The 134,759-nt window shown below is 27.0% G+C and overlaps 5 protein-coding genes and 1 long non-coding RNA gene across 8 annotated transcripts in view; 3 read left to right on the top strand and 3 right to left on the bottom strand.

The window, feature by feature from the left end:
• LOC100197667 (protein-L-isoaspartate O-methyltransferase domain-containing protein 2) overlaps positions 1–6,545 on the top strand; it is a 27,513-nt gene extending 20,968 nt beyond the window's left edge. Inside the window, exon 4 of the mRNA XM_065813818.1 lies at positions 6,201–6,545. Within this exon, the coding sequence (XP_065669890.1) occupies positions 6,201–6,334 (134 nt within the window). The 3' untranslated portion in view covers positions 6,335–6,545. The remainder of the gene's footprint in view (positions 1–6,200) is intronic.
• Positions 6,546–15,325: 8,780 nt separating this feature from the next.
• LOC105846867 (potassium voltage-gated channel subfamily A member 6) lies at positions 15,326–16,789 on the top strand. The gene has a single exon (XM_065813814.1). It carries the CDS (start codon positions 15,490–15,492, stop codon positions 16,600–16,602), a length of 1,113 nt encoding a protein of 370 aa, XP_065669886.1. The 5' UTR covers positions 15,326–15,489; the 3' UTR covers positions 16,603–16,789.
• Positions 16,790–16,857: 68 nt separating this feature from the next.
• LOC136088224 (uncharacterized) lies at positions 16,858–17,325 on the bottom strand. Its single transcript, XM_065811907.1, has one exon. It carries the CDS (start codon positions 17,323–17,325, stop codon positions 16,858–16,860), a length of 468 nt encoding a protein of 155 aa, XP_065667979.1.
• A 2,728-nt stretch (positions 17,326–20,053) lies between these two features.
• Positions 20,054–62,441, bottom strand: LOC100212650 (proton-coupled amino acid transporter 1). 2 transcript variants are annotated; one of them, XM_065813816.1, is made up of 9 exons: positions 62,311–62,441; positions 58,413–58,491; positions 58,236–58,320; positions 52,698–52,877; positions 52,433–52,516; positions 37,764–38,118; positions 34,419–34,585; positions 32,439–32,608; positions 20,054–20,706 (listed from the first exon to the last, which is right to left on the bottom strand). In XM_065813816.1, exons 2-9 carry the CDS (start codon positions 58,489–58,491, stop codon positions 20,444–20,446), a joined length of 1,383 nt encoding a protein of 460 aa, XP_065669888.1. In that variant the 5' UTR covers positions 62,311–62,441; the 3' UTR covers positions 20,054–20,443. The 2 variants fall into 2 exon arrangements, with proteins under 2 accessions (XP_065669888.1, XP_065669889.1); XM_065813817.1 differs by lacking the exon at positions 62,311–62,441 and adding an exon at positions 61,695–61,834.
• A 327-nt stretch (positions 62,442–62,768) lies between these two features.
• On the top strand, positions 62,769–68,704 carry LOC124807674 (uncharacterized). 2 transcript variants are annotated; one of them, XR_010642563.1, is made up of 4 exons: positions 62,769–63,361; positions 64,791–64,947; positions 66,329–66,516; positions 67,335–68,704. It is a non-coding gene; the product is annotated as an uncharacterized LOC124807674 (long non-coding RNA). The 2 variants fall into 2 exon arrangements; XR_010642562.1 differs by lacking the exon at positions 67,335–68,704 and having other exon boundaries at positions 66,329–67,328.
• An 11,277-nt stretch (positions 68,705–79,981) lies between these two features.
• LOC100204541 (proton-coupled amino acid transporter 1) overlaps positions 79,982–134,759 on the bottom strand; it is a 62,914-nt gene continuing 8,136 nt past the window's right edge. The window contains exons 2-8 of the mRNA XM_065813815.1: positions 126,491–126,575; positions 111,595–111,774; positions 107,955–108,038; positions 93,310–93,664; positions 86,334–86,500; positions 86,051–86,220; positions 79,982–80,776 (exon numbers count right to left, since the gene is read on the bottom strand). Coding sequence (XP_065669887.1) covers positions 80,529–80,776; positions 86,051–86,220; positions 86,334–86,500; positions 93,310–93,664; positions 107,955–108,038; positions 111,595–111,774; positions 126,491–126,575 — 1,289 coding nt within the window. The 3' untranslated portion in view covers positions 79,982–80,528. The remainder of the gene's footprint in view (positions 80,777–86,050; positions 86,221–86,333; positions 86,501–93,309; positions 93,665–107,954; positions 108,039–111,594; positions 111,775–126,490; positions 126,576–134,759) is intronic.

The raw sequence follows: 134,759 nt of genomic DNA, 5'->3' as shown, positions 1-134,759 counted from the left end.
GAATACGAGTATTAACACCGGAATTTTAATTCAATAACTTTTGATGACTTTGTTTATTCACTTTTAGTTATATGTTTATAAACTTTTTATGTATTTTCCAAAATAAACTAATTTTTAAGTTTTATTTTTGTTTAATAAATCAATTTTTCTCTAAACGTGGGCTTGTTTGAACTAAAAATGTGTCAAGCATCTTTAATTATATAAAGTGTCACACTAAATACTTACTCATATTATTATTGCAAGAAGAAAATATAAATAATATATCGATTATGATACAAATTTAAAAAAAAAAAAAAGAAGTAATGATTGCTACACAATTAATTCCTTTTGAACATTATTAACAATTGGAAGAAATTTCAGAGTTAATGTTTTAATATTAATTGTATTTAACAAAGAATTAGCACATAAAGATTATAGAAAAAGCACTTGTGGTAGTAATATTCAAAAAATAGCTTGGCAGTATTTCAAACTGACAAAGAATACGATGTTTGTAACTTTATTGAATGTGTAAAATAAATTAAAGCAGTTCATGGCTGCACAAGTGGACTTTATACACATTTACGAAGTGCTCACCAATTAAGTATATTAAAAAGAAGTGCTCACCAATTAAATATATTAAAAAGAAGTGCTCATGAAAATACTGAATCTAGAATACCTAAAAATACCTTGATAATTTCAAAAACAATTGTTATAGAATACAGGAAAAATTAAAAAAAAAGAAATAACTCATGAGTTGTAATCAGTACAAGGTGTGAAGTTCAGTTTAACATGTTGGCATCACTGAATTCAAAATTGAATGTCAGCGTTCATGATAAGTTTTATAATCATGGTCTTGTTCGAGTACATAGAAAAATGTCGCCAGATAGATGTTTGGAAATTTTTAAGTCTTAAGTTGCTTTGTTCAACCTTGATTTAAAGGACTGTGTTTCCAGTACTACTGATGGAGTTCAGTTATGAAATGATTTAGACAACTTTCACAAACTCAACATCAATTATGTACAGCACACGACACACGTCATACTTAAAGTTTTATACAAAACAAAGATGGTTCAAAACAAACAAAACAAAGGAAACAGAATTTGATATAGGAAGAAATCTTACAATTGATGTATTATCTGAAATTCATATTAAAAACGCTGATGTTAGTTCTTTGATAGAAAAAATCAGAAAAGTTGTGAAAATGTTCAAAAAATTTTGCACTAAAAATGATTCTGTTAAACAAAAACATCTAAAAAACATTCTTGGAAAAGGAATGTCGTTAGTTTTAGATTCTAAAACCAGATGGAACAGTCTCCTAGATATGCTTGAGCAATTTTACAAGTTGCATGATTGTGTCAAAAAAAATTGATTTTTATTTTCAATTTGAAAGAAGACTTTGACCTTTGTTCTGCAGAAATAAATTTAATATCTGGTATTATTGGTACATTGCAACCAATCAAAGCTGAAACATTGTGTTGTCCCAATGCTAGTTTAATAACAACCGGTATCATATTAAAATTTATGTTGGACAAGTTATTAAAGCAGAATTTAGTGATTTGAAATCTAAAAATTTAACCGTAATCAAGAGGCAATGAAAAACAACAATATAGAAAATGATTTTTGTGTTGTTAGGATATCATTACAAGAAACAATCATATCATTGAAAGACAAACTGCATGATGTTAATAAAAAATTAGCAAAAATTCTTCAAACTTTAAACATTAAGAAAATTACATTGGATAATCTTACCCCAAGAACAAAAAAAAGAATTACAATCTTTTAATGAACAACATTTTAGAGGAAAGCATCATAAACAAATTTATCAAGCTTTGCTAATGATAAAACCAACAAGTTTTGAATCACAAAAAGTTTTCTCCGCTGCTGGCGGGAATTTTGTACCCAAATAAATCTCATTTGAATATCACAAGATAGTTTATTAAGATAGTATTTTGTTAACTTGATCAAATAATTGACAATGGCTGAAAAGTTGTGTTTTTTTTTTAATAATGGTATTACTGGTATTGGAAAAAGTAGTTTGGGTATTACCAGTATTATTAAAATGTGGTATTTTGCACTAAATAAAGCAGTCTATATGTACTATTTTACTTCTAATGTATAATATATATATATAAACTTTTATATACATAATATTATTCTAACTGTATATATATATATATATATATATATATATATATATATATATATATATATATATATATATATATATATATATATATATATATATATATATATATATATATATATATATATATATATATATAAATATATATATATATATATTAACTTCCATTATAATATTAATATAGCTTGCTAGATGTACACAACTGTAGTTGTTTATGGCTGACTGTGTTATACTCAATTGTATAAATAAGTATAAGAATTTATTCACTTCAGAGTATTATTTAATTAAGCAAATTATTCAACGCAGATAAATAAAGAATTCAATTTTCAATATTTCTTCATGGCAAATATTTTCCATTTACCTTGATATGCAATTTAAGGTTGAGCACTTTAGTTTGTTAACAAAAAGTTTTTAATTGCACCATATTCCTTGAGTGACCATGATAAACTTATTTTAACGGCTTTGTTTGCTAAAATTGTATTTTTCATACTGTTAATGAGATTTGTAATAAGTAAATTAGAATAGTAGCTTTTTCAACTGTAGCAACCCCCTTGGCCTCTACTAATTAAAAATTAGTAGCCTTCTCAGTTGCAGTGACCCCTTCGGCCTTGATAAAGTAAATAAGTTTATTGAAATTTGATAGAATTTGTAAAATTTTAAACTTCAATTTTTTACTGATTTAAATTGGTTGTGGAAAGCAAAAAGTTAAAAAACTGGATGCAAGTGTGACAGACCTAGTAGCATTAGCATTAGATATAGACAAAAAAGATATAGTATTGAAAAAAAAGCAATAGTGCATAAACTATAATGATTTAGACAAACCTTTAGATGTAAAAAAATAATAAAAAATAAATTTAAAGGAAGATGAAAGTTCAGTTACTCTCATTAACTTCTAATAGTCAATTGAAAAACTTGAAAAACATTTTCAAGAACATTTTGTTAAGAAAGTCTGAAAGTTGAAAAATGAAAAAGGGATGCTTGCTAAGCCAAAAGCTAAAAAGGACAATGATTGAACGATATTGTTAAACAGTCATTGAAACTTATGAATTTGAAGAGTTCACAAAACAATGTCCAGGAAAAAAAGATGTTGTTTCTGTGCATATAAAGAATGTAAAAGTTCATAAACAAAAATGTTTAATTAGTTCGTTTAAAGGAACTTCATCGGGAGTTTAAGAAGTTATACCCTAAACATAAGGTTGGATTCAGTATTGCATCACAGTTGACAATAGTGGAAATCTGTCAGTTTTTGTATGTTATTATCATCAAATATGAAGTTGACTTTATTTAAGGGCTATATAATATATTGCAAAAATTTGATAAAAGTATGTGTTTGTAATATAGTTAATCAAAGCTGCATCTTTCATCTATATTAAAACTGCCCTGGTAAATTAAATTTGAAGACTTACTTTGAAAATGCGTTTGAAAAGAATGATTTTGACAATCAGATCACATACAAATAATGGGTATCAACTGACCAAACTGTACTTGTCACAGTTCGAGCAAGCATTATTGAGTTTATTGTAACTCTAAATGAAACTTTGTATGATCTTTGTCACACCACTTTATCAAAAAAGCACAATCTTCCTACTTATCAGAGGCAAAAATAACATTAGATTGTCACACCTGTCTTATTTTCATGGATTTTTTTTCAGAGAACTATAGTTTTCCTGTGTAAGATGCTGCACAAGGGTTTTACTGGCAAGCTGGTCAAGCTACCTTACATCCATTTGCTGTTTATTACAAAGATCAAAAAGGTATCAAATGTAATGCTGTTTTATAATTTTTGACCATCTTCACTAAGAAGAAACAGGAGTTCATTGTTTTCACCCAAAGTTACTCCTTATGGTCATAATCAAACTACCCACAATAAAGTATAATGATTCAATGGTTGTGCTGCGTCACAGTACAAAAATTACAAATGTCTATTGAACTTAATGTACCACCTTAAAGATCACACTATAAATAATAAGCATCATCTCTTTACTACTCCTCATAGCAAAAGCCTTTGTAGTGAAATTATAAAAAAAGCAGCAAAAGCAAGTCTATGAGCAGCAATTAAAAATCAGATTTTTGTATCACATGAACTGTTTAAATGGGTGTTAAAAGGCGTTAACGTAATTTATCAAGTGATGATATTAATAACCATGAAACTTATTTTAACCTCCAGAAACAGTATATGAAGATAAGAGCACAGTCCCTAGAGCACAGTCCCCATCATCACAGTTTTGTACTAGGTAGAGAGAAACTTTTTTTATGAAGAATCTCTAGCGATCCTGTCTATGATACCCATTTCCTGAATAATGTGCAACTTGGTGCAAAAAGATCCTTCAAATTTTAAACCTAATAAGTACATTGTATGCTTTTACAATGGTGACAAAAAGGTTTAAGATTTGTAATGAAAACCATGTTAATGTTCACGCATAAAAACAAATTAAATTTGAAATGGAATAATGATGCTCAATCAAGTAAGTTTCTGTCCATTTAACAAAGTAGTATGTCAAATAAATGCTCCATCCATTAAGGGTAGAAGTGCTTGTGTCTACAATATTGCTAATAATGATTATAACGGTATTATGAGTTATGTAAATCAGAGATAAAGAAGTTAGACTACTTACGTTTCATGTTACATTTCTTTCAGCATTGTTTTATTTTTTATTTTAACTTCTTTGCAATATAATATAACTTGCGTTATTTTTAAGGTTTTCTTTTAAACCTAAAGGTTAAAAATATGTCATGAAATAGAGTATTGGTCTTTAAATTTTATTCGGTGATTGTCTATATATAGAACCTCCGCATTAAAAAGTTTCATAATTTATTTCAACTGTTTTCGCTATTTTTTTTATTTTTGGTCTACTAAATCTTGTATCAGTTCACACGGTGCAACACAGACTTCAGGTGGACATAAACTTATCTAGGCGCAATTCAGTGCGGACACTGCAATTGCGCCTGGACAATGCAAAAATCATTACTCGCTTATATATAATCAAGCAATAGATATTAGGCATCAGATAGGATATTAGACCTATTGGACAAAGGATTCATAACACACATTAATGTTTAGAGATCTTTAGCAAAGCAGTTAATGTTTTTAAGAAGTGTGGCAATTCACTCGACTTAAATCACATTGAAAAAGCTTGGAAACAAATAAAAAGCATAGTTCAGCAAGTTTGTAATTTTCTTTCCAGAATTAAAGGAGATCATTTGAGTATGGCTTAATGACATAGACTCAGAATACTTTTGGCAACTCACTGACTGCCAAAACGCATGGAATTAGTAATTAGAAATAAAAGACGTAGTTTAAAAGACGTAGTTTAGTACTAAAATAAACATTAAAATTTATACATTTGTAGTTTTTATTTTACCTTTTTATGAATATTTTTGGTGTAAAACAAAAAAAGAAAAGTTTTGTAATGTACTATTAAACACAACATACAACTTATTATTTGAAATCAATGTGCTATGTGTGTATGTCGATTGATAATCAGCATATCAATCAATCAATGAGCTGATGATCAATATTCTGTTAAGTAATTCAAAATTTTTAAATAAAATATTTTATTTCTTAATTGCAACTTTTATTTTGAACTCAATGTTCTGTTAGATTCATTCAAGTTTTAAAAATAAAATATTGAGTTTCTTAGTTGTAACTTTTATTTTGAAGTCGATGTACTATGCGTTTCTCAATTGGAACGAAAAGGAATTGAATATAAATATATAATATTGCCATCTCAATGAAAGTTTTTGAACATAAGAAAAAACAAATCGTAACTAAAGCAACGTTCATTTGTTAAGTTCCAAAAATAGTAGATGTCTTATAAAATTTTAATTAGATTAAAATTGATATAAATCTCTACTATTTTTGACCTAAGAATAGTAGAGGCCTAGGTTTCTCCCAGCATCAGATAAAAAAATGCTAAAAACAACTTTTCAATTCTTATTATGTTCCAGATTTACACTCACAAATCACATATAAGCAGCGATTTTCAGAAAAATTGTTTGGCTATATCAAAAGTGAAGGTGGCGTCACTTGGGATACCTTATTATTGGTATAGAAATGAATTTAATATATATTTTTTAGATACACAACCCTCCACTTTACAAGCCTTATGTCGAATTGTAATTTTGCAAAGCATAAAAGAAGTTAAACTTGTCGAATCGCTTCCGCTGCCCCGAGTATTGATAAGATACCTCAAATTTGACCGTGAGTTTTAGATATTTCTAATGAATTTCAATTAATAGTTTATCAAAATAAAAAATGTTTGATTTGAAAAAAATAGTAGAGGTCTAATTAAATTTTATGCTCTTTTTTTAATATCTTATGCTTATTTATTTTTGTAAATAATATTTAATTGTGTCCTAATTATGATTGTAAAAATGAACATTTTTGTTAAGATATTTTTATCAGTAAAAAACTTCAATCAAAAATTTAAATCTTCTTTAATGATAAAATTTAAACAAAAAAGAATAAAACTTTGAACTCTTTATAAATATTTGTTTTCATACTCTTTTTTAAAATTGTAGAAAAGTTTTGTGTAAATTATATTATGATGTGTAAATTCATCAAATAATATTTATTAGCATATTTTGTATCATATTATATTTTGATTAAAAAAAATTTAAATGTTTTAATTTATTTTTATTGGTGAATATTTATTTAAGTATATATCTACATTTAAATAAAAATATATTTACTTTTTTTTCCTTTTGAATTTTGTAATTATTCAGCTATTAGTGTTTGTAAAATTCTAGTTGTAATTAATTAAAATTATAGTTAATTAAAAAATTAAATAATTAAAGTTAGAATTTTTTAAATGGTAATTAGTTATAATTAAAGTACTAGTCAAAGTTTAGTTTTAAAATTTAAATTAGTTATAATTAAAATAATTAGTTATAATTATTTTTTATTCATTAGCCCTTTTTTTTATTGAGATTACGTAGTTACGAAGATCTCTCTGAATTGATGGCTAGTCCCTTATTTTACGTAATTAATATCTAAACAAAAAAAAAAGATTTTAGATTTAAAAAAAATTTTTTTTTACCTCAAAAAAAATTCTTTAAATTTAAAATCTTTTTTTTTTGACTCTGTAATATTACCTCCAATTTTTTTTTCAAAGTTGCTCAACTTTGGTATTGCAAGAAGCGTAATTTGGTAAAGATCTTTTTAAAAAATTGTCCTTTAAAACAAGATAATATTAAAAATTACAGGTAATGATAATTTTCATAAATTGATTCAAAAAAAATATATTTTTATGAGAATATGATAATTTGAACTCTGCTTGCGGTGGTTTTATGCGGTGGTTTTCGCCTACAATTTTTTATTTGGAAGCATTTTTAAAAAGCTATCGCCAATAGAAAGACGAAAATCACTGGCAGCCACTTTCAGAAAATACTTTATAAAACTACCGATTAGAACTTTACCGAATTGGAACTTTCATATTCGAAAACAAAAATTAATAATTTCACTTGCGAAATTTGAAGTCGACGTACACGCTGGCAAAAAAATCATTTCGAAAAAAAAAAATTTAAACAAGAATTAAACTCTTAATTGCTACGGAAGAAAAGAAACTCTGATTTGAGAAGCTCTATTACTAGAAAAACTTCAGGTGTTGATAATACACACCGTTACAACTACTTTATCTCGGAACAACCTCAAAACAATTCAGGTTGTCGCAAAGTGCACAAAAACAACAACAACAAAAAGTCCAGATAAGCCTATAACTCAAGTAAATTTTTCTTTAAATTTTTTTTGTTGAATCAAAATCAAATTTCTTAGCGTAATTTGACAATATTTTGCGTGAGAATTATAGGGTTCTATTTGCATTTATTTATGTTGTGAGAACTTAACTTTCGATATTTAATTTTAAAATGTTTTAATGTTATTATTCTTTATAGCTAAAAATTACAAGTCGTTTATGTTTTTATGGTTTCATTATTAAAAATATATTATTATTCATAATACTTTTAAAGTTGCTTGTTTTTATCATTAATTAAAACTTTAATTGTTAGATTCTTTTAAACATAAAAAAATGCAGATAGAACCCGACAATTCTCATGCGACGAACTGTTAAATTCAACGAATTAAAGTACAAATTGCTTGTACTCTTAACATAATTACTAGATTTTCTTCGATTTTTAAAAAAAGTGAAACTTAAAGACCTATATATATGAAGATCAAAAATTTTCCCTTGCAGAGCCTGAAGTTGTTTAAAACAAATAGTGGATTAAGGTTAATGAAAAATAAAATGCGTAAAAGCGCTTAAGATCTCCTACTTCTGTTTTTTAAATAAATTTAGCGTTTGGAATTAGCAGTGAAAATTAATAAACAATAAATTTACAGTAGACAAAAATTTTGTAAAAATTTGTTTATATATATATGTATATATATATATATATATATATATATATATATATATATATATATATATATATATATATATATATATATAAGATTTTAAATAAATAAATTTTTTAGGTAAAATGAACGTCATATTTTAATTGACGTTCATCTGTTCTGATTTGGGATGTACCGGAACTTCGTTCCGGCTGGAAATTTATTTTTTACCTTTTTTGTTAAGACATGTGGCATAGACTACGTAAATTAAATTAAAAAATCATTGTCCTACATGGCAATGAAGAACTATAGGTAAACCTAGATAAAAAAATACAAATTTCTTGACGAATACAATGTAATTTATTTGTAGTAATCATTTTAGAAATATTGTGATACAAAAAGAGTTGCTCTCCAGTTTTGGGCAACAAAACTAGCTCTTTTTTCATCAAAAATATTACCTGCCTCTGAGAATAGTCTCATTTTAAATGTTACTTAAACTTTAAATATAGGATGCCTAATACAGTAAATATTTTAATATTAACCTAAATTGAAAAATAGAAAACAACGAAATAATTTTAAATATAAATATTATGCATGTTAAAACTTTCAATAAATAAAATTATGAAAAACAAATAAAAACAACAAATAAGATTTAAATGAAACAAAAATCAAATTAATGAAATAAGTTATATATATATTATAGTTTATAAATATATATCATATTGCCACGATGCTGAGGTTCAGGCTTTCACTTAACTTAAATTTGTTAATAAAATTCCGGAAAATCAGGTTCCGGCCGGAATTCAAAAGTTCCATACCGGTACACCCCTAGTTCTGATCGTTTAATGGCAATTTTTCTTAACTATAGGCTCTTTCTTGGTCGGGATTCTAGTATTTTTTGCGAAAATTGATAGAAATACTGTATTTTCACAACTATATATAGTTAATATACGTCAGAACCAATTAGAACTGGGATCTATAGTAAATTAAGGAACTTTTTACAAAATTTTTTAACTAAATTCACGTTAACGCCGATGAGCGATAAATACTCCAAAATGTGGTTCTTTAGACTCACTATTAGGGGTAGTAAAAAGGTTTTGAAAATTATATATAAAAAAGAAAAGTTTTTTTAAATATTTAAAAATTAACATCTAAAGCTCTTGTTTGAATATATATGTATATATAAATATATATGTATATATAAATATATATGTATATATAAATATATATATATATATATATATATATATATATATATATATATATATATATATATATATATATATATATATATATATATATATATATTTAAACAACTTTAAAAAGTATTCTACACAATAGAGTGCTCAATGTTCTTAAAAGAACAGAACAATTATATATTAGTAGAAAATCACTTAACAAAATTTTTTTCCATTTAACACTGTGTTTCAAAAATATATATATATATATATATATATGTATATATATATATATATATATATAATATATATATATAATATATATTGTATTATACTTTTACAAGCTTCTGCTCCTCTCAAACATTTTTAGTTAAAAAAAAAAAAATTAAAATTGTAATCACTGTATGATAAGTCACCAAATAAAAAATTGAATTTCACATCTAATTAGTTCCTTACACAACCAGAGGAATAGAAGGGGGTAGTACACAACCGTTATATAGCCCAAAATGAATATTTTTTAAATTAAAGTATGTGTTTTTTTAATGGTTTCATCTTGAGTATTTTTAAATGCATGATGAAAACCTATAGTACATGTATGTATAAATGTATATTTTTAAATGACCTAGAGTGTTTTTTAACGGTAAAACCTACCTTACCTACCTGACCTTTTGAATTAAATGAAAAAATACACTTTGTACCTTCACAGACAACAGTGTGTTTTTCATTCGATATCATTTAAAATACTTTCAAACTTTAAATCTATTTTCATATCACCATGCACTTGCATTAGTATATACCATGCGCACACGGAAATTTAGCCCAAAGTTTTAAAAAGCTAACAGTCACAATACGGTATTTCTCTACAATGCGGTCATATATGCCTGGAAAACGATGTTATTTGAAGTAGAAACGTTGGTATTACAAGCATAAAGTAAATTAATTAAGCACAAAAAATGTCTAAGAACTACAATATTGCTTTAATTTTTTAGAATAGATCGCTTATGAGACTTTAAAGCATGGATCTACAAGATTAGCTTTAAACGGTTATCGATAGACTTTAAGTAAATCAAGTAAATTTGTGCGCGAGGAGAAAGATGGAATAAAAAAAACAAAAACACAGCCAGATATCATAGGAATTTCCGTTTAAATTCGTTCCGTTAAAATTTGTTAACGGTAGTTTTCCATTAACGGTCATTAACTTATTTTAATGGACGGTAAACTCCGTTAACGGCCGTTTATTAAAAGATACAACAAAACAAATATGTATATTTTTAAATGCAAACAAAGTAATATTGAAAATTAAAACTGTTGCAAATAAGAAAATAAGTATATTCTTAAAAGAAAACAAAATAATATTAAAACACATAGTTGACATAGCTGTCCATAGTAAAAAAATAAAAACTATCACTCTTCTTTTTCATTCACAGAATCGCTCTATTTCCATTTTTTCACTTTGATATTCTCAAAGTTGTCATGCCAAAGCACCAACTGTCTTATTGTGAGAGTGTAAAGGTTTTCCCTGCTACAAGTTACGATATTTCCTGACGAACTGAAAACCCTTTTAGACGGGGAACTTGATGCAGGAATGCAATAAATGGATCTGGAAATTTTAGCCAAGATGAAAAGAACTTTTGAATTGCCTTTTCGCCAGGTTAAAACGTTTGTGTTGCTTCTGGTGACAGGCTTTGGAATTGAAAAAAAAGAGGATATTTCTTCTTCAATTAAAGACATATCACCCATTGACATAAGACATACATGCAACACAAAAATCAATTCACTCCATGAACTGAAAACCTTCTGTGCTTGCTACAGAAATAACTTTTTCAGGGTTGGAGTTGTAGATGACCACAATTTGCTCTTTGGTTGATTCAAAACACTAACAAAATAGTACATTATTGTAATACATTTTAGGTTTTTATTATGAAATTTATAATTAAACTTACTTCAAATCTTTCTAAAACAGCTCCTCGATAATATGGGTGTAGAAAATGTGCATTTCTGTTATTAAAATCCTCTGAACCACATTTTGGCACTTTATTTTCAATTTCAGTAAGCAAGGATTCAATAAAAGCTTTTATGCTCGGTAATAAAGTGGTATCTATACTTTTTTTATCTGTAAGGTGCACGGTAATGTTATAAAATGTTGCTACAACATTTTGAATTGTAGGAATGCTATCAGCTGAAAACATATCACTTATTTTTTAAATTCTGTCAAGATCGGTAAAAGTTGATTCAATATAACAAAGTGTCTAGCATCAGGTATTAGTTTTTGTAACTCTGAAATAACTTCTGAGTCTCTAATAGATTCTAGAGCTGGTCTCAATTTTAATATCGATTCCACCATCATGCTGTGGCTGTTCCATTGCGCTTAGGCGGGAGCAACTACTTTAACATAAGGCACTATAAAAGAAGAAAATATCATGTTATATTACAATTATGAATAGAAATTTAGGCATTAAGTAAGTTAAAAAACCAACTGTCTAGTTTATTGCATTCTTTTTTAATTTCTTGTCAGGTTAAGAATGATTGATGAGTTTTAGAAGATAGTTTTATTAGAGTTTTAGAAGTTTTATACAGATGTCAAGAGCATCTTGAATTTCGTTAAGCCTTTCAAATAAATTTTAAACATTCAAATAAATTTTATTAACCTCTCCTCAAATAAATTTTGTTTTGTTGTTTTTAATACTCTATCTTAACAAGTATTAATCCTATGATCGTAACTCAAATTAGCATAAGTTACATGCTTTAAAAGCGTCATTGTTTTTATCATGTTGCTAGCAGCATCAGTTATCTCCACTTTTTGTTTTGCTTTTGACTGAGAAGCGATATTAAAATAAGAAAAAAAACTTTTATGGAGTTATAGCAAATCATTGATTAATGCAACCGTTCGATGCTGATAAAATGCAATTTAAAAATCAACTAAACACTGTGTATGCGAGAGCGTTGACGTATTTAAATGAGTGGTATGATTTCTAGAATAATTTTTAAAGGAAAGCTATAAAATTTGTACAGCATAATACAGTTTGTTCCCAATATCAATGACTATGTTGCATTAGCGCAGATCTAAAGGTGGAGATGGAATCATTAAGTGACAATTTTCTTCACGAGCTTTGCTCATTAAATATTATAGCTAATTAAAGATTTTATCAAAGGCAATAAACAACTATGGGCATAAATACTAAGTAATGGAAAATAGTTTACTAATGAAGTTAGTAGAACTTTTATTGACCATTCCCGTTATCAATTTCTTCGTTGAAAAAGTTTTTTTAAGCAATTGGTTTCTTGCAGTGGAATAAAAGGACCGTCTTAGGCCAAATCATATTAAAGCCGAATTATTTATCTGTAACAATTCAAAAATTAAATAATCTTTGAGTTGTTGCAGCATCAAACATAGTTTTAAAAGCAGCTAAAAGCGATACAAGAGCACTACGGAAGAGAATTTCACTAGGAAGTTCACGCCTCCGTCCTTACCAAAGGCGCGAAATATGCCTAGAGCTCGCTTCGAGCCTTGGATCTCTTGCTTGGATCTCTTGCTTGGATCTCTTGAAGCAAAAGCAAATTTCAAAATTCAAGCGCCAACTACTGCGCCACGGCTGCTCAAACTTTTAAAAAAATGGTATCTAAAAAAAAAAACAATTAGTCGAGCATTAAAAATACGCATTTTGAATAATATGTATTAAATAATATGTAATAAATAATATTCAAAATGTGTAAATAATGCGTATATAATATTATTTAATACAATGCACAGTAAAAGACTACAGAAAAAGTGAGTGTGTGTGTGTGGTTTATATTAAAGAAAAACATTTTAAATTTAATTTTAAAAAATTTAAATTATTTAAATGGTTTATCAAGGCTCAACAATATTATTTTCTATATTTATTTTTTAGGAAAATCTGATACTAGGTATGCTTATAAGCAATATGTTTATTAAAAAAAAAAACATGTATTCATTTTATTTTACTTTTAAACACGTTTAGCACCGAATTAATTAAATGTTGAATTGAGTGACTGACAATTTTTTATATATATATATTATAATATTTAGAGATAAAAGAGACAAATTTGTAAGGTAAGTTTAAGAACAATTTTTCAGAAAAGAAAAGTGATCTGTGGGTTGCATTTGCTGACCTAGAAAAAGCTTTTGACAGGGTGCCAAGTGGGGGTTGAAGAATGACTGATGACAATTATCATGGCTATGTACGAAAATATCACAACAGCAGTCAAGACAAAAGATGAAGAGTAATAGTTTTGAAGTGAAGATTGGCGTATGCCAGGGTTTAGTACTTCGTTCTTTGCATTTCTTTATTGTCTTGGAAGCTCTCTCCAAGATTTCCATTGGATTTATTCTATGCAGATAATTTGTGGCTGATTGCAGAGACAGTAGAAGAATTAATACAAGTAGTTTACTGTTAAGGTGGAATAGAATTATAAGAGCTCCAAATAAACATGAATAAAAAAAAATATATGCATTGTAAAGTCGAAAAAGAGAAAGCAGAAAAAAGGTACAATATTAATGATTAGAGGAGTAATACACGACACATGTACTCAGATATTATGATGTATAGCAGTAAAACGAATGCAATAAAAATTAACAAATTCAAAAATTCAATAGAGATTTAACGACGTCGAGCATTGGGAATGTACAGAAAAGATAGTCAGATAAATGTGTGGTGAGACTCTAAAAGGTAAGAAAAAAATTATGTTCTTAGACAGAGATTAGGGTTAGAGAGTGTATCTGATTGGATGCATCAGAGAAGATTAAGGTAATTTGGCATGTAGAGCGTAAATATGCAAATGATTAGGTATCAGCATGTAGAGAGATAGAGGTTTATCAGAGATAAAATAAAAAAGCTGCAGTTAACGAAGGAAGACCTTTAAGATCAGATAAAGATTAGTAATCAAAATCAGACAGAACTTAAGAATAGTGAGTCTAATTTTTTAAATGTCTGCTATTATAAACTAACGAATTAAAGTTAAATTAAGAGTAAAAACATATAAACTTATCTTCACAATAAATTGTCTCCACCTCTTTTATAAATTTTTACTATCCAACTTTTTTTTAATCATTAGTCAAATAAACAGGTTGTTACTTAAATAAATACTGCTAGTTACTAAAAGAAATTTACTAATTAGTTAAAGTTACTTATCAGTAACTTTAAAAGAAAGCACTACGATTCTACAGAAAAAAAAACCGTAAGTTTTACTGAAATAAATTCTGCTTGTTTTCTTACTCACTTTTTCCGTTAAATTGTACAGAAAAAATAAAATACTGAAACCGCGAATTTTACGGAGAAAGTGCTGCCTTTTCGATACTTGACTTTCTTCGTTAATTTAAAACGAAAAATAAAAATTACATAAACCGTAATTTAAGCTTAAACTACAAAACAGAGACACTCTAAATATGTCACTGAAAGCAAACTATGTTTAATATTACTAAAAGTGGTTTACTTTATGAAAAGGTTTATACAGGCGCCTCTGTAAACTAAAGCACTTTATAAACAAAGGCGCAACATTCAATACATAAATAAGGAATACTATTTAAAAGCCTAAAAAAAATTTCTATACTTTTTTTTTTTATTGTAGTTAATATTTTATAATATTTGAATTAAATATTTGCAAGAGTTTTAAATAATTAATTAAATAAAACTTGCTTTTCTACATTTTATTGACAGTATAAAACGACAGTTTAAATAAATGAATAGAAAAAGAACTATAATGATCAAATATTTGGTGAAATAAAGAGATGCACAGAAACTTTATGTCTTTTAAATAAAATATGCATTCATTAAATATGCCATGTGTAATTATTTTCCAACAGTTTTTCCTAAAGCCACGAATAGATTATTGCCTTAGCAATGGTTTACCAAAGTCGAGTTCGATTTAACGTTGCTGGAAGTTTCTACGAGACTTTTCTAGAAACGTTAAATCGATATCCAAACACTTTATTAGGCGATTCGTCAAGAAGAATGAACTACTTCGATTCTAATAACAAAGCTTATTTTTTCAATCGCTCCTCTGCCGCCTTTGAAGCTATATTGTTTTTTTATCAGTCTAATGGCTGCCTAATTAGACCGTCAAATTTGCCAATGGAGTTATTTGAATGTGAATGCAAGTTTTACGGTTTGGAAGAAAAGTTTGTAAAATCCATGAAATTACGAGAGGGTTTTGATTGCCACGACGAAGAAAACGAGCACAATGATGAGAAAAAGAAGTGTTATACGTTTTTACAGAAACTATGGGAGTTTTTGGACGAACCCAGGTCATCTTTGCAAGCAAAAATATTTGCATCAGTATCAGTCTTGGCAATTATTTTCATTGTGACAGTAGATTGTTTTTCTACGTTAGAAAAATTTCGAAGTGGACCAGTTTCAGTCGTAATAAATGCAGTCACCTCCACTTTTAACATCTTTTTTGCTTTCGAAATAATTGCTCGGTTTGTAAGTGCTCCGTCAAAGTTAAAATTTTTTAAATCAATCGCAAACGCATTAGACTTTTTTTCTATTTTTATATCACTTCCCTTTCTAGCAGTTGAAGACAGGAACGGAGCCATTTTCAGTCGATGCTTGCGAATGGTAAGAGTTTTTAGACTAATACGAGTTTCAACGTCATGTCCAACATTGCTAACAGTCTTTAATATATTGAAGATGTGTATTAAGGAGTTTACAGCGCTTTTTTTTTACATGGTAGTTTCATTTACTATATTTGGTAGTATAATCTACTTAGCAGAACTTGATGATAAAAAAAGTCCTGTTACTAGTGTTCCAGAAGGCATGTGGCTTGCTATGCAAACAATGATCACATTGGGTTATGGTGATGTCATTCCGGTAACTCTGTTGGGAAAGTTAACTACAGGGTTTAGCGCGGCTATTGGTGTGGTGATCGCTATCCCATTAATTTCCCTCGGGGAAAAGTATCTGTCACTTTATTCAAAGACATTTAAGATTTCTTTAGCTAATCAAAAATCTTAAAAGTGGCATACAAACTTGCGTTTTTAACAAATTGAAAATATTCAAAGTGACTTAAATTATATAAATAAACATTTTGTAAGTTAAACATTCAAATTGTGATTTATTGCAAAGTATTACCCTCTGGGTTTCCATACTAACGGGTGATGCGGAAGTTATCGGACAAAATAAAAACGTCAATAACTTATTTATAAATAAAAAAACAAACTACTACTATATTTTTTTTAAATAAAGCATTTATCTTCTAATAAAAATATATTATTTTTTATATGAAAAAACACCAACATCTGCAATTGATCTCAATTTTGCTCTGACGCCTTTCATATGCGACTGTAAAAAGTTTAAATCAATTTCTTGTAGTTTTAGTTTAATGCGATCAATCAAAACTTGCTCTGTTGAAGCTTGCCAATCTCCCTCGTAAACCTTCTGTGCCAAATGTCCCCAAAAATTTTCAATTGGTCGTGCTTGAGGCACATTTGGGGGATTGGATTCTTTATCAACGTAATAGACATATTGGTCCATCCAATTTAGAGAATCTTTAGAATAATGAGAACTTGCTAAATCTGGCCAAAATAAACAGTTAAAGTCTCCATGATACTTGTGAATAAATGGAAGAAGTCGTTTTTCTAAACATTCATTAATATAAATTGATGAATTGATCGCTACAGCCTTGGAAGTGCGAAACAATGGCTCGGACATACCACGGTCAGATATGGCTATCCACATTAATAATTTTTTTTGGAAATTTCTCTTTTCCTATAAAACGAACGCTTTCTGGGCATGTCTTTTTGTTGTTTGTGTAGTATCCAGAATTTCCAGGCATGTTGTCCCCTGCAAAACAAAAGTATTTTTCGTCATCGATGACTAGAAGCGATTTTGTGTTATAGAGTTGGTTAACTAGTTTCCTGCTTCTTTTCTTTGCCTTTATTTGTTGTTCTATAGTGTATTTTGGAGTCTTTTCATGTTTTCTATATTTAATATTCATTTTTTTAACTGACGACCAATTGTCGATTGATTTACACCGAATTTAATACCTATTTTTCTCTGACTGACCCCTTTTCGATTGTTGACAAGTCTCGTTAATTCGGCTTTCTTTTCTCTAGTCCAGAATGTCGGACGACCAGGGTGCTTTCTATCAGAAAACGATTGAACAGTTTCAAGCCTTTTTAGGTTATCATATATTGTACTTCGAGCAAATCCTTCCTTTTCAAAATGATTTACGATTATTTTTTTTTATATTAGATTTATTTACAAAAAACATTTTTAGTCACTTTCGAAAAGATTCTCGTTCAACTGCATTTAACCTCATTTAAACAATTGTGTTTCAAATAATAAAGTTTATATTTTATAGAACGTTTATGCCTACGCATAAAACCACAAAAATTATTATGCTCAAATAATGAAATTAGGATTTGTCCGATAACTTCCGCATCACCCGTTAATTTTTTAAAAAGATTGATAAAGTTAAAAATAAATAATCGCATCTCTGTATTACCAAAGATATTCTTACATTTTTTAAAATTTGTCTGTTATTTGTAATGCACTCGCGTTTTTAAAAAACTTTTCGGATGCAGTGCATTTAATACATTTTAATAAAACTTTTTTTTTAGATCCTTAAAAAAAATTAAATTGGCCAACAAGAAAAAAAACTTGTATTTCAAATTTTATCTAAAGATTACTTTTTTAGCTAAGATTGTGCAGAGATGTGATTAGTTAGGGCCGACGAGACTTCAAAACCCGTGTCGTCGTCGGCCCTGTTAGTTTCTGAAAATTAGGAAGAAAACATTAAGAAGAAAAGATATAAGTTGTTATATATATGCACCCTAAAAGTTTCCTTAGAAACACGCCTAGCAACGGCGTTTTGACTTCTTTTTATGTCAATAACTAGTTTGCAATATTGCAATGCGTTTGTATTTTAAATATTTTACGTTAAACATTAAATTAAAAAAAATATGTATTTACTAAAAAAATTGAGCAAATTATTATTTTTTTTAATTAGATATTTTTCAAAAAATTTTTTTCTTTCTTTTCTCATATTTTTTAAATATCTCTATTCTCTTCCTCTTCTCTAGCCTCTTCTATTTCTTATTTATATAAACGATCTGCCGGACACATTAAAAAATAATATCAAATTATATGCAGATGATAGCAAAATTATAAATATTTTCAAATCAGATGAAGATATTCGCATAAACAAATTACAACTAGATATTGATAATATTATGAAATGGTCGTCATTATGGTTAATGAAATTTAACTATGAAAAGTGTAAAATTATGCACATTGGCTTTAAAAATCCATGTATAACTTATTCAATGTTCGACGCTGAAACTCAACAGAATAATATCTTAGCAACATCAAATCAAATCAAATGCTTGCTCTTATTAAACGAACTTTTAAATATTTTGACTCAAATATGGCAAAAAAATTATATACGACTTTTGTAAGACCCCATCTTGAGTTTGCAATCCAAGTATGGTGTCCTTATCTGAAGCAAGACATCTTAAAGTTAGAAAAAGTAGAGAGAAGGGCAACAAAACTCGTACCAGCGTTTAAAAAAATGCCATATGAAAAAAGACTACAGTTATTGAAATTAACAACTCTAGAAGAACGTCGTTTAATAGGAGATCTTATTTTTCAATATAAAATACAGAACGGTTATGAGGAAATAAATTGGATAAACGACTCAATATCTAAAGTTCAATTAAAACCTTACAATTTTCGTAGTCATAACCAAAAGTTAACAAATGCATACTGTAAGAGTAATGCTAGATATAATTTCTTTTCGTGTAGAGTAGTAAATGCTTGGAATGGTTTACCACCACATATTGTCGAATCAATAACAATTGACCAATTCAAAAATAAACTTGATATATCAGATTATTGCAAAAATTATTTATTAAATACTAAATAATATTTATATACATTGAAAAGTAAACAATGCTATTTTTAAAACATTTATAGCTGATATAGCACAACATCTTCTGTTATTGCGCTCCACAATTAATTTCATAAATTGTCACAGTGTACATTATTATTATTATTATAACTAGCATATATAAATTTTTCTGTATTTTCAGAAATTAAAATTAAAAGTTGAAATTTATATAATTTTTTATAATTTATATAATTTAATAAATTTATTTTATATAAATTTATAGGTATACTATACTTATATATTTTTGGAATCGTTCAAGAAAATACCACGTTTTTTTTTGACATTTGAAAATACCAATACCCTTCTTTTTGACAACTGAAACTACATTTCTTCACATTCTCACAGAATATAATTTATCTACTGAGCTATTTTATTGGAATAAGTGATACAGAGCTTCAACATTTTTATTAAGCCGACTCGCAACCCTTGGACCGGGCCAGTTACGGTTAATAACAGAACCCGTGGTAAAAAGTAGCAAACTTACTTCGTTAGCTTTCTTTAAAGAAAAACGAGAACTTTAAGAATAAAAGAAAACTTTTTTTAAAAACTATTTAAAAAAATATAGTAAACGTACAATAACATTAATTTTTGAATATACTCAATGAAATATAAAAGAAATTTTCAACACATTCCAGATATTTTGCAAGGTATTTCATGTTTATGATTTAAAAGGTTGTTGCTTATAATGATTCGAACAACGTGCGTTAGTAATATACCATACGTTAAATAAATGGAATTTGTTAAAAACAATTAGACAGTAAATTGCTATGATTAAATGACACGTATATATGGTCACTCATCACTATATATATATATTACTCATCTGCGTATCATTAAAAAAAAAGAAAAAAAAAAGTCTTTTAATTTGGCAAACAAGAAACTAAGATAAGAATTTAGGATCAACAACTAGTTTGTTGTTGTAGCATTAATGTTAGCTGTAAAACCCCAAAAAATAGTTTCGATAGAAAAATATCCTCCAAGTACAAATGCTGCTATTCCAACCAATATTATAAACAAGTCTTTAACAAACAAAACTTTGGACAAACCTTTACTTTGAAAAGTGATAATATGGATAAGAGGGGGAAATATAAGAGATAACCCAGAGCTTGAAACAGAACCAATCAGTGATATGAAGTTTTCCAATTGAGGTATAGCGATAGCACATAAACCTAAAAAAAAATTAAAGAATTTTTGTAACTTTCAAAATAAAAATAAAAATAGATATTTCCCATCTATATTACTAAATATAAATACTGTAACTATATTAAAAATGCATATTATTTAAATTTACATAATCAACCCATCTCAGTATCTCGTCTTCAGTACAAAAAACCAACTCTACCACGCGCCAAGTAACGCTGCTTGCTTTAACTTGCTTTTCCTTAAAACGGGATTTCTGAAGTTTCAATAAAATTTTTGAGAGGAATGTATTTTTTTGTTGTTGAGATTTTGAGAGGAGCGTATTCGGTAAGATTTTTCAGAGTAGTGTATAAAATTAGCCCACTTAGCGGGTTGAGGAAATAATAAAATAATGAAAAGTAATAAGAATTATATAATCATAATTAACTTTTAAATTTCAAAAATAAAAAAATAAAAACGAAAAGAGAAATGATCCAGAATTAAAAAAAAAGTAATTTATATGTATAAATATAAGCCACTGCATCAATATAGGCGTTTTAGGTTGAATATATTGGTAATGTAAAAATATTTGGCAAACTACTTAACTATGTCAACCTGACAAGGAAACAGCTAAAAACAAAATAAAAACCGCATTTTCTTGGGAGACTTTGATCGTTTTTTTAATGAAACGCTCTGCAAAAGGGTGTTTAAAATGGTGTATATGCAGGGTGTATGCACTGGTATGTGTAGTATGAGTATTCATTGCAAACACATTAATTTATGCATTAGTAAATGTAACTTTGACCTATTCATGTTTAATAAATAACAGTTTAAGAAAGTTTTCTATGTTAATAATCAACAAAAAATAGTAAGACAAAATTGACATACATCTTTAATAACAAATTAGCAAGATTTAAAAATTTAAGTAATTATTAATATTGTATGTAGTTAAATATTGTGATAAATTTCATATACATGTTCTTTTTTATATTAGAAAATTTTTGAATTGACTCTCTAAATCCTCATACTTGTGTATGTGACATTTTCATCAATTTTTTTCCGTGTGATTTATTCAGTCATACTTGTGTATGTGATTGCCATTTTCATCAATTTTTTTCCGTGTGATTTATTCAGTTTAGACGTTGCAAACCTCTTCATTATTTTATTTATGTTTTTGTGTACAGACTTAGAGGTTTGTTCACTAAAAACACCCAAGGATTTTTGTTTTTTTTTTAATAAAATAAACAAGATGGGCTGGTATTATGTGGAATTTCCAGCCCAATTTGTATGAACCTTAAGATAGTTTTCTAAGTTGCACATATTGGTTACAAAATCTCCTTGATAGCTCTATTCTAAAACAGCCTTTAGCGACTAAAAGAAATAGATTTAAAAATTATATGTAGATTGTTTGTTTTTTTAAATACATTTTACCCTCAATTAATTGCTACCTGTTCTAAACTTCCTTAATGTTTCAATGCAGGGTGTAATGTAAAGAGGACATATATCTCTAAGTTCATCTAAACAAGACAGGACTTTGTGACAGTTAGGTCCAACATACCCTCCTCCATTATGTCCAAATCTGATAACTATTTTACTTAACAAGTAGTTTTTAGTAAACTCATCAACCATTACCACATCATTAACTTGAGTCACTACACGTTCAAATAAATGCAGTTCAGGAGATGGTACTATGTCAATTACCAGTCTCTGGATTTTCTTGTAGCAAACATCGACAAACAAAATTTTTGTAAATCTGCATGTTCTTGTACTCGCTGTCTTCAACATACTTTAGGTACCAATCATTAAGAATTTGAATTTATTAATACTCAAACCTTTCTATAAAGTTTTTAAAATTACGAACTTCTAAATAATTTTATGTCAAGCTTAAAAATGCATATTACAAATTTATAAAACCTTACTAACTATACTTGTCTTCTTTAAATACAAACTTTTAACACAAGTGCCACAAATGCCAGATGGGTGAGAATTCATTTCTATATTAAAGCCATGATCCACTACTGTGTTACCAACTTTATCCATTCTGGCTTTTCTTCAAGTTGTTATTTTCTGTCCTTATTTAGGCAACAGAAGCATGTCACTTTTTGATGTTCTAAATGACATCTAGTTCTTGTCAAATTTATTTAAACTAAACTTTTAGATTTTCAAATAATTTTATTCTAATTATGTTAAATATGTTCTATAATTAAAAACATCGATATTTATACATCAAATATTGATGTTTTTTATTAAAGAACACGTTAAAATGCATAACATGGAAAATATAAACGTGACATAAACGAATGTATACACACGGTGTATACAATGATTATTTGTATTAACACTATACAGCTGAATACACCATATATGCACCATAATAAACACCCTTTTACATGGTGTTTCAGTAGAAAATTACCAAAATCTCCGAAGAAGATGCGGTTTTTATTTCGTTTTCAGTTGTTTCCTTGTCAGGTTGACAGTTTATTAGTTTGCTAAATGTTTTTTCATTACCATGACATTCAACTTAAAACATCTATATTGATACAGTGTAGGGGCGCACCTATGTCGACTTTTAACTAATGGCGACGGGTACAGGCCAATACCAGCAACACAATGTTTCTAAATATTCTAAATGAATAAAACCCAGCCATAAAATACACTGTTGAACTCGAAAACCAGCAAAAAACAACTTAACTTTTTAGATATTAACACGTGTATTGTGTTTAATATAAACACAATACACGTGGCTTAAGAATTTCCAACACATCAAAAAAGAAGCAATTACTAATATTAATTTTAAACCTAACTTAAACATCCTAATATTATCACTGGTAATATTTGGATTCAAAGGGTTTTTATGTCATGCAAACCTCTCAATAATACCTCCAGCAAGAAATTGATTTTCTAATAGAAATATTTGAAACAAAAACAATCTAACTAATATTGTCAGAGACTATATAAAAAACGATTTCAAAAATACCAATTATCAATTAATAGACAACCAACATTTATAAAGCTACCATGAAAACCAATTGCTGGTCCCAAGCTTAGAAAAGAACTAAGGAAAAAAAACATAAAAGTTATATTCACATCAGCACCAACTTTAAACACATATTTGCCAACAATAGGACAAAACATCCTTTAAATACAAACCCAGGCGTCTATCAAATTCAATGTTCATGAAACTCTATATACATTGCTAAGACTAAAAAGAAATTTATATCAAAATGTATTGAGCACGAGAAAAATAGTATAAACGGAAAATGGGTTAGTTTGAGTGCTACTGAACATTCCAGATCATGCCAAATTTTGTTATGACTTTTTTGGTCATGTTACATATGATTTTGTAAAAATCATATGTAACATGACCAAAAAAGTCTGTAGTTGCCCTTTTGAGGGGATAAAGTATATACCCTTGGGTACTTAAACCATTAAAAAATTTAAATCTTCTACTGACACCCAAGCCGGAAATTTCACTTTGAATTTGATGAATAAAACTACTGCTTTTTTAAACATTTGACTGTATGTGTCTCTCTCAAGTATACCTATGAGCAATATTTCACATTTCAAACCTTGAAAAAAATACATGTTTGTTGAAATTCAATTTTCTAAAAGGATTTTAATAACTTCAACAAAATAAATTATAAAAGAAACACAAGGTACATAAACAACTCCACTCGAAGACAAAATGATGTACAAAATTTTACAAAGTTTTTCTACATAATACTTCTTTCTTTCAAATATTCTTCTTTTTGTATTTTAATGGCTTCTTGATGACTTTGTGGTTATTGAGCAAGACTTGACTTTTTGTCTTTCTTTACAAGTGCTTGCAATTGTAGTCAAGAACACACTTGAGCAAATTATGACCATACTCAGGGTGGCTTGGTTGTCTCTTGTACCTTTCCCAGTGCCAGTGCACCTTGAAATTGGTATGTAAAGCCTCTGTTGTCTGTTCACTGAAAACTCCAAGAATTTCTCCATGTATGCTGATAAAATGTAGCACATGGAAAAAGACTGCATGCACTTTGGGCGTTACTGAAATTTGCAGTTTCATTGAAGAAGTTTAAGCAGCCAGATTCCACCTCGTTGAATTTTTCGAAATGTTTTTATGAAACTGAAAGCCTGAAATGCACAACGAGCTTCAGCAAGACTCTGGAGTTTGTCTATGTTTTTCAGCAGCTTGTGGCAGTCATTTCCGGCAAAATGATCACCATGGTAGGGCTGAATGGCAATGTGAAGAGAGGCCGGCCACTCACTTGCTCCTGGTCAAACTTGACAAAGGCTCTTGAATAAATGATTCACAACCCCAAAAAGCAAGTGCAATTCCATTGGAGGAATTAATACCAAAATCAGTTGATCATCTGGCAAATCAAGAAGAGGAGGGGGGGGGGATGTACTGAGTTTTTGAAATTCTTTGCTGCCTTTGAGTTTGTTCCCTTCCTGACAAATGCTTGATAGTCGCTTTTAAGACACTAAGTTTGCCATAAAAACAGCAAGGATGCTTGCTGCTGTGTGCTTGAATGCCACATATGATATCGGCAAGTTTAAGATCAGTGCTGATAATGAATTGGAGCTTGTTTGCTTGAATTAGATCAAACAATTTTTTGACATTGAATTAAGTTTCTGCAACATCTTCAACAATTACAACCAAGAGTAAACGCTTAACTCCAGTGTCTCTGGCAACAGTCCTTGATGCAAGTTGCAATGTTTTCTGCTCGGGCTCTCTATCTCTTAGTTGTGATCAATGATGCACACACTCATTTTCAAAAAACCTCCTCCTCCATCCAAGCCAAGTTTCACAGTGCGGTTGGCAGAAACTTTCCTTTCGGAAACAATCTTTGAACAAAGGTCCTCTACATCAATACAATGCACAACTTGTCTTGCAGCAGCTTCTGTATCGGTTTTTTCAAAGGATGTTATTGAGAAAATGGTGAAAACATCATCAAGGTTTTTTCCTGTGTCAGCAAACTTTTGGCAAAAGTAAGACTCAACAACTCTGCCTGCATAAACTTGATTCAGCTAATGGCCAGCTGTCTCATTTTTGAATTTGTTAACCCAGTTTCATTTAATTGCACTTGCACAAGACCAGCTTTGGTCAAGGTTTCTGGAAGTGGTAGCTGGTGCAGAGATGAACCTAAATAAAAGAAAACACAGTAGTAATACCTTGCCTATAGCTATATTTTTATTTTCATTTAAAAAATGCCACTTTTTTACCTTGTCGTACAGGCACACATTTTCCTCCTTGGTCTTGACTGAGTTGGATCATTCCACCAGGAGAGGACGATGTGTCTTTGATTACTGAAGAAACAACTTGTTGGGCTTCAACAAGTTGCTTCTTCAGTAATCAAAAACAAGACTTGTCCTTGTCAGTGGTTTGTTTGTGATAGACCTGAAATCATAGAGAGCAGGAAGAACAGTGCCTTTGTCACCTTTGTCATGATTGCTCAAAAGGAAATCTGCACTTCATGCAAATTCCAAGAGGTGTTCTTGCATCGGTAAAGTCTATGTATTGGCCAATGGTCTGCAATACTCTTGTTTTTTAAAAGTCTGTCAGTTTTTAGTCACTTTACATCATGCAAAGGAAGCACACACATTCGCAAAATTCATCATGTGTCTTGGCATTTGTAGGCATTTTCAATTTTTTAAATACAAAATCTCAACAATTTTTACCATGCACATATCACATTATGGGTTAATCTGAAGACAGTGGTGTTTCCTGGAAAAAATGCCAAAAATGATAATTTAGCAAATTTACTGTTGTTTTGTTGTCATTTTTTAAATGCCATATTTTAGTTTTAATTATATTTCATGATTTAACTCAACATTTATAAATGTTTGTGAAATGTTTATAAAAAGCAAATTATCTAATTTTTTATTAGCAACAACTTTTATTTTATTCATTATATACTAAAAACTGATGTATTTAATGATGGAGGTAAATATACATTCGTCAAATATTTAAAAAAGCGGGAATTTTATTCATCAAATTCAAAGTGAAATTTCCGGCTTGGATGTCAGTAGAATATTTAAATTTTTTATGTTTTAGGTACCCAAGGATATATACTTTGTCCCCTCAAAAGGGCAACAACAGACTTTTTTGGTAATGTTACAAATAATTTTTACAGGGTGTGATGCAACGATACTTTTGACAGGTTGCATACCAAAACCATGTTTATTGCTACAGAAAATCATGTTCAGAAAATTAAATAATCACTTAGAATAAGCAGAGCTAATGTTTGAAAGGAATTGTAAAAATATTTTTAGTAGGGATGACCATGATAACATGACAACAAAGACTTGGGGACCATTATTTATTAAATTATTTGACATCACCATTTAAAAAACTTGTTTTGTATTTTATGATACAAAAAAAGTTTTTAAATGTAATCTTTTTAACGGTTTGTATAACCATTTATAACAATTTTCTTTGTAATGATTTTTATTTATCATACTTGATTATGCTGATCACAATAGGTCAGTGAAATATTGATTAATTTAAAAGAAAATAAGTATATATATAAAAGAAAATGAATATGCATATCAAAAAAGTTTATACGCATTCTTATTTTCCACTTAACTTTTTTAAACTAGTTTCTTTTAACTTCTATACCTGCTTTGAGATTTAAGTTTAACTCTAAATCTCAATGTAATTCTAAAACTTAGCAACCTTGATGTAACTCTAACTTTTAAACCCAACTTTTAAAAGTGAATGCACTTTTAAACCTTATTTCAAACCTGGTAATACATTAAATTACATCTAATTCAAATCAACCTCCAAGTATACAAAAACAAATACCACACTCAGTTGAGCTTAGCCCGTATGCAAATTCTTCTAACTATTTAAATATTACAAAACATTGTCCTTCTGTATAATAAATCATTATTAAAATCTGATATAAATCTGTGGTCTAACCTATGATCCTTAAACAATATACTTAAAAACGCCGAGCACACAGCATCATTTAGTTTAACCCTCCATTGGAGGGTTAAACTAAATGATGTTGTGTGGGAAAATGTTTTTTGAGGCTAGTTGATAAACATAAAATCTTTAACAGAAACACAGTTAAAGTTTGCTACAGTTGTATGCCAAGTGTAAAATCTATTATAAATTTGCACAACAAATACATTTTAAGAAGCGATACAAACTCTTATTAAGAAAACTGTAACTGCTTTAATAAAAACCTCTGCCCATTGTTCAATAAATGTTTAACAAGCAACGTTGTATATCAAACCACTGTAACCTCCACTAAAGTGATAATAATTTCCTAATAAAAATTCTACATTTGTATAAGTGAGACTCTTTTTAAATTAAAATATGCTACTCATGTTAAATCTTTTAACATCTCTAAATACAAAAATGATACTGAAAGTTAAAAGAAGCTAATTTAATTCCTATAGTTAAATGGAAAATTCTCAAAAAGTAAAGCATACAATCTGTTAACTAAATCTTGTAAATTATGTCTCATCGAAAAATATGAAATCCTAAATTTAAAAAATACTAATCTATTAAGAAATTATTTCTAAATGCAGACAAAAAAACAGATTCTTTCTTCCGGATTTGACACTGGCGATTAGTAAAGATGTTTTTTCTAAATTATTTGATGTCAGAACTCATTCCATTGCTTTTTGAATTTTTTAACGGGGTTTAAATAGTATTTGATTAATAATAGTAAATGGTTTTTACTTCTTGGTTTAAATATTTGGGTGATGAGTGCTGAGAATAGCATTAAACTTTAAATACCATCAGAAAGAGTTTTATCTGAGTTAAAGTTCACCAGCCACTGAGAGCTCCATACTGGGACAAAAGTAAGATTTTTTTCAAGCTCAAATGCCCCCTCAAAGCAGTTAGAGATTGTTGACTTCTTATCAAGATAAGAATTAAGGTAATATCATCAGCAAACAAATGCCACCTTAGATAAGTGAATTTCTGGGAGATTTTTAATGTGAATTATAAAAAGTATAGGGCCAAGGATAAGCCTTAAGGAACCCCTGAACTTTGCAGGATATAAAGAAAAGCGCTGTCCATTGAGGACAACTTATGCACAATAAAACCTATCAGCTATTATCCTTATAAAACCAGCTGTAGAACAAGAAGACTAAAATCTATATTGATGATCAGAAAGTCAATAATAAGATCCAAGATGAGAGATTAAGTGTTTGTTGATTAAAGACTCAAAAATCTTGTTTATTGTAAGAAGAAGACTAATGGGATGGTAGTTAGACAAGTCAGATTGCTCTCCAGAATTTTTGTAAATAGAGATAACAGATGCTGCTTTCAAGCAGGCTGGAAAACAAGACATTAATAAGCACTTGTTAAATAGTTTTAAAAGTATAGAAGACAGCTACGGAGAACACCTCTGTGAGACTCTAATATACATATATATATATATATATATATATATATATATATATATATATATATATATATATATATATTAGAGTATATATATATATATATTAGAATATATATATATATATATATATATATATATATATATATATATACATATATATATATATATATATATATATATATATATATATATATATATATATATATATATATATATATATACATATATATATTTATATATATATATATATATTAGAATATATATATATATATATATATATATTAGAATATATATATATTAGAATATATATATATATATATATATATATATATATATATATATATATATATATATATATATATATACACACACACACACTGCGCTACATAATGATAAGACATCCCAAAAATATTTTTAAAACTCTACTATACAATTATATTTAAAAACAATTATATTTAAAAAAGCAAAGGGTTTGCAACACTAAACAACATTTCAAACAAACTTATTAACATTTAAACAACATTTTAAACAAACTTATTTTAAATACAACATGCATTTTATACAAAAAAAAAAATATTTTTTCAGTGCAACAAAAATATAAGATAGTTTTACAAAAAAAGTTTTATTTACAAACCACAGTTGTAGGCAATTGTGAATACTTATTTGGTGTAAACACCACAGACGATTATTTAACTCTAAACTGTTTTGAACTGTCAAAAATTTAATTTAGGCTTTTTTTTTTATTAAGTATAAAATAACAAATTAATAATGGGTCATGCTGCACCGTTAAGTCCAGATGAGAAAAAAGTGCTCTCTAACTTATCCAAAATGGGTCACTCCGTTAGTTAAATGGCTAGAGCCATTGACACAGCCAAACTGTGATTAAAAACTATGTTAATAGTTCTCATATGCAATGAATAAAAAAAAGTCCTGGACATCCGTCAACATTAAGTGACCGTGATAGGTGAAGGTTGTTGAGACAAGCTTCAAATTCTTCATTAACTGCACGTCAAATTGCTGCTGAAGCAGGTGTGATTGCTAATTTACATACAGTTCAGTGAGTTATTCATAATGCTTTTCACCTTTCATGCAAAAAACTTCAGTGAAAACCACCTTTGACAACAAAACACATAAACGATCAAATAATTTTTGCAAAGGACAACGTAACATGGAAAGAAGAAGTTGCAATGAGTAGTGCTTTTGGATGAAAAACAATTTTGTCTTAATGGGCCGCATAGATGGAATTATTATTTTCATGATTTGCGTAAAGAACCAGTAACACAGCAACAATGTCAAATGGGTGGTGGTGGTGTAATGGTTTGGTGTGTGATTGGTTATGATAAATCAGAAATTCATTTTGTTGACGGAAAAATGAAGGTTATGGATTATCTTTTAATTGATCAAGAATTTTTACGACATGAAGCATCTGTCATTGGTGGTGAAAATTTTGTTTTTCAACAAGATTATGCTAACGTTCATACAGCTAAAATAGTAAAGGATTATTTCAACAACAGTAAAATTAAAACATTGAAGTAGCCAGCTAGATCTACAGACCTGAACATTATTGAGAATGCTTGGGCACAGCTGTCACATATAGTGTTTGGAGGTGGTAAACAATATAGTTCCATCGCGTCTGCATGGGATGCAGTTGACATTTTGTACATAAAAAAGTTGTATGATTCTTTACTTTTTAGAATGATTTAAGTGATTCAAAAAAATAGCAAAAGTACCCACTATTGATTTTTTTAAATTGAGACATCTTTTTTTTAAAAAGACAATAGCGTAGGGTTTTGAATACATCACAAAAAGTTATCTTAACTAGTGCTTAGACACCGATGCGGAAAAAAAAATAAAATAATGGCTGTAAAAAGTGAAACTTTATTTTACATTTTTTGTTCTGATGATGAAGTTCCTGGTGCTAAACTATTTAAAACTCCTATGAAATGCAGTGTAAATGAGCTTAAAAGGTGGCTGGAGTGTCATAATCAAAAAAAAAAGTGAGAATAAAAAAGATATTTTATTGAGACTCCAGAGTGTTTCTAGAAAAACAAGCTACTATATAAACATAGCAGCTTGTTTTTCTAGAAGTAAATGCTGCATTTTGTCTACAAGAAATGTGTCCTGTAGATTAATATGTTTCATTATCAATAACTTAGATGAATTAGTAAAGGTTTTAACTTTTCTTGAATTATTCCAGTAGGAGAGATTGAATTTTGCAGGTCCAAGAAAATCATACAGGCAAGAAAGTTGAGCTGGTGTTAAACCAATAAAATATTTACATTTATCTTCAGAAGATAAAATTATACTCCATTGACATGACATTACTAGATGATGAACTTGATACACTAGAAGAATTTGAATGAGGTGTTGAGGGAAATTGAATAGGATTGTCAAGACTTCTATTTAATATATCAGTTTCGATTTTAGCTGCAAGTAGATATTTATTGTAAATGGTTTGAGTAGACTGGTCACATTTTTTAACAGTAATATTATTTGAAGCATCTAAAGCTAAGGAACCATGATGATCGCCCAAATTACTATTAATTTCAACTTTAATTTGACTACCTTCAGTAAAATCATTTTCTGTATTAGGTTTGCAATAAGACAGAATAATACTTTTTATTTGATAATCAACATTTTCCAATATCTTTTTCTTTTTTTTAGGTTTTACAACAACATCGCAAATGGTTAGGTTTTTTCTTTTCCTTTTGTTAATAAAGCAAACCTGATGTTGTGTAAGATTTCCTTTTCATGGATTAGGATGGTCTTTTGTTGGACCTTTGCTTTCGAAAAAATGTAACGAGCAAATATGTATCTATTTTTTACACAACTCAGTTTTCTTGTTTTGTTCTTCTTTCTCTTAACCTGCCTGGATCTTTACCAGGGAAAGCTTAAAAAAATGTTTCTGGTGGCAATTCATCTGGATAACGACTATCAGAATGGCAAACTCCCCAACAACAATGTTTAGTGGCTCCAGTCGACAGCAATCCTTTGTTGTTTTTTTCCCATCGTTTGTTTGCTTGTGCGCATTTGATCCCAAAATACTTTGCGTGTGTAATTGGAAAATCTATTTATAGCCACGCAACCATATTCTATTTATATAAATTTTTTCTAAAACTATCTTATAATTTTGTCGCACTAAAAAACAGTTTTCTTTTAATAAAATGCGAGTTATGTTTAAAATAAATTTTTTCAAATGTTTAGTCTTTGCTCTCATTTACTACAAAAATTAATTTTTAATTATAAATGTATAGTAGAGTTTTATAAATATTTTTGAGGTGTTTTATCATTATGTCGTGTAGTGTATATTAGTTTTTAAAATATGCACTTAAACTTTTTAGAATAAGTAGAAATTTTTTTTTTGCCATAGTAAAAGTTAAAACTTACAAGTAAACATCATAAAACATACAAGTAAACATCATAAAACTTACAAGTAAACATCATAAAAGATGCTCTAAAAACATATTCCAATATCCATACTCTTCTAATATGAAACTTAGCAAGTAGATAAGGAAGTATTATTTGCATTGGAACATAAAACTGTATAAAAAGCGTTAAAAATATGGCCATGGCATACACATACTTTACCACACCGTACAACCTATAAGAAAAATCAGTTCAATCTGTCTAAATTATAGCGTAAACAAATCAAAATTTTATCAAAACAAAATTTTATCAAATTTAGTCTACTTACTGTTGGGTTCATGTGGCCTCTGTTATGGTGTTTAGTTACACATTTTTTTAATATGCTAATATTGAATTAAAATATAAATATTGAAATGTTTTAAGTCAAGTAAAGGGTGATGCATAAGCTATCGGACTAATCTGAATTGAATTATTTGAGCATAATAATTTGTTTTTGTGGTTTTATATGTAGGCATAAACGTTCTATAAAGTATAAAATTTATTATTTGAAACACAATTATTTAAAATGAGGTTAAATGTAGTTGAACAAGAATCTTTTCAAAAGAGACTCAAAATGTTTTTTTTTGTAAATAAACCTAATATTAAAAAAAAAAAGAAATTGTAAATCATTTTGAAAAGGAAGGATTTGCTCAAAGTACAATATATGATAACCTAAAAAGACTTATAACTGTTCAATCCTTTTCTGGTAGAAAGCACCCTGGTTGTCCAACATCCTGGAATAGAGAAAAGAAAGTCGAATTAATGAAACTTGTCAACAATTGAAAAGGGCTCAGTCAGGGTAAAATAGGTTTTAAATTCGGTGTATATCAATCGACAATTGGTCGTTAGTTAAAAAAAATGAATATTAAATATATAAAATGAGAAAAAAATCCAAATTACACTATAGAACAACAACTAAAGGCAAAGAAAGGAAACTAGGAAGGAAAAAGGAAAGCAGGAAACTAGTTAACCAATTCTATAAGACAAAATTGCTTCTGGTCATCGATGAGAAAAAATACTTTTGTTTTGCAGGGGACAACATGCCTGGAAATTCTGGATACTACACAACCAATAAAAAAACATGCCCAGAAAGTGTTCATTTTATATAAAAAGAGAAATTTCCAAAAAAATTATTAATGTGGATAGCCATGTCTGACCGTGGTATATCCGAGCCATTGTTTCACACTTCTAAGGCTGTAGCAATTAATTCATCAATCTATATTGATGAAAGTTTAGAAAAATGGCTTCTTCCATTCATTCAAAAGTATCATATACTTTAACTATTTATTTTGGTCAAATTTAGCAAGTTCTCATTATTCTAAAAATTCTCTAAATTGAATGGACAAATATGTCTATTACGTTGATAAAGAATTCAATTCCCTAAATGTGTCTCAAGCACGACCAATTGAAAACTTTTAAAAACATTTGGCGCAGAAGGTTTATGAGAGAGATTGGCAAGCTTCAACAAAGCAAGTTTTGATTGATCAAATTAAATTAAAACTACAAGAAATCGATTTAAATTTTTTACAGTTGCTTATGAAAGGCATCAGAGCAGAATTGAGATCAATTGCAGATGGTGTCGTTTTTTCATTTAAAAAATAACTTATTTTTATTAAAAGATAAATACTTTATTTAAAAAAAATATAATAGTTTTTTTTTTTCATTTATAAATAAGTTATTGACGTTTTTTTATTTTCTCTAATAAATTACGCATGACCTGTTATATATAATGTTTATATATTATACACTTTTATAACTTCAAATATTATGTAATATACATTTAATTAATAACTATGTAATATATATTATATTTATAAAATATTTATAATATTCAAACATTTTTTTAATTATATATATATATATATATATATATACACACACACACACACACACACACACACACACACACACACACACACACACACACACACACACACACACACACACACACACACACACACACACACAGACACACACACACACATTGATATATAGAAAATAGCTACACATTATCTGGTAGGTTCAAAGTAACACTTCCAGATATCTCATCGCCAATAGCAATATATCCAAATATGCCAACAAGTAGAAAAAGTGCAGTAACTACTGCCATTGCAAAATTTAAAACCCAAGTGAAGTCATTCGGATATTTTGATGCATTTTTAAGTGGAAGGATCTAAAAAAATTTAAACATTTTAAAACTAAAACTAAACCATGGTTTTAATGAAATCATAATGCAACAGAATTATTTATTGCTAATTGTAAATTGTTTATGGTTAATTGCTTATGTTTAATTTTTATTGTTAACTGTTTATAATTATTACTTTTTCATATTATAATTAAAGTATAAAGTTCTCAAATATTTAAGTTTTATTCATAATAATTATTTTTTTCTTTTATATATAAAAAATAAAGTTAATATAAACACACACACACACACACACACACACACACACACACACACACACACACACACACATGTGCAACAAATGCAACAAATTATTCTATATTTCTCATATTTCTATAAAAAAATAGAAAATTTAAACTATAAATAAAATCTCAAGAATTTAAAACTTTAACCTATAAATTCTAGTACAATGATACTTATAAATTATATTTTATTTATAAAGTTAATCTTATTTGTAAATTTTATTTTATTTATAAAATTTGTTTTTTGATTATTTATTTTTTTTAATAAATTCACCTCTCTAAAGTTAAAAAATAATTATTTTTGGGGGTTTTATTGTTGTTGTTGCTGTTGTACCCCGCTCTCAACCCAGTATAATCTTAACTCCAGTAAGTAACTGTTAGAAAGTAAATAAATAGTAATTCCTAATCTCAAATAAAAAAAACCATTTCATTAATTCTGCTCTTAAACCATCTTAAACTGTTCTTTTATAAACTGTTCTTTTGTATTATATCAAGTTGTAATCATTTTAAGATTATGAATTATAAAAGAATACTTTAGCATTATATAGCTGATTAAAATCAAAAATGCAAAGGAAAGAAAACCTATCAAATTGCTTTCCTCTACAAGTTGCCATGAGAGAAGTTGCAATATTCTCTTTTTGTTTACATATTTAATCATTGTTTACTCTTAGTTTCATTTCCCCAACTTTTTAATTTACAACAAACTCTAGTTTCAATTTATCAATTGTGAAGTAAATTTTAGTCAACTAGAATGTAAAATTTTAAAATTATTTACAACTATACCTTCTGAAATATTTATGCTAAATAATGCTAACTTTTGATATAAAAATCTTTTCATTTATTAAAATTAAAAACTTAAATTTTGATAAAGACTTGAGATATTTAAAAAAAAAAAGATATTTTTTATATTTCGAATCAAAAAATAAAAAAAATAGTGGAGCATAACATTTTATTCTAGCTCTGCACCCCTAATAGCAACAAAAGAAAAGTATTTCAGTAACACAGCAAAAGAATCGCAGCAACATAACAAAAGGTTTTCACCAATACAACAAAACTATATCAGCAACACAACAAAATTATTTCAACAAAATAACAAAATAATAATAAAAACAAGCTCTCTTGGTTTTCTTTGCAAAAAATTGCAATGATTGGAACCTGGGAACGAAAAAATCCTAAAACTTTAGCTACACTTGCCCCAAACATGATCAGGTTTTTTGTAGTACGTATAGTTTTTATCATGAAAGCATATATGTAAGTACACAGATTTACCAATAAAACTACAATGACAAATTACTACACCTAGTATCAAGAAAATATACAATCTATATTTCGGTTGCCCTGAGGTGACCACGATAAACCATAGGCACCACATCAAATCTGCACTGCTTGTTCAAACAGAGCAAAGTTGATGTAGAGCACAAACAAAAATTGGGTTAACAAAGAGAAATCTTCAATGCTGTTTGCCATACCCAGGATATGGAGGAAGCAAAGAGATCATTTATCCATTTTTCCAGAGAAAGCAGAACTTCTTGTCTACAGACTACAGAACATTACAGAAGAACAATTAACTTTTTTTTTAAACAAGAATGCTCGTATCAGTTATTACTGATACGATATTAACATTGCAACATTTACAGTAGATCCTTAGTTTTGGTCAATTTACTTTACACTAGATCCTTGGTCCTCTCTGCTATTACCATATTAAACACGGGCTATTCACAGAATTATCTCAGACGTATGCAGCATCTGACTGGTAGCTCTACATTGATTCGTTGCAAAGAAGCCTGAAAGCAGTACTTTTGCATGATGGAAATGTCAAGCCATCCATCCCTATTGCTCATTATGTGTATCTAAAAGAGGCATTTGATAATATGGATATACTGCTTACAACAATAAAATATGACATCTATCAATGGAACATCTGCAAAGATGTCCAAAGTTATAGACATATTAATGGGTATGCAAGCAGGATTTACAAAATATTATTGCTTCCTGCATGCAGGACAGTCATGTAACAATGGAACGAATTTTATAAATAACAATTTTATAAAAGCAATGGGTAAAGTTAATTCAATAGGTTCCAATACCATTCTATGAAGTTTTCAAAAGTTAGTGCAGCTAAATTGCAAGAGGGAGTTTTTTATAGGCCACAAATTTGGAAGTTTTTATCGGATATTGAAATTGAATGGGACTGGAATCCACTGAAACTGCAAGTCCGCTAGAATTGCAAGCTTGGCTGGCTTTCAAATGAATATGCACAAAATTTCTAGAGAATAACAAGTCCCATACATATAAAGATGGAAATGAGAAACTTATTGATGCTTATAAAAAAAATGAATAATCAAATGTCTTTGAAAATGCACATCCTGCATTCCAATCTAAATTTCTTTAACAAAGATCTTGATGCAGTGAGTGACAAGCAAGGGAACGCTTTTGCTACCACTAATATAAAATCTAAAGAATGCCATTTCTAGTAAAAATTAACTAAATACATTTGTCAAAATACAACATTTCCATTGAATTTCATACAAAGTTCACAAGGATAACATGCAGTGAGTATACACTTACGTTACAATTATGTTAAAAGTTCACTTTTATGTAAATTATTTGTTTGCAGTTCATTGCATTGTATTAATTTAGCATATGATGTATATATTACTTTTCTAAAATAAATGGTTTATTTAAAATGTGATTTATTAAAATCCATTTTCATATAATCATGTACCTTTTCCTAATATACAAAAAAGTAAATTATTTTGAAAATACGCGCATTAGAACAAAACTTTAACCAGATTTGGATTCAGCATAGAAAATACATTCAAGAAATTTTTTGTGGTGAGAAAAAAAAGTTTAATTTTGATGATTGTGTAATTAATAAAACAAACATAAAAAGCATTTAAAAAACTGAAAAATAAAAATCTTACAACTCCGATTCCTTCAAATGAAAAAATTGTCATGCTTGCAAACAGAGGAAGACCCCTCCATTCTGTGAATGCAGGATATTTATGAGGGTCTTTAAAATTTCTTCCCAAGTATTGTAGAATCATTATAAGGCCACCAATACAACATACATTAGCAACAACAGACACATAAGATAGCTTTTCCAGACTCCTAACAAATGAAAATAAAATTGCTACGGGAGCCAATGCTAAAATAATTATGCGCATGTCAACTTTTTTTTCCAAACCAGATACTTCCACAATTGTATTTGCAATAAATACAAAGTATATTGCACAAAAACCAAACTGTGTGATAACCAAAAATATGTTCACAACAAACCTACAATTAAAATAATAAAAAAAATTAATTATATTTTTAAAACTTTTTCTTCTATTATTATAAATGCAAATAATAATTACTTAATAATTACTACTATAAAAAATTATGTATAAATGTAAAAATGTTATTATTATAACCTCTATTTTCTCATACACGCACATGCACTTATGTGTATATACATATACCCTAAAAAACTATACAAGTTAGCGAATGGTTCAACTTAAACAGGGTATGATTATGGGGATAATATGATAAAGTTCAACTGGAATTTAAAAAAAAAACATGCTGGATTTAGCTTTCAAATAAAAGAAATAAATCATTTTTAATTAGAACCTATACTGCATAAATTAAAAATGAAATATGTCATTCATAAACTATGCATGACATAGTTTATGAATGACATATTTCATTTTTCTCTCGTGACGAAACTAGCGAGCGCTGTTTGTCGCGTCCGGATGGTTGTTTACGGGTGTGTTTGACGTGCGTGTTTGACGTGCGTGGAGTGATTGGTCCTGCTTATATATATATATATATTATGCTTATATATATATGCTTATATATATATATATATTATGCTTATATATATATTATGCTTATAAATATATAATATATATATTATGCTTATATATATATATTATGCTTATATATATATGCTTATATATATATATATATATATATATATATATATATATATATATATATATATATATATATATACATATATATATATATATATATATATATATATATATATATATATATATATACATATATATATATATACATATATATATATACATATATATATATACATATATATATACATATATATATATATATATGTATATATATGTGTATATATATATATATATATGTATATATATGTATATATATGTATATATATGTATATATATATATGTATATATATATATATATATTTATATATATATACATATGTATATATATATATATATATATATATATATATATATATCAGTGTTTCACAGGATGACGTGCGATTGCACGCAATTATATGACTAAGCAAAAAATAATTTGTTTTGACAATTTGACCACGGCTTTTAACAAGTTTTTTAAATTTAAAAATGCACTAAAAAAATTTACACAAACTTATCTAAAAAAAAACTTTACTTTAAAAAAGAAAAAAAAATTTTTAACGAAAAAGAAAAAAAAAAAGAAAACCCAACTAAAACAAAATTCAACAAACTAAAATGCTTAGTTTATATAAATCATGTTTTTAATTGTTCTGAATAAAACAATTTACTTTTAATGATTGTATAAATAATACTCACGCTTAATTAAAATATAGTGTTTATTTTTACTGATTTAAAAATATCCATAACTAATTACTAGTTTCCATGTAAATATAAACTAGTAAATAATTACGCATTAAAAAACCATTTCATTCTTTGTTTTAAAACTTTTATTTTATTTTTTTAGTTAAATTTGTTTCAAAATACCAACATTTATTATAAAAAATACATATTTATACAAAAGAAACAAAAAAACAAAAAAACAGTTTATTAATACTTAATATAAAAATTCATTAGAAGTGTTTTGTTACTCTATTAAAAAGCGCTTCAACAATATAAAAGCATAAAGATCAAACTTATTTAACTGTAACGGCTAGCAAAAACATTTGTCATTTATTTTCGACAAAAAATATTTTAAATCTTTTTAAATGTATTAACTTTAATGATTCTTATATTACAATTCATTAAAGAGACTTTCGTTGTCTTAGAAAGTCATTGTTTAAAAAAACAAAATAATTTTTATTTTTTTAATAACTTTTATTATAAAAAATGCATACTTAAATAATTTATATAACATAATTTAAAAAAATTATATACAACTGTCAATAACTTTTTAAAAAAAAAATCATTAAATCAGTAAATTGTTACTTTATTTAAAAGTGTTTCGCTAATATAAAAAAGTTTGTTAAGAAGTTTCAATGTAATTTGTTTCACCTAAGGTATAATTCAGAACATTTTTATTCAGCGCGTTTTTGAAATGTTATTTGAAATATATATTTAAAATATTATATATATATATATATATATATATATATATATATATATATATATATATATATATATATATATATATATGCATATATATATACAGTCTTGCATGGTAGTCGAAAGGTTTTTTCAATAAACTGTAGTTTTAAAGAGAACGCTAATAAAGCAGACCAGTTTAAAAACTTGAATAAGTTTTTTTTTTTTAAACAATAGATTGCTTGCCCAAACTAAAACCTCAGTTGATGAGCAGTACTTCTTTGTAGCAGCAAGCTATAAGTCAATGTAGTAGCACTCTCTTGTAGCAGCAGACTATGAGAGAGTTAATGTAGCAACACTTCATATGATTTTTTTTCGTTTCTAACAACAGGAGAATAATGAAAAACCTAAAACTTGGATTAATAAAAATTGATCATAAAAGTCAAATTGATAAAATGCTTGTTCTTCAATTTCACTTCTTCACAGAAACTTTAGTTTAGTAGTTAACTTCACAGAAACAACTTCAACTTTAGTTGTGAGGAACACAGATTTTAAAAGCACCAAAATTTCTGAGGAAATTTGAAAACATGAAATAATGCACAATATAATTTGGTCAAATTTTATATACTCTCTTTTTTTACTGAATAAAATTTGGAAACAATGTTCTAAGTTTAATAGATTGCAAAAAACTTATGGTGAATTTGATAATGAAAAATTCAAATGTAATTTATTTCCTTAACAAATTTAATTGCAGATCCAAAAATCTAGAAAACCTCAAAACTGTTGACCAAAATCACACCAAAAAACACAATGGCATCAATAGTTCTAAAAAAAGATTTAGCTGCATTTAAACCAAAAAATGACTGTTAAAAATAAAACTATAATGGTAAAGAATAACCTTCTGCATGCCCTACTAGAAAAAACTATTATCATATAATAGTAAATCAGTAAAATCATTACCAAATGCATCCTCAGATATATCAAAGCCAACATAATGCTTATAGGAGAATACTATTGGGTGAAAATTCATGTAAAAAAATTGTGTACTTATTGGTTGAGAATCAAGAAAAGATAATAGTATGCAAAACCATGTATTTAACCACATTGGGTTTTACAAGTGATAACACAATATGTAAAGAAACATCATCAAAGAATAGCATTGGAATCTCAGATTTACAAAAAAAAGATTAAAAAAAAAGGAGAATATTAAGGATTTTTAAATCAAAACAAAAATACACTTATTATGTCAACAGATTTGTTGCTTCCTTGAATAGATACAAATAAAGCTATAATTTTTACAAGACCTTAGACTATATGTGATGAAATTTTCATTCTAATTAAAAAAAAAGGTGCCAATATCATGATGCCTTGGAACTTAGCAACTTCTGGTTGCTCCTAACATAACATTACTTCAACATGTTTTACAAAACTTAAGCACTACATAAAAACTATTTTTTGATAATTACAGCTGTCAAAACAAATCTTGGTTTTTTCTTTGTTATTTATCTTTCATAACCAATTAATAAAGACTAAAATAAAGGAAATATAAAAAATAATTTGTTTTTGTTTATGTAATACTTTTATGTTTGTGGGTAGGGTTTATACAAAAACCAACTTTTTGAAAAAATGATTTATAAACTAAAAAATTCCAAAAACATATTTTAACCAGTATTTGAATTTTTGTTAAAAAAAAATTGAGTAGGAAGAAATGTTTTATATGAAACCACAAAAAACAAAATCAATATCAAAGTCAAAAAAATTACAAATAACTTACAAAAGCTTTTAAAAGCAAAAAATTTAAATGAGAAACATTTAAATTTTTTTATTTCACTTATTTAAATTTTCCCTTTGGAAATAGGATTATAAAAAATATAAAATGTCCATGTCCTGTATTAACACCCTTGAGGTCCCTAAACCAAATTATTTTTTAGAGCCCTTAAAACAATTTGAGAAAATATTTTGCTTGAAAAACTATAATATATCGTCTATACAGTTTAGAACTGTTCATTATTTGCTCTTGTATCTACAATTCTTTAGTTAAGTGTTACAGCTTTTATATACATCCATTCCTTTGTGTACAGTGTAACCTTTGAAAATGTTAAAAAATTTTCAAAGCGTAATTGTTATGCAATCATTACAATCACAAAAGTTTTTAACAATAACTAAAACCCTAGCAAATTGAAACATTTTTCAAACCCATTGGGTCTCCAAAATGGTGAGGCCCTTAGCCAATATAAATAATTTGATTCCAGACATATTCTGTTTTACCACGTGCTAATGTAAAGGTTATAATACCAAAGTGTGCACTTTTTGATCATATTGATTGTTTAAAACTAAGCTGCCCTTAACACAGCAGTAATGATTCATCTATGGATATATCACGTTTTGGTTGTAACATAATTTTCCAGCGATTAATAATGTACTCCTGAATGAATTTAATTTTTATATTTTTTGTAAAACTCTTGTCTAAAAAACTGGAAATATCTAGTGAAGAAATCTCTCTAGTAAAATTAATTTCATTGTGATAAAATACTTTTGAAGCCTGGTGTTTCAAACAGTTTTGCTTTTAGTATAGTACATGAGCAATTTGGGCTTTTGAATAATACCACAGTAGACTATCACTGCAAAATGAAGGTGTATGTCACAAGACGTAAATATAGCTCCACTATTGATGAATTTAAATATACGAGAGCTTCTTTGAAATATTTTACCTCCTATCATTTGGTTAAAGTATATGTTAGTTTGATCAGCTTTTATATCCTTATTGATTTCTTCTTTAAAAATAAAATTAAAAAGTCTTATTCCTTCTTTAAGAGGTTCTTTTAGCCAATTTAAATTCTCATAACAGCTACCTTTTTTCTTTTTTAGAGCCGGCGCTTTTGTTATATTTTTAATATCTTGCTCAATTGATGTAATATTCTTAAGAATATCATCTAAAACTGCTCTGTTATCACTAATTAGATTTAAAATTCTAATCTGTCTTTGATTAGATTTAAAACTCTATTTCACTGCCAGATAAGGATTCTTTTAACAAAGAAAGATCAGAGTCTTCTACCAAAACTAAATTTACAACATCTTAGATAAAAATTGATTATCGTTTATCAACCATATTTTTTATTTTTATAAACGCAAGTTGTGTTTCTTAGCTCCATAGTTTCCTAAAAAAAAAGCTGAAAGTACTTCAAAAGCATTTTTTTTTAATCAAATGCTTGATTAAACAATCACACCGAAAAACACAATGGCATCAATAGTTCTAAAAAAAGATTTAGCTGCATTTAAACCAAAAAATTGTTGAATCATTAATAACACATCTCTTTTGTTTTTCAAATTATCTCTTTAGCAATATCTCTTTGTAACTGAAGTTACTTAATATTTTTTAACAGCTTATAACATTTGACTTTTTTTATTAATTACTTTACTTTTAATTAGTTTCTTATTAGTCGTATTATAGTAGTCAGACGTTTAAATTTTTTTCTTTAGTATTTTCACCCGAAGAAAAATACCAACAAAAAAAATTATACAGGACTACTGATTATCATCAGCAGATGACTCAAGTAAAAAATAAAAACTAATTCAGTTGCCCACAGGGCGAAGGGAAAAAAATGGGAGGTACACCCCTGCATTACCATTCATAAATATAGGAAGATCTAGATTATTGCGATAATGATTAGCTGAAAAAAAATTTAGTTTTATCTGAGTTGAAGTTCACCAGCCACTGAGAGCCCCATGCTGTAGCAGAAGTGAGATGTATGTCTTGTTTCAGATTCTAATCAGTGCTCAGTTTCGCCACATTCACCAATAGGTGCTTCTGATCACTGTTTGATCACTCTAAAACTATTATCTCATTCGTCTCCATCATCAGAATCCCCCTATCATGGTACCTCTTACAAGTACCTTAAAGCTGACTCTTTCGGTGATTATCTTTGTGTATAAGCCTTTAGACTTCCTGCTGACAAATGTGCTTCTTCTGAAACTTCGTGGATTCATGGAATCTTTCATTCCCTCTCAATGATTTTAAGTCAAACCTCACTCTTCTCCACGGTTTTCTTACTGCAATTTCTAATCGTAACCATTGGTTCCACATCTATCACCAAAACATCTTTCCAGAAAACAGATTCCTGTTTACTATTGTTATAAAACCATTGTAAAAAGGTTTTGTCTAACATTAGGCTTTGGGCTTTTTTCTCTGGTCACAAAAATCTATTCTGAGGTCACAAAATCTCACATTTCATCTCAAAAATTAGGCTCTAGAGACTTCTGGGGCAAATCTGTTATTCCACCTCTCTTGCATGGTTCAGATTTTATTGCCTCACCTAAAGACAAAGCTAAATTGTTTGCTAAGAACTTTTAATCAATCTCATCTCTTAATTCCACTAATCACATAATACCAGATATAGTTAACAAACAAAGTTAACTAAAGTGATTTCCTGCTTATCAGAGTCTTGTTTTTCAGCCTGCTGGAAAGTCTATAATTAACAAACACCTAATCTCTCATCTTGAATCTATTAGCTTACTTTCTGATCATCAATATGAATTTCAATCCTCTCATTCTAATGCTAATTTGTTAACAGTAATAACCGTTAGGTTTTATTGTGTATTAGATAGATTTTGAGAGGTTAAGGCTATCGCTTTTGAAATTTCTAAAGCCTTTTATAAAATTTGGCATGCTGGTTTTAATGTGTATCAGGTAACATCTTTAAGATTATTGAATCCTTTTTTACCAATCATAGTATAAAAGTTGCCTGCTTTGGAAAGCACTCTTCTACATTTCTATTAACTTCATTTTACATTAGCAAACTCCCAGAATTTCTCACATCTAAGGTGGTATTGTTAGCTGACGATACTGCCGTTTAATCTACTCTTGATAAGAAACCATCAATATATGATTGCTTGGAGAGGGCATTTGAGCTTGAAAAGGATCTCACTTCTGCTACAGCATGGGGCTCTCTGTGGCTGGTGAACTTTAACTCAAATAAAACTCAATTTCTTTCAGCTAATCGTTATCACAATAACCCATCTTCCTATATTTATGAATCCTCTAGGATTAACTCTTATTTCTGATCTTTCTTGGAAACCATATATCAAATCCATTGCAAAACTAGCATCTGCAAAGGTTTTATCTCTTCATCGTGCTCGCCACTATCTTACTCCAGATTCTATTCTTTATTTCTATAAATTTCTAACCAGTCCTTGTATAGAATACTGTTGCCATATTTGGTGCAGATCTTTGGATGAAGCCCTTTCTCTTCTAGACAAGGTGCAAAAATGAATAATTAATATAGTCAGATCTGTTCTTGCAGCCTACCTTCAAATATTGTCACTTTGTTGTAATGTTGCTTATCTTTCTCTTTTCTATAAACACTATAATGGGTGTTGCTATAAAAAGTTAGCATCTTTTGTGCCATCTCTTGTCTTATCTACTCAAACTCATTTTAGTGTTACTGGTCATTCAATTAAGTCTTATCCTTTTACTGTAATTTTCCTATGTGAGCTTTTTTTTTCTCAAACATCAGTTCTTTGGAATTTGCTCCCTTTATCTTATTTCTTGATTCATATAATTTGCAAACTTTTAAGTCATCTGTTAATCCTTATCTTGCTTTATAAACTTTATCCTTTCTCTTCCAGTAACTTTCAACTCTAATAGTGGTTGCACAATTAAAATTTAACATAATACACTTTTATTACAACAAAAAAACATAGAACATTACTATGTTTCTATGCATATTTAACAAAGACAAAACGTGGAGATATTTTTTAATATAAAATATATACTCTATTTTTTTAATAAATTTGTAACAAAAAATATAGTAAATTGAATTTATAAATATTGTCTTTAATAAAAAAACACTTTGATAACAACATTTAAAAGCTTATTACATGATCAAGCCTAATATCAAACCAGATTTTTATATCAGCCTAATATCATGTTCCAGATTTTTTGATTTACCATGTTCCGTGTTACCATGTTCCAGATTTTTTGCTTGCAAGATCAATAGATAAATTAATGCATTTATTGATTTTTTAACTATTAATAATAAAAAACAAACAAAAAATTGTGGTTAGACTAATTTGTATTTGTTCCACAGTTTAATGTCATTTTTTTTTTTTTTAAGTTTTTATTTTTAGATTCTAACATATATCCTTTTTAGCTACATTTTAATGGTGAAATATTGTTAAATATGATTTATTTATTTCTTGATATATCTTTTTTTCCTGTTTGCTTTTCTTTGTTTGTATTACTTATACTTCTTGAAAATATTTTCCATAAGTACTTTTTATAAATATAAATATTTGGTATTTAATATAAATAAATACACATAAATATTTGATATTTCAGTCAAGTTCAATCAAACTTCCTACACCACATATAAGAAAAATACTAATATATTTATTTTATAAATTTTATTTATTTTATTTTATAAATAGAATAATAACTTGTCTTTGAAATTGAACAATAACAATCTTATAACACTTTTTGGTACATACCTATGAATATACCATCATACTAAAGCCTTGTAAATCCAAAATTTTGATTTCAAATCGAATCTAATGAAATGATGAATTTCGAATTGAATCTCCAATTGGAATCTTGATTTAAAAACAAATTCTTTCACAAAGCATGTATTTATTTAAATTTCAACATAATCAATTGGTAGGCCAGTCAGGCCTATATCAACAAAAAAAACTAAGAAAAAACTAAGTCCTTGTTTGCTCTTGCCAAGATTAGTTTTTCACTATTGGCAGAAGTGAGCGACAGTCTTTTGATTTGACAAATGCAGTTTATCAAACTCCAGATATGTGGTTGTAACATAAACTGCCAAGAACTAGACCACCAACTGAGTTAACTTGTTAATTCAATCATCCACTTGTTCGCTAGCACAAGTGGATGATTGAATTGACAAATAATCTCTAGCAGCCTTTCCTAGCAAAGGCATCTTTTTTTCATGCGCTTTCCAAAAGTCCAGTGGTGAGACTGTTAAACCAAGTGAAAACACTGCAAACTGCTCAAATTCTTTGGTTAATTTATCAGCATTTTCTTCTTCAACAACATGGTTTTTTTCTTTCAGAAATTTAGCATGACAGAACTCTGTAAAGCAAGGAAGACTTTCCAGCTAGAGGTTGATTAGCTTGAGCTTGAACTTGAACAGAAATTGGTTCTATTTTTCTCACTGCTTTTGTCTGTGCACATGCAGCTTCTAAGTGATGTCGAATTGTGGTCTTTGCAATGTCAATTTCAGTTTGATCCAATGAAAAACTTGAGTCCAGATATGTGGTTGTAACATAAACTGCATTTGTCAAATCAAATCGTTCAGTCAACTCAGTAAGTAAAGCATCTTTCAACTTTTTACAGTGAATGGCCTTGTACGCATTTAGCATTTTTTAAAGTCTTTTATGCAAGGTAAAACTAAGCTTATTCCCACTGTCATATCGAAAGACAAAGTAGTTGTTGCCTCAGCTATTAATTCCAGAATTGATAAACATTCTTTTAAGATAACAATATCTTTTTCATTTAAAGGTGGAGGTAAAAGAAAAGCACATACACAAGAAAAGCACATACACAAGACAAGCTGAATCTTGTCTTACAGTCATCTGGAGGGGTTGTTATTTTTAATCCTTCCAATTTTTGAACTTTGTTTAATGCAGCCAAGCCAATACTTATGAACTTTGAAAAAAATGGCAGACTTTTTTAACAGCCTTTATCACTGATGTCAGAACAGGTTGAGATTCCTGTGAGAATTTCAAGACACATTGAGCTGCACAGGGATTCCATTCTATTTCCATAATACGAGCAGTACAAGGCATAGCATTTGTTGTACCAGTAATTGCATAGAATATGTCCAGTTTGAATTTCTCAACTTGTGAGTTGACAATTTTTACAGTTACTTCTGAGGTATGGTCTGCTCCTATGGCTTTTAAATTTATTACAGTGTTTATGCAGTGTTTGTGAAATAACCACTTGGCACAAATATAATGAAGTGTAATCACAAGAAAATTAAACTGATTTAAGGTTTTCCAGTGATCAAAGGTGATGTTATGTTTTCCAATTTTCTCAGTGGGGATTATTCTTTTTTGTTTAATTAAAGCATCTTCATACAATTTATTCAGTCTGCAAGATAGTGAACTTGGCTTATAGTCTATTTTTCCAATTAATGTATTAACCAAGTTTTGAAAGCCAGTACCAGCTACAACTTCAAACGGGTGTCCATCCTTTACAATAAATTAAAGTATTGCATAATCATAACTTTTTCTTGAAGTACTGTCATTTGACTAGTTGCTCTTAAAATTCAATTCACGTTGTCTCACTTTTTTCACTTTGCCCAGCACAATAACTTGTTCACTGGCTGGCTGTTTTTCAGCCTTTTTTACATTTTTCTCTTCAATCAATTGTAAATAAATAGTTTTATGCTTGTCATTTAAATGTTTCCATAAGTGACTTGTTGTTCCCATTTTTTGAATTTTAAAAACTGAAGAACAGTTTAGACACTTAAAGCTTCTATTATTTTAATTCTTTCCAAAATATCAAGCAAGTAATGTAGCCATGACTAATACAACAGACAGGACAGACAGTATTACTATTATTTATTAACTGCAATTAATAAACCACATTTTGTTAAAAATAACAAATATAAACATCAAATATAAAATCTGACTTAAAGTAAAGAAAACACAGAGAAGATTGTTGCAGACATTAAAAACCCAAAAACAAAAAAAGTAACTTGCATAGTTGAAAAAAAGTCATATTACATGATGAAAAAAATCAAATATGGGAAGAAAAGCATAAAGAAAAACCCCTTAGTAAAAAATAAATATAATATTTATTACAAACCACAAAGTTGCTAAAATAATTGAGGAAATGAGCAATTAGACATAATTAAGTAACAACGTAGAAATAAATTCAATTGAAGTGTTAAGTTCTATTGAAATGTAACTTGTACGTGCAAAGTATAACAATGAACAACATGTGATATATTTAAACAAATTTGTTGTTTAGAATTAGTTTATAAAAATATTTGATGCCCTTAATAATTTACTTTTTTAATTTAACTAAATACAGCTTGTAAGATTGAAAATATACAAACATATTTTATAAACCGTTGATAATGAATTGATCAAATGCTGAACAGAACTTGAAAGTATGATTAAAAAAGTATTACATTGACAGCACTATTCACAAACATTTATATGTTTTACAAAATGTGTATGTATAAAGCCCCTGTATTCCAACAAGATAAATATAAATAACAACAATTTATATTTAACAATATATATAACAAAGGTACAAAAGTTTTAAACAGATATAGAAAGTATTTTTAAATATGTTACTACTAAAATAAACATATTATAAAGTATAATTTTTTAAATGCAAAGAATAAATTTAATAATAAATAAATCTAAAAATATAAAGAATAATTTGTTGTGTATTTAGACGATAACACACACCTATTCAAACACATGACACACACCTATTCAAAGGCCCCTGCATCCCTGTATCCCAAGCAAGACAAAAAATAAATAACAACAAATACGTATAAAAATTTGAAACAGTTATAGCAAGTATATGGTACTACTACAAAAAACAAATTTTAAAGTATAATTTTCCAAATACAAAGAATAAATTTATAAAGAATAATTTATTGTGCATTTAACACACATATATTTAAAGGTTACTATATTTCAGAAAGATAACAAAATATAACAACAGCAAAAAAAAACAAAGACAAAGACCAAATTTTAAAAGAATAAACATTTAACACACATGTATTAAAAGATAAAAAAACATAACCACATCTCTATACAATTACAACTCATAACAAAATAAGCTCACAATAACAACCAACATCAGCCCTGGTTTATAAAATAAAATTTGACTGTATTTTTAAACAATCAAAGCTAGTATACAACTATTATAAAAATAAAAGTTTTAATGAAAATAAAATGATCAAAACTTGCAACAAAAAACTTTTACCTACAAGAATCTTATTTTATATATTTTTATTTAATTAATTGTTTTACACAACTAAATAAATAAAAACTGCATTAAAAAAATTAGTACTTATTCCAGAATATAAATATATACTAAAACACTGTGTGGAATTAAAGACAGTTTGTGAAACTTACTGTACAGAACAAATGTATCACAACACAACAAAGTTAAAAAAAACAATTTAAAAAAAACATTCTCCCCAAAAATTATCTTATTATATAATTAAAAAAATAATAATACAAACAGATAACTAAATACCAAAAAAGACTTTCATTCTGAGAAAGGCTTTTTTTATTTCTATTATCTAAGTTCTCTTTGGTGACATTTTCTTAGATATTTTAGCTAATTATCAAAAAAGTTTAATATTTCAAAATACAAATGTAAACACTTTAATACTTGGGTAACTAATTATTAAAAAAAGTTTTCTTTATCTTAAAAAGTCTATTCACTTATTCACTTTAGCGCTTAAAGAAATCTATAATTTTATAAACTCTCTTGAAATCTCTGTGTCAAGTCACATCAAGGGGTAACAGCACTAACACCACTATAACTAGGCATACACGGCTTACATTCTTACTTAAATTGATTTAACTCAACGTAAAGTGATTGGATGTCAAATATGTGTACATTTATAATGCAGAATTGCACCGTCAAATGTTTCTTTTCAAATTATTGTAAGGATTCGATTTGAAAGGATTCGAATTAAAAAAGATTCAAAATTGAATTTCGAATCCTATATAGATTTGCGAATTCGATTTGAGTCTCAAAGATTCGCAGGGCCCTACATCATCTATGAATAACCTCTTTATACCATCATCCACATAGTTTTTGGTACATACCTATGAATAACCTCTATATACCATCATGCACATAGTTTCAAACATTTCAAGGCACACTTTTCTCAATCTTAAATAAATATTTGGTTTAATCCTTTAAAGTGTTTTTCTGTACGTACAATACTACTCATATTTTTTGTAGGTTTAAATGCTTGAGTCAGCTTTTTTTATATTTGGCTCAACCTCTATTCTTCCATGTAAGAAAAGCATATTTCTTAGTTTAATAAGATTATTTCTACTATTTATTTGTTTCATGGGAAATTATTACTGTTACATACATAGTTGCCACAAGAAATGATTTTTGTCTTTGAAATATCTCTTGGCAGCAATTAAAATAAAACCAAAAGCAATCAAAATGAAACCAGAAATTAGAGATAAACTCATCATAAGCAAAATGAAGTATGGCTGAGCTAATTTTTCAAGGGTTTTTTTTTATGGCTGGTCATAGTTTTTTAACTAAAATATTATGACACAATTCTAATTTCAGAAAGAGCCAGAAAAACCATTTGAGAAATAAATAAGAAATGGACAAATACGTCTAAATAAAACCCCACTGAAAAGAACTCAAATACTAAAAAATGAATCACTAAGTAAAGTGTTCCCTAAAAAAAGCTTCAAAAAAGTCTCAAGTCTCAAAAAAAGTTTGTTTGTAGCAACCAATGCTACATATAACAAATTACAATGCCATTGCTAAAAATGTAGGTAATAATTACAAAAAATTTAAAACTCCAACTTTATTGTTGATAACAAAAGCTGCAATTAGAAATTTGTTCTTATCTGGTAATGATTGGTATTATTTAAATGATTACCAAAACTTTTGACACCAAAAGATTTACTATATTTATTATATTGTATTAAAAAAAATTAAAAAATATAAAATAAATAATAAAGCAAAAGTTTTTGTTTTTCAACTAAATGTAATAGTAAAGTTAAAATCAACTAAATGAAATATCAACCAAGAATACATCAACGTGTGTATAATCAAACAGTTAGTTCAATTTTATTCAAAAACATTACAGTAAAAAGTAAATATGTATTTTGGTCTAGTTTAGCCTCATTGCACAAACCTAAATCAGTAACAGATGTTAAGATGTTTATCAAATATAAACCAGTCAGGTATTAACTGAAAAAATGAATTTCAAGATTGTACAAACGGTAACTTTGATAACCCCCAAAAATTTTGATGGCAAACACTTGCAAGATTAATAACTTTTTTTTTTATAATTTTTTTTTAAAGTTATTCTAAAAGAGAACTTTTATTAGACTTTTGTACATACTTTTTTTATATCTTATGTGTCATAACAAAAAAAAAAAAATAGTTTATTAAAAAGCTAAAAACAACAAGTAGTGCTGTTTATTTAGAGTCAAGTAAGAACAAGTAAGCTCATACTTTTTTATTTATCATTTTATTTGATCAAAACATGTAACTTTTTTATATAATATAAATTTAAAAATTTAGTATATTAACGAGTGATTACTTAGCTATTCTGCATTTATTTCTAAAATATGGTCTGCAACATTCCTCGGCCACTTCACCATAAGAAAGAGCTTGAATATTAAGTCTAAAACATAAGTTAAAACCTTAATGTGAACTTAAACAAAAATTATCAGCCTTGATAACAAAGCCAAGGCCACAAGTAACAAAACCAAAACCACCCCAACACTATCAAAAAAAATTTATTAAAAGTATGTAAACCTAGATTTCAAAATATTAGATTATTATAGCCTTAAAAAAAAACTTACTTTTTGCAGAAATGATGTGAACAGCGCACTAGCAAATGCATACAATGAACAGTTATTATTGCAAATAGAATAAGTCCCAGTGGACCCACAATAATACCAGCTTGTTTGATGGCAGCCGGTAAACTTAAAATTCCTGTGCCAACATTTCCTTTAAAAATATGAACCATCGTCTGCAAGTTCCTATATATAAAAGAATTGCAATAATAAATTATTGGCAAATATAAATTATTTGTAATGACATAAGTTTATCCTTAAATTTAATAAAACAACACATTTTTTAATTCTACACAAACCACAACAAACTAACTTAGCAACGTCAGATCAAGAAAACTAGATAGAAACAAAAAACCTCATGAGATCGTGATATGTCTAAACTTATCTAGTAGTATAGTTCAATAGATTTCAGCCAAGAATACATTTTTATAAAAACACTAATACATGTTTTTGAGGAAAATTTTTGCGCTGTTATGCTTCTCACAATAATGTGGTCTCACTCACACATTATAACACAAATCTGAATAAATATACAAGGATAAGGTCAACAATATATGAACAAAAGTATATGATAAAGAACAAATATTTGATATACTGATTTTAGAGACTGTTGATGTCTACAGGTGTGACGGCGTAGTGCATTAGTAGGTACCGTTTGGTCGTCTTGTATGGTCTCGTTATGTTTTTGTTCACTTTCAAACCGGGTGAATAGAAAGCTAAACACACTCACTCCTTGCGCTTATGGGCTAGCACATCAGAGCCAGACATAAGACCTACGTTTTCAATTTTAAATTGCGTCTTATTTTACATTCATCTTATTCATGTTCATCTGTGCTCTTTTGATTCCACTCCATCTTTCCAACAGCTAAATTTTAATTTAGCTATTGAAAATTTCTATCTCTGCCATTAAGTAGAAATCGTTTGTACAGATTAGCTTCAGGGTCAAATCATTATATTTCAACTAATCATCTGTGGGTCACCATCTCTGATTTTCCTGATTTTTACATATTGTTATGTGCATTATGTAGATAGGTTAAATTTGAAATTTCAGACTTCCAAGTACAACGGTTCAGAAATTATAGCCTTAGAAACATGATACAGTGGCCCCCCTCGATTTACAAATGGTCAGAAAAGACTACTTTACAGCTGTATAACTTTTTTCTCACTTCCAACAAGTGTCTTGTTTTTTCTAGAACTATTTTATGGATAGTTCTCTCTTTAAAAAGTGGTTTTTATTAACTTGTGTTAAATTAGAAAAAAATTATGACCTCCTCAACTTTGGAAAAAATCCTAAAATTGCTAAACTAGGCAAGACGAGGAATTATCTGGATGGCATTCATACAGATAATTCCTGGTCTTGTCTAGTTTCAACACCATTTTTTTCTTTTAGTTAGTCAACCCCTAGTATTTCTGGAACAAATCATTAAGGTAGATCTAACCATACCAAAAACCTATCAAGGATGTTCAACATCTGACAACATATTAGACAATACGCAGATGAAACTCTAAGTGAACTGTAAAAATTAATTTAAATATTGTAGAAACTGTTCAATGACAAACCAGAGTTTATTTTGGGATATCAATTTTTCATTGATCAAGAAAACAGAGTAGGAGAGAGGGAAGGGGAAGGGCTAAGCGAGCCTTTCCCCCTACATATTTTTAAAATTTTTAAAATAAAGTATAGAATATAATATAAAAAAATAACTTGAATAATTTTTAGTTAGTCTAACAACTGCACATCTCCACAGACATAAACTATAAAAAAGAACATTTTATTTAAATTATTTCATTCAAGAATATTTAAATTGTAAAAAATATTTTTAATAAATAATTGTTGTAAATACTCAGGTTTTTAAAAAATATTTATGTTGTAAATAATAGGCTGTTTATAAGATTTATTGTAAAGGTATTTTAAACATTTAGTAACTACAATTAAAACTATGGCTAAAATATGGCTAAAAAATCACTTCTTGACTGCTTGCATGTTTAAAGATGTCTAAGACAACTGTTCATGATATCATTTAGCCCAAAAGTCAACAGATGGCATTAATCTAAAAAGTTCCTCTGGAAGACCTAAAATTACCACTCCAAAAATAAATTCTTATTGAAATGTCTACTAATGTAAATGTTAGCATTTGCACAGTTTGAAAATGCTACATCTTATCCAAAAAAATAATCTAGACACCTCATATTAAAAAAAAAACCACTAGAATTGGACTATTAGTATGGTCAGTGTGGTAATGTGTCATATTCTCAGACAAAGCATGAATTATGCAGTTTGCAGCATACAAAGTCAATGTTTATCTACCACCAAATTTATGCTTTAATTACTGGTATGTTGCAGCTTCTGCTAAGTAATGTCTAGCAATAATGATATGGGTGGAACCACTTCCAACATATGTGCTGGTTGGTTTACACCATTTTACAACAAGATGAAACTGTCATTTCAGAAATTATTCAAAATTTGAAAAAAATGTGTCAAATTGGTTTCAAATAAAATATATTTTTTCGAATTTAATTGATACATCCATGAATAATGTAGCAACTTGCCATCAACAAAAATTGTCAAGACATAGCTCTAAGAAACTGAAACTAATGTTCTTGTCCACTGGTCAGGCAAGCCACACAATGCCAATTTTACCCAACAAAAACTGTTGCGTAAAATTGAAAGCAAAAGTTTCTAAATAAAACTAATCTGTACTAGTAGATCTGGGAAAAACCATAATGAAAGCATGGTGTCATAAAAGAATGCTTGTATATTGTGAGTCACTGGTTGGATTAATGTTGCGAAGAATAAAGGTTTTTCAAAAAGTTAGTAGAAGCCAGACAAAGTATTAAAATATGTTGTTTTTTAATATATCCTGTGACTCTTTTATGTTAATGCATGTTTTTTTTTATTAATTAAATGTTTTCTAGTAATAAATGCATACACTATTTAGTTTAAAAAAAACTTTTTTGCTATATATATCGGGTGATTGGACCTTTTCGGCTATAACATAGTTACAACATAGCTTTCATTTATTAGGCTGGTATAAATGTAAACTAGTGTTTATAACTACACCAGTCTAATAGATGAAGGAAATTGCATATACATTAGCCTAATAAATCTTTTTGATTATACTCATGGGCTTTTGCATGCGTCTTTTTTTAATAGCTATGCAACTCTTTCTGCTATTTTCTAATGCTCTAAAACAAAGTTTAATGGTTCTAGGCCTACTGGCAGTAAAGTTTTCTGATAGCTCTTAACCTAAAACATGGCTATAGTATCTAAAAATATTACACATAAAAAACTATTTTCACCACTTATTGTTTCAATCTTTTTTTTACAAACATGCGAGGCCTTTAAAGTAACACTTTAGCTGTTGAATCCTACATATTGCAAAATTCACCAGACCTACTTGCTTTTTGCAAGACTAACTTGAATTCAGCTGTTTCATCTTCAAATCTCAAAGCAGATAGCTATTCTTTTTTGATTTGTAAAGAATTCAATAGTTGTATGTTTGACCTGGGCATACGCAATATATCAAATAATTTGTTACAAAATTAAGTTTGAATGACTGTTCTTTTATGTGTTTTTTTTCTTTTGTTTTGTTTTGTGTTCTCCAGAACTCTATTTAATACTCTCTAAGATATTTAAAAATTGATTATTTTTTTTGTACCTGTAGTTCTAATCTTGAAAAACTCTGGAAAACACTTTAAATCCAACTGTCCAATCAGTTTTTCTGCATTAACAAGGTCTTTGAAGCTTTAATTAACAAACTCCAAATACCTCATCTTCACTCTATCAGCTTGCTAACAATTAACATGGCTTTTTGTTAAGATTTTTTTAAGCATGTTAAGTTATATCACGCATTAGACAGAGGTAGCAAGACAAGGGCTACTGCTCTTGGCATAAGAAGCTTTCAATAAAGTCTAACATCATGGACTTCTCTATAAGTTTCCTTCAAATGGTGTATCTAAAAAAGTTTTTAAACTCATTGAATCATTATTTTCTAACAGAAAGCATTAAAGTTGTCCTTAAAGGACAAAACTCTTCTTTATTTTCAGTAACATCTGGGTTGCCACAAGATTCCATTCTTAGTGATGTATTGTTCTCATCTATATTAATTATCTTCCTGACAAACTTACATTTAAAGTGACCCTATTTGCAGATGACATAACTTTAAACTCCTGTCTTGACAAAAAGTATTTTTTTGCTCGCTAAATCCATTCTATACATCTATAAATCTTTTACTCGTCCCTGTATGAAATTGTTGTCACAATTGATGTCTTTTCTCTTCTAGCCGATGTCCAAAAGATATTATAAATAAAGTTGGACCTGCACTGGCTTTCAAGTTTGAGCCTCTACCCCATTGTTGTTTGTTTAAATCTCTTCCTCTTTTCTACAAACACTATCATTGTCCCATTATTATATCTGTCTATTGTTCTTTTAACCAAAAATCAATCACATGTTACTTGTTATTCAGCATGCATTCTTTTTTTTTTCCTTCTAAATCTGCTCCTTAGTGTGTTAAAAAATTTTATTAATCTAGCTTTTTTCCTAGTCCATCGATGCTTTGGAATTCTCTTCAGGCTTTGTATTTTTATAAATCATACAGTCTACAGTTTTTTAAGTCTTCTGTCAACTACTTGCTCTTTAACTTTTTTTTTGTTACTTAAATGATGCTAGGAGTGAATTCGTTAAAAAAAATTAAAAGTTAAAATAGCTAAGTAAAAAAAAAAAGCTAAAACTTGGTTAAAAATTTAAAGTAAAAAAAAAATAGAAAATTGGTTATACACTGCATTTGAAACTTAAATTATTTTTTCTATTTAAAAAAGAAAAAATGTTAATTTTTTTTTTTTAAATACACAAAAACACCTCACAAATTAAAATAATGATATATAAAAAATATATTAAATAAATAAATATATGAAATTTTTTTTTGTTGTTTACAGATATTTATAGTATAAACATTTATAATATTTACTCTTTGGCTTAAAAGTGATCCCAAATGATCCTGAGATCATAAAATGATCAAATAAAAGAATCATAATCCTTTGCGGGTTTAAAAAAAGTTTATTTAAAACAATAACAATTTTCTATATAAATTATTTCTACTTTTAATAAAATATTTTCTTGATGAGTCTTAACATACTTATGTTTGAAACATCCTTAATTTAACATCTACCTAATATTTCCCTTACATCTATTTCCTCAAATAAAAATTTTATTTTGCTTCTGACTCTTATTGTTAAATTTTTCTTAAGAATTTTGTTAATCAATAGTTTTTAAATTTAGACACATAAATTCAGAATTCCTGTTTTTAATTTCCATGACCAAACACACCTTAATATAAAAATTAATTCAGCAATCTATAAATATATATAACTCAAAAGTAGCTTTTTTTATGAAACTAAGTTATTAGAAAATACATAATCATGTATAATAATAATAATAATAATAATAATAATAATAATAATAATAATAATAATAATAAATAAACTGAAGTAGTGCATCACTTAGAATTTTTTTTAGTGTCTTGAAAAAAAAGTATTAAAACTCACGTTGTTCCACATTCATCGGTATTTTGTTTTCCAGATGAAGATGATCTTCTTAAATATTGTTCTAACTTAACAGAGACTTCAAGATCTATTATGTTTAAAATTTTCATTTTAGGCAATAGTTATACATGCATATTTGAGATATATTTACTGAAAAAAAGAATCTTTATAAAAACTTACCATCATTTTCATTATGACTGATGATCAATGGCTCTTTAGTACCCATAATCTGTATGGGACTAAGTGACGGAAGAGCCATCTGTATTAAATAAATATACTTAAAATAGTATATATTTTTATTATATATTTTATTTATATATTATGATGCATAACAAAATAAAAGAGTTGAAAAAAACACTGAGAATATATATATGTGTATGTGTGTGAGTGTGTATCCATACCATCATCATCATCATCATCATCATCATCATCATCATCATCATCATCATCATCATCATCATCATCATCATCATCATCATCATCATCATCATCATCATCATCATCATCATCATCATCATCATCATCATCATCATCATCATCATCATCATCATCATCATCATCATCAATATCAATTCATTATCACATTATCTTCTTGAGTCTTTTTTAAAAAGTTTTGCGTGCATTACACAACACGGTTTCTATCTTGTTTTTAATTCTTTTGTTGAGCCATTATCATCATCATCTTAATCTTGAGTGTTTTATTTTTTCTTAACTGAAGTTTTTTCACGTTATCTATAACACAATCTCTTCATGTTCTTAAACCTTTTTCTCCTACATACTAATATCTAATCATATTCATATAAAAGCTTTACATGCCAAACCATCCTAACCTTTCCTGATGCACCCATCAGATCACAGTCACAATTTTTAATCTCTGTACATCAATTTTTTTCTTATCTTTTAGAGTCATGCAACAGTTTATTCCAGTTGCTATACATCATCAACAGTCATCACTCATGCTTCACACTAAACATCATAACACTCTAAATGCATGTGATGTATTACTTTCTTTTAACTTTTAATAATTCTCTAAACATGATCCAGACACACCTTATTATTACCCTGGTATCCTATTCTAATCCATTTTAACACTTAAATATCTCAAAGCTCACCATTCACCTCTTTTGGTACTCCTAAAATCTTTCTCAAAGCCCACAGATGTCATCCACAGAACTTTGTACTTATCCAAAATACATCAGTCTAACCTAAAACTGAATTACATATTTTTGATAAATAATTGGTACATACAGTATTGGCCATTAATAACATTCCATCATGTTATTGTAGTATGAATATAAGTTTGAAATTAAATATTTTAAAAATTAAAAGAGATTTTTTCTTCAATTTTTTTTAATTCAAATAAATCAAATAATTACTATATATAAATTTATTATAAAGTAATAATAAATTAAAAACTGAAATACTGAAATGAAAACAAGTGTTCATATGTATCAAAAAAAAAATGTGGCCAAAATAAACAAACCGCATCAACAAAATTAACTAACTATAAGAACAAAAAAAAATTATAATACACAAAAAATTAAAAAAAAAACTAAATTAATATTTTGTTGACAATCCTTTAGCTTTTAAGCATTCATTATTCCATTTTGGCATGGAATTCACTAAATTCTTAGTAATATCTTTTGGAACATTATTTAGTAATTTTGTTACTTCTTCTTTCAGCTGGTCCAGATCTTTTATTTCAATTTTACCAAGATTGTGTAGACCACAGCTGGTCCAGATCTTTTATTTCAATTTTACCAAGATTGTGTAGACCACAATCTTGGTAAAATTGAAATAAAAGATCTGGACCAGCTGAAAGAAGAAGTAACAAAATTACTAAATAATGTTTCAAAAGATATTATGAAGAATTCAGTGAATTCCATGCCAAAATGGAATAATGAATGCTTAAAAGCTAAAGGATTGTCAACAAAATATTAATTTTTATTTTTTTTTATTTTTTGTGTTTTAAATTTTTTTTTTTTAACCAAGACCACAAATTCTCTATGCAATTGAGATCTGGACTATTGGCAGGCCAAGACATGACTTTAATGTTGTTTTCTTCAAACCATTGCTTGCAAATCTTAGCAGTATGACATGGAGCGTTATCTTGTTGGAAGATAATTCCCGTGTCTTTTTGGAAAATATCAATAGAAGGCATCAAATAATTATCCAATATGTCTAAATATCTTTGAGAATTAAGCCTGCCATCAAATAGTTTGAAGCAACCGACACCTTCATAGTTCATGCAGGCCCAGATGCCTATACTGTCACTACCTTGTTTTTTCTATACATAGAACAATCTGGGCGCATTCTTTCATGTGGCATTCTTCTCAGCATTACTCGGTTTTTTCTTGAACCAACCTCAATGTTCATTTCATCGCTGAAAAGAACGTTGTGCCACATGCTCTTAGACCAAATTTTATGAGCTAAGCACCAGTTTTTCCTTGCTTTCTGATGTTTTTTTGATAGACAGGGTTTTTTGCAAGCAGCTCGCCACATGTAATTATGTTTTTGTAGTACTCTTCTAATTGTTTGAGCACTAGCAACAACACCAGAAGCTTCCTGCCATTTTCGACTGAGATCAGTAGATGATAACTTTCTATTTTTTTTTTTCACTATGCGAATAAGTGAACATTCATTTCTTTCATTTGAAATGCTGGGTCTTCCAGGACGCGGAATATTTTCAATTGTATTGTATTCATGATATCAGTTGATTAATCTGCTAACAGTTGGATGTGTTGTGTTTAAATGTTTCGCAATTTTTCTTATTGAGATGTTTTGTTCATTCATAGCTATGATTTTACATTTTGTCATATTATCAATAGTTTTTCCAGTCATTTTGATTTTTTTATTGCTGAAATGTTGTAGTTGCTAATTAGATGCTAAATTTTATATTTCATTTACACAAACTTTTTAAATATTTATAACAATTTTTTAAAAAAATTCTCTAACAATAATTACTAATTTGCAAATAACTTCAAAGTTTTACTCAAAGACAAACGCAATTTTGAAGGAATTTCAAAATAATAGAGTGGATACTTAATTTTAGCCATTATAATTATTTTAGACCATGAGGTAAGAGTTAAAAAAAACCAGATGATTAGTGCATCGATTGATACTTTTATGAATATCTATATTTAATTAAAAGAAAATATGATACTTATCAATTTGCACTTTTTATATTTGAAATGAGTCAAACAACCATTGATTTATTATCAATCAAAGTTGAATAATATCAAAAAAATCATGGTGGATTGTTATTAATGGCCAATACTGTATATTGATGGCAATGATTCTTTCCAAAAATTTTATTGTTTGGTCAAACAATTTTATTTTTCAATATTAACCCCATTTTAGTGCATCTCTGCTTCTTTTTGGTATTTTGGTACTTCCAAAATACCAAAAAGACTAGCAGCCTAGTTTAACTGAGCTCTAAATAGTTGGTTTTACTTTACTAACCTTGTCCTCTATTTTCAGACTTTTTCCAACTATGATAAAATTCCCTTGTTTATTTGTTTTAACTATGAAAAAATTCCTTTGTTTCTTTCATCAACTTAAATAATTTACCACTGCCACAATATCTTGTGTCTCTAAAATAACTAAACTGTACTGGAGATAATCAAATCAATGCATTTTTAAAATACATTTGTAATTTTTTTAAATCCTTATTGTAAAAAATGAAAAAAAAAACAACCTACATATTTAGTTAACTTTTACCTAGTTGATAAAAATTGTCTCCTAAATTTTGAAGTTAATTTGTTGATTCAAACGGATTCAATCTGTTTGAATTAACAAAAATCTGAGACTGTCTGCTAAAACAATTTCTTATCGATTAAACAATAAGAAATTGATTTTGGCAGAAATTGTTTTAGGTTTTTTTATTTAACAGAATTTATCTTTTTTTTTTACATAAGGCAGACAAATATTCTTTATAAAAACTTATTTAAAAATGAAAACTAAACGACGCACAATGGGGCAGAATTGCTTCAAAACTGGACATTTGACAAAAATGAAAAAAAACGTAATGAAACGTTTTTTGGTGGTAATGCATAAAAGAGTCTCTGGTCCATCTTACCTACGTGTTTTTTTTTAGGTTAGGATTGATCTTTAACCCTGTAGGACCCATAATCTAGCTCAATTCTTTTGTTTAAAAATATTAGTACTACTTTGTTTTTATAGTGTTAAAGCTCAAGTTTGATAAAAGTTCCAAGTTTTTTTTAGGGATTTTTCAATTTTAGGTTTGCCGCGACCTTTCGGTAATGAAAAAATAATTTTAGAGTGCTTAAAATATGCATTAATAAGTCTTTAAAAAAAGTGCAATTAAAATTTTTTTTTTGTTTTTTTTTAAAAAAATGCGTTTTTTGTTTATGTTCTCACTTTATACGGTTTCAAATTATTTTTTATGAAATTGGGAATGAATACAGATCGTAATCATCCCAAATTTTATTTGTTATTTCACTCATAGGCTATTTACACGAGGGTACATTTGACGGAACATTCAGTGGAATATTCGACAAGAACAAATATCCACTCGTGTGAACGCAACTTAAACAGAAATTCACGGAACATTTGAGGAACTTTTGTACCGTCCCGCCAAACCAGAACAAATAAATGTTCCGGTTTTTGTGTAAAAAATGGTTCCTATTTTCAACTATTTTTAAATTAGTTTATAACACAATAAAAATGGATTGCAAGATGATAATTTGCTGTGAAAGGCTCAAGCTATACTTTTTATAAAGTTGTTGTCATCTTAACCAGAGTTTTTAATCCTTGATCTCTGCACTGTCCTTGGTCTTGGTCATATATCAAGGCAAGAGTATCGATACTATTAGTATTACTAATAGTATCGAGGCCAATAGTATCATACTATTGGTCTTACAACATGTTGCCTTGAAACTTTTATGTCTTGGCCTTCCATCTTTCTTATTAGATTCAGAACATTTTTTTGAATATTATTTCATAATTTTATTCATTGAGTTAAAAACTTGTGGTAATTGCATGCAACCAAGGAAATTCCTATCCCACATGAGTATCAATCATAAGTAGACCAGATGTTTATTACAAAGACAGTAGTATTCTTAATTGGGATCAGTTTTAATTTGAATTGACAAGAAGTATAATTCAAGGTAACATTTAACTTGCGTTAAGAAAGTTCAATTTTCATTGTTCAATAGTTTTTATTTAATCATATTCTTTGCAAGCATTGTTATTAATGCATTTTTAATAAATTTGTAGCAATTTTATTTATAAAATTTAACTTTGAACTTATTAGCAGAGTTGTTTATTATAGGCCTGGCCAATTATAATAATAATAAAAATTATTATTATCATCATTGTTATTATTATCTATATTAATAATATTATTGATATTACTTTTGGTATATATTGTTATATTTTAGCTTTTTCATATTTTTTTTATTATATTAGCTTTGTCCCATCTTGTTATTTTAATTTGTGAACATTTACTGTGTGTTAAAATAACACTAAATTAAAGTGAAAGACTAAATATTACTTTAGTAATATCAAGTCTTTCACTTTAATTTAGCATTTGTCTACTCTACATTCAGGTAATCAAAGTTAATGCCAAACGATAGTTTTTCCAGCTGTCTTGTTGAATCTCCTGTAATAGTCTATTATTCCCCTCTATTTTTCTACTATTGCCACACCCCTCTATTACTAATAGAGGGGTATGGCAACTGAAAGACCATGTCTGGTTTGTCCAACTCATACACAGTTTTATAATCTCTTTGATAGTTTGAGAAAATTATCAAAGAAAAGATAACAATTTGAGAAAAATTAATTACAATTTAACAAAGAAATACACGCATACTAAAGAAATTCTCAATAAACAAATCATTATAAACTATAACAACATATTACTTAAAAAAATACTTTCAAAGCAAAAATTATTCATAATAGTATTTACAAAATCGTGCAAGTGTATACCTTGGTAGTACCACCAAGGTACACAACATTAGCTACCTCCAAGGTACACTGCTACCATAGTTTTTACAAAGTCGCTACCATAGTTTTTACCAAGTCGCTACCATATGTTTATAGGGTAGGAGTTGAGCAGTTTCAAAAATGCATAAATGTAGCAAAGAACATGCTTTACAAATTTTGATAATCAATTTTAAATTAAAGAGAAAAAAGAATATGCCCTTAAAAAGTTACTTTTTTGTACTGTAAACAATCTTTTATTTTTATTGCAACAACAAATGTGTTTAACGAAGGTAAAACAACTTATTATGAGCTTTGAATGGCCAATACATGCAACTAAAATTTTGGTTTGAATTCGTCACTCATGATCACAGCACAATTGACGTGCCTCCAAGGTACACACACCTCCAAGGTACACCACTCTCCCCTAATATCTAATTGCAATTTAGTTTGTAACTGAGTGTTATATTAAAAATTACTTAAAATCTTATTCAGTATTGTAGATTTATAGCTCGTTAATAATTTTTAATTGTCACATTTAAAGCTATTTGATTCATATTATATTGTGTTAATGATGCGCTTATATTTACTTACATTTATGTATATTTTTCATAGACAAGAAGAATATCAAGTAGGTTCATCGGGAGGACCTGCTAGTAATTAGTGGCTTCACGATATCGTTGCCAAAATAATAGGTGGTAAAGCTTCCCTTGATAATGACCTTTTATCTCAAAGTCAAAATTTTTCTAGTCAAGATTTTCAAGATGATCAGGTAAGTTTAGTATAATTTATTACTGTATATTTTAAAGTGCTATATATTTTTTAAAGTAATATATACAAGTATGTTAAATATTTCTGCTATATTAAGTTTAAGAAGTTCTTATTTTTGCAACCATTGGCAGACTTAAAGCATAAAGATGAAAAACAAATAATACTCCCTCCGTTGCAAAATACTGTTCCGATTTCACTTTTTTTTTTTGTTCCAAAATACTATTCCAACTTGATTTTATTGCTAATTTTGATGAGAAAAAAATCAAATTAGGAGTACCAAGAGGGCTTTTGCCCCTCTAGATTTTTGCAAAAAGATCTTTTTTTTTACAAATTACTTTTTTTGCGATTCTTTATTTATTAGTTTAGGTTTTTTTGGAGCAGCATATACACACAATTGCGTAGTTATATACCACAATAACCCAAATCTAGGATATCTATTTTATTTCTGTATATCTCTTTGTCTACACATGCTTATATATGATAAGATAATAAAAAATAAAAAATCCAGATTATTTATTGGTGTAAACTAAGTGTTCTTAGAACACTTAGTTTGACAAAAAGAGGTAATGGTAAGATTTCTTGTCCACAATGCCAAAGGTCACTGATTAGTTTAGTGCACACATTGGATTTTTCAACAGTATTTAAAAGTAAGCATTTTTTTAGTTATTCGTTAATGCTCATTGTAATCAATCTATGTTGCTCGTTTGTAAGTTCACGCGTATCTCTTTTATTCACTTTAAAATATTCAAAACACATTTAAAATCTTTTTAAGCCGAAGTATTATCTGTTTTTAAGTTTGTTGTTATTGCAGCAAAAACTGCAATAACAATAAACTTAAAAGTGCAATAAGAGCACTAGCAACTAAACTCCTGACTCTTTTTGTTACAGGTTTAAAAACAATAAAGTCATCTATTAAGCATGAAGTATTTAAACTAAATGGTTTTAACCACTATTAAATAATTTAATACAAAATAAGAATTTTTCAAAAGATCATACTATATATAATTTTTTTCCACTAAAAATGTTACAATCTTATTAAACTTTTAAGTTTATCATTCTTCTTTGACAAATTGGAATAGTATTTCGGAACAAAATATTTTATAAAAAAAACATCTTTTAGAAATTAATGGTGTGGTGGTAAAAGATAATATTATTGCCATAAATAGCACAAAGTATTATAGAAAAGCATCTAAATTTTATATAAAAAATGTTTTTAATTAAAATGCTATTGTCTATATAGATCCTTTTTGTTTGGGGGAGGAGGGGGGGTGAAAATAACTTCAAGTCTCTCAAAGTCAAGAGATAAATTTTGGTTGAAATATGATTTATAATCATTTCTTATATGTGGAATTTTTTTTTTAATGTGTATTTTTTCATTACAGATTGCTACAATGGAGGATTAAAGGAGACTATTGGTATTTTAAATATTGAAGCTTTGGATGATACAAGTGATGTGCAATCTGTTGTCACTATTCCTGATGAGGAACCAACTCAATCTACATCCAGCTGCAATAAACGAAGGAACTCTGATAATGAAAAAACTTTGAATAAAATAGCAAAAACTGAACCGGTAAGAACAAATAAAAAAGTAATTTTTTCTTCAGAATATTTGATAATAGCAAATAAAAATCTAGATGTTTAAATCTGTTCACAAGAGCTACAAATCAGAGAGGTTGCTGCTTTGAAGCGTATGTGTAATGCAATCGAAAATGCATCTCAAGCCCAAGTAGAATATTATAAATTCTTGATAAAAAAAATAAGTTGTTCTATTAGTCAAGATATCTCTTTAGTAATTAATTATGTTAAAGTCAAAAGTTCAATATCTTTTCAACAGTATACCTTGTTTACATATCTATGCAATATATATTTAATAAGATTTTTCAATGTTTTTACTAAAGGGATGGACTAAAGGAAAATATTGTACAAGCTTGTAGATGAATCTCTATTTGTATATGTTCATTATGTTACCATATTACATTATCGAAGGAATTTTTACTTTGTAATTTCAAGCATTAAAATGCATCTCTGGTGATATTTTTTAATTTTATTGTATTATTTTAACAAAGTGTATTTTATATGTTACAAATACTTTTTTTTTTGTATCTCTATGCTATATATATTTAGTATTTTTAACCAAAGAAATATTTTCTTTGTGATTTGATACAAGCCTGTAGATGAATTAAAGTAATATGATTTTTTTATTATGCCAGCGTGATTTGTTTTTTGTCCATACAAATTGCATTACTTGTTTCATTTTTATTTTTATTAACAGATCATGCTGTATTAATTTTAACAAAATGTTTTTTAACAATGTGTTCTAATTTCCCTTGAATTGTAAGATAATAAATATTATATATATGTATTTATATAGTTTTAATAACTTTTTAGGGAGATGTCTGTAAAGGAAAAAACTATTATAATAACATGGAAAGTGTTTTGGCCATACTTCGATCAAGAAGTAGAACATTAATCGATGATGAATCACTTACCCATTTTCATATTTAAATTTAGCTTCCTTTAAGTTAAATCAACAAGGGGATCTAATTGAAAGAAAAGTTTTGGTTAAGCCGAAAAGTTCTCAATGGTTTAACAAGATTTTTACTCAAATGGAGGAAAGTGAATTTAAAGAACATTTTCAAGTAAATCGTAACCCTTTAATTTCATAGTTAATGAATTGCATCCACATTTATGTAAAACTACCACAACTATGCGAGAACCTATTTTAGTAGTAAAACGTATTGCAGTTGCATTACATTATCTAGCTTCATGTAGAGTATGGTTAGAGTTGTGTCTAGCCTTTTTGGTATAGAAAAGTCAACAGCAAACTTAATTGTTCATGAATTTATTACCGCTGTTAATGACGTTTTGCTCCCTAAATATATTAAATTTCCATTGTCAGAAGAAAATTTAAATAAATGGAGTAGAGATTTTGAAACTATTCCTGGTTTTCCCAAATGTGTTGGAGCTGTTGATGGATGCCATATCCCTATTTCAGCCCCTAAAGATCAAGCAATTTCTTATTATAATTATAAAGGATGGTATTCTGTTTTACTTTTTGCCAATGTAGACTGTAAATACAGTTTCATTTATGCAAGTGTTGGGTCGCCTGGTAGAAATAATGACAGCTATATTTTGCAGAATTCTTCTTTGAAAACAATTTTAGAATCAAATCTTTTTGATAAATGTTATAAAGAGCTGGGCGGTTCTCTTGTTCCACTATGTTTAATAGGTGATTCAGTATTTTAACGCGTCATTTGTTAAAACCGTATTCTGAAAATTTGGAGCTTAGTGAAGTTCAAAAAAACTACAATGAAATATTTTGCGGAGCTAGAAGAGTAGTTGAGAATGCTTTTGAACGCGTTAAAACTCGATTCCTTGTCATTTGCAAACGTATGGAATGCGATATTAACTTTGCTACAAGAATTGTTAATGCTTGCGTCACTCTCCACAACATTTGTGAATATTGTGACATTATTACGACATTGTAATAGAATGGCTTACCCATCATCATGATGACAGTCTGGCTCAACCCAATACAGTTTCTACTGCTGGGAACAATGGACCAGGAAAAAATGTTCGTGAATCAATTGCTAAATGTCTTTATGAATAGACAAATAAAGTAATAATAATGTTTTTTATTATTTAAAGCTTTAGCTGTAATATGGTTATATATTTATTAGTTTTAAACTAAACTTACTTTACTTGAGGTAATCAAATGTGTCTATATAAATGAATATTAAATATATATGAACACAAAATGAGAATAGTTTTAAATATTCGTGGGTAGCTTATTAATGTATAATATGTTTATTCAGTACTATACCACTGACGGACTGCTTTTCTGTGTCATCAAAAGCGACTAAAGGAGATATGACCTATCCATAAAAGCCAAGTTTTATAAGAAACAGGATAACAAAATTCCAACTTCACCTTTTGTATGGCGGTTATTCTGGGTTGGGTTTCTATTTTCTAAACCTGAGCTAGCTAGATTCGCAGCGTTATTTGCATTTAGTTTTACTTCTCCTAAAATAATTATTAAAAATAAATAAAGTATATAAAAAATGTGTATATGCAAAACTGTTTGTCACTAATTTTAATTTGAGTTTTACTTACCGTTTGTTTTTCTTTTATGTACCGTCAAGCCAATTATACACGTTAACGCTATAAGTAACATTTGTTCCAGTGTCGGGTTAAATAAGTAGTCAGTCAGTTCTGCGCAAATACGGCGTAAAGTCTCCGCTAGGTTAAATCTATCGTTAAATAAGTAGTCTTGTTTCCGTTAGGTATAAACTCAAAAAACAAAAATAATCATATTTTTAAATTACATAATTAAAATGCTATCTATGATTACTCTGTTGAAGATGTTTAGCAGTATGCCTCTGATGGAATAATAAATTATTATAAAAAAATGTCAACTTTGTGGTATGTGTATATATAACCCACTATTTAAGTTAAACTTTTATATAATTTATGATTAATGTATATTTTATATTATTGTATGTTTCTGAAGTTAATTTTGTACTGTCTCAAAATCTCAAAACCCACAGTTGTTTTGGGACTTCCATTTTATGCATTGACTTGTCAATTTTGCTCAGAACTATTAGTCAATTTTGTTAAGTGTTGCAATTAAGTTTTACTAGAAATATTTATTGAAAACAATTAAAGATTAAATTAACTGTATATTTATTATGGATTTGAACCTAATTTTCAGAAAGTGACTAGGTACAGTTCAAAAAAGCTTATTGTACCTAGGGCCACTAATTTTTAAACCCTTCTATTTGATGGAATTTTATTAGTATAAGTCAATATACTTATACTAATACAAAGTAATTAGTATAGAGATATAATCGTATCAGTTTTGCCATTTTTAGATAAGTCTGGGGGCTTGAATTTGGGCGTTGAAAAAATCTGGCCATAGGTACACAAACTTCCCCTAGACCTATTTCGACCTCTTGTCTTAACAAAACTTGGGAAAAAATTAATTATTACAATTACTGATCATTGAAGTAAATATATTGAAAAATTAACAGTTTATGTAACTACTTTTTTTTATAGATTTTTGGTACTCTTCAAAAAAACTCTAAAATTTTAGATTATTTGATAAAGTCTGCTTATTTTTCTCAAACCAATCAACAAGAAAAAGCTATTTGTTAATGATAGTATCATTGTAAAAAGGGGCTGTCAAAGTTCAAATTTTTCAAAAGTTTTCTTTAAAGTTTGTCAATACAGTCTAAAGACAAGGCCTTAGATATTTTAAGAGACTCATCTGGCTGGCTTGATGATACCTTGATTGATATAGCACAAAGTTTGTTTTTACATCAGTTTTCTAAAATATTTAGGTTTCCAAGTTTAAAATATGTTTTTTTGCATTTTTGTTTGTTTTAATATAGTTGGTTTTTCAGAAAGTTACAGTTGTATGCAAATGATTAATGTTAAAAAATCATATTGTGTGTTTCTAAATAATGTTTCCTGATGTTGTTTCACATTCGAAGTGTTTTCAGTTTTATGATTCACTCTTTAATAGTTTAAGTAAAGATGATGCGATATTGTTAGTGCATAGAGTTGGAAATGAAAATGATTGTGATCTTTTCTTAAAAGGAAATGCAACGGCTTTGCGTAGCAGTATCAACCTAAGTTTAATTATATAAAAAGGTAATGACATGAGGTAACATCACCTGAAATGTATTGAGAATGGTAAATTAGAGATGTTTCCTTTTGTTACTGTGTTATACTGTCATAAAAGGTGTGCCTTTAGTATTATCATTGTTGTGAATGTATCCTATTATTTCTGCTGTTTTTGTTTTTATGACTTATTTGAATATTTAAGTTCATCATTATACATAAATACGTTTTTTTGTTTTTTATTGTTGGTTTGTTTATGTACCTTATGTTTTAGTTAATATTTAAAAAGTTCATTACTTATTTTATTTTTGATGCAGTTTTCAAGGAGCAAATTATTTTAAGTTTGTTAGCGAAATAACAAGTTTATTGTTTTAATAAATTTAAAAATCAACCGATAAAAAGTTTTTTTTTGGTTGATTTTAAAATTAACGCACGTTTTTACGGACTGTTAGTAACGTTTTTCGTAATGCTAAACTTTTTATAAAGTACGTTTTTATAAAGTTGTTTATGTTCTTTAATACGTTTTAGATATTATTTGAATATTCACTCTATTTTTCTAAATGCTTTTCTACTTCAATTAAAATTTGGGATTACTTATTTAAAATTATATAAAATTTAAAACTTATATAAAATTTGGGATTACTCATGTTGTTTGAACTAAGAATGAATTATAAAAGTTTTAAGTGCGTTGTAAAAGTAATTACACTATTATAGTGTTATTACTTTTATAATGCAGTTAGTTACTAGAGTGTTATTACTTTTGTAGTTGTAAGTTTATTATTTTATATTTTATAACTTTTTCGCTAACAAATTGATTCGCCCCTTGAAAACAAAATACACGGTTTTGCATAAACTAAAATTTTGAAGATCGGATATTTTTCCGGATTTTTCATTTCGCGATCACTTAATTCAACCCTTGCCTTGAGTGAAAATTTTTGCTTTTATTTCTTAAACTTGAGATAATATGTCATTTTTATTGTCATTTTCGAATTAAGCAGATGGAAATACATAAGAAATAACTAATTTTGGTTCCGAAACAAAATCACTGTAGGGTAGTGTAATCTACTTATTTAACATGACTTATTTTTTTTTAGGTGCCCCAAGAAGTCCCAACGGTCTTGTCACAGAGCACCGTGAAAGTGCATTTAATCAGGAAGTTCACGCCTCCTTCCTTACCGTGACGCGAAAATATGTCCAGAGCTCGTTTCGAACCTGGATCTCCTGCTTATACAGCAAGTGCTCTAACCACTGCGCCACGGCCGCACTTATTACGTTAAAAAAGTATCCGTAAATTGACACATGCGCAGAGTATCATTTTGTCTACTTATTTTAGCTTGGTTTCCAATAGTTGTAGAAATGTTATACAACTGTTGTGCAACAATATTGCTTTTTAATGGAAACATTTTCTTGCGTAAGTTGCACAACTTAACGTCGGTTGTACAACAAAATTTATGTTGTAAAACAAAGGTTGCGGAAATAGATTCAAACCAATCTCGGCAACAATTGTTGTACAACAAAAACGCACAACTGTTGCACAACATTTCTACAACTATTGGAAACCAAGCTTTAACGATCTACTTATTTAACGTAACACCGGAATAATGTTCCGCTAAACATCGCTAGTGTGAACATTGTATTAGAGTTGTTGCTGTACCAGACCCTTGCAAATTCACACGATTATTTATACGATTTGACAAGGTACCTTTTCGAATATTCTATATATGAGATGCTTTGCATAAACTTATTTTGCAGTTATTTATTCTTCTAACCGCCATATTTATTTGCCCCTCAGAGTATTTTTTTTTTAGTTCTCTTTTTATTTTTTGATAATGTTTTGGCATTTTGAATTGATTTTAATTTTGTTAATTGATTTAAATTGATTTAGATTTGCACAGGAAATTGTTATAAGTAAATTATAGTAAAGATTAAGTAAAAATAATGATAGAAAAAGATAATTATTAATATAGTTAAAAAGTAAGTTAATTAATTAGATGCAAATAATAATGTAAAATAAAGTGTAAAAACTGTTAGTGTTTAACCCCAAAAAATGACTGTTCCGTAATTCCGCTATAACTTTTTCCAAAACATAAATTCATTTCTGAAAACTTATTCTTAATTAGCGTAACTTTTACTACAAATATATCTTTTTACTTTAAGTTAATTAATTTTAATAAATATAATTAATTTTAATAAATATAATTAATTTTAATAAATATAAATAATTTTACTTTTACTTTCATTTTATTTTTGAGATTTTTACGTCGATATTAAAATAAAATTTAAAAAAATTAATACTTATGCTCAACTTTTGATTTTGATATAAAAATTATTGATTGAAATTTTATTTTAATGTCATTAGATAATATTTATTTATAGAGCACAAATTTCTTTAAAGTAAAAAACTAAAATAATTTTTAAATATTTTTGTTTAAAACAAAATTTAACCAAAATTAAAAACACTTTCATAAGTGTTCAGTTTTCCCGCTGTTCAGCTTTACCCCATTTTACTTTATAGATTTTGTTTTAATGTTATTTTTAAATTTTAATTTGAAGCATAATTTATTTACACCATGCAGTTTTTGTCCGTTAAAATTTTATTAAAAAAAGTTTTTTGATTTACTTTTTAAAAATTGAAGTTGTCACAATTTTTTTTATATAAGATATAAAGGAAAATACTTTTTTAAAGAAAACTGAATTAGTTTCTTAGCTATTAGCCAGATATTCTATTAGTCAGGATGACTTTAGCCAGATATTTTATTAGCCAGGATGACTTTAGCCAGATATTCTATTAGCCAGGATGACTTTAGCCAGATATTCTATTAGCCAGGATGACTTTAGCCAGCTATTCTATTAGCCAGGATGACTTTAGCCAAATATTCTATTAGCCAGGATGACTTTAGCCAGATGTTCTATTAGCCAGGATGACTTTAGCCAGATATTCTACTAGCCAGGATGAATTTAGCCAGATATTCTATTAGCCAGGATGACTTTAGCCAGGACTAGCACTTTAGATGGCTGTTTTGTCAAAATAATTAAAAATTGGTTTTTAATAAAAACCATGCTTTAAACTTATCAATTTCCAAATGTTCGTCTGTACAAGCTGTAAGAAATACAATTGGCGAAATGAAAGATGTAAGTTTTTAAAGCAATGCCGAAACGGAGTAACGTGCTGAAATATATAAATAAGGAATTGCTTACAAGCTTATTTGAAACAAGATGGATTGAAAAACATGATTCTGTCTAAGTTTCAGGTCTTTTTTGGCAAATATAGCAAAAACTCTTGATTTGATATCTCAGTGGAACAAACGGAATTCTTTAACAAAGGCCGCATTACTCAAAAATACAATATCTGAACCCTTATTTGTAATAACAGTTTCTTCATTAGCCAATGTGTTAAACACCATATTCTTTTTAAGTGAGGCTATTCAAAAAAAAATACTAGATAAGGAATTTTCAAAAATTATAATTAAACATACCATAAAGATATTAAATAAAAGACGACAAAATAAAGAAAATTTCAATATTATATTTAAAAGTACATTAAAGTTACTAGAAGACTTAATTTCAGAGATCCGGTTACTACAAATTACAGGAAAACAAACTAATTGTCCAAACCTTAATACCAACGATCCGCAAACTTACTATAGAGTCAATGTTTATTTACCGTTACTTAATAGTATACTTCAAGATTTACAGATCAGATTTTATGATGAAACATTGAACTCTTTTGAGCTAAATGTTGCAATACCAAGAAATTTATTAAATAAAACGAAGGCAGAGTTAAAAGGATTGATAACTAATATACTGATTTTTATGAAAGGGCTGCTCAACATAGATACTATTGATGAGAATGTTTAAATAATGAAAATTTTTTCAGAATTTGAATTTTGGGAGCTGAAATAAAAAGACGCAATCTTTTGAGCAACAAAAAATATTGCGAATGTTTTACTCGAATCGATATTTCTTTTAAAATTTTGCTACTAATTAATTGTATAAATTTCATTTTGATTTTTCCTACATAATGTATATTAGTCTCGTTATTGTTAATTTGATGACAATGTTCGAGTAGAACAGGGTAAACTTGGATATTAACTCCATTAATCCTAAAGATGACCCTGTTGTTAGGTGTTTTAAAATTTTATCAGTTTTTTGAAATGCCAAGTTTCTTTGAGCCAAAAAATTGAATTGTTTTAATGATTCAAGTGCGCTACGTTAATGCTACGTTAATGCAAGTTTTCAGAGTTTAACAGTTATTGTGTTTTTAGTTTAATGACCAGGTTTGAATTTAGTCTATTTCCATCTTGATCCATTTTTTTTTGAGAGTTTCTGTTACTAAAAGAAGTTTATCAAAACTGTAAAGTTTACTAGTTATCAAATCTTATTGAAAATGCTTTCATAGAATTTGAAAATAGTTTACAACAAAAAACAAAATGCTTTGTCTGTTTGAATTGAATAGACTAACCATCGCCTGTCAAGTGTTTCAAAAATTAAAATTTTTCTGCTCTAATGTTGAAAAATGCTAAAAAATGCCTAGTATTGGTGTGAATGTGATAAATAATTATTATAGGTCCCTTTTTTGACCAGATTATTGCATAGCTAAAAGTTTTTAAAGTTTGATATCAGTATAACTCTAATATAACTCCAATTATCAGTTATCATGATAAACTGATTAAATATTTTTTTGTATTATTTCAATTCTATCTTGTTGTATAACTTGTTCATATTTTTTTGTTTTTGTACTTGTTAAATTAGATGAAATATTGGGAACATAATCTAATAATTTCCACTTTTTTCCCAATCGGCTTTGGCATCATCCATGACTGTTAACGGGTGACAACTAAAAAACGAGACTGGATTTAAAGACACATATCTCTTTAAAGGAATAAGATTTTAAAAATAGGAAAACTGTTTTAGAAGGTTTTATTCTACTTTTTAAATATTTTATGTGTTTTTATTTTTTATAGAAAAAAAGAAAAAAATTCAAAATAAGAAGAGATTAGAAAACGTGTGTATGTATTTTATTTAAATTACAAAAATGTTGGTAAAAAGTTCACTTATGACCACTTTAAAGTTGAGAATATACCTAAAAGTACTATCTACAAGATAATTCAACGTGCTGAAAGTGAATCTGGGTACCAAAGAGTTCAAGGAAGTGGAGTAAAAGCTAAAAAAATGACCAGGACAAACATTGAAAGGCTCAAACTCATGTTTGACCATAAAGACGGAGTTTCTCAACGACAGGCAGCTAAAAAGTTCAATTGTACTCAACAACACATTAGTAAAACATTAAAAAAAAAAAAAATATATTAAATCAAGAAAAAAAATGACGATTCCAAAACGCTCTGACCATCAAAAGCAGCAGCAAGAACTAAGTGCAGTCGATTGTGACAGAAATTCAAAAATTGTAACCAATCATTGACGATGAGACTTATTTCACGTTAAATCACTCCAGTATCAATGGAAATGATATATTTTATACTAGTGTAAAATCTACTCTATCTACAGTTAAATACCAAATAAAACAAAATTTTCAAAAGAAATTACTTCTATCGATTACTTTTTCTGAAAATGGAATTTCTCAACCTTATTTTGTATCAAGTGGACTGACTGTAAATCAAAAAATCTATTTAAACAAATGTATTAAGAAGAGACTTATTCCATTCATAAATAAGTATCATTCAGATGGGGCATATGTATTCTGACCAGATTTAGCATCATCTCACTATGCAAAAACAGTAATCATGTACCTAAACAAGGAAAACGTGCATTATGTTGAGAAAGCGGATAACCCTGCAAACTTGCCAGAATGTCGTCCTATCGAAAATTTTTGGAATGTTTTGAAAGGCCTTGTTTACAAGAATAATCGGCATGCAGAAAATCTTAAAAAATTACGTTCTAGAATCAAGTATTGCCTTAATAAAATTGATATTGAACTCATACGGAGCCTAGCTCAGTCTATACCAGACCTAGTTGATATAGTCAGAAGAAATGGTTTAATTGAGAACAACTGATTATATATTTTAAAACTAGAATAAAAATACTTTCTAGAACATTTTTTCTATTTGTTTTTTTTTTGCTTCTTTAAAGAGATATGTGTCTTTAAATCCAGTCTCGTTTTTTAGTTGTCACCCGTTATATCATCCAACATTATAAAGTAAAGAATAAAAACCTTTTGTTATTCTAATCTTTTTTCTTGAGTTTTAATCGTTTTTGTTTTTCAGCACCAGAGTTGTTATTCAGCACCAGAATTGTTTTTCAGCACCAGAATTGTTTTTTGTTCCTCATATAGCTGATATGGATAAATCAAATTTTAAGTTTCAATTGTTGTATAAATTGTTATATAAATAAATAAATATAAAACAATGAAATCTGATAATGGTTTATATTTTTAGCCTTGTTTATAAGGCTACACTTTAGTTACGGGTTTCATATACATTCACTTAAGAATTTCTGCCTGCGGAATTAATGTCTAAGGGAATCATAGTGATCTTTAATCATCGTCCAAATGGAACTAAACAAATCGGTAATAATTATCCAAAGGGATTTGTTGAACTGATTAAATAGTTAATAATTGTCTAAAAGGCAGTGTTGAAAAGTTGAACTGTTTAATATGATTTATATGAACAAATGTTTATAAACATGTGTTAGGCTCAGTTCGTTCATATATATTCGTCCACTAAGGTAAAAATTTCAGGGCCGCTGATTATCGGGGCCTACACTAAGCATAAAATTTTTTTTAAACTTTAATAAAAAAATTGCATTTATACATTTTTACATTAAAGTTTAAAAAAAAAATTGTATTTATTGAAAATAAAGAGGTGTTTACAACAACTGTTAAACAAGTCAATGAACATTATGGCTTCAATATTAATACAAATGATATCAAGCTTGTTGTCAATAATGCAAAGAAATGGTCACCAACTTTATAAGAGATTCTATTCTGTTATATTAATAAGAGATTAAAAATAGTTTATTTACAGATTCATCTATTATAAAAGAAACTAAAGTTGTAGATGACATTGAATGTTAAGTTTTAATTAACACAGATGTTTTGAGAACAATTGTTGATTTGGTTGGAACATGCCCCAGTTGTCAATCAAAAGTGTTTCTTGAGCATTGATTATTTAGAAGATTGTTCTGAATCAATGTCCGTGGCAGCTCAGCAATGTATTAACAATGGTTGTGCAGATGGTGCATCATTTCCCGACGTTAAAATTATCTTGTTTTATCTCACCTTTTTGAAAAAATTGAGTTATCGATAGTGTTGTGTACCTCAGAAAAATGTTTTTCTACTTGAAACCTAAGAAATAAATAAAAAAAGTTGCCAAAAAAACGTAAGTTATAAAAAAATTTTTTATGCCGTTTCCTAAAGTCTTATCTCAAAACTCAAAAATGTGGAGATAAAACAAGATAATTATAACGTCGCAATTTAACAACGATGGGAATGTAATAAAAAATGTAACTATTAGTGTTGACGGAACTTGGCAGTGTCATGGATTCTCTTCATTGTATGGAGTTATTACTTTAATTTCTAACAATAAATGCATGACACACAAACCTTAGCTAAAAGTTGAAAGTCTTGTGAATAATGAGAGTCTAAAAAATGGATCCCCATGAAAACGATAAATTGTTCATATCTCATATACTTCCAGTTAATCATTCTGGTAATTCTGGATCAATGGAATCTGTTGAAGTGCTTGAAATGTTTAATCGTTCTTTTTCAACATGCAATTTACGTTATGTAAAGTATAGAGGTAATGAAGATAAAAAATCTTATAAAGTTATTGTAAATGCTAATCCATATTCAAGTTATAAAATCGAAAACACTAAGGGGGTCAAACACATACAAAAACGAGTTGGTGCGTTTTTAAGAGCACTTAAGGTTTCAAATAAAGGAGAGTTGCTGAGAGATGTGCAAAACCATGATTAAAATTGCAGTTGCATTAGCTGTTTTGTCATTCAATGATGGAGGGATTAGGATTTTGTCAATTTTAAAAAACTTAAATGTTTCTGAAGAGCTTTTTTCAGCACGCGGTTTAAATCAGAAAAATAAAATCCTTATTTAGAAAATGAACATTGAAGCTAGTAACAAAGGTAAAAAACAATTAAAGAGATTGAGAGCAACTATAAAAGGTTTTGATGACAAAATCAAGAACAATGAAGGAGATGTTTATGGAAAAAGAGAGTTTTAAATTTATAGCGTCAATACGAGGTGATATATCTCCTTTTTTTATTACAGTGACACTTAGGAGGATACAGCTAATGCAAGGCTTCAAATATAGTTAGTGCTGAGTTAATGGGTATATTTAGTGAAAATAAAGGTAGGTTACAGAATGCAATAATTTGTTATATGTCTTGCAAAATAAGATTAAAAAAAATTTCATAAAAGAGCTTTAAAGTTTTTTCATAATTTGTCATACATTTTGCTTTGACTTAATTATAATAAAATAAGTACCTTAATTCAAAAGTTGTTGGTCAGAAAAAGCTGAGTCATACAATTTTCTTAAAGTGAACATCACATAATTAGTAATAATATTACTTAAATGAAGTAAATAAAATAAATTATATGTAAATAAAGTTAGTGTTAATGTATGCATAAATAAAGTACCGCAAACACCAAGACTTGCAAAAAGTAACGCAAGTGAAATGACTTGCAAAAAATCTATCAAGTCATTTCAGGTTAGCCATTAAGTTAAACTACTCTTACACCTATCTCATATATTTAGACATTTCGATAAGAAATGACAGAGATATAACGAGAAGAACATATAAAGGAGTGATGCTACATCAACTGAGGGTTTGGGTTGGGGCAGTGATAAGGTTAAGAGAAATTTCCCCACTATATTATCGCATTTTAAGCTTTGAAAATTATCGCATTTGACTTGTGTCCACAATAATTGTTTAATCGATTATAACAGTAAATGGTCAACTTGTATCACAAATATTGTGATACAAGTTGACCATTCACTGTTATAATCGCAGCGCTTATGCTATACTTGACACCCGTTAGCGTGGCAACTGCATAATGATCTTTTAGCACATTAAAAGAATGAAAACACATTCAAGGACAACGATGGCGCAAGAAGTTTTTTTGAAGCAGAATCAGCAGCTCAGTTAAATTTAAGATTTTATAGTCCAATTTGCGGCTACGAAGGCAAGAAAATTTTTTTTTTTTTAATTACTTATTCAACATACTAGATTTACATTCTTTAACATAATGGTTTCTATGTTATTGAATTTAAATTGTGTTTAAGAATAAGGTTATTGTTTTCATGTACAATTTTTTTGTCAAGAAGAACGGGTGTCGGGTTGTGGAAATGTTTTTGATAATGCTTTTCAATTTATGAACTTTTGAATATATAATATTTAGAATAGTCGCTTCTGTATTAATGACACGTAATCTAAAACAAGTATTTTTAATAAAAAAATAAATAAAATAAAAACTTTTATAAAACGTTTACAAAACTTTTACTTTTTTAAAAAAATATATAAATTACTAGAATAATAAAACATATATAAAAAAAAAACACTATTACAATATATTATCGCTAAAATTTTTTTTTTAAACAACTCAATTTCATTTTACTTCATAAGGCATAGATATAAAACTAAAAATGCTATTAGCTTAAATGGTAAACTTTTGTGCTGATAATATATCAGAGATAATATATCACGAGATTTTTGTACTATAAATAAAAACGCGATATAACATTAAAAAAATCAACTTAAAATTGTTGCTGATACAATTACCACAGAGAAAATTACTAGTAGCTCTAATTGTAATTTTAGTAAATACTCGGCTGTATTTTAGTTAAATTTGGGTATATATAACTTTAAACGCCTAGAAAAACTTGTATATATATAACTTAGGATTCGTGAATAAACTTAGGTAAATAAAACTTAAAGTAAGTGGACAGAAACTTAAAAAAAAAAAAAAAACTAGTAATTTACATTCTAAAGCTAGTGCCCGTTTGTTTTAAAACCTAAAATAATGTCATCCACAGAAAAATATCCGCCTAGTACGAATGCCGCTATTCCGATCAATATTATAAGCATATCTTTAACGATCCAAATTTTAGAAAGACCTTCGTTTCGAAAAGTTATGGAATGAATAAGTGGTGGAAATATGATTGCTAACCCGGAGCTCGAAACAGAACCAATCAGTGATATAAAATTTTCCAATTGAGGTATAGCGATAGCACATAAACCTAAATAAAGGAAAATTTGTAACAATATAAACATGGGACATGCTTTGAAACATTATCAAGCACATGTATGTATGTATGTATGTATGTATGTATGTATGTATGTATGTATGTATGTATGTATGTATGTATGTATGTATGTATGTATGTATGTATGTATGTATGCATATATGTATGTATGTATGTATGCATATATGTATGTATGTATGCATGTATGCATGTATGTATGCATATATGTATGTATGTATGTATGTATATTTTTAATATAATTTTTTTTTAAACGTTAGATAACGAAGTTCTTGTAACAAACAATCTTTTCAAAAAAATATTTTAAAACAAACGAATTAAAAAAAAAAAGAGTCGAAGAAAAGAAAAAATAAATAAAAAAAGAAAGAAAGGAAGAAACGAAAGTAAACAAATGAAAAGGATATAAAAAAAAAAAAAAAAAAGTAAACAGAAAAGAACAAAAAAAAATTTTAAAGTGATTTAGAAGATTGTTTTTTTGTTTTTTTTTAATTTTTTTTTACGTCTTAATTTGTAATTATTATTTTTTTACTATTACTATTTAACTTACTATTTTTTCTTTTTTCACATTATATTTTTAATTATTTATTTATTATTAATTATATTCCCTTTAGTTCTAGTTAGATACTTAAGATTTTTTGTTTCAGTTGTAATATCTTTTATTATAAATTTTTGATTACTATTATATTTTTATTATTATTATATATTTTTATGCATTAATTTATTGTGGATTGATATGATTTTATTTCTATCTATTGTTTATTATTTTATCGTTGTTATTAATTAATAGTATAAATCTATACTTTTTATTTACTAATTCGATAATATATAATATAATCAACTAACTATTTTGTTTACTATTTATTACTGATTACTGTTTATTGTTTTATCATTTTATCTTTTTGATTTTCTATATATTTTATTCTATAAACAGTTTTATATTTAAACCATGAACATTTTTCACCATTGGAAATTTGGCAACTATAAAATAAAAAATAATCATAGAGCGAATGCGCGACTGATCTTTTTGGACTCGTGCAAAATGTATTCCAATTGACAAACATACTTAAAATGTGCTTTCCTATCACACTTCTAAATGGTTTTGCCCTAACTGCTTATTGAACAATATGCCATTAGGTAAACTCTCTGATCAGGAACTTAAATTAACTCTTTCCTGCAAAAATTTCTCCTTATAAAATAGAATCTTATGAACCCCTGATTACCTTAAAAACTTATTTAAAAACATAAACAATCTGTTTAATCCTACAATTAAATGCAAATACCTTGACATTAATGAATTAAATGAATTTATTAATACTCGTACAGAAATTTATCTCCATCTTAATATTTCTTCTCTCCCATTTCACATCAATGATCTCTCCAATCTTATTAGCACCATTATACCATTATACATACTCCTCTCATGGCGATAGGAATTACTGAGTCTATCTTATACGCAGAGAATTCTAATATAACTGACATAACCATATAAGGATATAATATTGTTGAACAAAGAAAGAAAAAAAAGGTGGTGTGCTTCTTTACTTAAATTCAAATCTTAATTACATAATTCGTTGCAATCTCTTAATTTATACCTCCAAATTTTTAGAGTCTGTTTTTGTTGAAGTTATAAATCTACTTAAAAGTAATACCATTTTTGGATGCATATATTGACATCCCTCTTTAAACATCACTAAATTTTTATCTATTCATTTTAATCCTCTTCTTGAAATAGAGAGGAATAAAATGGACACGAAACGAGATTTCAACATAGATTTATTGAACTATAGAGAATCACAAGTCGTTTCTAATTATTTTCTTTTTAATTAAAACCTTGTTGTTATTTTGAATGTTTTCATTCCCTATTTTCAACCATAATTCTTCCAACTTGTGTAACTGCAAAAATAAAAACCCTTATTGAACACATTTACATGAATTCATTTTCTTCTGACATGTTCTCTGGTAATCTTAGAATTTCAATCTCTGACCACATGGCACAATTTGTTTGTATTCCTAATATTCCACCCATCAAAAATAAACTTAAAGCATTTAAAAGCTTTAAAAAATTTGATTCCGATTCTTTTATCCGAGAAATTTCTGATATTAACTGGGAACTTTCCATAAAAGAGGATGATAACATAAATGAATCTGTAAATTTTTTCCTTAAAACATTTGAAAAAGTATTAGATATGCTCCCTACAAAGAAATAGCAAAAAAACAAATCAAACTTGAATCTAAACCCTGGATAACATCTGGTATTATTAAATCTATTTCTAATAAAAACATAATTTATAAAAAATTTACTAGATCAAATAATGTAAATACCAAAAATCTACTATTTACTAAATTTAAATTATACAGAAATAAAATTAGCAATTTGTTAAGATATTCTAAAAAATTATGCTATGCATCTTTTTTTAATAACAACATCAATAATATGAAAAATACTTGAAAAGGAATTAAGGAAATCATTAACATCAAACCTTCTACTAATTTACATTGATTTTGAGACTAAAAAGTCTTTTATTATCTCAGACCATACCAGTGTTTATCTCAGATCATACCAGTGTTTATCTCAGATCATACCAGTGTTTATCTCAGATCATACCAGTGTTTATCTCAGATCATACCAGTGTTTATCTCAGATCATACCAGTGTTTATCTCAGACCATACCAGTGTTTATCTCAGATCATACCAGTGTTTATCTCAGATCATACCAGTGTTGCTAATATATTTAATAACTAGTTTGCAACTATTCAAAACAAACTATCTAAAAATATTGTTCTAAATATATTTTGATCCTTCTAAATATGTTTTGATCCTTCTAAATATGTTTTGATCCTTCTAAATATGTTTTGATCCTTCTAAATATGTTTTGATCCTTCTAAATATGTTTTGAGCAACTTTTTTTAAATACTTAGTACTAATTCTTTTTTCATTGATCCCTTGACTGAAGATGACGAATCTCATATAAAGTACTCTTATATCTATTCTCCCAATAGTCTACCAGCATTTCTTTTAAAACTTGAAACTCACATTATCTCCACACCTCTATGTACGATGATGAATAATTCGTTCAAAACTGGTATTTTTCCAGAAGCTTTTAAGGCAGCCAAAGTAATTCCTATGCACAAAATAGGTTCTCCTCTAGACTACCCTAATTATTGAACTATTTCTCTTCTTTCCAACCTAAGTAAACTGTTTGAAAAAGCAGTGTTTCAAAGACTCAATCATTTTTTGGAGAAATATAAATGTCTATGCAAACATCAATACGGTTTTCGCAACCAACACTCATAAAAAAATATAAAAAAAGTATTTGATACAATGATACAATGAGCACACAATCCTAGAAAAACTGCAACACTACTGTAGTAAAGGTATTCATTTTCTCTGGTTTTCCTCTTATCTTTGTAATAGAACACAACTTGTGTCAATTAATGGTATCAACTCAGAATTAGATCTTTTAACAATTTTCCGAAAAAGTAATGGTCCTAAAACACAGTTTTAGGACCATTACTTTTTCTTATTTTTATAAATGATGTAAAAGTTTCTAATGCATATCACTTTGCAGATAATACCAACCTGCCCCTAAGTAACAAATCGCTTAAAAAACCTAACAAAAATATAAATCACAATCTAGCTAATGTTATTAAATGACTCTGTTCCAATAAATTATTCCTTAACTCTAAACAAAAATAAATAAACAATTAAATTTCAGATTAAGTGGGCAGAAACTAAATCCATTCAACTCTATTAAATATCTTGGAATCAAAATAGATTATAATTTATCTTTTGCATTGCATCTTCAAGACTTAGTATTGAAATTAAGCAGATCGAACTGCATGTTAGCTAAAATCTGTCATTATATTAATCTTGAAACTTTGCTTAATATATATCATGCTGTTTTTCACTCTCATCTCAGATGTGCTTGTCAAGTTCAGGGACAATCTAAGCAGCTTGCAAGGCTAACTTATCTCCAAAATAAATATCTAAAGTTAATTTATTTCCAACTTTCTATTTCAAACAGTAGCATACTCTATTTTTTATCTAAAGTCCTTAAATTGTGTGACCTTATTCAGTTATCAAATTGCCTATTTGTTTGGAACCAAAATCACAACAACTTACCTCTTACATTTATCATTTTTTTTAATTATAGGGAAAATTGTAACTTGTAAGATTTGCTCGCAACTATAAGTTATCTGTACCAAAATATCGAACTATGGCTATGAACCCATACAACATAAAAACATACAAATATGACACAATCTCCTTTCCCAACTAAAATCTCTTGAATCATTCTCAAAATTAAATACTCTCTCTTTGACTATTTTTTAGAAAAATTCAACTATTTATAACCCTCTGAGCTCCTATTTATCTAATATTTTATAACCCTAACTCTGAGCTTCTATTTATCTAATATTTTATAACCCTAACTCTGAGCTTCTATTTATCTAATATTTTATAATCCTAACTATGAGCTTCTATTTATCTAATATTTTATAACCCTAACTCTGAGCTTCAATTTATAACCTGAGCTTCTATTTATCTAATATTTTTTCTCTTTTCTGTTGTGTTATAATACTAATTATAATATCTTTTGTTAAATTTATCATTTTATTCCTTTTTAAACTGAAATATTTTCATTACTATTCTCTTCATCACTATTATTGTTGTTGTTATTATTACTATATTATTATAAATATTATTATAAATATTATTATTCTTACAGTTGTTAAAATTGTTATAACTATTTTTTATATTACTGTTTTTATTATTGTTGTTGTTATTATTGTTATTATAATTATTGTTGTTATTATTTATATTTTTTTAATTTTATTATTATTATTAATACTGTATAACTTTTTATAATCTTTACTATTACTTTTAATCACTGCTATTTACTTCTGTTATTTTTATTTACTCCTACTTGTGTTATAATTATTACTATCATCATTTTATTTTTATTGAATTTTTTTAGGTGTTTACATCGTATTAGAACTTTTTACTAATAACGTTGATGTAACAACTTTGTTCAAAATGATGATGTAACAACTTTGTTCAAAATATATTTGACTTGATTTGATTTGTATGTATGTATGTATACATATAACTTGAACACTCAAAATAATACTCCAAAATGCCGACCTTAACTAGCTATCGCATTACAAAAACATATATCCTTGTACATTTCTATAGTAATACTAAATATTTGCATAAAGGTTTCTTAAAAAAGTATATAAATATTAACTCACAAGTAAACATCATAAAAGCTGCTCTTAAAATATATTCTAGTCTCTTTACTCTTCGAACTTTAAATCTTGCAAGTAGATATGGAAGCATTATTTGCATTGGAACGTAAAATTGTATAAAAAGTGTAAAAAACATAGCTATGGCATATGCATACTTTACAACATTGTACAACCTGTATAAAATAAAAATTTTTTTTTACCCCTCACATAGTTTAAATTATTTTGTATTAATAATAAATTGTATAAAAATGTTAAACTAAATAAAATATTTATAGAAAATAGCTACGCATTATCTGGCAGGTTCAAAGTCACACTTCCAGTAATACTCTCACCAAATGCAATATATCCAAATACACCAACAACAAGATATAGTGTAGTAACTATTCCCATACCAATATTGAGGACCCAAAAAAAGTCCTCTGGATTTTTAGATTCATTCTCTAGAGGAAGGATCTAAAAGTAAAATTTTTATATTTTGCACATTTAAAAACAATTTTTATATATTTTACAAAAGCAATTCCTAATACCCAGAACAAACTTTTATTAGGAAGCGCACCCCAAAAAAAGTACATCAGAAACAAATTGCAAAATTTATACAAATATAAGCTAGACTTTGTAAATATCCTGTCAATATCTCAAATTAAGTTAAACAGGTAAAATCAGAATTATTTATGTCTAAAATAAAGAGGGGTTAAACAGGTAGAATCAGAATTATGGTCAAGAGAGACAATTTCCAGAAAAAGTGAATATTTAGAATTTTTTTAATACTCATACTAATATTAAAAAACATTTAATTTGATTGAAAGTTTTACAAGAGTATTGTGGTAATCAGAGTCTAGGAGCAACATATATTCCCAAACATGGGTTTAATTTTTAGATTAAAAACTTCATAAAAGAATCAGTAAGATTTTTTAAATAAAAAGAGTTTTATGTAATAAAAGCAAGAAAATCTTTAGAATAATTTTTGGGTACCTAGCTACCACTTTCCCAAAACTGAATAAAGTTATAATAAACATATTTAGGGGTTTGTTTGCTCCAAAAGTCTAGCTCTTAGTTTGCTTCAAAAGTCTAGCTCTTAGATAGTCATATCATATTATAAATTTCCTCAGTCAAGTTTTTCTAAAACCTGTACTTTAAGAGGTACTCATAATCTAAGCTTAAGGTAGGCTTCTTGATACTTTATGATGTCATAGTCAAGTTTTAAAGTCTTAACAATTAATCTTAACTTCTCTCAAATATTTAGCTGTGTTGTGACTGAATGATATCACAGATCTGCGACTTTTTTTTTCTTTGAAGAGTTAATTTCTATGTATTTTTGGTTGCTGAATTTGGGAAATATTTTTGTTTTGGTGTTCCCATGATTTGGAGAGAGCCTCGAAACCAGTGATAACTGCTACTTTTGTTTGTGCAATGTGCAAGGGTATAGTACCAAAAATAAAAAACAAATTGGTTACCCAAACATGAATTCAGCACTCTGCCCTACACCACAAGCACCCAAACCCTTGAAAATATGCTATTATCACAAAATAAATTGTAGAAAGTTCTAGTGACGAGTTTCAAGTAGGCGACTGTAGTAGGCCTGAACAATTTTCTCAAGCTGAATTAAATGACCTGATAAAAGATTGGTGACTCCCGAAACAATCTGCTGAGTTACTAGGATCCAGACTGCAAGAAAAGAATTTATTGACACCTGGAACTTCATTTGCTTGGTCTAGAAATAGAGAAAAATATTTTGAGCCTTATTTTTCTCAAGATAGCGAGCTAGTCTATTGTTCTGATATTAACGGTTCAATGTCTATGTTCAAAATTTTTTTCTAAATTTATAAATTGCAAAAAATTTTTCTATAAATTGAATTTTTTTTGAGATTTAGTAACTAACATAATTTATATATATATATATATATATATATATATATATATATATATATATATATATATATATATACATACAGTCCCTGATCAAATTATTAGCCCACTTTTTAAATTCTATAGAATTTCGATTATTTAATGGTTTAGGTGCCGTTAAAATTGGTTTGCAATTTCTTTATTTGCTGAATCATGTATTTTGATTCATAACTTAACACTATTAGGCTATTAGGAATATAAAATTAATTTTAGGGTGTTAACAATTTAGGGGGACAAACCGCATCTGCTTATTTCATGACATTTGTGTTTTGTCTGTCGTGCTGTTTTACTATTTTTCTTTAAGTGCAGTATTTTTTTGTGTTAATTATTGTGATTTAACTAAATTATATTTATATTATAATACCCTTTAAACCATTTTTAAATAATATTTACACATTTTGTATAGTTTGCTTTAATATTTTTTAAACAAAACAATATTTTTCTGTTTTAAAATAATTTTTTAGTAAAAAAATTGTCTAAAAGTTCTAAATAAAAAAATTAGGAAAAAAGAAGATATCAGTTCTGAAAAAAAGCAATTATTCAATATCTTCTGAAAGATAAGCATTACTCGATAAGTGAGATATCAAGACATACTGTAAACAGAATCAAAGATAAAAATGACCTCCCATTAGATATTCAGAGGCAAGACAAATGCAGTTGAAAAAAGAAAATAACACCAAAGAATGAGAAAAAGCTAGTGAAAATAGTGAAAGAAAATAGATTTGCTACATACTCAGCAATTACTAGTAAGTTAAATGAGGTACGACTAAATGTAGCAACAATCACTGTTCGACAAAGTTTTCACGGATTGGACATTAGAAGTAGAAAGCCATCACAAAAGCCAAAATTAACCGATTCTCAGAGAAAAAAGCACCTGGATTGGACAAAGAAGTGCAGTAGTTTCACTGATAATGACTGGAAATCAGCAAGTCATTGTAATACAAAAATATTTTTATTTCCTAATGTTCCAGTGTTGGTATTTAGTAATTGTTTTTATTATGTTTTCTCCAGGTATGCTTCAGCGATGAGTCTACCATAAAAATTATAACTCAAAAGGTTCAATATGTAAAAAAGACTGCCAATGAAAAATTCCATAAAGATTGTATAATCCAGACAGTTAAACACCCTCCTAAAGTCATGTTTTGGTCGGTTATTAGTGGAAAAAGCCTTGATCAACTGTACATTGTGGATGGAATATTGAAACAGGACCAAAAAGGTCATTAAAACCCATCTTTTACCTCAATTAAAGATAAGGAAAGATTAAAGGTTTCCAAATAAGCAGAACAAAATTTATATGCAAGATGGAGCACCATGGCCACACAGCAAAATCTATTAAAAATTATTGGCATCTCAAAGAATTCTACTTTCGAATTGGCCAGGGAACTCCCCAGATCTAAACCCTATAGAAATTGTATGGGAGCTATTAAGGGGAGAAATTTCACTAGAAAAAGTCACAAATAGGACCTGATTAATTGAAAAAAATATTTGGCATTGGAACCATAATGCATATTTGAAAGAAACGGCTTTAAGTTCCATTTGTAGCATGCTGAATCGTTATAGTGCAGCTATAAAAAATAAGGGATTTTTTAATCTTGAAATATTTCGTAGTTAACATACTACATTTTAATATAAAATTTTAATTTAAAACTCTGAATATAAATATAAAATCAAAATTTGAGACATTACAGAGAAATAATAACAGACAAATAGAATTGTTACAAATCAATAAAAATTATAATACAAATATGATACCGTAAATAGCAACAAAATAAAAATAAAATTATAAGTAAATAAAAACAAAAAAAAAAACAAAAAAACAAACAAAAAAAAACTAGATAGACAAATTTATATTATAATGAACAGTACCAATTTTCTATAAACGTTATGTGGATGATATTATCGCTATTTTTAATTCAGAGTTTGAAGCTAAGGAACTTTTTACAAATCTTAATAAACAACATAAAAACTTCAAATGGAAAAAGAACAAGATGATCAAATTGCATTTTTAGATGTTCTTATCAACAAGTCTGTTTTGCTTTCCACATCAGTTTATCACAAAAAAACATATACTTGTCTTTTACAAAAATTTTCCAGTTTTGTTCCCTATTGTTATAAAATTAGTCTTATACGTTGTTTAATTGATAAAACGTATAAAATCAACAACACATGGTTAGGATTTGATAAGGACATAAAAAATCTATCTAATGTTCTAAAAAATAACCAATATCCACCTAAAATAATTGACATTGAAATTAAATTATTTGTTGATAAAAAGTTAAATCCGTCTGTGATAAACCATAATATAAGATATTATAAGCTTCCATTCAAAGGTTTTTACTCAAATTTTACTAAATCTAAAGTTAATAAAATCATTAAAAAATATTGTAAAGATGTTATAATTAATTTAATTTTCACTACCAACAAATTACAAAACAGTTTATGTATAAAAGATCCACTTCCTAAGCTGCTCAAATCCAATGCTGTTTACAAATTTTCTTGTGTTGGATGTAATGCCAGTTATATTTGGAGAAACCTCCAGACACTTAACAACAAGGATTCGTGAGCATCTTACAAGTGACAAACAATCTAATGTTTATAAGCATTTAATTTCATCTGTTAATTGTAAAAATCTTAGTAACTGTAACTGTTTTAAAATTTTGGATACTGCTTCTAACAAAAACAAATTGAAAATTAAAGAAGCACTCCATATTAAATGGGAAAACCCATCTTTAAATAAACAAACTGTTCATTATAATATAAATTTGTCTATCTAGTTTTTTTTTGTTTTTATTTACTTATAATTTTATTTTTATTTTTTTGCTATTTACGGTATTATATTTGTATTATAATTTTTATTGGTTTGTTACAATTCTATTTGTCTGTTATTATTTCTCTGTAATGTCTTCAAATTTTGATTTTATATTCATATCCAGAGTTTTAAATTGTATTTTTACTTTTTGAAAATGTAATATGTTAACTACAAAACATGTCAAGATTAAAAAATATCATATTTTTCTTTAAAATATGTTCACATTTATTGCTATTGCGTTGCTCAAGATATATATATATAGATATATATATATATATATATATATATATATATATATATATATATATATATATATACACACACACATATATATATATACACTACCGTGCAAAAGTCTCCGCTCATTTGTAATATTTCAATAAAGTAACAAAAGTTTGCAAGAAAATTGCGTTTATTTTTAATTGTTTATTCAACAATGAATTAGACAGTAAATTCAATACATTTTAGGATGATTTTAAATATATAAAATCAATAAAATGTTAATATACAAAGTTGTAAATGTTAAATTTTATTTTCATCAATATGAGACCCCTTGGAGCGTATAACAGCAGCACATAATCTTGGCATTCGGGCTAATAATTTATTCATGGTTTCCGCTGTTATCTCATTCCAAGCTTTTTGCAAACGTTCCCATAGCATTTGCTGATTAATAAAAGATGTTTCACCTGCTTCTCTGATCTTCCGATCCAGTTCATCCCACAACTTTTCGATGGGTGATAGATCTGGTGATTGAGGAGGCCAAGTCATAATTTTGCAAACTTTTCCCCTTTCTTTTAGTTTCAAATAATTTTTGCATAATCCAGATGCATGTTTTGGATCGTTGTCCTGCTGCATGATGAATCCTTTCCCAATTATACGAATACCAGATGGAATCGCGTGCTTAACCAAAATATTATGGTACATGTGTTTATCCATGGTAGATGTGATTTTAACTAAATCTCCAGTTAACCCATTGCCAAAACATCCCCAAAGCATAATATTACCACCTCCATGTTTTACAGTACTTTGTATACATTGAGGAAGCACTCTTTCATTAGGTAAACGCTTAACATGCACGCGACGTCGGGTACCAAAAAGTTCGAACCTACTCTCGTCTGTCCATAGAACTTTCTTCCAATCTTCTAATCCCCAATTTTTATGCATTTTTGCCCATTCCAATCTTTTCTTCTTATTTACTGCCCTCAACAAAGGTTTACGTGCAGCAATGTGTCCAATTAAGTTGACTGATCTTAGTCTTCTTTTTACAGTATCAGTTGATACTGGCTTTACCCTTGTTTTGTTGAGTTCTGCTGTTAAAATTGTGGCTGGAATTTTTCTATTTCTTTTGCTGGACACAACAATAAACGTATCTTCTTGCCGTGATGTAACTCTTGGTCTTCCAGAACATGATCTGTCACTGTTGGAACCAATATCATGCAATCGTTGTAGAGCATATCTCACACCTGATTCGGATATTTTTAACCTGGAAGCAATTTTTCTATATGAATAACCTTCTTCACGTAAAATACATATTTTGCCACGAAGTTCTTCACAATATTCTTTCTTTACTTTCACCATTTCTCAAATTCTTTATTAAATTCAAGACATTAAATGCGCACACTAATGCCATTTTCAAGTATAAATATAAACATAAGTCTATTAAAAGCAACCAATTAAAATTACTGAAAACATCCTTACCATGCCGGAAAGTATCATGCTACTGTCAAACCTAAGCTTACAATAAATATTTTGGTTAAAACTTTTGTGCAGTTTTAAATTTAATAAAGAATACTGAAGAACTTTATATGTATTTTACTTGAAAAAGGTTATTCATATAGAAAAATTTCTGCCATGTTTTTAGCAGCAGAACTCAACAAAACAAAGGTAAACAAAATTATTTGAAACAAAAAGAAAAGGAAAAAGTATGCAAAATTATGATTTGGCCTCATCAACTTTTTATATTAACATTTTATTCTTTTTATATATTTAAAATCATCCTAAAATGTATTGCATTTACTGTTCCTTGCAAATATTACACATGAGCGGAGACTTTTGCACGGTAGTGTATATTTAAACAACTTTAAAAAGTATTCTACACAATAGAGTGCTCAATGTTCTTAAAAGAACAGAGCAATTATATATTAGTAGAAAATCACTTAACAAAAATTTTTTCCATTTAACACTGTGTTTTATCAACAGAGAATTATCAGAAATGATTTCTGATGAATCTTTGTTGATAAAACACAGTTGTTAAATGGAAATATTTTTTGTTAAGTGATTTTTTACTACTATATGTATAAATAAATTTATATACATATACATATATATATATATTTATATATATATATATATATATATATATATTTATATACTAAAAATATATATATATACATGTATATATATATACATGTATATATATATATATATATATATATATATATATATATATATATATATATATATATATATATATATATATATACTAAAGAATATATTTTACGTCTTTGAAAATTATTGAATGTAACAATATTTGAGTAATTAAACCTACAACTCCAATTCCTTCAAAAGCAAAGATTGCCATACTAGCAAATCGTGGAAGGCCACTCCATCCATTGAATGCATGATACTTTCGCGGATCTTTGAAATTTCTTCCCAAATATTGTAGAATCACTATTAATCCTCCAATACAACATACATTAGCAACAAAAGACAAATATGATAGTTTTTCTAAACTTCTTACAAATGAAAACAATATTGCAGCAGGAGCCAATGCTAAAATAACTAATCGCATGTCAACTGTTTTTTCCAAACGAGATACTTCCACAATTGTATTTGCAATAAATACAAAGTATATTGCACAAAAGCCAAACTGTGTGATAATCAAAAATATGTTCACAACAAACCTATTTAAATTAGAAAAAAAAAGTATTATAATAAATGTTACAATATTTAGATGTATTTTAATTTTAAATATTATTAATAATGTTATTAACAAAAAAAATATTATTATTAATGTTAGTAATAAAGGTCTTGCTCAATTAGATTTTTCAATGTTTATTGCAATGATATAAGCAAAAAAAAGTCAGTATATTGTATCAATCTATTCTAATTTTGTAAGGATAACTGCATAGCAAATAGCACTTTTTTTTTTCTTTAAAGATACAAGATAAAAATTATCGGCATGATTTTATTGTTACACAAATTGATTAGAATGATAAATTGTTAATAGAGCCTAAACAGAGATGTTTTTTTTTTTTAATTTAACTGTTACAATACAAATCTGTAGCTGTATTTTATTTGTTACTTTATCTGTTTTTTTGAATCTTTTTATACACATTCATACTGTATTTTTCTGATTTTACTAAGTTAAATAAAATTTATATAAATTTACCAGCTTCATCAACCTTATCAACTGCTTTACATCCAACTGGAATGATTGTACAAGTTAATCTTAAAAATTAGTTCATGGCGTTTAATTTTTACAAAATTGTTAAAATTATTGTTTATTTAAAAATATATGCAAATATATTTTAAAGTTAGGAGCACTAAAATCTGATGCCAACAATCTTTCTATTTTATTAAATTTGTATAGTTTTGTAAAACAGATTTTTAAATCCTGGAATGAAACAACAACAAAAGACAACAAGGTTTATTCAAATAATTTTCAAGACTGTATGTAACTAAAGCATATTAGATAAAATTTTATGGTGTAAAGGCAAACATAATTTTTCTATTTATATATGTATAAGTTACAGGTTCTTAGTGAAATCAGTCATTTAGAGTAAGGGGCTGTTCAAATAATATTGGAAAATGTCACCTAATGTCACAGCATAATTTGCTTAAACTAAAAACTCAGAGATATATTTTCTTTAAAAACATTGTCAGGTCACATACAAAAGGGAGGGAGGTTGATGAATATGTCACAAAATGTCACGTATTAGTTGAACAGCCCCTAATGACTAATAAAAAAATAATTATTTATAAAACTGAAAAATTTAACAATATAATGCACACGTCTATTCTTATTGATTTTAGATTTTAGTGCAGCTGTTATTATATATTTATATTTTTTTATATATATTTATATATTATTTAGCATTTTTAAATAACCCTAATAATCTTATTTTACAATTATCAACAGTTGAATGTGGTACTAGAAACCAGTGCCCCACTAATCTGCCTACTGGCCTATGCGAAGGGTACAACTAATTATGAGTCATTTCTTAATAAATAAATAAAAAGATATGTTTGGTTTCCCTCTCCTTGATCTGGCCTTTATAGTTAATAGGGGCACAAATAAAGGGGGCAGTATCTTTTTACCACTCATTAGATCCTCATTATACATACTTAATATCTAAATATCTAAATTAATCTTAAATTGAAAGCATTATTTCTTTAAATTCTATTTTATTATAGGTGATTAGTGGTTTGTATGTGGTTTGATAGTAATCACCCCACTCTCTCCCTAATGGGATAGTGTGTGTGTGTGAGTGAGTGATTGTGTGTCACCAATCTAACAGATAAAGAGCGAGGGCGGGGAAGGGGGGAGGGGGGCAACCAACTTACAAAGATACATGCTTTCATTTTCTAACATGAAACATCATGATTCATTTTCTAATGAATATACAGTTAAGGCCATCAGATCTTATTGTATTATTTTTCATGCTTTTACCATAATATTTAAATTTTGATAGTAACTAACATTGACTATGTGTACTAGATTTTCCAGCAAATAGACAATGTTATGGTCTTAAAAAGGCATTAACAAAATTAATTTTGTTAATGCCTTTTTAAGACCATAACATTGTATATTTAGATTGGTGCCACCCTAAAACCCACCCCACCCTCACTTTAGGGGTGGGGGTGGGGTGATTACTGACCAGACCACATACAGACCACTAATCATCTGTAATAAAATAGAATTTAAAGAAATAATGCTTTCAATTTAAAATTAATTTAGATATTTAGAAATTAAGCAGCTAAATATATAAATTAATTTAAAGACCTTCATTTGAACATAATGAAGGTCTCTAAAAAGTTACTGCTCCCTTTATTTGTGCCCCTATCTACTATAAAGACCAGATCAAGGAGAGGGCGACCAACCATGTCTTTATTTTTATTAAGAAATGACTCATAACTAATTGCACCCTTCACATAGGCCAGTAGGCAGATTAGAGGGGCACTGGTTTCTAGTACCACATTCAACTGTTGATAATTGTAAAATAGGGTTATTAGGTTTATTTAAAAATGCTGACATTTCTGATGTGAATTTGACAAGTTTATAATGTTTGCATTTTCAGATAGTTGGGTCTAATGGTCTTATATGCAGTTAATCTTAGATCAAAACAAAGTGTTAGAAAATTTTACAAGCATCCTAAAATGGCTGAAAATTGGTTTTTAAATATATTTGAGTTCTAAACTGCAACAAACTGCCTATATTTTGCCCATTTATTGCAAAGAGTAGTAGCTAATCAGAAATCTGTAAAGACTTGTGGATGAATAGAAAAATGCTACAGTTAGTTTCATTTTGGCATATTTTAGCAATTTTGGGATTTTTTCCAAAGTTGAGGAGGTCATAATTTTTCTCTAACTTATAAAAAGTTAATAAAAACCACTTTTTTAAAGAGAGAACCAGAAAATAGTAATAGAAAAAATGAGACACTTGTTGAAAGTGAGAAAAAAGGGGGCCACTGTGTCATGTTTTTAAGGCTATTATTTCTGAATCTACATAATGTAAAACAATATGTGAAAGTCAGGAAAATCAGAGATAGTTATCCACAAAGTTTTCTACAAATTGGTTGAAATATATTAATTTGACCCGTATATATATATATATATATATATATATATATATATATATATATATATATATATATATATATATATATTATATATATATATATATATATATATATAGTAAAAAACTAAATAATTATAACACTCGATTTATTTAAAACATTACTCAGAGTTTCACGCAAATAGCGATCTTCAGATGTTACAAATCTCAAAAAAACAACGACAAAAAAAAATATATTAAAAATACAATGGAGTGTTTTCTTTGATGACATTAAAGTTATTCATCATATATTTGTTTTCATGGAGACACTTAGACGCAAGTTCGTTTCGCTTATTTAGTTAAGCCAATGGGGATGAAATTATATGATATTTTTCCATCAAGCATAAATTGCATGACTTCACACCAGGTTTTAATGGTTCAGCCTGGTCTAAAATTTTTCACGAAAGGACAGGATTTAAACCTTTCTTTTTAACACTCCACACAAATTTAGAAAGTTCAGTAGAGTTTGACCCACTTTCATAACGAAAGGAATTATTGTGCTTGTAAAGGCGATCTTTAAAACTTTTTTCTGTAAGCCCAATATAATATCTACCTTCATCTTGCGGATATGTCTTAACATTACATAAATAGATGACATTTTTAGTTAAACATATTCCATTAAGTGGACATAAATTAATCTGTCAGCAATTGTACGTTGGAGCATTAAGGTTTAAAAAATTTGATAAAATTTTTATTGTTATGTGAATTGATGATGTTGCGAATATTTGGAAGACAGCTATAGCTAACCTTCAGGTTGTTTTGGTTAAACAGCTTATGGAATTTATGAGATTTTGGGAAGTTTTTATCGATTAAATTTAGGAAAAGTTTTATATATATATATATATATATATATATATATATATATATATATATATATATATATATATATATATATATATATATATATAAATTATCTATTATAACAAAACATAGGTTACCTGAAAATTATTAAATTTTCATAATGTATTAAATAAAAAATAAAAAAAATAAAACATTTTTTTTTAAATGATAGCAGTTATTAACTGGAAAAAACTAAAGCAACTTATTATAATAGATAAAATTAAATAAATCATTATATAAAAAAAATATAACTAATATTTTGTAGAGCAACCCTTGTTTTTAATTACATCTTCATAACGTTTTGGCATTGATTTTATCAAGTTCTCAATGATTTATTTTGGAATCTGCATCCACTCTCTTTCAATGGCCTCGAATAATTGATTTTGGTTGGAAAATCTGCTCCTTCTTAATCTTTTTTTTGCAATTTCTCATAAATTCTCTATCGGATTTAAATCCGGGGATTGAGCGAGCCACTTTATTAATTCAATTTTATTATCTTCGCTCCATTTTGTCACGAATGCTGATGTATGCTTAGGATCCTGGTCATGTTGAAAAATCCAACAAATAGGCATTTCCTCCTTAGCATATGGTAACATTTTTGTTTCCAAAACTTCTTTATATTGGAAACCATTCTTTTATTATTTACATAAAAAACATCCCCACACCATCACAGACCCACCGCCATGTTTTACTGTCAAGTTGCAGTATTTAGGCAATAATCTTGTCCCACTTGGTCGTCTAACATGTGTCATACCATCAGATTGAATTAAATTAAATTTGGATTCGTTGGAAAAAAGTACAGTTTTCCATTGTTGCAGAGTCTATTTCCAATAAGTTTTGGCAAAATTTATCCTTGCTAGTCGATTTTTTTTAGATATGACTAGCTTACAAGCTGGCTGTCGACTTAGTAATTTAGCCTCTAGAGCTCTATTTCTGATGGTTCTGTCTGATATATTTAATTCTAAGTTCCTTAAAACTTCAGTGGATGAAATTGCAGGATACTTTTTATTTGTCTAATAGTTAATTTATCTTCACGGGTTGTTGTTTTTTGTGGACAGCTTCCCTTATGATTTACTTCTACATTACCAGTTGTAATAAATTTTTTTATTAATCTTGATATTACAGATTTATTTATATTATACTTTTCACTTAATTCTTTTTGAGTTAATCCTTAATTATAATCACTAACTATGCAATTTCTTGAAAAATATTGTATTCATTTCTCGCCATATTTATTTTTTTATAACTTCAATTGGCTAAAGTACACAACTATCTTCACAGATTGCAAAATTGACTGTGAATTATTTTTAAGAATACTTTGTTTTAACCTTATCATAAGAAACTTGTTTAAAATTGTTTGTTATTGTAATGTTTATTTTTAGGTAATAAATCAAAAAAATATTAAAACTTAACTCATCATTTTGAAGTTGCTTTAGTTTTTTGCACAGGAAACATTTTTGTTTCATATTATTTTTTTGATTAGTAAATTTTGAAAAAATAAAAATACTTTTTAATAACTTTATAAAATAAGATAGGGGTAACAAAATAAAAAAATTTCCTTAAAATATTTTGAATAGTCATTACTTAAATTTTGAAAAGTAGGTTATTATATATATATATATATATATATATATATATATATATATATATATATATATATATATATATATATATATATATATATATATATATATATATATATATATATATATATATATATATATATATTGGTTGTGTACAGACCATCAGGAAGCAGGTAGCTAGATAAATGTTTAATTTGACTAATTTATTACTGCTTTGTTCTTTAAGAACATTAAGAACACTTTTTGTAAAATACAATAACAAACACACGCACAAGAGGTCTTTCATTATTTTTATCAGCAGCACTGGTGCAAATGTTATTATCATGATTTTGATATATGAAAAAAGTTGTATAGTAGAAATATTTAATTGATGTGTTGTAACTATGATTTACCATTGCATTGTTATTATAAAAAGAAGTATTAATTGAAGGTGTCATAGTTTTGTTTATGTAAATAAATTTCATACATTAAAATATTTTTTTCATTTTTTAGTTCACAAAAAAAGCAAAAAGCTGAAAGAATGATGAAAATACTGAAAGACCTCTAGTATGTTCAACATTTGGTTAGTGAGAGATGATGTCTGTTGAGTACCATTGTTGAACTTATTTGTAGTTATCCAAATTGTAGTAACATTTATTGAGGTGAATAATTATATTACTAATAAATTTTAACTAACAAATTTTTATTTGTATAGTTTAAAAATTTATATTATTTTCATTTTTTGAGTTTCTAATATACTTTTTTACAAGTGTTTTGTTTGTATTCTAATTTGTCTCAGTTTGATAAATGTGAATATGCTTTATTTAAGTAATAAAATTAAGTACATTTGACAATATTTTTTATTTCTGTTTAAAAAAAGACAACATTCCAATTTTTTGTGAAAACGCTAACTAAATTATTCAAGACAACTTCTTAAGAAAAAAGTTGAACCATACATCTGGATTTTTTATAATTCAACTCAACCCAGGGGAAATTTAAATAAAATTTTGAAATTCAGAAACAGATTTTGTAAGACTATCAAGAATCAGTTAAGGAACAACTTGATATGGTCAAATCTCTTTCAGTTACACTACTGTCAAGTTACACTTGAGGTGGGGCGGGAATAAAAGAATGGTTGGCAATTTTTGTCCTAATCTAATTAACGGGAGTGAGGTGGGTGGGTGGGCAGGCGTCATAATAAACAAGTATGTGGTAATTTTTATTTTATTTATATAAGTGAGTTTATATTTCCCAATTTTTAAAACCTACACCAGTCTTAAAAATTCAAAAATAATAACTGAAATTTTTTTTTAGTTTTGAGATTTTTAGTTATGACAGTAATATATGAGGGGAGGGTGAGGGGGTCTTAATAATTTTAGGGCGGGTAGGAAAATTTTTCACAGTTCCTGTTTTATGGTTGAGTAAACTTGACCATGTTTTTATTTCTGTTTTAGAAAAAACCACTCTACAATTTTTTGTAACAACTCTAAATAAACTATTCAGGAAAATATCTGAAAAATTAAAAAAAATAAAATGGAGCTACATTGACATCTTTGTAATTAAATTAGCACCAGTAAAATTAAGATAAAGGTTAGAATTTTAATATTTTAAATGTTTAAAGTTGTTTTATTGAATTCTTTGCCTCAAAAAATATATTTATTGCACACAGAAAGTTGAATTGAATTGAAAGAAATAATTGAAACAAAGGCAAAACCATTTTTTAAAATAGTTGATTTTTATTGGTTTTATTGGCAAAGTTAAAATAATTATATCTTTGAAACCGGTTGAAATTAGATGATAAAATTTTGAGGATGTTCATAACTTATGAAAAACTTTGAGTTGTGTAAAAATCATTAAAATCTGAGACTTAGAGTTGCATGCCCTGAATGTTTATACATGGAATTACCAATATATATATATATATATATATATATATATATATATATATATATATATATATATATATATATATATATATATATATAAATGTTTAGCCAAAAATTTTTTTACAAATATGAGTAAATGTTCCAGGTAACAAAGGAAAAACTATTCAAACTAAGATGAGTAAAATATATTTATTAGTTAAATTTTGACAAATATTTTAAATTTTTAAATTAAATTTTTAAATTTCTAACACAGAAGGCCTTTCATATATAACCTTCAACTGTGTATGAGATTAACAAAACTATAAAAAACTCTTTATATTGAACTTCCTATAAAAAGATCAAAAAGGAAGTAATTAAGATTTACATAAAAAACTATAATTAACAAAAATATAGTATAACTTGATTCTTTGTTGGTAAGGAAATTTTAAAAGTACTGTGACAATAATTACTTTCTGTTTATATGTTCATTGTGTCATGTTCCTGTTTATGTAGGTGAGCTTCATAAATAAGAAGTAAATTCTCATTTGAGAGTTATAATATTGGAAATAATTTAAAAAAAGGTTCATTTTTATGGCAATTGAAAACATGCTGATCAAATTTATTTGAATCAATACCTGTTCTGCATGTGTAGATGTGTAGATTAGTTCTTAACCTTAGGTTATTAGTTTTACCAATGTATGTTGTTTTTCCATCACATCCATTACATGATAGAAAATAAATAATATTTTTTTAATAACATGATATTGAAGTTTTAATGTACCATACTTTACCAGATGATGTGGTAAAATGGTTAACAAACTGAAGATACATAGTACATAACTTACAACGTTTTGATATGGATTTTAAAACCTTGCATTCATTGTTAATAAAAACTGGTTTCTTATTAAAGCTTGGTGTACTTATGTGTCTTAAAATATTTTTTGGTTGGCGTTGTGATAGTACAATAAAAGTATTTGAACTAATCTATACATGCTGAATACATATTGATTCAGATAAATTTGATCAGCATGTTTTCAATTGCCATAAAAATGAACCTTTTTTTAAATTATTTCCAATGTTATAACTCTCAAATGAGAATTTACTTCTTATTTATGAAGCTCGCCTAAATAAACAGGAACATCACACAATGAATTTAAGTGTCAAGTATATATTCTTATAATTTGACATTTAAATTTACCGTTTGTGGTAAAAAAAAACAAAAGGCTCTTAATAAAAATTTGTCTTTAAAAAAAAAAAAATCAAGTACACTTTATGTAAAAACATTTAAATTTAAATGAGGAAACTAATTTTAAATAAATTTTATTGTTTTTTAAAAAATCAAAAAAATTATAGACTGGAATGTTTTTTATTTTTATAATAAAAAAAAATATTCTGAATTTTTTTATTTTTATTTTTTTAATATTTACATACATTGACTGACAAATAGATAGAACATGCAATGAGTGTTGCTAAATCAACTGAGAAATAGGTAGAGCAAGCTGCTACATTGACTGAGGGTTTTGGTTTGGGCAGACAATCTATCAATTATATTCTGACCTGATTCATTGAAGTGCATATGTTAACTACACTGTGGGTATTTTAGTTTTACTTGTGACTAGGCTGTGTCACAGCACTCATTAATTGGTGCCTGCTACATCAAATTATTTTAACTATAGTCATGTGTAAAAGTTTTTTACTCTTTAACCCATAAAGAATTTACAAATCTAGTTCAGGTATATCTTGCATTTTAGAGGTTGTTATAAATAGATAATGCACAAAGAACTCCAAACTTATTAAAAATGATATCTTCACTACAACCTGAACCTAAAGCACAGTTTAAATTTTATGGGAATGTCAATTATACAGCTGCCTCTTTTATTGATTCATGTCCAGAAATTAATTTCAAGGGATTAAAACACAACAAACACGGAAAAAAAAAAAACTAATGCTCTGAGAAAGATTGTGATGTGTGACACAATCATTCTCAGCAATTGCAAAGCAAAACAGCAAACACTTACAAGCGGTGGTCAGTAAATATATAATATTATCCTAACAAAACATGCTGAAATTTTTTTATTATTTGCCGGTAGCAGTGTACATAGCAAATGACATTTTTTGGAAGTATGTATAATTTATGAGGATCTCCCCATCATTTGCTATAAGTAAACATTATAACCACCTATAGATTTTAAGTATAAAATATGCAAACTATTTGTTAAAATAAAAGATAAAAGTAATAGTTATATGTATCCCTTTTTAAGTATTTTTTTTTTGTTACAATCTGGTATTCCGTATTCAGCTAAATGATTAGCAATATTTGGCCGAATATTGCAAAATATTCAGCGAAATACTGATTAGTAAAAAAAGTTGCCAAATACCAAATAGTCAAAGAATATTTGTGACATCTCTAATATACACATATGTGTATATATATATATATATATATATATATATATATATATATATATATATATATATATATATAACTATAAATGCGTGTTTAGATAAACAATCTGACATCATACTTCAATAGGCTGCTGCTAGGGGCATATAGTACATACATGGACTATCTAATAGGGTTTGGTTTGGGCAAGCAATCTATTGTTTAAAAAAAAAATATTTATTTAATATTTATAATACAACTGTCATAATATAACTTTTAACAAAGTAAAAATGTATATTGTGAAAGGTTACATTTACTTACGTTAAGCTTTTCCATTATGGAACAAAATCTCATAAAAAGGGCTGTATGTATATATATATATATATATATATATATATATATATATATATATATATATATATATATATATATATATATATATATATATATATATATATATATATATATATATATATATATATATATATGAGTACATCATTTTTCAAAACTTTTGATTTTTAATTTACTGGATAATTTTTATGGTGCCACTATATGTGAATAATGACTTTGAAAAAAAAATTTTTTTACAATGGCTTGCCACAACAAATAGATTTTTTAAATCTGAATTTATCTCCTCAAGGTAATGAAAGCCACTACAGTCAAGGAGGCTACTTTAGTTGTGGTTACAACCCTCTCTCAACTCTATAACTCCAAAACACAATCTTGACGAACAAGACAGCTACATGGAGAAGCAAGTTGAGCGAGATACTACCAGAGACGTGGTGAGGATTGGCAATCCATCTGCTGTAGCAAGCCACCTGCTGTGGCAAATCTTTTTACACTTTGCTTTAGAGAGATTTACGTTAATTTGTTCTAAAGATAAACGTTATACCAACTTATAACAAAGCATTGCACTTGTCAACATTGTTTTGGGAATTTTTTCAGGACGTTCAATCAAAGGTTTGAGGTGTTATATAGGTTCAAATGTTTCAATTCTTTTTATGTCATTAACTTAAGATAGAGCATTTGCAATAGGACCAGTAAAACAATCCTTGGAATTAGTGGGAACATATAGTTCAACAGTTATATGCCTCAACGCAGCATACAAATAGATCAGAATAATTGCCTCCTGGTTAATTATTCCAGATTTGACAGGAAACATCCATCTTTAACTGAACCTGTTATGGTGTTTGTACAATTCCCCATCCAATTTCTAAGGACTCATGGTTTGCTCTTAAAACCATCTAATTATAAATAACTATTATAGTTATATTGTCTGAACTTTAAATGATGATACTTAAACAATAAAAGTCTGGTTGTTTTAAATTTGTTTTCTTATATTTTAACTTTTTTTTCTTTTTTTTTTAATCATTTAACGCACTTTACCCCACTAATATTTGTATTTTTCAAAAAAAAAATTATTCATGTTTCAGAGTATATGGTAATATATAAAAAAACTAAAAAATTTCAGATTTTAATGATTTAAAATTTTTAACCCCCTTTGCATTTAGGCATAAATGATCAATTTTACCTTTCTAAAAACTGAAATACTGCATAGGTGAAAATTATTTTTTTAAATTTTTCTCCCAAGTCATTATTCACATATAGTGGCACCATAAAAATTATTCAGCAGATTGAAAATCAAAAAATTTGAAAGTATGATGTACCCTAATATATATATATATATATATATATATATATATATATATATATATATATATATATATATATATATATATATATATATATATATATATATATATATATATGTATAAATATATATAAATATATATATATACATATATATATATAAATATATATATATATATTATATATGTTTTTTAAATATATATATTTTCGGTGAGACATAATTTACAAGATTTAGATGTTGGATTATATGTTTTACATCGCCTAAGAATTTTCCACTTAATTATAGGAACTAAATTAGCTTCTTTTAACTTCCATACCTGCTTTGAGAGCTCAGTATCATTTTTGTATTTAGAGATGTTGAAAGATTTAACGTGATTGGCATATCTTAATTTAAAAGGAGTCTCAATTATACCAATCTAAATTTTTCATTAGGAGAGGTATCACAATTAGCGGAGGTTAAAGTTGTTTGATATACAATGTTTCTTGCTAAACATTTATTGAAGAGTGGACAAAGAATTTTATTAAAGCAGTTACAGTTTTCTAGATTAGGGTTTGTATCGTGGCTTAAATTGTATTTGTTGTGCAAATTTATAATAGATTTTACACTTGGCATACAGCTATAGCTAACTTGAAATGTGTTCCTGTTAAAGATTTTATGCAGTTTATTATTATTAGAAAAATGTTTGTCAATTAGCTTCAAAAACATTTTCCCACGTTGGTGCTGACATTTTTGCTAAATAAAGGGTTAAACCAAATGATGTTGCGTGCTCGGTTCCATTTTCGAGTTGATATTGCTTTATGATCATATGTTAGACTACATTTATACCCAGACTTTAATAAAGCATTATTATACAGAGGGACAGTATTTTGAAATATTTCTTTGTTAGAAGAATTTGCAGAAAATCTAAGTTCAACAGAGTGGGGTATTTATTTTATTATACTTGACAGGTAACTTGAATCAGTATAGATGTAATTAAATGTGCTATCAGGTTTAAAATAAGGTTTAAAAGAGCAGTCACTAAGATTTAGAGTTACATCAAGGTAGTTTACAATTTTTATATTGAACTGTATAGAAATCTGTAAGCCATTACATTTTAATAATTCAACAATGTGCTTTTTTATTTTTTCCATTTTGAGGGCTGCTTTTATTACTAAAAATTCCCGAGACATTGTCACGGTATAAACCAACCTCAAACTTGTTATAAATTTATGAAATCTGATAAAGAACCTACCAGCTCACAAACCTCTGAACAGTCAAACGCTCTCATGGAAACATCCAATAAATCGTTTGATCATTATTAAAAATAATGATCAAGTGGTTTATTGCATGAAAAATAATGATACGTTCTCTTTGTTTAATGCTAGGTGTTGTTCCACAAAATTGAAAGAGTTTTTAGAGAAAGTAAACATAACCTTTTATTTAGTTTTATATATATATATATATATATATATATATATATATATATATATATATATATATATATATATATATATATATATATATATGTATGTATATATATACAACCCGTAGATGTTGTCCGAAAGTTTTTTCCATATTTTGTTGACAAAAAGTAAAAATTAAAATGCAAGACCGGAATTATTTTTTTTTATTAATTGATAGACTGCCTGCCCTAACCAAACCCTCAGTCGATGTAGCAACACTCCCTTGCGGGTCAGGCTAAAAGATAGTAGATGTAGCAGCACTCCCTTGCGGGTAAGGCTATTTGTCAGTTGATGTAGCAGCACTCCCTTGCGAGTCAGGCTATTTGTCAGTCGATGTAGCAGCACTCCCTTGCGAGTCAGGCTATAAGGTAGTCGATGTAGCAACACTCCGCGCATGATTTACAGTAAAAAAATAAAAAAATAAAAACATTTTATTAAAAAAATTAAAAATAAAAACATTGTTTATATTGTTAAAAACATTCAGAATGTTTTTAAAACATTCTGGTCAATTAAATTTGCGTTTTTGTGGTTTTTTTTAAAAACGATTTATTTGTAATTAAATTAATGGTTTTTACTTTCGTCCAACACGCAAATGTTGGGCAAAAGTCAAAAGTAATTAAAAGTGACGTATGTGTTGGCGTAAGAATCACTTTTTTCCTTCCGCTCTTCCCAAAGACAACAAACTATAGATCTATATATATATGTATATATATATATATGTATATATATATATGTATATATATATATGTATATGTATATATATATATATATGTATATATATATATGTATATATATATATGTATATATATATATACATATAAATATATATATGCATATATTTGTATGCATATATATTTATTTGTATATATATATATATTTTTTTTTAATAATTCACCTCCCCAAAGCCGAGAAGGCTACTACAGATGAGGAGGCTACTTGTGGTTATCACCCTCTCTCAACTCTATAACTCCGAAACACGAACCTTAAAGAACAAAGCCACTGCGCGGAGAAACAAGTTGAGCGCAGTACTACCAGGGACGTGGTGGGAATCGAACTCGGAACTTCTCTCTCTCTCTATATTATATATATATATATCGTTATATATATATATATCGTTATATATATATATATAACGATATATATATATATATATATATATATATATATATATATATATATATCGTTATATATATATATATATATATATATATATATATATATATATATATATATATATATATATATATATATATATATATATCATATATATATCGTTTAACAATGTGTTCAACTATTTTTATTTTTAATGTTATTGACACATAAGTAACTTAAGTTAATTGAATTTTATAATACTTTAAAACATTACTTAAAAGTTGCAATACTAAAACTCTGACTTTAACATGAAATTTTTTTTTTAAGTTTAACAAAGATAAAGATTACAGCCCCAGAAATTTTATATTTTTTGAAGAAATATGATTACAGACCAAGAACTTTCTGAGTCTTTTATTATTTAATAATAGAAATTTATAGAAATTATAAATAATACCAATATTTTACAAAAATTTTTTAAAGAGAATTAAAATAATTTAGTCACGTTCATAAATATTTTATTACCTAGCAAATTTGCTGTGATTTCCTAAATAAGGCCGACAACATTCCTCTGCAACTTCACCATATGAAAGAGCAGGAATATTAAGCCTAAAAAATGAAGTAAACATTTATCAGAATTGTTTTGTATAACTAATTTGTAAACTTGTTCTATAACCTACCAATTTCTCCAATATATGTAGCTTTACTACATATCACATCACATCATATAATATTAGCTACATCATATATTATAATATTCTTACCACACCACATCACATGATAATACATCATATTTGTATATAAAGACATAAATTTTGTAAATAGTTTCAAAAAAAAAAGTGTCTAAGGAAACAATCCAATATCTAATATTTTATATATCAATAGTCATGTTGTTATAGCCAATAGCCAATGTTTGAATGGGCAATTACATTGGCATAGAAAGATTGGTGGGAAGCCAAGTTCAGACTTTTGGTAGGTGCACTCACTGCCCTGTGTTTTTTTATGACACACTTAAAAAACTTCCTGAGAACTTTTCTATATTTCACACAGACTACTGTAAAAACCTACAGTAAAAAACTTAAACATGTAAAAACGTGTAAAGATTAGTTAATAATTATCACTTTATACAGCCTAATATTTTCTAAACAGCCATTCACACTTTCTGGCTTTTACATTGGCAAAATCTCTAACTATTGTATTTCTATCAACACTTTTATAGTGTTCTTTTTTAATGGTCAAAATTGCCAATTCACTTTAACTTTCTTTTGTCATAAAAGATTGCAAGTATGTTTTTATTAAGTTAAAAATTACTAACTAAACCTGCAAAGCTAGACAATGAATTGGGCTGCATTATGGTGTCTAAGTGTTCCTTCACATTTATTGAATGCTAAAACCTGGCTTAGAAAGTCATCAGAAATATGTCTTGGTACTTTTCAATAAACACTGCACAAAAATTTAGAAAGCATCTGTAAAACTCTTTGGAAATCTATAAATTTCTTTGGAAATAGAAACTAAAAACACATTACAACATGTTGCAACTATTCAACAGTAGGAATATAAACAGTTACCCTGAAACAACCCCCTGCAGTTTGAAGGTGTTCATTGTAGGCAAGCTCTCTAAAAAATTTAGTTGCAATTCTTTTTCTTTTAGAAATTGTGCGCCTACCTTCTATTCGAAAGCAAACATAATGGCTTTTGAAACCCCCACATAGACTTGTCAAACTGAGTGTAGCTAAATCCAGAAGTTCAAGCACTATGGAAAAGTAAGCATTTTTGCTCCGCAACAATTTTGATACAGCACGCAATTTGCCCGGCCTTATTACATACTGCTGGTCTATCTTCTGTCTACAGATGTGTGAACATCTTAATCGTATCAGAATACATATTTTTAATTGCAGTAACTGATGAATGTCTCCTGTTGTTGGGCATTGAGTTTTAAAAGAAATTTGGATTTCCATGTGTGAGCTAAAGGCTTCTAAAAATATGTTTACTTTGAAAGAAGTACCCAATGTGGCGCATTTCCTTGAAAGTAAACATATATGTTGAATAATGCTAAAGAAAGTTTTGTTCTCTGCACACAATTAAACAGCATCAACTAGCACTAAGTTAAGTCAATAGGAAACACAGTGAACTTTATCTGCATTTGCTTCGAAAATGTTGACTGTTGTATTGCCTATAATTTCAAAAAACAGATTTCTGACAGAAGATGCTCTTGAAGTTTAGAAGCTAGGAGTGATACCAATTCATTTTATAAATGAGGGCTTAAATGGCACAGGCTACCTGATATTTCTTTGAAAAGTTCTTTTGAAACAGGATCAGGAAAAAAGGAAAGAAATTGATGTAAATAAAATAATTTTCATTTCAAGTGTTTTTTGAGTTTTATTTTTTACTTTTTTATTTTCTCTTTTGTTAGGAAATCTTTTCATTTTTTAGTTTAGTTTTTTGTTTTAATTTGTTTCTTGTTATTGGATTCCAGGCTTACAATAAATTTGAGATTAAGATTAAGAAAAGTTAATGAAAGTTTGTTTATTGAATGGAAAAATACAGATATGAACAAACCATTATAAGATATCACTTTTCACATAATAGTTACCATTTTATTAGCCGTTAACCTTTTGTTAAATAATTTATTATCTTTTTTATTGTATTTTTTGCAATTGTCTATTTTATCGTAATTAATAAAAAATTGTAATTTATATTTTATTACCATAGAACATTTATATACAAAATTAAATAATTTTTTTTAACCTAACTAAAGATGACTATAAAATAGTTGAAATATGTATTGTTATATTATTTGTTAAAAAATAAAAAATGCTTTTTATTAATAAGTGGAAAAAACTTTCCTTATTTCTCAATTGTTTTATTAATGTTGTTCAAAAAAGGAATTTTGGAAAAAAAATATATATATGTGTGTATTTGTATATGATTATATATATATATATATATATATATATATATATATATATATATATATATATATATATATATATATATATATATATATATATATATTTATATATATATATATATATATATATATATATTATATATATATATATATATATATATATATATATATATATATATATATATATATATATATAACTAACTAAAATAACTGTCATTATTTTTGTTACAGTTTTGATTCATGATTAATTTAATAGAATTATCTTAGATACTGTTACTCTTAATCCCTTATAAATCATCATATGGTTTACTATATAAAATAATAAGAAAGGTTTTTGATCTGCTTATAGATCTCTAATAGACTGAGGGGGTGGGGTGGAACAATAATATCTTGGGTCTAATTAGCAGGCTGGGAAGGCTAATTAAGACCTGAAAGCAAAGCTGTATACTAATTCTTGAGTAGCTATCTTCTTCTTGCTGACCACATATCTATTGAACCAAGTTTTTTCCTCTTACTTTTAAAACAATTTTGAATGAAAAAATTGAATGAAAACAACAATTCAAAAACCATTAGAATGAGAAAATTAATTATACTTAAATTTTTAATAGTACGGTAGATCAAGAAGCAATAAATTATAAAAAAATGTGTTCTAATGTTTTTTTGCTTTTCTTACTTGTTTGGTCTATAGATATAGCATGTTTTTGCGCAAATATGATGTTTAAAGTTTTATGACGATAATGTTTTTATTTATTAATTAGAACAATTTTATTTATTTACTTCCATTTATTATAAATGTTTTATATTATTAACATTATAAACTGTATAAACAAAGTCGTTTTAGATTAACACAACTTGTGTTAATCTAAAACAATATAAAGAGCTTGTCCTGAAAGCAATTGACAAAAACTTAAAAAACAATTTTTTAAGTTTTCAAACTTAAAATTTAATTTTTTAAGTTTTCAAACTTAAAATTCAATTTTTTAAGTTTTCTGCCAACTGCTTTCTTGGTCTTTAACTTTTTTGTTTTATGTTTATAATGTTAATGCTAATTAATAACTTTCTTTTAATTAATTGTGAGTTTGCTTAAAAACTCGTGATTGGCAACTGTATTGATTAAATTTTAAAATTTAGCTAGTATAAAATAAAAAATTTAAAAAAAAATCTTTTTTTTTTGTTAATTGTTATCTTATAAATTTATAATTATATTTAAAAAAAAGAAAAGAAAAATAATTTAATCATTAAAAAAAGACTTACTTTTTGCAGAAATGACGTGAACAACGCACTAATAAATGCATGCAATGGACAGCTATAATTGCAAATATAATCAGTCCAACGGGACCCACAATAATACCTGCATGCTTGACTGCTGCAGGCAAACCTAAAATTCCTGTACCAACATTCCCTTTGAATATATGCACAACAGTCTCAAAGTTTCTATGTATAAAAGCATATAAAACAATATATATAACAGGGTGATTTCATTCCAAGTGGACCAAGGTCCACCATGGATCACCTCAGATTTTGATGAAACTTGGTGGGTTAGTTTATATCAATGAGATTAAAATAATTCCTTAAAATTTCAGCACAAAATCTTTGTGGTTCATGAGATATGGTCATTTGAAATTTCTGATTTTTCCAAAAATAAAAACTTTAGTAGCAAAAATTTAGAAGCTCTATATTTTAAAAACAAATTTTTGTAAACACTCTTTTTTATTGTCTCTAGACTTACTTTAGTAAAACTTTGACACAACTTTAAATTTTCGAATGTCTTATTTTATCCATAATGGCTACCTAAAATTCCTAAAAAATTATTTGATGAGTCAATATACAAAATCTGTAATTTAAAAAGTGAAAAGACATTTTTTTTTAGTTTCTATAAATCGTAGGCTTCCAAATTTTCAGAAATTTACTGATAAGCTTTACTATCTAATACTAAGCTATCACAAGTAACCTAGGCTCAACACTGGTTTTATTAAGAATTTTTTTTCTTCTACTGATTCAATAGACTTTTTGTCTATTGTGATTTCATAAAAAAAAAAAAAAAAAAATAGTGGGTACTTGTGGGGAAGTTACAAAATCAGAACAATGAAATTTGCACAAAATGCATTAAAAACAATAAAAATAGAGTTATTGTTATACTTTAATTTGGATTATATATTGTAATACAAAGTATAAATTTAAAAGTATTTTACAATCAGTACTAAAAATAAATTTTAAATTAAGCCCTAGCTTTTCTCTGCCTCTCCCCCTGTCCATTTACTTTTTACCATGCACATTTTTGCCCAGAACTTAGAAAAAAATTCTAATTGAACACTTCTTCTTAAACAGTGTTTCTGTTTTTATGTCTGATGAATGACGTGCCTTCATGCGCAAACACACTACTAAACATACACATATACAACCTGTGACACTTAGTTTTTAATGTTAGACAGTAAAAGGGCTGCATATAAAATTTATAAGTAGCTTATTAGGTAAAAATTGAAAGGAAGACTTTTAGTCTAATTTGCCTAATATTTAATATCATGATTATAAATTTTTTAACATTTTTTTCAATCCATTACACCCCTCTCCATTTTTTTGACTTATTTGTTTATCATGTTTAAATTTAGATTACAACTTATACCAAGTTATAAGAGTTAGTTGAGTTGTCAACACAAGTTAACTCTTATAACTTGGTATAAGTTGATTACGTAATAAAAAATATTACTTTTTATTACTTAACTTGCACCAAATTATAACTCTTGTAACTTGGTATAACTTAGCATAAGTTGATTATGTAATAAAAAATATTATTATTTAATAAACAATCGATATAAATATTGAATCTTTTGAATATGTTTTAAAATTTTAAATTTAAAATCAATTTTTGCTTAATAACTATAAAAGTTTATAAATACATTTATAAATAAAAATAAATCAAATTTATAATAATTTCGCTAAGTTGATATATAATTATATTATTTATGCTTTTGTGCAAATGTCATATTTCAGTTTTGAAAGAAAAAAAAAATTTCACATAAAATATGCGTTATTGCAACCTAGTAAATTTCTTCCTTATGCGCTAAGTAAAAGAGTTTAAGGAAATTGAGTTGAGAGAGGGCTATAACCACAAATGAGTAGCCTCCTCATCTATAGTGGCCTTCTTGGCCTTGAAGAGATAAATTAACAAAAAAAAAGAAAGTAGCTTCATTAATTTGATAAGAACATCTTGATTTTCTTTAAATATTTCCACTCTATGCCTAAAAACCATTTTGCATCATAAACACATGCTATATTAATTTCCAGTGAAAAAGAAGCAATTCGAACTATATACTTTTGTATATAGTTAATTGTAGAAACATTTACATTAGACATTTTGTCAAATGATACCTGTCTCATCTGTAAAGTAGTTAATGATTGTGATATAAAACAATGTTTCTTTCAATGTTTCAATGGTTTCTTGTTACTGTTGAACAAGTAGCATAATGCTTTTCTACTTTATGAAAGGTTTCACAATTGCATCATTTGGAATTTATTGAAAAAGTATTCATTTGATACTTTGTCTAACACCAATCATACATTTTCTCAGGTAAATTGATAGGATCTATTAGTGATTGTAAACTAACCCGTACTATAAGTCTTTGGCAGAGCCCCCAATGCCATCACAAGTACTCTTTCCATGTGATGTAGCAAAAAAATGCCACTCTGCAGATACCTCATGATCTTGTTTATGGTGACATAAGTTAGATATGTTTTATTAATTGTTGTATTGTGAACCTGCAACATCACTAAAATAAATGCAATGGGTAAAGTAAGGCATCAACTCTTTTAAATGTTTTAATACTTCATAAATGAAACAATGAACTAAGTTTGTATTGAGTTGAAAATGATCTGAAATAATACACTTTTACATTTTATCTTATTTTCTTCCCTATAGTAAATAACAAAAGGATGCAATGTTGCTTGACTGTTGTTCCAATTGAAACCTTATACTGCATTAACACTGCACCTTGAAATAAAAAACTGTAATTTTCAGCTGAGTCTAGGAATGCTAAAGTATGATTTATTGGTAATTTTATTTTGAGATGCTGCAAATATGCAGCTTGATTTTTGGCTATATAATGATGGTCTTTTAATTAGTCTATTTTTTGACAGGCTTTTTAAATAAAATCATCTACTAGAAGAGTTACAGGAACTTTATAATATTTTTTGTTAGCTTTTTGCCTCTGATTAAAGGTGATTTCTTTCATACTGTGTTTATCAAAGAAAGCAGTAAGATACTCTTTTAGTGTGGGCAGTTATTGCAATTGTGCAGCATGCAGTCTTAATTTGTTCACAAACAAATAATTTTGAATATTGACTCATTTTCAAGTTTTTTAAGTAGCCATTATAGATAAAATAAGACATTCGAAAATTTAAAGTTGTGTCAAAGTTTTACTAAAGTAAGTCTAGATTTGAGTTTAAGTTCTAGAAATAAAAAAGAATGCTTACTGAAATTTTGTTTTTATTGATATTTCAAAGCTCTATATTTTAAAATATAGAGCTTTGAAATATCAACAAAACATGTTTTGTTAAAGTATCAACAAAACATGTTTTCGCTACTAAAGTTTTTATTTTTGGAAAAATCAGAAATTTTAAATGACCATATCTCATGAACCACAAAGATTTTATGCTAAAATCTTAAGGAATTGCTTTTATAAACTAACCCACCAAGTTTCATCAAAATCTGAGGCAGTCCATGTTGAAATCCTAAAATTTTAGATTCTTTGGGATTGAATGACTTAATATACATAAAAGCATATAAAATAATATATGTATATAATATATGTATAATACATATATTATATACATATATTATTGCAGTAAGAAATCAAAAACAGACTCTTTACCAAATGCCATCAAAATTAATGATGACATTTTTTATGATCCGAGAGTGATAGCTGATAAAATAAATATAATTTTTATTTCAGTTGGAAAAAATTTAGCTAAAAATATTCGAACTGAAACAAAAAAAATTAATAATTTTAATTTTCCTTTAGTGTCTTGTCTAGATTCTATTGAATTATCTTTTGATGAGTTCGATAAAGCATTTAAAATGCCTAAGTCAAATAAAGCAATAGGTCATGATGATATTAGTGAAAATGTGGTTTTCAGCTCATATGAAACCATAAAAAATGTTCTATATAAAATATTTAAATATTCAATTGATCAAGGAATATTTCCTGATTAGTTGAAAATAGCGAAAGTTACACCAATATTTAAAGGAAGAGAGTTGTTGCATGCCAGTAATTACTGTCCTATCTCTGTTCTCTATTTTTCTAAAATTTTAGAGAGAATTCTTTATAACAAAAGTTTCCAACATCTGTCTAAAAAAAATATATTATATAAAAATCAATATGGGTTTAAGAAAAATAACTCTACTGAGCACGCTATACTAAAAATAACTCAATATATTACAGATTCATTTGAAAAGTCCAAATTTACTTTAGGCATTTTTGTTGACTTATCAAAAGCGTTAATATGATTGACCTTAAAATCCTTTACAAAAAACTAAAATAGTATGGAAATTTTCTTAAACTAATAAAAAATTATTTACGCAATAGAAAACAATTTGTTCATTTGGACCAATCATCGCGATCTCAATTATTAGAAATAACTTTTATTAGAGTTCCTCAAGGAACTCTAATAAAAGTTCTGTACTAGGACCTCTTCTTTTTCTCATTCACATAAGCGACCTCTATGAAGTATCCAATTTAATGACAGTTATGTTTGCTGATGACACAATTTTTTTCTTATCTCATAGCGACATAACAACACTATTTTCTTGTATGGACAATGAACTAATGAAAGTTTCTCATTGGTTTAAATCAAACAAACTTTCTCTGAATATTGAAAAAACAAAATGGTCTCTTTTTCATTTTAACTCGAAAAAATGTCTACTTCCAATCAAGCTTCTTCCTCATTTCCACCATCTATTGATGGTGTTCTAATTAAAAGAGCAACATGTACAAACTTTTTAGGGGTTTCAATTAACGAAAATCTCACAGGGAAAAAACATATCAAAAACATTACCTGCAAAATTTCGAAAAGTATAGGTATATTATATAAAGCAAGAAGCATGTTAAATAAACATATTTTAACTCAACTATACCATTCATTCATTCATTGCCACATAAACTATGCAAATGCGGCTTGGGGTAGTGTCAATAAAAGTAAATTAAAACCTCTTCATCGCCAACAGAAACATGCTGCACGTCTTATTAATTTTAAAAACCGTTTTTCACATGCTAAGCCTCTTTTTATTGAAATGAATATTTTAAATATGGTTTCTTTTCACAATTTATATTCCTTAAAAGAAAAAAATAAATATAATTTACGGAATTATAATTTCCTTCTTCAACCAGTTTTCAGAACCAATTTAGGCAAGTTTTGTATTTCTTTTCGATGGGCGTTTCTATGGAACAATATAGTTTTGAAACATTTTGATTTTTCTCAAGAGTGAAACTTTTTCGCATTTAAAAAGAAATTAAAAAATATCATTCTCTCTATTGAAAACATACTTATATATTTTTAAATTTAATTATTTTGATTTATTTTCAATGTTTTTACGAATTCTTATATAAAAATTATTTATTTGACTAAATACTTGTATATTTAAATTTTGTTTTGTTAATTTTTTTTTTGTGCATCATGTTAATTTAATTTATACATTTTATACCTATCAAGTCTTGTATTTTAAGTATTTATATAAAACGTTAATTTTTACTTCTAACTTTCGTTTTATAAACTTTATTTGACTGCCTTATTTATTCTATACACATTACAAAATTGTTTTAAACACATAACAATTGTAAGCAGTTCTTGATGACAAGATCATCTGATCTTCTGTAAGTTTCCACATTCTTATTTTATATGCAACAAAATTTGTAATTTTTTATTTATATGCATTCTTCTTTCATTTATTTTATTGTAATAGTTATTATGAAGAAATAAAAGAACAAATATATATATATATATATATATATATATATATATATATATATATATATATATATATATATATATATATATATATAAACTAAATATATACGTCATATATATTTAGTTTATATACATATTAATGTATATAAATCAAATATATTATCTGTTTTATTTAAATTAACAAAGACAAACTTTTACTTAAACTCTGAACAAATTAATTTAAAAAACAAAAGAGTGTAACAAACATGTTATTTAAATTCTAAATAAAATAATTTAAAAAAAAAAGAAAAACTAACAATTTTAATTAAATTCTAAATAAAATAATACAAAAAATCCCAAAAAAGGAAAAGTTTTTTGAAATTGAAATTCAAAATTAAAATAAAACAGAACATTTTATTTGAAATTGAAAAAAAAAAAAATGAACATCTTATTTAAATTCTAAAAAGCAGGGATGCGGAGTCCTAAAAAGGACTCCGGATTTGAAAGTCACAAAAAGATTACTTTATCCTAGTTTTTGATTACAAAAAAAAACAAAAAAAACATTTTAGTAATTCTAAATAAAATAACTTAAATAAAATTTTTTTAAATAATGTTTAAGTTCCTAATAAAATAGTAATATGTTAGGTTTATTTTACAAATTTTTAAGTTGTTTTTTTTTCAACATCTTCACTTCTAAATAGGCTGCAAGCCTATTTAGAAGTGAAGATGTTGAAAAAACCACTAACCACTACAAGCAAAGGTTAGAGTTGGAAATTAATGGAAGAGAAAAGATGAAGTTTATAGAGCAAGATAACAATTGACAGATGACTTAAAAGGTTGCAAATTATATGAATTAGAAAAACAAGATAAACGGAGCAAATTCCAAAAAACTGATGTTTGAGGAAAATAACTAGACAAATAAGAATTTTTATGAACAGTCACAGTAAAAGGATGAGACTCAATTGAATGACAAGTAACACAAGAATGAATGTTAGTAGATGGCACAAGAGGCACTAGCTCTTTAGAGCAAGGTCCATATTTATAGAAAAGATAAAATATTTATAGAAAAGATATAGTATTTATAGAAAAGAGAAAGAGAAGCAACATCATGATGTGATAATGGTTGGAGATTGGCTGCAATAGGAGGTCCAACTATGTTTACATTGCATTTTTGTATCTTGTCTAAAAGAGAAAAAGCATCATTAGAAGATCTTCCCCAGATATGACAACAGTATTCCATACAAGGATGGATTTAAGATTTATAGAAATAGATAATAGAATCCTGAGTAAGAAAGTGGCAAGCACAATAAAGAGTTGCAACCTTAGCAGATGCTAATTTTACAATTGATATGATATATGGTCCCCAAGAAAAATGGGAAGTAAGAGTTAATCCTAAAAAATGAAGGATAAACTCATCAAGTTCTTCAAGTAAATTTATTAAGAAAATTGTTGTTTGTTAAAACTTTTTATTTTCTATATTTATATTTAATAGTTTCAATTTTCGTATTTTTATATTTAGTTGTTAGTCTTATTGTGCTTAGGATCAAATTTTATTGAAATAATATATCTTCCTTTTTTTATGAAATATTTTGTTTCTTTACTAAATAAAAATAGTTGATTACCTAATAGGACTCATCAAGTACATTACTGTTCATAAATAGGAAGATCAAGATTACTGCAATAATGATTAGCAGAAAAAAATTGAGTTTTATCTGAGTTAAATTTCACCAGCCACTGTGAAGTGATGGCATCTAATCAAGAAAAAAAATAGTAGTATCATCAGCGAACAATGTCACCCTAGATGTGAGAATTTTGGGAGATCGTTAATGTATATTAAAAAAAGTATAGGGCCAAGGATAGAACCTTGAGAAACCCCTGAAGTTACAGGATATGAAGAAGAGTGCTGTCCATCAAGGACAACTTTTATACTATGATTTGTAAGGAAGGATTCAATAATCTTAAAGATGTTACCTGATAAACCGTAAGAAGAAAGCCTATAGTTTATATATATGACCAGCATGCCAATCTTTATCAAAAGATTTAGAAATATCAAGGCAATAGTTTTAGCCTCTTTACATCTATCTAAAGCACAAAAAGACCTATCAGTTATTACCATTAACAAATCAGCAGTAGAACGAGAAGATTAAAATTCATATTGATAATTAGAAAGTAAATTATTAGGTTTAAGATGAGAGATTAGGTGTTTGTTGATTAAAGACTTTTTATTAATGCTAATTGATCACACACTTAGTAATTTGTTAAACCCTGTTTTTAAATTTTGTGCCAACCTAATACTAACCTAAAATAGTTTTAGGTCAGCAATTTTTTGTCAATTTTATTTTTTCTACTTCCAAGGGCTGATATATATATATATATATATATATATATATATATATATATATATATATATATATATATATATATATATATATATATATATATATATATATCAGGTCTCAGCAGGATTAAATGAGTGCAAGAGCAGAGAAAAGCTCCCCTAAAACAAACATGGTGACCCATGCAAGCTGCTCCTCTAAACAGCTTCTTACAAGAGCTTACAAGAGCTTTGCTTTTGCATGAGCTATCTGTTTATTCATTAAAAAAATTGCTTATTGAATAAAAAATTTGATTTTATACCTGTTACAAGCATATGTTTGTAACGTTACTGTTACAAGAACACATACATAACAAACATCATTTTTTGTGCCATGAATAAGTTCTTTAGACAAGCGTTGTCTTTGGGTTTTCACACTAGCTATACATTTATTTATTAACAGCATTTATTTAATAAAAAATTTGACTAAGAGCTATAAAAGTTTTTAGTGCTTATAAAAATTTTTATATTTTCTTATTGTAATTGAATGCAGGCACATTTTAAGAATTATTACAACAATTATAAAATTTCACAATAAAAGTGAATAATATATTAAAGTAATTGATATAATAAATATATAATTCAATACATAAAATAAAAATTATTATACAATAATTTAGATTGTAATAATTTTATTACAATCTAAATTATTGCATAATAATTTTTCTATTAAAAAACATTTGCTTTTAAATCGGCGCTTGTTTGTTTTTGTTTTTTTTGCAGCAACTAAGCCTTTTAAAACGCATTGCAGTTTATTATGCAATAAATTTTTTAATTTAGTCACAATGATAACTATACTTTAGAGAAAACCATAAATTCTCGCTTCCTGCCGAGGCCTGATATATATATATACATTACATATACTAGAGATTATAGTTTGTTTGAGCAGCAACCATGAGTATTTGTAGATAAGAGAAAGAGATACAACAACAATGCTTATGATGATAGGAAAGTGGTTTAAGCTTGGCAGATAGAGCAAGTCCAATTACATTTGAAATGAGTTTTTGGACCTTATATGTATATTTATATAAATTGTTGGCTTTGAGAGTACGGAAAGTAATAAATGATTCATTTGACATTAAATCACTTTTAATTGCTTTGACTTTCATTCAACTTTACTTTGTTGCCAAAACCGTTTAATTAATTATAAATGCATATAAAACTAAATAATTTTCAAATTACAGCAAAAACACAAACTTAATTAACTTGAATCTTTTTTTAAATGCAGAATGTGTTTGTTTTTATTTTTTAAATGTTTTATACTGTTTTTATTCAATTTTATATGTTTTATTTTAATGTTTTTTTTATTTTTGTTATATTGACTAATTTATTACTTTATTTATAAACTTTTATTTATTATTTTAAAGAAATGAAACAATTTTTTTTTTTTTTACAGTAAACAAATTCATTGTTTAACTAATTTATTTTAACTATTTAGTACTATATATAAATTTAGAGTTAATTTTATTGAGTTGTTTTTGTTTACTTGTGAAAAAGTTTTCTTTATAAATTAATTTTATGTCATGGTTCTTATTGTTTCGTTTGATTAGTCATCAACAATCAAGTCAATGATTGATTGACAGAAATTTATTTTGTCTATATATCAAGTTACATGATGTGTTTTAACGCTTTTAATTAGTTAAAGCATTTCAAAATTCTGCGTATCTCCTAATAAATCCATTAGTCGTAATTACATAATTCAAACACATAAAATTTGATAGTTTAAAAAAATAGAAATTAATAAAAAATAGTAAATTTAATAATATATAGAAATAAATATATATTTATCCAAAAAAATATTTTTACTTAAAAGTAATATGCATTAGTAGAGTAGTGATAGATGATACATTGTAAACATGAAAGTTGGTTAAAATTTATTTCCTGCAATTGGTTAGGATTTGGGTAAGCAAACGTGATCAAAAAAAATATTCCAAAATTTGCAATTTTTGTTCATAACGTCTAGAAACTAGAGCCCAACCAGACATTTCTTAGGAGCTGGAGCTAAGTCATAAAAAAAACTTTTTTTATGACTTAGCCTGGTTTAAACAAGCTATTTATAACTTAAATTTTGAACTGCATAGATGAAAACTTAAAAAAATCCTTTATCTTTGAAAAATTTTAACATTAAATTAAAAAAATAATAATAATAGTAATCAAAATTTACTAATAATTAAAAATTGATTTTAAATTAAAGATCTTCCCAAAATGTCACAATTTTAGAAACTTTTTAATTTCATTGTTTTTAATGAGGGCCCAGAATTAGGAAAAGAAAAAAATCTGACTCATATGGGAGTTTGAACCACTAAAATCGAAAGAAAGAGACATTTTTAAAGTGACACAAATCAATTTGAAAGTGACACTTTCAAATAAAACATATTATGAAGAGAATAGAGAAATGTTTGTATAATGAGGTTTCCACGGAACTTAATGCACTCAGATTTTATTTAGAAAGAAAATCTTCATAAAAGTCCTGTTCAGATGCCCATTGCCAATTGTTGTAATGTTGTTGTAACAGTTGAAAAAGATAATCACAGATAAATAAGTAACCTTTCTAACTTATCACAGGTTAGAAAGATTGTCTATTTTATTTTTATTATTTTTAAGCGATACTTTAATTCAGTTTAATTCAAGTTGGGTACTAAATGAAAAAACTTATCATATATTATTTAAATTCATATAAATTTAAATTGTAAGTTAAAATTCATGATTTTATAAAACCATATCATTTTTTTCTTTCTTATAAAAACAATACTTATAAGAAAATAATATTATTTTATCAGGTTCAAAATATTTTAATCATTTTTGATAAATATGTATGATAAATATTTTAATCATTTTTGATAAATATGTATACACTTTGCTTGTCTCTTTAAAACTAGCAAATAAGTTATTAATTTCAGATTTTCAAAATAAGATTTTATTAAATTTAGTTAATCTATAGATTTTCAATCAGCTGAGAGTCAGAATAAAAAGTCTATGGGAGAAAGAAATACTTGTCTTTCATTTTATCAGCAAAATTTTTTATTAATAAGAAAGTCTATAAACCTGTAAATTTCTTAAGTTTTCATAAATTTGTAAATTTATTTGATACTTTTATAGAGCAAATAATATATTTATATTACAGAAGTACTAAAACACTTTTTTAGAAAATTTTAAAATTGTTTTAGGTGCCATTTTTGGATAGAGAATATTTAAAAGATCAAAAATCTAAAATGAAAGGCACAGGAAGATTTCCTATTTGTACAATTGATAAAACACAGAAAAAGAAGAAAAGAATAGAAACAGCAAAACTACCAAACAGACTGCTTTAGAAATTTAGTGTGATCCCAATCTACATGCTGACTTATTTGATAATCAAAGTAAATTTTAAACTGATCAATAATTTTCTATAAAGGTGCCAGCTGAAAAAAATCATACTTATTGAACAAATTTGAAAAAAGCCACATATAATATTTGAAATAAGTGATGCTGCAACAACTGAATTGGCCAACAGCTATATTAATAAACTATGGAATTGTAAAAAACTGTTACACATCACAAATAATAATACAAAAAAAAAAAAAAAATCATCAGAATCATAAACATAAAAGGCTTAAGTTAAATAACTAAAGATTATTAGAATAAAAAAAGTCTACATTAGTACTTAATAGGTAAAACATAGATGTAGATCCAATTATTGTTTTTTTGACCATATATTTACAAAAGAATCTGGGTCAACATCACAAATTTATTTGACTCCCTCAAATATCAGATCAAACATAAAATATCCCAGAAAAATCGTAAACGCAATATCATATGGTTCAACCCCCCATTTAATAAAAACATCTCCACAAATGTTGCAAAAATGTTTTTGTATTTACTAGAAAAAAACTTCCCTAAGACACACAAACTTCACAAAATCTTAAACAGAAACACTGTTAAGGTAAGCTACAGTTGCACTGAAAATATAGAAAAAATTATAAAAAACCACAACAAAAAAATTATCTTCCCTAGAATTGAAAATAATGATCCAAAATGCAACTGTCGAAACAAAGCAGAATGCCCCCTGAATGGTAAGTGCAAATCAACAAATATTACATATAAATGCATCATCGCAGCAAAAAACCAACCCAGCAAAGTTTATATAGGATTAACGGAAGGTGAGTGGACACAAACCAGACACAACAACCATAAATCATCATTCAACAATATTAAATACAAAAATTCGACTGCCATATCAAACTATGTCTGGGATTTAAAAAACAATTTTAATGAAACCCCTATGCTAACATGGTCTATTCTCAAATCAGTACCCCCCTACTCAAATATTTCCAAAAGATGCCCACTATGTCTGTATGAGAAATTTACTATTATATCATATCCAAAACCTGAAGAACTGTTAAATAAGAGAACCGAAATTATATCAAAGTGCCGCCACGAAAATAAATTCTTATTAAAAAATTACAAAGCTCGCTACAAACCTGACTAACAACTATAAATAAAAATAACTAGACTAATCTGCTCCATATATCTCTAGGCTAACTAATAAATTACTCACATACACAGCTTTTGTAATATATTTTATAATATTATGTATATTTTTATATCAATTTTAATTCTTATTTTCTTATTTTTATTTTATTATTTTTTAATACACAAATAATACACATTAACACATAAAAAATATTTTAAACAACATTAAACATATAACTATTTCACAATTATTAGCCAACTAAAAACAAATTAATAATATTATTAACCTAACTACTAATCAATTTCCGTCCCGTAATGATCTAAAATACAAATATAAACCGTAACGTCCACTAAACAAATCGTAGCAAAATTAAACTTTTACTACTTGCCTGAAGATTGTGATAACACATGAAACTCAGTTGCAATATTAAATTATATTATAAACATTAGCATTTAGCTAATTCCTGGTACTGCGGGTAACAGTAACATATATATTATATAGCTCTAGTTTATCTATTGAGCACTCTTTCAAGTATACAATATTATACATGATAATATAAAGATATTTTCTTTATTCATATATATACACTTACGTATATATATATATATATATATATATATATATATATATATATATATATATATATATATATATATATATATATATATATATACATATATACTATATTATAGTATATGAGTCTAAAAACTGTTGACTTCATGGAATACCTGATACAATAACTGATGAAAATAAAATATTAATTTTTTTTTTTTTTTATATAACTTCGCACCTGGACCCCAAAAGAATTCAGTTACTTTATGGAACACATATAGTCATAAAAGCATCAGTGAAAAAGAAGACATAATTTTATTAGAGTAAGTGTTTGTTAAACAATTATCAAAAAAGTTGGAGTTTGTTTTCTAAAAATGTAAACCGTTTTAGTAGAACTATTTGTTTTATACTTAGTTTTTATTTAATCATAATTCATACCCTTTAATTGGAGATATTTATTTTATAAATAGTTCATATTTAGTTAAAGCTTTTACCATTTAAGTGGTATAAGCTATAACTAAATATAAACTAAGGGCATAACTTACAATTAACACCAACCAAGTACAAAACAAACACCCCTCCCCCCCCCAACCAAAACCAAATATAAACAAAGCACAAAGCTATTTGCTTTATACTTTGTTTATACCTGACCACTATCGGGGAAATGCCTGTTCCACACCCAGTCAATATTCAGCTATAAGCCGCACCCCTTGACCAAAAATATTTGTTTTATACTAAGTTTATATTTAATCACAATTTATTTTGTTTAAGTAGATTTATTCTTTTTATATCTAGTTCATGTTTAACTAAACTTTATACAGTTTTAAATCTAGTTTATGTGCAGTTATAGTTTATACCGTTTTCTTGAAGTTATATGCATTATACTTTGTTTATATAAAATTATTATTTATACCATTTTAGTGGAGTTATTTGTATTAAAATCGTATAACCTATAAGTGGAGTTATTCGTTTTATACTTAGTTTATATTTAACTATAACTTTTTTGTGTTGTTTTTGTTTTTGTGAAGTAATTCATATTACGCTTAGTTTATACTTAATTTATATAAAACTGTGATTTATATCATTTTAATGGAGTTATTCATTTTAAAAATGTATACCATTTTAGTGGAGTTATTTGTTTTAAAAATGTAAACTATTTTAGTGGAGTTTTTAGTTTTATACTTAGTATATATTTAATTATAATTAATACCCTATTAATTATAATTAATACCCTATTAATTATAATTAATACCCTATTAATTATAATTAATACCCTATTGCTGGAAATATTCATTTTACGCTAAGTTTATACTTAATCATAATTAATGCAGTTAAAATTGAATTATTTGTTTTATACTTAGTACAAATTTGATTATAATATATACGGTTTTAGTGGAGTTGATCATTTTAGTGGAGTTATTTGTTTTATAAAAATATGCACTGTTTTAGTGGAATATTTGTTTTACATTTACTTTATATTCTCAAATGGGGATAAACAGAATAAATCTGTTTATCTTCATGAAACATAAAATTGCCAGCCTCAAATGAAAAATAGGAAATATTTAATTAAAACTATAAGAATTTATGAGATAAATAAACAAAAATATTTTACAAAAACCAAAAAAATTATAAATGATTGCCAGTGTTGCGGTATGCGTAATGTGATAAACCAATTAACATAATATAACAAAATCACTCAATTTATTAGACATAAAGCACAACAATAAAGCAGAAGTATTACAACAAATAACGCCTAATTAATAATATAAAAAAATATGGAATATAATATTGATAAAAGTTATACACTTAATAAAATCCTTAATCAAACTTACGTTGTTCCAGCTTCGCCTGTATCTAGTTTTCCAGATAATGCTGCTCTACTTAAAGAATGTACCGACTTTATAGAAACTTCTAAATCTAAATTTTATATATATATATATATATACAAATATATAATCATATATATATATATATATATAAATATATATATATATATATATAAATATATATATATATATATATATATATATATATATATATATATATACACACACATATATATATACACACACACATATATATATACACACATATATATGTATATATATATATATATAACTGCTGGAAATAATAGCCAACCAATAATTGTGCACTTTTGAAAATATGATGTGTTGATCTCTTAATATCAATTTTGGCCAATCAAATTTGGGTGGTCCTGAATGTAACATTTCTTTTAAAGTTCAAATAATAAATATAGAGGTCATGAGAATTGAAGCAAAAGTTTTAAAACAAACGCTTATAATTTTCAGACCATGCGTACTATCTTTTCTTTTAAGTTTGTTTATTTGCATACTCTTTTGAAGTTAACTTAAGTACTAGTGAGTTTTTATTTACCTCATTCCTATTTTTTTTTAATTTTGGGTTATAAATGTAAGTACTTTTTATACTGTATTACCTAGATTAACATATTTTTTATACAAATAATATTTAAAACATAATAGTATAATATCAGGAAAAGTTTTTCTGGCAAAGGTTTTACTTATGAGTATAAAATATGTTCACAAGTATTTTATTGATAACTGATAAACTTGATTAATAGTTTGTTTAACAGTTGATAAAAAATTAAGTTAGTTGACTGTTAACAACTTCACTCATAAACAATTTTCCCCTTCATTAAAAAACACCACTAAATTGCAAGAAAGCAAACATAAGATGACAATGTTGCGTTATGTTTTCAGAAATAAATAGTAAAAGTTTAAGTTTTTAAAAATAAGGAAATATTGTTTCAAAAACATTTAAATTTTATTGATAATTTTTTTTATAACAATATTGTTTAATTTAAAGATATTAAATTTTTAATTGATTTTTAACATGGTTTTAAATTAAATTTAAATTCAATACAGTACTTTAAAATACGCAACTGATGTAGTTTAACTTTTAACAATGTAAATACGAATATTAAGTAAAGTTACATTAACTTATGTTATGCTTATGTTACGCTTTTCCATTACACAACAAAATCTTATAACAAGGCCTGAATATAGTGATCATAAGAATTAAAGCAAAATAGTTATTTAATTTTGCTTAAATTGTTTAATAATCTCAAAAGTTTCAGGTCATTAAACGTCGAAACAATGTAATAGTTTTCATTTTAAGTGTTAAAATTGATTAAATAGAAAGTATAAAATAAATTATAATCAATAAATAGAGGCAGACAAAATACAACAGATAACTATTTCACTTAATAAGAAATTAGTATCTGAATCACCCCTTAAGAAAAAAGTAAAACTTTTTACTTTTTTTAAAGAAAAATTATAATTTTTTCATAATATTTTGAATCACCCAAAATAAATAATTGGTTTTTTTACAATAATAAAATTTCCAATATTTAGCACTTTTTAATTTCAATTTTCTTTTGTAAAAAAAAGACCCACTATGAAAAAAAGTAAAATATTTAATAAGAAATCAGTATCTAAAACACCAGCTAAGAAAAAAAAAAGGGTTTGACTTTTTTTTGAACAAATTCAAATTTGAACAAATTTAAAAAATGCACTAAAAAAACTTATCTAGACTAAACATAAGAGAAAATAAAAAGAAATTAACTAGAACAAAAACATAAAAAATAAAATTATAAACAACAAAAATAAAACCTACAAAACGAAAGCACTAAGATTATTTTAATCAAGTTTTTAATTGGAATAAAAAACTTCAAACTTTTTTGATATTTGCCAATGTTTTTAAAATATTATGGAAAACTCTTATAAATAAAGTAACAACTTTGATTGTTCAAATGATTGTTTAAAAAATATACACATTTAATTGTAATTATAATTGTTCTTTTTACTTATTTAAAAATAGTAAGTTTTTATCCAAATACAGGATAGGAAATACTTACGCTTACAAAATAAAAAGATAATTTAATTTTAATCATTCTAACAAAAAATTTATTAAAGAAAACAGGCAACCATCGCTTGTTTAAAATAGTTATAAAATTGATAGACATTTTTTTTTAAAAATAAAAAATTATTCATTAGTTCATTTTTTTCAACAAAATTTGTTATTTTTTTAAGTGAATTAACTTTAATGATTCTTATATAAAGTTCATTAAAATATTATCATAGTCTAAAAAAGTTGCCGTTTATAAAACCAAAATGCATTTATTTAAAAAAAACAACTTTTATTATAAAAAATGTATATTTATATAACTTATAATAATAATTAAAAAAATTGTAAACAGCTTTCATTGGTACTTAAAGAAAAATCATTATCAGCAATTTGTTAATTTATTTAAAAGTGTTATGCTAATATAAAAACATAATTAATTGTTATTTTTTTTTAACACTTTTTATTATTTTTAATTAATTAAAAATCTTTATTATTTAGCGCGTTTTTGATATGTAAAAAGCTGTAGTCAAATCATTAGAACAAAGTACTATTTGCCTTCCGGACCAAGACTGGTATACATACATACATACATACATACATACATACATACATACATACATACATATATATACACACACACACACACTCTCAATGGTACGAGACAACCAAATTTTGTGAAAGACGACTATTTTCCTTTGATGCAATTAGGTTACCCAAAAAGCCAACTATTGACTTCTATTAGCAGTTCTACTTTGTTTGTTTTTTAATTCAAGAACTTTATAAAAAGATAAGTAACTATCTAAAATAATAATAAAACTATATTTTTAAAGTCACAGTGTCAAAGTTTGTTTTCCACATTTTCACTTTATTAATTTGAACATAAGAAAATGTAGTATTCAGATGTATTTAATAAAATACTTCCTAAATAAAAACTAAAAAGTTTTATGATTTAAACAAAAATACTATTTAATTTTATTATTTTACAAATTTTATTTCAGGATTTTGAGATAAAGTAATAGAACTAAATTTGCCACAAAAAAAAAAACTTAGACAGGTCTTGTTAAGAAGCGTCACGCTTTTTTTGAAAATGTCGAAAGCGTTCAGTTAGGCCAAAACTCGTTTGCAAAATGTAAACATTGAAAACATTCATTTAGGAAAAACTTTTATTTTTTAGAATGTTTAAATTATCTTTTAACATCGCTACGCAAAGTTTATTCAGAAAATATTAGGTCATAAAAAAAAGCATTTAACCGCTACTAAGAATTTTTTAAAGAAACAAATTGTTTCATTAAAAAAAAAATTAATTTCAAAAGACTTTAAACTAAATGTGATTTTAAAAATTTAAATTTTGTTTTGAAAGAATGCAAAATAGTAAAACATTGAATGTAAAATTTAGTTTCAAATCAATGTAAAACAATTTCACAACTTTTATTAAAGAAGTTTTTTTCTAATCGCCTGCTAACTAAATCATTAAATAAAATATGAATCTCCCCATCATAGATAATCATAGATTATTAAGCAAATTAAAAACTTAATGAAAAAATGAAAGCAAATTAAAAACTTTTTTTTTTTATAAAAAGGGACAAGTGCTTTTGTTTAAGAGAACTCTTTTTTGTGTAAAGTTCTTTTGACATAATATGTTTATGAACATAAATTACATTTACAAATATCTTAGCGGCAACTGATAAAATCTGTCTATAAATTGTTTTTAATATTTCATCAAAAATACTACATTAAATATGTAAAAATTAAAATAAATAAATAAATTATGATAAACAAAACATAAGTATAAGGATTGTTTAAGGAAACAAATTATAAGGAAATATAATATTTTTCAAATAATGAACTTAGATTCTCTTAATTACTTTGTTTAAATTAGTTTAAATAATTTTTATTGCGGTTTAAAATTAAATTAAATTACGCAATGCTTTAAAATACTTTCAAAATATTCAGCTATTTTATTATAATAAAAAAACAGTGTGGTTATTAAACTTGTTTGCCATCCATCTTTTGGGAGTGTTTCAAACAAACCACTACATTTCTGCAGGCAGTTTGGTCATTCCATATAAAACTACCTAGTTTTTTAAAAGTACCCAATAGATTTGCTTAAAATTTAATTCTAAAAAAAGTTCCTAATCTCAGATTTGCCTAAAATTTTGACTACCCATAGATTTCATTAAAAAAACACAGTCCTGAAAAAATTTTTTTTTTAATTTTAGATTTTAAATTTAGATTTTTTTAAACTTTAGTTTGATTGACCAATCTATTTACAAGTTATGATTGATTCAATATTGACCAAAATCAGAAAAACTTGAGTATCTGGAGCTTACAGTAGAACTTTTTGATTTTTGACAGACTATAACTTTGCAAATAAAAAAGATGATCACCTGAAATTTTGTATAATAATAGTTTTTTACCAAATAATACCTATTTGCAAGTGTTTTACCAAATAATACCTATTTGCAAGTGTTTTTAACTGATTTTAAATAATTCAAGTTGTTGTACCTCATGTTTGTTAAGTAATGGAGCATATGAAAAAATTTTGAAAATTTTTTGTTCCAGTTCAATATGTACAGACAGGCAGCACCAATTTTTTGTTACTTTTGTGTACTTAGGGTAACCAATTGTGGCAAAAACTAAAATATTAACAGTTAATTTAAGACTTGCAGCTGTTAAAAAATATATATTTTTTAAAGAAAATATAAGAGTGTAAACATTTAAAATGAATTATGAAACTTTGTACTGTGGATGTTCTATAGACAATTATCAAAAAAGAATAAAAGACCCATACTCTCTTATGCAACCCTCAGAATCAAGGTCGGCATTCGGCAATGCCGACCTAACTGCCAACTTGAAATTGTTTGAGGTTGGCAAAAAATTGCTGCTTTCATTTCTATATTTTATGGGAACCCCTTTGTGACAATTTTTTTTTGCCGAACTAATGCTGACCTTTAACAGTTTTACAATATATTACTAGCCTCATTTTTTCTAATTCCAAGGGTTGCTTATGACAATTGAATTGAATATGATTTTTTTAGTTTAAAAACTAAAAAATAGCACTATAATAGTTATAATATTTTGCAAAAAAGTGAAAATAAAAAGTAAAACAATCAGCTGAAACAAGAGATGTATATACATATAAAACACAAGTATGCTGATTCGTTTATCTCTTATTTGCATAACTCATAATACTTTTGTAATTTACATAAGCAAAACTGTAGTCATGAACACTTCTACTCTTAATGGATGGACTTATTAGGACTTTGTCAAATGGAAACCAACACCGACTTGATCATTTATTATTAGTCCATTTCAAATAAAAAAATTTTCAATTGAACTACTGTTTGGTTATCATTTTAATTATAGCAATAAACTGTTTTATGATCATTACTAGAATGGTCAGAAATTCTACAAGAGCTAAATTTGAGTTGATCATTTTTCATCATTAAAATAAAAAGGATAAGTTGTGTTGGTATAACGTTTGTTTTACCTCTGATAAGTGGGAGAAGTGTTCTTTTTTAATTTGGTGTTTCAATAAACATTAATAATGATTGTTTGGACTGACATTTACAGTTTAGTTGTTGAAACCCATGTTAGTGTGTGATCTGGTCATTATTCTTTTCAAACACATTTTGTTAATAGCTCTTTAAATTTACTTTACCGGAGAAGTTAAAACATAGATAAAATATGCAACTTTGACTATCTGTATTACAAAGACATAATATTGTCAAATCTTTGTAATATATCAAACAAACATGGGTAAAGCAGCACCCTTTAGTCTTGTGTTTTAATGGTAAGAGCATACTCAAACCAAGTGGCTTCCACTCTATTCTCAACTGTAATGCATCACTTTGGTTTTATTTCACAGAATTTGCTAAACTCAATTCAGGATATATCTCCTTTAACTCCAGAAAAAACTTATTAAAACAAAATAGTATTAAACATTTTTTTTCTCTTTATCCTATAAAATTTTAATATTGAAATTAATGCTGCTGCAGCCTTTACTCATTCGTGAGTGTTTAATACGACACATCAGCCATTAACACAAAATTAATGGTGAGAAAAAGTCTTTGAGCATTAAAAACTTTTATTATAAACTTCATTTATAAGAAAGTGTGGCTCTGTCTAACTATTGTAAATTTAAAATTATGTAAATTTTAAAGTTTTTTTTAAAGTTTCCAGTTTTATTTTTCTAAGTTTTCTACAACTAAATTGAGTTGGCACACGCAAAAATGGTATAAAAAATATGTTTATTTAATATCTGTAGAACTATAGAATTATTTTGTTTTGCATTTTAAAAAAAGCAAGCAGAAGAGTTAAACCTCTCCCATTAGCTTAACTATTTTATAAGCAAAAGGGAGTCTTAAAAAGTATGTTTTTTTAATTGTATTTCTTAATAAACCTTTATAAATCTCCAAAGTATTTCTAAACCTACCTATTATCATTATTATAAATAATATAATTATAGAATATATGCTTGCTTATAAATAGTATGTGTCTTTTGTATTTTTATTTATCTGTTTTTAAAATTACAAAAGTTTATATTTTCCAGATGTTAGGAAATGAAACATGTTCTATTTTGTAGATGATGCATTGAAATTTTATCTTAACAGGCTGTTTTAGATAATAATAAAAAGCTAGCAATTAACTTATTTAAAATATAAGTGATTTTTATTTTTTGTTGGTGTTATTTCTTTATAATAGATGTTTGATTATATTTTATATAAAACTTATTATTAAATAATTTATTTAGCACAGTGTTATGGTCTGATATTTAATTATCACCACAATTTTTCTTTTTATCACTTATTATATTGGTGACTTTTAAGTCTTCCATTTTTAGCTAAGTTGAATAATGATGAGTCATATGAATCTAATGAGTCTTACAGTGACTAATTTTTACAGCTATGATTCTTATCCTAATTCTTAAGGTTAGAATATTTTAACTTATGTAATTCCACATCAAATTATCAAAGTTTATTGTACCAGCCCATTGTCTCCTTTTTGTTTTATATTTTGATACATGACTCCTATTTATTATAAAATATTTCATGCAAAATTTTAGCCAAAAATGTTGAGTGCTTGACAAGATACTGCAATTTTAATTTTGACCTGGTTTCCCAAAATGACCCAGTTTTCATAACATTCTGAAAAAAATGTTTCCTTAAAAAAATAAGAAATAAAAATGATGAAAAAAAACATGAAAATAAACATTTATAATGTTTTTTTGATGCTGAATTCAATAAATGTACTTCAAATGCTGAAATATTAAAGCAACATGCTTAAAAATTAATAAAACAACTAATTTATATAACTTAACATTGGGGCACCCTCAACAAGTTATATAACTTGTTGAGGGGGGCACCCTCAACAAATTTTTTTTTTGCTTTTAATATTTTCAGCTACTTAATCAAAAACGCTGTTAATCTGTGTTGCAGGATCAGCAGTTTGCCACTGCTTGTAGTGTATCTCAAAGTCATCTTCATATTCTCCAAAAATCTCATACAAGTACATGGTGAGTGGTTCTTTACCAAGGCAATTATCACATTGTGCAAGCATGCATTCTTTGTTTTCACTGAGCAAACAGTTTTTGAAAGTAAATCCTTATACATTAGTATAAGGATTACATAACTTTTAAGGCATCCACTAGCAATATGGCATTTGGTGCAAAATGCACCACTTTGGTCTAAGTGAAGCAATTTTTGAGGAACTTGATTTTATTTATAGATTGTTTTCTTTGCATAATACATTTAGATCCTTTAAATTACACAAAACCAGTTTTTTTTATTTACGGACATTCTTTTGAATACTGACATCTTTTTTCCAGGCATTGTTCAATATAAAGCACTTTAGTCATAAAACAATTTAACAGAACCTTCTATTTCCTTGTGTAAGACTTCACCTTCATACAATGAAGAAATAGCTTCTTTTTTTTTTTTTTTTTTTTAAACATCTTTTTTAAACATCAACGAGTAACATGAGAATGAATTTTAGTAGATGGCACAAAAGACGCTAGCTCTTTAGAGCAGTGCCCATTATAGTATTTGTAGAAAAGATAAAGAGAAGCAACATTACGACGATGTGATAATGGTTGGAGGTTGGCTGCAAGAGCAGGTCCAACTATGTTTACAATGCATTTTTGCACCTTGTCTAAAAGAGAAAGGGCATCATTAGAAGATCCGCCCCAGATATGGCAACAGTATTCCATACAAAGCT

Source organism: Hydra vulgaris, chromosome 12 (genome assembly GCF_038396675.1).
Source record: "Hydra vulgaris chromosome 12, alternate assembly HydraT2T_AEP".
Lineage (NCBI taxonomy): Eukaryota > Metazoa > Cnidaria > Hydrozoa > Anthoathecata > Hydridae > Hydra > Hydra vulgaris.
This window is presented reverse-complemented; position numbering and strand designations above follow the sequence as displayed.

Bases quoted from the DNA above. Each gene is read 5' to 3' on its own strand.
- LOC105846867 (XM_065813814.1), top strand. From the start codon at position 15,490: ATGGTTTACCAAAGTCGAGTTCGATTTAACGTTGCTGGAAGTTTCTAC.
- LOC136088224 (XM_065811907.1), bottom strand. From the start codon at position 17,325: ATGTGGATAGCCATATCTGACCGTGGTATGTCCGAGCCATTGTTTCGC.
- LOC100212650 (XM_065813816.1), bottom strand. From the start codon at position 58,491: ATGGCTCTTCCGTCACTTAGTCCCATACAGATTATGGGTACTAAAGAG. The intron at 58,321-58,412 runs GTAAGTTTTTAT...TAAACATAATAG, and splicing joins CAGTCATAATGAAAATGATG to ATCTTGAAGTCTCTGTTAAG. The intron at 20,707-32,438 runs GTAAGTTTTATG...ATTTTTTTTTAG, and splicing joins ATCTTTTATGATGTTTACTT to GTTTATGTGCTATCGCTATA.